A 144,179-nucleotide genomic window follows, 5' to 3' on the forward strand; every position below is an offset into this window, starting at 1 on the left:
ACAACTCAAAAAACTATTCCGGCTGGACAGACCATGCTTCTAGATGGCATCGTGATCTCACATTCGTTACAAGCAGAAGAATCCGTCATGATTGAACATCCTACCTCATTTCAATTGCCTGGCGGGTTGATGATCCAGTCCTGTCTTGTTGATTTCTCAAGCCAGAATCCAATTTTCCTGCCAGTCCCAGTCACTAACGAATCTGACCACGATGTAACTCTACCTCCTCGTGCCATGCTTGCAGAGATCAGTGCATTTCAATCAATTTCCTGTGCTGCACAGACCGGTTCAGAATCCATGTCTAACTCTTTGCCAAAGCCACAGTTTGACTACAACTTTGAAAACTCTCCTCTCACTCCTGAGTGGAAGAACAGAATAATCAAAAAACTTAATAGTATCCCGGATGTTTTTGCAAGACATGATTTAGACTTTGGTAGACCTAACAGAGTAAAACATCAAATAAAGCTGCTTGATTCAACGCCATTCAAACAGACCTCGACCCATACATCCTCAAGATATTGATGCTGTGAGAAAGCATCTTAAAGAATTGTCAGAATCAGGAGTAATAAGAGAATCGGAGTCACCTTTTGCCTCACCGATAGTAGTCGTGAGAAAGAAGACTGGCAGTGTCCGACTCTGCATTGACTACAGAAAACTTAACCTACAAACCATAAAGGATGCCTATGCTCTTCCCAAGCTTGAAGACACATTCACAGCACTCACAGGATCTCAATGGTTTTCTGTTTTGGACCTAAAGTCCGGATATTATCAAATCGAAATGGATGAAAAGGATAAAACTGCTTTTGTCTGCCCACTAGGATTTTGGGAATTCAATCGGATGCCTCAAGGGGTCACCAATGCTCCATCTACATTTCAACGCTTAATGGAAAAATGCGTTGGGGAGATGAATCTCAAAGAGGTACTGGTGTTTATTGATGACCTCATTGTTTTTGCACCAACCTTGGAGCAACATGAGGAACGACTTATGAAAGTCCTAAACCGGCTGAAAGACTTTGGACTTAAACTCTCTGTCGAAAAATGCATCTTTTTCCAAACCTCTGTCCGTTACCTCGGCCATGTTGTGTCCCGAAACGGTGTTGAAACTGATCCGCAGAAAACTGAAGCCTTGAGATCATGGCCAATTCCTAAGAACTTAAAAGAACTCCGATCATTTTTGGGATTTTCTGGTTATTACAGAAGATTTGTGCAAGGCTACTCAAACATTGTGAAGCCACTTCATGAACTTACCTCTGGATATCCACCGTCCCAAAAGAAACTGAAGGCCTTGATCAAGCCAGATAACTACCTTAATCCGAAAGAGCCATTTGGAGGCCGTTGGACATCTGCGTGCCAAGAAGCATTTGAAAAAATTAAGGAAAAATTAACCTCTGCCCCAGTTCTTGCTTTCGCTGACCCAAGGAAGCCCTACCTGTTACACACTGACGCCAGTTCCATCGGGCTCGGTGCTGTACTGTACCAAGAGCAGAAAGGAGAAAAAAGGGTGATTGCCTACGCCAGTAGGGGGTTGTCCCGGAGTGAGTCAAGATACCCAGCCCACAAGCTGGAGTTTCTGGCTCTCAAATGGGCTGTCACAGAAAAATTCAGTGATTACCTGTATGGTACCTCTTTCACTGTTGTGACTGACAAGTTAAAGGATTGTTATCTCCTCACTTCAGCAAAACTGGATGCCACAAGCTACCGCTGGTTATCTGCTCTATCAACATATTCCTTCAAGATCACGTACCGGGCTGGAAAACAAAATGCTGATGCAGACGGACTTTCACGCAGACCCCATGGAAAACCCTCAAATGACCTAATGTCACAAAAAGAACAGGACAGAATTCTCAGATTTGCTGAGCAACATCTCGAATGCCCCAACGTCATAACAATTGATCAACATACTGTACAAGCTCTTTCTGACAGACAACTAATCTGTAGTGCTCCTGATTATGCTCTCGTTCATTCCTTGTCTATGTCCACTGACAGCCTTCCAGATAGTTTTACTGCTGACGAGCAGTTTACTTCCTCTTTGGATCCTCACTTGAGCACATCTGACATAGCTGACAAGCAACGCGCGGATCCTATTCTCAGACACGTGATAGCACAATTGGAGACTGGCGAATCACCACCACCTTCCTTGAGGGAACAACTGCCAGAGCTGCCGCTCCTATTACGGGACCTAAATCGTTTGAAGCTCCATAACAACGTCCTCGTACGGAGAAGGCAACTTGGCAACCAGCTCCAACATCAGCTTGTGCTTCCCCATGAATGTCGTGCGTATGTTTTGTTCAGCCTACATGATCAGATGGGCCACATGGGCATTGAACGTACCTTGGATCTGGTCCGGAACCGTTTTTATTGGCCACGGATGGCCAACGATGTACAGACCAAGGTGAAGACATGTGAGAGATGCATAAAACGCAAAACACTACCAGAAAAGGCTGCACCACTGGTGAATATCAGAACTTCCCAACCACTTGAACTTGTTTGTATTGATTTTCTGACATTGGAACCTGATAAAAGCAAAATCAAAGACATTCTGGTCATAACGGATCATTTTACTAAATACGCCCTTGCCATACCAACTCCGAATCAGAAGGCGAGAACTGTAGCCAAAGGTCTCTGGGAAAATTTCTTTGTGCACTATGGGATTCCACAGAAAATTCACAGCGACCAAGGACCAGATTTTGAATCACGAACAATAAAAGAACTCTGTTCACTGGCTGGCATTCACAAAATAAGAACTACACCATATCACCCAAGAGGAAACCCCGTCGAAAGATTCAATAGAACATTACTGGACATGCTTGGTACGCTGGCAGAACAGGAAAACTCATTGGAAAGACTTTGTAAAACCACTTGTTCATGCTTACAATTGCACTAAAAACGACACTACTGGATTCACCCCATATGAACTAATGTTTGGTCGCCAACCACGACTCCCAATAGATCTAATATTTGGCCTGCCTGTGTCCAAATCCAGTCTGAATCACTCTGAATATGTTCAGAAGCTAAAATTACATCTGGAAAAAAGTTACCAATTGGCTTCAGAGAATGCAAGTAAAAGTATGCTGAAGAATAAGAGACGCTTCGACCAAAAAGTCATTGCATCTGAACTTGAAGTGGGAGATCGAGTTCTTGTCCGGAACGTCAGACTTAGAGGAAAACACAAAATTGCAGACAAATGGGAATCGGAACCATATGTGGTGGTGAAGAAGGCTACAAATTTACCTGTATACACCGTACGTCTTGAACACGCCGACAAACCATTAAGAACACTCCATCGAGACCTACTTTTGCCTTGTGGATACCTACCTGTCACAGCTCAAGTCCAGCCATCACATGCCAAAAGAACAGTAAAACCGCCAGTACATCTAACGACAGACACTGAAATTGCTGAAGATGAACCACTATCCGATGAAGAAATACTGCCAACCAATTGGTACAACTTACCTTACTCAGAGCCTACACGATTTATAACTACCTTGAACATTCCTACCGAAAAAATTGTTCCTGAAATTCAAGATCCAATATCAGAACTGCCAGAACATTCATCAGACACTGAAACAGAAATTCTTGCCCAAGTTGAACACTGCACTGATATTCAGCAAGAACCAATAGATCCTGAAACAAACCCTCCAGACCCTGAAAGTGAAAACTCAATTGCTGACTCTGGCTCTGAACCTGACTCTGAACCTGACTCGCCACATTCAGTGCAGACCCTACCTTCTGGTCCTGAGTCTGAAACATTCACCCCGGAACAACCAAAAAGAAGCTCAACCAGAGCAAGACGCCCACCAGACAGACTACACTACAGCCATCTGGGCCATCCAATTCTGAAAAGCATACAATCACTATTTGATGGACTTGGAAAAGTGTTTTCAATTGCCGTGCCTGAGGAGGATATTGGTTATCAACACTCTCCTGGCCATCCATCTGACAGCTGTCAGTCCAGTCCATGTACGGGGACGTACATGAGGTCAGGGGGGGACCCTGTAACCCATGTCTCAAATCCGGTTCTAAATGATTGATATTGCCCCCTCATACACTTTCATTGGCCCAACCACAAGGGGCGCTAGTATAAAAATGGCCGAACCACCAAGCCATTTCCGCTTCCTGCTCCGGCTGTGGACTGAAAACGTATAGTTATGAACTGTTAAACGTCTCGAAACTAACTGAAGCGGTTACAGATCATTCCAAGACTCAATGGTGAGTGAACTACAACTACACCAAATTGAACCGCTTTGTTTAAAATGTATTTGCTTTCGTTGTTGTTTAGATGTTTGATGTTTTAGTTACTTCCGCGTTTTACCGCGGCAAATTTACTTCCGCCTTTCCCGCGGCAAACTTTCCCCGTTGTTTAGATTGATTGTTGCGCAACATTTGTGAATGAACATTAAGAACGAACGTTAAGAAATGTGAATGAAGCTGAATTTGATTTTCCATGAATGAATTGCATTTAATTAACTTTGCTTTTTTAATCAACTCTATTTGAATATTAAGATAATGGTCAAACATTGTTATTGATTGTAATTATGAAATGTGTGTGTGTGTGTGTGTGGTGTGTGTGTGGTATATATATATATGTATGTTATGTGGATATTTTTACTAGACCTCTGTTTTATAGGTCAGGTTTTTTTCCCCCCCCTGACACCCCCTGATTCTTATCCTCTGCAAGAGGTGGCGAGCGACCCATGTGACCTAAGAATCTGGTAGGATCACTCTTTGTTTTTTCCCCGGATACGGACACCCTAAGTTGGAATATTTTTTTCGTTTGACTCGGAATATATTCACCTTTTTTTGAGATCCTACAAACTGAACTTAAGCACCCAAAGGAACAGAACTTTGCTGGGAACCTTTTTTGTTGTTTTGAATATTTGTTTATATTTATTTATATTAATACAATTTATACTACAACGTCCTCCTGTGTTACTTTTTTTTCCCCACAAGCTCCTGTGGCCGAACTTAGTCATTTCTGACAAGTCAAATGCGTATTATTTTAAGTTAGTGTTACACATAGATAGAGAAATCCTGGCTCATTTAAAAAATAGCTTTGATTCAGACTGAAGTATTCCATTTCATTAAGATTCCATTTTCAAGGTCTTTCTTTAAAGTAGCAAAAAGATTCAATAGTAAATCTCATACATTTAATGCCAATGTTGAGGGCTTTTGATACTAATGTGGCCACAGAAAAGATGTATCACACATTTTCTCGACTGTAAAACAGATAACAGTGCTTAATGCTAATAACCTAAAAAAAAATTTAGGAGAAATGCACATATTCCAGTGTGGTAATTGTGGTCATGTGTGTTTAATTGGGAACTCTTGTATAAAGAGGCTGTTTATTGTACATGGGCATATTTTGTTATCAGGGACTTGCTTTATTTTATCCTTTTAAATGATCAAAACAGATAGAATATTAAATTGATTAAAAAAATGGTATTTTGAAGTGTGAGAATTGCAGAATTTAAGCCGATGTGTTATGATCCTGATGGAGACAAAGTTAGGTGGAGCAGAGAAATATTGTCATCATAAACTTTTACAAATGAAACTATCTGCAAATGGTTTCAATAGAATACAATTTATGTGCACTTATTTGGCTGATCGAACACATTTACTTGCCTTTAATGGTTCACTTTCAAACACATTCCACAAGGCAGCAGCCTTGGCCCTCTGCTTTATAGTATTTTTGTAAATGACATGACATCTGCACTACAAAAGAAATGCTAATTTATTGCCAACAGAAGCAAGATTTCTCTTGTCTTATCTCACCTGGACTAATGTCCCATTGTGTTGTCTGTTGTTTGCAAAAAAAGTTCTAGATAAACTCCAGACAGCTCAGAATCGAGCTGCAAGACTGGCGCTGAACTGCACTTTTTGAACTAATCTCAATGTAGGGCTGAAATGATTAATCAAGTAAATCAAGTAATTCGAGAAAAAAAAAAAAAGCTTTTATTATTTGATTGCTTCAATGATTTGTTTAATTTACCTATTTAATATATCTCGGAACTACTTGTGGCACACAGAGTTTATTTCTGTGGTCATCTGGCGCTAAAGCGCAGAGGAGAAAACAGGTATTTTAAACACATGAGGGTGACTGGGAAACTGGGAAGTTTTGTTGTGTGAGAGAGCAAGAAGGATCGCGATTATGAAATAGAAAGTCCGTGATGACGGGGCGAAGACACAGAGGCTAAAGTGAATGGCACACGGAGCTAATGCTGCAAAATGACAGCAGAGTTCCAGCTAAAAACACCAGGGATCACTGTCTCACTCAACATAACAAGTTTTACAAACAAGTTTCTTATTTAAAGAGATGTGACATAAAACGTAAATTAATTCATAGCTACTGTAACTGTTTACACACACATTCTGGTGACAAGTTAATTAGTCCTTGATAATATATTCTAACAGAACAGTTTGGACTGATGACAATTTGGTGAAATTAAGAATGCAATGTTTTATTTTAAGCAGAAAAAGTAATATCCTTTTAAAAATGGTTTATTAAATGTGATTACTAATATAACCGATAGCTGCAGCCCTATCTTAATGCTATGCATGAGAGACTGTCATAGTTGAAAGTCAAAAACAGACTGGCTAGTTTGGTTTTTGCTTAGTCTGGACAACACATTAACCTTTCAGCCTGTTATTTATTTATTTATTTTTTTTTTAAGGATTTTTTGGCTCATAGGCTTTATTTGACAAGACAGTACAGCAAGAAATGGGGATGAGACCAGTGTAGTGACCAGCAGATGACCTCTGAATGTTGCCATGGTGACAGGATTGAGGAAGTAAGGTTGTACCATGGTACTGCAGATTTATGATGTCTCTGCAGGAGAAGAAACTTCACGCTTTGAATGCCGGAAAAAGTTTTTCCATCTAAATGAAATTAAATTATTTTATTTTCATTAAAATTATCTCAAAGAGCCATTTCCTCTTCCAAGGCAAAAGCTAAAACGCTAAAAAAAACTGCCCTTTTTATCTGAGGAACGCCTCAGAACCAAGGAAAACACAATCACAAGGATCTGATCCAGTGCTTCTTTGGCCTGACACCATCAAATCAAATCAAATCAATTTATTTTTGTAAGGCCCAAAATCACAACAACAGTTGCCTCTGAGGGCCACAGGGAGAAATGAATCAACAAAGATTCAAAAACCATCAGAGCCAGTCTCGCCCAGCGTGGCCCCTGAGTGAACCCTGGAGGCGACATGGACACACAGGCTCTCGGACACACACAGGCCCATCTCCTCAGGATCACAGCTCCTGCTTCTGGTTGTTGGTAAAACGGATGTATTTCACAATCAGGCTGATGAGATCACCTTAGATTAACTAACAAACAACTAGATAGCTCTGGAACAATCATGTCTAACGTCTCCATCTGTTATCGACTTGCACATTCCATATTCATATTTATCTGTTTAAATATTTGGTCAATAAATCCTCATAAACCACATTTGGTAAAGTGTTCATACATTTCCAGAAAAAGGGTCAGTGTCACGGTTCTGTTCTCACAAACCTTCAGATTAACGAGCAAATATTTGTTGTGAATTAATTCATTTAGATATTTTATTATAGACTTGTTAAATTCCTAATAAATGACTGGTTCTCCAAATGACTTTTAAAATATGATAACAAACATACCCACACTTATGCAGTGTGTCATGTTTGAAATCAATTCAATAATCGATATCCACTTTGAATGTCACTCTTTCATAAGTGGGAGGACATGGATTACACTCCAATACTTGTAAGAGTAAGAATCCCCTACAACTGCTCAATGTGCTTGGATTGCCTCCTCAGGGACAAATAAAGTGACATTGATTGATTGATGAAAAAAAAGTTATTATACTATAATGTAATTATATAGAAAATCGAATATTGTTCCACTATTTAGTGACTAGTCATTCTGCTGTAATGGCAGAAAATGGGTCATGTCATTCTAATGTTGTTTTAGGCCATGACATGTCATGGAATTAATATCTTTGTTGTTCTCCTGTGTGCAGATGGGATAAGAATATGAGGTCCTGATTATACTGAATATCTACTGTCCGGCGCCTCTTAATCATCAATTAATGCGTCAGGACCGGATTCAGTGTGGAAATGGTCTTTGATTAAACCTCTGAAGAGATGGCTGGAACAGTCACAGACGTGATAGTCTGGTCTATCTCTTTTTGAGCTGATTTGGGTTGTGATTATGTTATGTTTGTTACCACCTATAAAAGGTGTACTTTGTAAATTGTAAAGTTAGGTAGGGACAGAACGAACTTGTCTTAGGGAGAGAGAGGGTGTTTATCCACTGTGCACGTGAATAAACTTCCACCTTTTGAGAGAGACCGAGAGACTGTTTCTGCTTCAAGTTATTGCCTGGTTACTCTTTACTTGATCATTGTTTACAGGAAACTGCCGTAACAATTTGGCGTCTTACGAACGACGGATCCTTCGGCGGCGGTCCATCTTTTCGGGATTCGTGTGAAGCAGGGCTGGCCACCTGGAACACCACATTCCAGCCTCCACTCTCCACGGTTTGAGACGGGAGGCCTGCGTCACCGGCCCGGAGGAGGGGAGCGCCGACGTTCGGATTCGAAAACAACCACCGCGGTGAGTCTTTTTTTTTTGTCTCTCTCAACTAGGTCGAATCATAGGGTGGTATTCTGTTTTTGTAATTTTTTTTGGTACTTTGTTTTACTCTCGGATCTGTTTTCAATATTTCTTGTGATATTTTGCTAAAGTTACATTTACTGGTGTCTGTAGGAGGACATTGTTTGTTTTTATAACACACTCGAGATAACCATAATCAGTCGGCAGAAGGCCACTGCAGAGAAGAGCCCACTTATTTCACTAGCTAAAGCAATTTAAAAATTGTCTTGTAGTCTAGTTTTGCCTGGGGTAAAAATAGTCTTAGCGAGTGGTGGACCCTAGACTAAAGAAGAGTGGAAGGTACAATTTAGCATAATACAGACGTGTGATTTTGACTTAACGTACGGTTACAAAATGGGGAAAAATCAATCGAAGTGTGTAAAAATTCCTGAGACACCAGTAATGTTGATAATGTCAAACAAGTATGGGGTGGAGTGTTTAGAATGCCTGCCGATTTGGACTGAAAAATATGGGTTCCCAGTAGGAGGGTCTTTAAGCATGAGTCAAATTGCAAAACTTAAAACAAACTTAGAGGAAGCACAAGAGAAGCTGTTAAAATCTAAAGTATCAAGTGAATCGGTTAAGTGGGTGCGGAAACACGAGAAGTGGGTAAAAGTATGGGAGACGGAAGCTGAGTCACGTGAGCGAAAGAGACTATGTAAACAATTGACTGTGAAGGTTGAATGTGAGGAAGAAGGAGAGAGTCGAAAACCGCCGCAATATTCACATACTGCTGCCAACCCTTATCGCATAGCAGACACCAGCACACACACGGCTGGTGCGCGCCCACGCACACACGCACTCACACTCACACCGCCACAACTGGGAGAACGGATCACTTCGTCTATGCCTTCTCTTTATCCAGATTTGACCGGTCTTTCTGCGGCGCTGCTCGACACCGACCTGGACGCCTACCCCAGCGGTCGACCCCACCCAAACCCACCACCAGAACTCGAGGACGGAGCCACAGGGGGCATCGAGCCAACGCAAGTAAAATACAAAAAACCCAAACCTGCTCAAGTAGAAAAGGACTGGACTAACCTTCTACGGACAGGACAAGATATTGGACCACACATGTCCTTGCCAATGGTGGAGGTGGCAGGCCCGGAGGGACAGATGTTTGTTTATAGACCCTGGAGCCCAGAAGAGGTCCTGGCCAACTCCAAAGCCCTGCCTGACCCAGTGCCCAATGGGACTACATTTGCTAGAGAATTCGAAGAATTTTGCCAAGAGCTAAGACCTTCCGGGTTAGAATGTAGAAACATTTTACTATCTGCTCTGAGGACTAGCGATTTTGCAAAAATTAAAGGAGCCATTCCACCTAATGACATGCGGGCCGACAAACCAGTCTATGAACACAATGTGGGATACATTGCGGCTATAAAGGGGCTGAATACGGCCATCACTGAGGCCTTTCCAATCAAATATGACCCTGAAGCCCTCCTGGGGTGTAAACAAAAGCCAGACGAGACCACAGACGACTATTTTCATAGATTCTCCGTTCTGTATAAAGAAAAGAGTGGCATGGTAGACACACCGGGCTCAGCATATGAAGAAAGCCTTTGTCGGGCCCTCTGCCCTGGCATCCTTCCAGACATTTTTGCCAAAGTGGAAAAGTTGTATATTGGTGGACTTGACCAGCCCAAGCTCGATTACCTGCGCAGATATGCACGTCATGCGCAAAAGCTTATCTCAAAGACACAAAAAAAAAGGAAGAGAAACGGGCTACGGAACAACACGAGGACACACTGACACTTTTTTCCGGTAGACCAGATGGGCATCACCAACGCAGCCGTGGGCGTGGGCGTGGGAGACGAGAACAACGTAGGGGGGCGTGTTTCACATGTGGACAGTTCGGACACTTTGCCAGAGACTGCACAGCTGCACTACAGCAGCCCGGACCTTATGTTAACGATCAACTTCCCACAGCAAATCACGCACCGACCCCCCACGTACCCAGACCACAACATTTTCTCCCCACTATGCAGCCTGGACCTTACTATGCTAACGGACAACTGCCCATGGCCAATCATGGACTCAGATCACAACAAGCTCTGCCCACTCAACCATGTTTAGCTCTTCCAGCTCCTGGACATTATGGGGGGTCAGATTGACTGGCGGGGGCGGAAGGGGGCAGGTCCGAGCACGCAGCAGAGACGACTGGCTCAACGACACACGCACCGGAACAACACCCACAACAACACCTGCAAGAGGGTAACATGCACCTGGCACAACTCACACACGCAATCACCTATCTTGAGGCATGTGCAGTGGTACCGGAGGGTACCTATTCTAAAATTAGTCAAGCTAAAGCTAAATTTCCAGAGTACCAATTGAACGTTAACGGGGAAAAAAAATATTTTTTGGTGGATTCAGGGGCTACAAATTCAGTGATTAAATGTTCTGCACTAACGAAAAAACCTCGGCTGGGGGGTCGTTACACATTTTCATTATCAGCTTCTGGGGAGACAACGAAGGAGCATTTCACATCTCCTTTAACATGTTTTGATGTCGGTGGTCACTCGTTCAAACATTCATTTCTCTATTCCCCTTTGTGTCCAGTGAACTTGATAGGACGGGATCTGATGTGTCGATTAGGAATTTGCCTTATCTCCACATCAGACAGCCTGCAGGTCACAAATAACAGAGAATTGGTACATGGTTTAAATTTTCTGGCAGAGCGTACAGAGGCTCCTGAATATGACTATTTTTGGAAATTGTCCCCAAATTCCTCAATTCAGTTAATTTCATTAGCCTATGAGAAAGTGACACACAATGAGAATGTTGACTTCAAGGATGTAAGAGTTGCAGTGCTCGTTTTGTTTGCCCACAGATGCAACAGAAATAGAATGTGATTTTGATGCTTGTTGGAATGAATGCTGTGAGGACTTTTTAAAGACGGAACATTTATTCTGGGGTAGAGACTTTTCTGTTGTCTCCGTGTCACTCCCCGATTCACTTAAAAACTTTAGCCTGTCAAACTCAAATCTGTACGTAGCATTATCAAAACCAAAGAATGCTAATTGGGGGGAGGTACAGGATTTTGTCCATCAATGTTTTATAGCGGAGGACTGGGATAGTGTTCCAAACTCTAATGTGACATTTTCACGGTCTTCGGGCGCATGGCGGGTGTGTTTACAGTCGCCTCTGCATTCCTTTCGCTGTGTTTCCACTGGTAAGAGATACGCTGCTCCGGGAGCGGATTGTTTTTTATCTCAGGCTGGGGCAGAGGCGATACCGGAACTAAGAGGTGGGGGTTGACCTGTGGGCTAAGAGTCCAACCGATGTCGGCCTGATTCGAGGTTGTCAGCCCGTGGTGATCACCCCGAAATCTGACGCTCGCCCCTGTAGACCACAATATCCTCTGCGCCCAGAGGCGGTTGAAGGTATTACTCCGGTGTTTGAAGCCCTGAGGGAGGCGGGAGTAATAGTTCCTTGTAAATCTGGGGGGGTACGGAGCCCCATATTTCCGGTTAAAAAACAAAGCGAACCTGGGGTACCAGAGAAATGGAGGTTTACAAACGATTTGAAAGCAGTGAACGAAGCTATTCAACCTGTCGTTGCTGTGGTGCCAAACCCATACACTATCTTATCTCAGATTCCTCCAGAGGCAAAATATTTCACAGTTGTGGATCTAGCTAATGCTTTTTTCTCTGTCCCCGTTCACCAGGATTCGCAGTTTTGGTTTGCTTTTGAGTTTCAGAATCGACTCTGGACTCTGACAAGGCTGTGTCAGGGGTTCGTGCATTCTCCAACATGGTACAATGCAGCGCTGCGAGATTCATTGGCTCCCTTGCGACTGGCACCAGGTAGCTGCCTGCTACAATATGTGGATGACATATTGTTGTGCTCGCAAACCGAGGACCAATGTAAACAAGATACGGTGACCTTACTCAAACATTTGCATGCAGAAGGCCACAAGGCCAGTCTCTCAAAATTGCAATATGTTAAAGAGGAAGTAATATTTCTGGGTCATGTGATATCTAAAAATGGCAAAAGCATTACGACGAAGCGCGTTTCAGCCATTCAGAATATTCCGAAACCAATAACTAAGAAACAATTGATTTCATTTCTAGGAATGTGTTCATATTGTCGACAGTTCATTCCAAATTATTCTGTAATGGAGTCTCCTTTAGGTGCACTAATCCATGGAAAAGGCCTTAGGACTAATGACAAACTGACATGGACAGAGGAAGCAGACAAAGCTTTCTGTGAGTTGAAAATGGCTTTACAGAAGCCTCCAACTCTGGGGTTACCTGACCCAACAAGACCTTTCACACAGACTGTTGACGAACGCAACGGCTGCATGACTTCTGTCCTCTTACAGGCGCACGGGGGCTCCCTGCGACCTGTGGCTTTTTTTCTCTGCTAAGCTGGACCCCGTTGCAGCCGGCATGCCACGATGTCGACGAGCGGTGGCGGCTGCTGAAAAAGCAGTCTTGGCCTCGCGTGATCTGGTGGGCTATGCTGAGCTAACACTGCTTGTGCCACATGCTGTCTCTCTGATCCTGCTGGAACAGAAAACTTCGCATCTTTCTGCTTCTCGATGGCTCAGGTACAACACAGTTTTGCTTGAATTACCTAACGTCACAGTAAAACGATGCACACAGCTTAACCCTGCCACCCTCTTGCCCACCCCTGAAGAGGGCGAAGCTCACTGTTGCATTTCTACAATCGAACAGGTGTGCACCCCGAGACCGGATCTGAAAGAGGAGCCACTTGTTAACTCTGACTTGGTTTTTTATGTAGATGGATCAGCATCTCGAGACACCAACACGGGACAGAACCGTGTTGGCTTTGCAGTATGCTCTGAGTGGGATGTGGCGGCCTCAGGCCCACTGCCCTCTCATTTCTCTGCACAGACTGCAGAATTGGTGGCTCTGACAGTCGCATGCACATTGGCGAAGGGTCAGTCTGTCACAATTTTCACAGACTCTCGCTATGCGTTTGGTGTATGCCACGACTGGGCGGGGTTGTGGCGACACAGGAGCACGTTTTGAAATTGGATGGTAAGCCTATTCTGAACTGCACGCAAGTTGGGGAACTCCTGACGGCGATCTTGCTCCCATCTGATATCGCTATATGCAAATGTCAAGCTCATACTAACAGAACTGACCCAATTTCACAGGGAAACAGCAGAGCGGACAAGGCAGCCAAGGCCGCATCTTATCTCTGCAGACAAGAGCAAAATGAATGTTTTGTGTCTAATAACACTTCTCTTCCAGAGTCCTTATCAGCCATGCAGGAATTCTCCACGTCAGAGGAAATCTCTGTGTGGAAGAAGGCGGGGGCTGAGAAGTGTGATGGCATTTGGGTTGGGCCTAACAAAAAAACCTGTTTACCTAAACATTTTTTCAGGCAGATGGCGCTGATCTCACATGGACGGGACCATGAGTCAAAAGGGGGGATGGTGACGGCTGTGGGACAGAATTGGTTCACGAAAGGTTTTACCTTTTATGCCCAAAAATTTTGTCAATCTTGTGCTATCTGTTTAAACAATAATCCAGGTAGAGCAAGACAAATTCCACAGGCGGCACACCCACCGCCAGAAAGACCTTTTGGGCATATGCAAATGGATTTCATTGAGCTTAATCCATCAGAAGGCAAGAAATTCTGTTTAGTGTTTGTTGACATCTGGTCACGTTATGTCGAGGCGTTTCCTTGTAAACATGCCTCCAGCAACGCAGTGGTTAAAGCTTTAATTACAGAGATTGTGCCACGCTGGGGCGTTCCTGAAAAAATTTCAAGTGACAATGGCAGCCACTTTGTTGCAAAAGTGATAGAGGAGGTGGGTCAATTTCTGGGCATCGATCTCCGAAAACATACTTATCACCCAGAATCTTGTGGTCCCGCGGAGAGATGCAACGGGACACTCAAAACAAAACTGACCAAAATATGTGAGCAAACTGGACTCTCCTGGGTTAAGGCACTGCCACTGGCGTTGATGTACATGAGAATGCGGGTACAGGCAAGATGTAAAATGAGTCCATTTGAAATCCTGTTTGCTCGCCCACCTAACATAGGCCTCGACCCACCTCCGCCACGAGATCTGCCCGATTCCTCCCTGTGCGACGACTCAATGCTAGCTTACTGTAAAGAATTGGATGACCTGTTGTCCTCAATTTCTGCACAGGTGAAAGCCGCTCTCCCAAAGGCAGCAGAAGCTGTCTTCCACAACTTCAAACCAGGTGACTGGATCTTGATCCGAGAGCCGAGGAGGAAAAGGTGGTGTTCCAAAAGGTGGATTGGCCCGGTCCAGGTCCTCCTCATCACTCACACCGCAGTGAAAGTCGCAGAACGGGGCACCTGGGTTCATGCATCTCACTGCCGAGCCATCTTCAGCACACCTGCGGAGATCAACGACAACGCGGGTGTCGGTCCACTCGTGGGTCGGACACAAGGGGCAACCACTGAGGACGTCGTGGGACCTTTTTTGCAACGATCTCAAGTTCGAGAAAGTCGGGGTCCGAGCAGGTCGTAAACCTCGAAAGGCACCAGAGCCCACTGATCGAGTGCTCCGAGCACGGGGCACGTTGCCAAAACCCGGCGCGGTTTAAAGCTCCACGTTCTTCTGCATCATCTGGTAATATCTACACAAATACTGTCTTCATCGTCTTCATGATTCCTGAGGCTCAGCCGGCTCCTCCTGGGGGGAGGAGTCCCCCGGAGCATCAGAGCTCTAAATGGTATCTGACCGACAGAAAGGTCGAGCTCAACATCAGGTTGCTGAACTATAGAATAATGATTTATGCACTGGGTCTGTCAATAGTTTTGGCGTTGGGAATAATATGGTTTATCACTCTGCCTAGCTGGATGTGGCCCCACAGAGAACACAGAGTAGACCGTAACACTCGTACACTGCACTATGACGACACATCCAAGATCGAGTCTCTCACAGACACTTATAACCATTCCACCGTCTATACACTAAACTATTGGTATCGATATGCTAAATATGTAGCCGACAGTCACAAGCGGAGAGATTGTTATGTATGTACACACATGCCCATGGCAACCAACTCTCCACACGTGCTCCCTCTCCCTGTGCCTAATTTATCCAACATGTTACCTGACACTCTAATTTCTAGAGATAATGTTAAACTTCTGAGTAGGATAGTTTGGTCTGCGTGGAGAGCGGTGATTCCTCTTCTCCCACGCAAGATTAAGTTCCGACCTCAGATTCACATCAGACCTCCTAAAAATGTAAAACTAGACGCGGGTGCACTTTACTAAAAGGGAGCTGCTGTACCTACATTCCTGCTAATGATGAGGATGGGGGTGCGATCCAACAGGGACTCGCAAACTTGACCAAACTCCGTAATCTCATGGAATCTGAAACTGTCACTGCCACTCACCCTTTTTCTGTGTTAGGATGGGCTCTTACTTCCTGGCGTGACGTGCTCATAAATTTTGGCATTATTGTAGGGGTAATCTTGATTCTGTTTTCTTGTGTTCTCCCATGTTTGTTCAAAGCGATTGGTAAAATGGTTTCTGCTCAATATGTGTCTGTTCAGGTTCCAGGGCCAGATAGAGACGCGTCTAAGCAAGACACAGGCTACATTAGCGATTCAGATGATGATTCAATCATCAAGGGAATGAGACCTTAAGCCAGTAACGGCATAAACAAGAGCGGAGGCAAATAAAACTTTAACAGTTTTATTAATTTCTTTTAAACTGTTTTTAAAATCACTGAGTCAAAGGGAAATTGTAATGACTTAAATTAAGACAAGAGATAGACTGAAATCTTTATTTTGATGAAATTAATCGAGCATTATTTTTTTTTTTTTTTTTTTTTTTTTTTTTTTTTTTCTTCTTCTTCCAGAAGTCAGCATCAGCCTGTCCGTCCTGATTCACAGGGGAATTCCTCCAGGTTTCTACTTTTATCCCAAAGTGGTTTTGTAGTTTTCTCCTACTCAGGTTTTCTACTTTTATCCCAAAGAGGTTTGGTAGTTTTTTTCCTGGCCGGTGGAGGGGGTCTCGGGACGGGGGAGCTGGGGTTAACTTTATTCATATTTTTTATGAGTAATTTTATCTATTTTATTATTATTATTATTATTTTTTTTTTTTGGATAATTTATCTAATTATTGTTATTATTCATTTTTTGTTGTGTTATTAATTAATATTTTCTCTGATTGGTAATTGATTGATATGATATTAAACAGGGGTTTAAGATAATCTAAAGAGTGGTATTGTAATGGCAGAAAATGGGTCATGTCATGTCATTCTAATGTTGTTTTAGGCCATGACATGTCACGGAATTAATATCTTTGTTGTTCTCCTGTGTGCAGATGGGATAAGAATATGAGGTCCTGATTATACTGAATATCTACTGTCCGGCGCCTCTTAATCATCAATTAATGCGTCAGGACCGGATTCAGTGTGGAAATGGTCTTTGATTAAACCTCTGAAGAGATGGCTGGAACCGTCACAGACGTGATAGTCTGGTCTATCTCTTTTTGAGCTGATTTGGGTTGTGATTATGTTATGTTTGTTACCACCTATAAAAGGTGTACTTTGTAAATTGTAAAGTTAGGTAGGGACAGAACGAACTTGTCTTAGGGAGAGAGAGGGTGTTTATCCACTGTGCACGTGAATAAACTTCCACCTTTTGAGAGAGACCGAGAGACTGTTTCTGCTTCAAGTTATTGCCTGGTTACTCTTTACTTGATCATTGTTTACAGGAAACTGCCGTAACACTGCACAATCATTGCATATTCTGTGTATTCTGTGCAGGTGGAATTTGAGTAAGGAAAGGCTCCTTTGTCCCAAAATGTCCCCAAAAATCTAAAACCTTACAAATAACACAATAATAGACCACATTCTTCCAAAGGCTTAAAGAAGCAAAGGTATAATTAAGCAATTCACCAGAAGAAGGAAATGTAACTTGACCAGTGGATAGATTTAACACATTGACGTGCATCATTTTTTTGTTTTTTTTTCTGTTTTAAAATAAGATATTCCTTTATTGTCCCACATGGGGAAAATGGATGTATTAGAAATGCACAACTATTTAACCAGTAGTTTAGACTTCATTTTTTTACATATAACATATATACATGTTGATATATATATATATATCAACATATAACATATAACAACGCGCTGCTGCCATCAGACTGTCATCCCTCTGGAAAAGATTGTTGTGATAAAGGTTAGACTACATATGACAGCGGAAGAGCGCAATAATCACAAAAATAACTTACCATGGAACCAACATTCTACTTCAAAACTATGCACAAGATAAGGCGCAATAAATGAAAAAAATACAAACAGAATCGAAACTCACCTGGTCTCCGTTTCCATGGATGCAACATTGTGTTTTGGAACTTCCCGTGAGTTTTACTGTATGTCTCGTGTCACCTCTGACATTTTTCTTTTTTTTATCCTGTGTTTTCCTTGATTCCGATGAACTGGTTTTCAGTGCTTTGTTTCATGGAAAGCGCTGCCGGTAAATGGGCAGGGTGCAGGTATAAATGATGCTGAGCTGGAGGCAGGAGCGACAGAAAGCTGTGCGCACCATGTTTTCCACAACGGTCGTCCTCCTGCAGCTGCTGTGGCTCTCTCTGGGCTCTGCGTCTCACTTCTACGGCTCTGTGGTGACCTTCACTGCCAAAACAGACAGCACTGGAAACTATGGGGTAAAGCTACTTGACAATATGTATTTTTACAATAAAGGTTTACTTTTATTGTTCCTTTATGTCCATCTCTCTGCCCTCTCTATGCTCCATCAAATGTGTACATCTGTGAGTTTTACACAACAGACAACCAATTTAAATTTAGTTTAAGCCACGGTCATTTGACCACAAATATTTTTAGCTTTAATTAAGAATTTTTCCAATAATTATTTTCAGTTTAGTTGGTATAAATTAAATGTACTGTTACAATTCATGGGTTTCAGCTTCCTGAGGACCGATTTTCCCATTCAAAAGACATCATATTTAGTTTTAAATTAATGATCATCATGGCAATGGTCATAACATATCATAATTGAGAAACCGGTCAATACAGTCCCAGATCTACGCATAACAAAGAATAATTGATTGTAATTGTATGCACGCAGTAAAAGACATGGCACAGGGGAATTTTAATCAACATCAAGGTTTTTATTTGACGTTTTACTTTTGCAGGTTGAAATTCGAACAAAGTCAACGTATCGTGGATGTTACTACAATTATGGGACTTGTTATACCGGCAACTGCGGACAAAACACAAAAATGGAGATGGGTCAAATCGACTATGGCATGAATTCACTGAATCACAGCGGCCGCTGGTGTGAAACAGAAACTGTCATCACTAAGACTCTCACTAGCAACAGACCTTTCCAAACCAGGCAAGATTCTATATATCATTTAAACTATATGTCAGTGGTGCAGTGATTGAAGGTGTTGCAGTTGTGTGGTTGCTACCACCGCAGCACCGGCCCTTGACCATTTGCAAGTCTATTTCCTCTTTCTCCCAAATTTAAGCTACAACTGTTCTGTGAAATAAAGCCTTCGGGCCAGAAAATGTTGTCAGCTAAATGCTGTTATCGGCTTTACAGGGAACACAGCTGTTGTTGGGTCTTGCAGAACTCTGGCTACACTCCATATTGGAGTATTCTGACTTCAGTGGATTTGGGCCGACGTTCAGACACTAACAAGCCAAACAACTCTCCAAGTGCTGCCATTCTCCCTATTCTACGGTAAATCTAGAATAAAAACAACATTTATATCATTCAGAAGGACACACTTATAATTAATCAGCTAACAGTGAAAATATCAGTAGCAAGTTGATCAAAGCTAGCAACTGATGAAACTTATGGTGTTTTGCAGAGTCCCTCAGAACTGCAGAAGATCATACAAGCTGTTGACTTTCGATCGTGATGGAGACAAAGTTAGATGCCGATATGGAACGACAATGAACACCGAGTGCTACGAGTGCAAACGACATCATGGATTCCAGATAGACCAGGTGAGCCCAAATCCAGTCTTAGTAGAACTGTAGACTGTAGAGACAGGCTATATCAGACAGCCACACAGGGATATCTATTGATCCCCACAGTTCAAACATTTGTTACAAGAACAGTAGCAAAATGTTTGACTATTTTCACATAAACTCATTGCAGGGTGGGGGTTATATCTGTATAATCTAAAAAACTTAGTCGACCAATATGTATTTGGTTGAAAAATGAATCGACCAAGCAACTACACACATCATCACTGTGTCGCCAATAGTAGAAGTAGTAGATGTGGACTTGTACAATTCTAATGAACATTGTCACATCCTTAGGCTGCCTGCACACTACAGTACCTCGCCGGGAGTAGCCAAGGAGTTTACGGATTTGAGCTGGTGGTGGAGGACCTTCCGCGCAACACCGTCGACTTGTTTTACTCGGACGGATTCAGGGCGTTCAAATATGCGATGAGCGGCCGACGGAAAAGAGCTGTGACAACACCTGGATGGCAATACACTACGACTGAAAATAGCACTTTTGGGCGATTGATAATGCCTGCTCGCACTGCTGAACCAACTACTACTACTACCACAAGACCACCACCAACAACTTTTGCGCTTTACACTTTTAATGCTACACCAAGTATGAATACTACTGCTGCTCCTACTATTACTACCCGTTTTGTACCTATTACTGCTACTACAACTACTACTACTACTACTACACCTATTACTACAGCTTCTACTGCCACTACCCCTTCAAAACCTGCTTCACTTCTTACTATGAAAGCTACAACTAATATAGGCCGACAGACTACTACCAATGCCGTTACGACTTCTCCCATAATTATGTTTGGACTTCCTTCACCTATATTTACCTCTACTACTATAGATCATGTTTACCCACAATCTACTTTATTCGAAAATCCCTTCATCTTCAGTCAGCTGCCGTTGCAATTCACTTTCCAAGGTGAGCATGAGGGTAATTCGTGTCTGTTTCAAAAGGCTGTTTCAATTCGGAATCAATCGAGCTGTTTGTCGTTTTATTTTCAGTGGACCCGCCTGCTCCGTCTTGTGCTGAAGGAGAGTTCTTACCCAAGTTTGTCTCCCCCACACCTTTCAATGGGGAAATGCTCTCGGCAGAGGCTGGAAGAGAAGTTGAGATAAAAGTCAAGGCAGAGGCTAAATTTTCAGAGTAAGTACAAAATAATTCTAATTGTGTTTTTGTTGAATAAATGTATAAATCCTTTTTTTTTTTTTTGCAGACTTTCAAACATCATAATGAGCGGCCCACTGAACGTTACAAAGCACAAAACAACGGGAGATGAGTTCGCCATTAGATGGACACCTCTAGATGAAAACCTGGGAGACTATTTTCCAATCTGCTTTGCTGTTGAATTTACAAACAGGTGAGGAGGTCAAAAACGTCATGTAATTTGAACTATATGTGCAGGTTTGAAATTAATAGAAAAAATTGCTTTGTTTGACTGTAATTGTGCATACATTTAGTACACCGTTACATCAGGGAAGACACACTTTTTAACAGTATTTTCTTCTGTGCTAAATTAGATCTGCCATATATCAAACTGAGCTAAGATGTGTGATACTTAACGTTACAACTGGATTGGATCGAGGTGAGTACAACAACAACAGCTTTTCCCATTTGATCAATACAAAAAAATGTTCCTTGCACCTTCCTTCGTGCAGTATTCTATGTCTACATTATTATTTACATTTACATTATTTGTTTATAGTGTATTTTAACTGCTTTCTTCTATCTATGAATTCTATATTCATGAAAACCTGGGAAAATGTACATACAGTAAATGCCGGTTAAACTTGAAAGACCAAACCTGTTGCTTGACTTTTCCATCTTGACGTTACCAGTTTCCTTTTCTAAATCTAGCTAATCATTTGTGATAATAGTTTGTGGGCTTTTTGTCTCCCAAAGTGAAAGATATAAGTAATACATGCCAATTATTAAGCCTGGACGACAGTTAAAAAGAAAAACAAACAAAAACAAAACGTGTCACTTCTGGAAGGCTCATGAATGCAGCATAAGGATTAACTTAAACTACATTTCCATGGACACTGTAGATCACATTTAGTCTATTCCCTCATTTCAGTGAACACAGTGGTCACGTGTCAGGAGTCTTCTATGGTAGTGGAGGTGGAGAAAGCCACATTACCTCGACTCCATTATGAACACCTGCGTCTGTCTGATCCCAGTAACACAGTCTGCAGCCTCCAAACTCACTCCAACAACACTCACATCGTTGCTATAGTGCCCCTCAACGCCTGTGGCACCCAGATCGAGGTAAGCACTGATCACTGTGGAGAAATACTGAGTGGCAAGTTTTAGTGTGACAAGACAATACAAAATACTGCAGTGTATCAAGGTAATATCTGTAACATGGTTTAAAACAGCAATAAAATCTCAACTGAACATTGCAGCTGCCATTAGCTGAGAAGTCGTTTAGGGTTTATTGTAAACTGATTTAGGTTTTAGGACCAGGAAACCAGGAGCTCATTCTGCTTTTTGACGTTAATATTCAGTTTGAGAACCAGATATAACTTTGAAGATAAATGGGAAATGTATACGGAAACATCTGGCCAAAGAATAGCACAACAAGAGCCAGTGTTTGCTCCGTTTTAACATTTTTTTTTTAAAAGAAATGACGCTGTGGGGCCTTCTAAAATAGTTAAATCAAATAAATCAGTAAGTTCTATGGATATCGTTCAAACAAACAAAGTGTGGTCATCTGGACACTGTTGTGAAAATCAAGACGTTTCGACCCTCATCCGAAAGTCATTCTCAAACTGCAAAGCTGCTCTGGCTCCACCTAGTGGACAGGGCTTACACAGCTCAGCTGAGTTGTCAGACTAGGTCAGCAGATTGAGAATGACTTTCGGATGAAAGTCGAAAAATCTTGATTTTCAAAACCAGATGAACCAGATTTCCACATGACTACAATTGAATCCTTTTCTAAAATTAGCTATTTTATAACATTATAAAACCAGGCAGGTATATTCCAATTATTCTAAAATACAAATCACTATCAGGACTTTTGGTTAGGGTTGCTTAAACCCATGGTTGTTCTGATGCAGCGTTGCCAGGTCTGTGGTTTTCTCGTGGAATTAGGTGGCTTTATCAGAACTGCCCCGGGGGGGGGGGGGGGGGGGATTTATTAATTTTATAATAAACCCAAGGAAAGTCCTTAATTTGAGAGACAAATAATCATCTCCAAAGCCCTCTGCGCTGAGTGGAGCTTCTATTTGAGAGAAGGGAGTCTGGTCAGTGTCACCAGAGGAGAGCTATAATGGCAAAAGTATTGAATTGAATATAGATATTGCAACTAAACATGCTGCAAGTATAAGTACATAAGTATAAGTCGCACCCCGGCCAAAACTATGAGGTAATGTGCTTTTACTATTACGGTAATGTGCTTTTACTATTTCCATCATCAAAGTAATCAGGCAACAACAACAAAATAGGCCTATATGCTCTTAAATGTGAATAATAGTGTGATTTATGGACCCAAAATTGTGAGGAGAGGAGGCTTTTATTGTGTTCTTCAATGAAACCAGTCCAATACTAAAGCCACTTAGAGGACTTGTGCCACCAATTAAGGTAAAAGAATAAATAATTTGTATGTATTTTCCCTCTTCTCATCATAGGAAGATGCTGATGATTTGCTTTTCAAGAATGAGATCACCACAGAGGACAATTCCTCGGCTCTCATCACCAGAAGACACCAGGTGGAAATGAAGTTCTTCTGCCAGTATTCCAAAAGAGGAAATGTGACATTCTCCTTCAGCGCCCACAGAGACAATGTGACCGTGTGGGACAAGGGCTTTGGTCAGTTCACCTATGGGTTTGAGTTCTATCCCGATCAGCGGTTTACCTCCAGGATAGCCCCCCGGATGTACCCACTGGAGTTTGACGTGGGCGATCGCATTTTCATGGAGATCGAAGCCACTACTCCGGTCAACAACACAGAGCTGTTTGTGGAGTCCTGCACAGCTGCCCCCTACGACAACTCCAACTACCCTCACCCCTACACCCTCATTGAGAACGGGTGAGCGAATGCTTCATCAAGGGACAAGAGAAAAAGGGACAGTTCATTTAACATGAATGATCGCTTGTCGTGAATCATGCTTAACTATATGTGCATTATGTATTGAGTCTTTGTTTATGCTTACTTGAGGCAAATTAATGTGTAGTTGTTGTAAAGTGATATCATAATTGCAATTATAAACATTTGTGTTTGTGTGTTGCTGTTTTTGACAGTTGTAACTTGGACTCAACTCTTATCATCTATTCAACCCCAAACAAAAATGAGTTCAGATTCAGCATCGAAGCCTTCAAGTTCATTGGCTTGCATGACATGGTAAACAGAACTATAGATGATATTGAATAGTTTGGTACAATAGACAAATATTAAACTTTGTATTACCAACAGGGTCTAATTGGGTCATGTATGCAACTAGACAGAAAACATAGAACATTGCAGTTATATTAATTTGGTCTGTTCTACAAGCCACTACATGCTGTCATGTTGTCTGAAATGTGTCTTTCTTGTCCTCAGGTGTACATCAGCTGCTCAGTGGTGATGTGTGAGGCTGGAAACTCACGTACTCGCTGCTCTCGCGGATGCCAGCCCAATGGAACAAGAAGAGCCAAGAGAGAGGCCGTCATTGAGTCACGGACCCACTATGTGTCCCAGGGCCCTCTGCGTCTGAGGAGGGCCGCGCAGACAGGAAACACAGGTAAACTACAGGGTTCACTGCACAAAAGACCTACATCGCTTTACATTTGTTCAATTCCAAATATTCATATTGATTTAAAGAACCATTGCATAACATTTGGGTGGAAGGCACGTCACCCTCTTGTCACCGTGGAGATAGATGCGTTAAAAGGCAATGCAATCTCTCACCACCTGGCTGAGGTACAAGGAAGGTTTGTGAAAAGGCAAGCCAATGATTGTGAAGTTTCCCTTTCACTTTTATTTTATAGCCTTATTGGCTCAAATAAAAGATACGCAGTGGTGCTCTAAGACTTTTATGTTTAAACTAGGTATTTTCAGGCCCAGACTTGTGATATTTTTGACAGGCATTTTAATTAAAGCTAAATTATCTGCCTGTGGAATAGAAGCACTGACAAGCATGGGATCATTTCTTGGGTGCAAAAATCACCATTTCTAATATATACACCCAATAAAACAAATAGATTCATATTTCATCTGCATCTTACTGCACTGTTTAGAACTTAATGTCAAAACATACTTGACCACCCTTCAAATCTTGTTACATTCCCTCTTTAAAAACTGAATTTCTTTCTGAAGGCTTATCCCAGCTCAAAACAACATCCACTGAAAATGTTTGTGAAAAATAGAACTTATCACATGTTGTTATTGTAATATTAAATGCTGATAATAACTTCTTTGGCATCTTAAAACAAAGGGCTGTTCGATTGTAACCCCACATCTGTATCTCCCACTTCTCCAGGCCTGAACTCCAACCTGGTCTTCATCGCTGTATGTGCTTTAGCTGCTGTGGGAATGATCTGTGGAGTCCTCCTGTACCGAGCCAGAAAAACATCAAGTTTTAAATACCAACGTCTTTCTTCTGTGGAAAATTAAAAACCATCATTGAATTCAGTAAACTACAATGCATACATAATTTTTAAATGATGACTAGAGTTTATAGATTACAAATAGTGAACGCCTCAGAACAGTGTATTTTTATAACCAGCACTTTGTCTGAAGCTGTGTTCTTGACATTTTGGATCTTTCTTTGTGTGCAGATGTTACAAGGGTCTGTAACAAAGTTCATACTGTTGGGTCTACTTTTTTTTGTCTATGTACATGTAGTTTGCATGTTAGTCTATGGAATTTCAGATTATCCCTGGGGATGAATGAAGCATCTATCAATGTGTTTAATGTATTTTAATTAATCTCACGACAATTACAAAATGAATACATTATGTAGTTTAGCATTAATTTAACCAGATATTGATTTTTGTACATTGAACAATATACATTTTCTTTAAATATGTTAGTTGATTTATCTTCTGATGATAAAAGACGCCTCTACCAGCACCTTCAAGCCTGAGGCAGGTTATTCCTGGATAGTACAGGGTTAATAAAAATAATTAGAAACAACAGCTGGGTCACAAAGGTGGTGGCTATTTAGCATGTATTTGATTATGAGAATCTAAGTGTTGATTGTCTTGTTGTGAACAAACAGAAAGACCAAGGGCAAAATGAAGAAATAATTTATTTTTTCCCCTTTATTTTGGGACTTAACATTTCACATAAAAACATCTTGTATTTTTAAACAGTAGTATTGGTTAAAAATAAGCCTATGCTTCATGCCATAACTGCACTAGCGTTTGATGACTTTTACGCATGGACAAGCAGAATCTGTCTTGGTGTTCATCAATATTTGCACACAAATGTGAAAAATAAATAAATAAATGCTTGCAAAAGTCTACCGCCTATCTTACTGAGCTAAACTAAGTGGGATACATGTTCACAATGTGAACAAAGCCTTAGCTACAAACAAAGACTTAGTTTTTAAGTCAGTTTGTTGAAAGCGCTGTTGCTTCACTTCTCTGCACATGCTCAGTTAGGCATGACCTGCAAACATCCAAGATTCCCACACAGGTTTATTCAACCTGTAAAACAAGCTGCTGGCCGCTCTGGTTCTAAAAGCTCATGTTAGAGAGCAGCACGGGCCTCTGAACACGGCCACAGACTGAAACAGGGTGGGAGAAGAAATAAGCTTCCTGCAGTATTGCTCAGCGGCCTGTAGAGGCCACTAAATTACACTGTTACTTCCAGCCCAGCTTCAACAGGAAAAAACAGGCTTATTTGGATATATTTCTGAACAATTTAAATAGAGTTGTGACACACTGTAATTTTAGATTTTATTGGTCAATCACTGCTATCCTTGATTGCCCTGACCGCACTCCATTGTATGATTCTGTTCTCAGGTCTCGGCACTGGCTCCCTGTGGCTCAGAGAATATACTTTAAAGCAGCTCTACTTGTATATAAGTCTCTCTGTGGCCTTGCACCAAAATACATCTCGGACATGTGTGTGCCATATGAAACATCTCGGACTCTGAGGACCTCAGGGACCGGCCTCCTGCTGGTGCCCAGAACCAAGACCAGATACGGAGAATCTGCGTTCCAGTTCAATGGGGCCAAGGTCTGGAATAGCCTTCCTGAGGTTGTGAGACAGGCCCCTACCCCTGCTGTGTTTAAATCCTAACTTAAGTTTTGTTTAGCTGCGTCTATGACTGAAATACTTTTACCTGGTTTTGAATATTTTAAATACCACGTTAATTTGTTTTTATGGTTTTATTTATTTATTCTGATATACACATATATGTTTAGAAACTGTTTTGTAAAGTACTGAATTTCACTTTGAACGAATTGTGCTCTATAAATAATTTTGACTGACTGATTGGTTGATAGGTTGATTGATTGATTGATTGATTGATTAATTGTACTGTGATATAATGTGGCAGGATAACTCCAATAGTAGTCTTCTATTATACCACAAGATGGCGCCATTTGGTCAAATATTTGTCATCACAAATGCCAGTTTCAGAATAGGGGCCAAAATAAAGACCGACTTGACGTGGCGTTTGTGGATCTAATCCATTGTCTAATCACATATAAAATGAATTACTTTAAAGGCCACAACGTTTCAATAAAATAATGCCAAAGATTATTTTCCAAGCAAACGTTTTTGTTAAATAGTATATCTTATAACATAAATCCTAGTCATGATACATCAATTAATTAATTCCTGGGCACTAAAGATTTAATGCAAATCACTTGTGTAAATGATGAAACTTATCATATATTTGTGTGCAAAGTTATGGAGTTGATTTGGAGCGAAGATGCCACGGGAGCCTCGGCTCGTTCCCGTTCCTCTTGTTGCTCTTGTGCCGGGGAAGTGTTAACCGAGGCTAAAGCTCCAGCTCCAGAGGCTGAGCTCCACTGCCGAGGCTGAGGCTGCAGCAGCAGCAGAGAAGCACCGAGCACCGGACGGTTCGGTGGAAACGCTCAGAAAACACAAGAAAGCCGGGCACAACAGGGATTATTGCGTTTTTCCATATTCGGGTTTGGACAAAGCCACAGAAACGGGACTTTTTCATCTGAAGTTTTGAGAACGGAGCCGTGATGTGGTGACGCGACTGCACCGAGCACTCGGGAAGCTAGCATTAGCTACTAGCTAACTACACTAAGAAAACCATCACAAATGAGGCTCATATCAGTCTGTTTTTCCACTTTTAAGTAATACAAGATTTATGCAAACGTAAATAATCGTATAATGTTGTTTACTTTTCCACGAGGCAGATCTTCTTTGAGAGTTATTTGAGTTGATGTATGTATGTAACTAGCAACCATTAGCTTACTAGCAAAAATTAGCTAACTAGCTGGCTAGTAGCTAACTCTGACCAGCTGAACATTTAAACTGAGTTGAAGCCAAATTATTCTGGTTCTAATTTGCAAGCATTGGTGATGATAACTCTTTTATCGTGTCGTGCACGTGTATAGCAACGTGTGTACATTTGTTCGCTGCTGTTTTAAAACTTGTTTAAGGCGAATAAGACACTTTTCTTCTCATCAGATATGCAATCCTCGAAGCTTGATGCTAAGTGCTAACGCTGTGTTAGCCGGCCAAACTTGGATACTGCTGCTCCTGCTCACTTTACGTGGGTTTTCCTTTGAGGCCTTTTGGAGTTACTCTTTTCACAGAGATGCCTTAATGGATACCAACATCTGAGTGGAATTTATTTATTTTTTCTTCTGAAACTACACTGTGGATGTATCTGGGGTTTGATTTACGCCCTTTCTTGGCTCTATTTGAAGTGGACCGCGTCGGAACCGGGTTTTGATCCAAGGTGAGAGAACCTGTGTTTGTTGAACAGTATCAACAATCCTCCGTCATAAACTCCTCAAATCTTATTGTTTACACCACTGACGCATCATCTTGCTTTAGGCTATGTTTTATTGACGTTTCACGCTTTATCTTGATGCATTCCTTTCTCCTCGCTAATATTTCAAATGGTCACTTGAATTTGCCGCAAAGTTATAAATATCTTGAACCAAGACAAAATATTACTGAAGTTCATTTGATTGAGTGCAGGGTGATTCGATAGTGACACATTTAAGACCTTTTTAAAACCATTAAATTATACAATAAAGTGTTATATTTGATTGTGATGATAATTTATGTTAACGTAAATAACACAATTGAAATAAATAAAATAAAAATAATATTTCGAATATAATGGCCGTACATTTTCTTGGTCCTTGTTTTAATCGTTTCATATTTTGTCCTGTTATCAATGGAATATTTTGTTTGTATTATAATGCATCTTGTGAAAATATGGCAAATATGGCATGGCCCAGGTCAGTGTTGGGTCTGTCTCTACCATGACGCTTGGCCCAGGACAGTGTTGGGTCATCTCTACCATGACGCTTGGCCCAGGACAGTGTTGGGTCATCTCTACCATGACGCTTGGCCCAGGTCAGTGTTGGGTCTGTCTCTACCATGACGCTTGGCCCAGGTCAGTGTTGGGTCTGTCTCTACCATGACGCTTGGCCCAGGACAGTGTTGGGTCATCTCTACCATGACGCTTGGCCCAGGACAGTGTTGGGTCATCTCTACCATGACGCTTGGCCCAGGTCAGTGTTGGGTCTGTCTCTACCATGACGCTTGGCCCAGGTCAGTGTTGGGTCTGTCTCTACCATGACGCTTGGCCCAGGTCAGTGTTGGGTCTGTCTCTACCATGATGCTTGGCCCAGGACAGTGTTGGGTCTGTCTCTACCATGACGCTTGGCCCAGGACCATGTTGGGTCATCTCTACCATGACGCTTGGCCCAGGACCATGTTGGGTCTGTCTCTACCATGACGCTTGGCCCAGGACAGTGTTGGGTCATCTCTACCATGACGCTTGGCCCAGGACAGTGTTGGGTCCGTCTCTACCATGACGCTTGGCCCAGGACAGTTTTGGGTCCGTCTCTACCATGACGCTTGGCCCAGGTCAGTGTTGGGTCCGTCTCTACCATGACGCTTGGCCCAGGTCAGTGTTGGGTCTGTCTCTACCATGACGCTTGGCCCAGGACCATGTTGGGTCTGTCTCTACCATGACGCTTGGCCCAGGACAGTGTTGGGTCATCTCTACCATGACGCTTGGCCCAGGACAGTGTTGGGTCCGTCTCTACCATGACGCTTGGCCCAGGACAGTTTTGGGTCCGTCTCTACCATGACGCTTGGCCCAGGTCAGTGTTGGGTCCGTCTCTACCATGACGCTTGGCCCAGGTCAATGTTGGGTCCGTCTCTACCATGACGCTTGGCCCAGGTCAGTGTTGGGTCCGTCTCTACCATGACGCTTGGCCCAGGTCAGTGTTGGGTCCGTCTCTACCATGACGCTTGACCCAGGTCAGTGTTGGGTCATCTCTATCATGACGCTTGGCCCAGGACAGTGTTGGGTCCGTCTCTACCATGACGCTTGACCCAGGTCAGTGTTGGGTCATCTCTATCATGACGCTTGGCCCAGGACAGTGTTGGGTCATCTCTATCCTGACGCTTGGCCCAGGTTGGTGTTGGGTCATCTCTATCCTGACGCTTGGCCCAGGTTGGTGTTGGGTCTGACTCTACCTTGACGCTGGACCCAGGACGGTGAGTCATCTCTGTTGTTTGTATTATAATGCATCTTGTGAAAATATGGCATGGCCCAGGACAGTGTTGGGTCTGTCTCTACCATGACGCTTGGCCCAGGACAGTGTTGGGTCATCTCTACCATGACGCTTGGCCCAGGTCAGTGTTGGGTCTGTCTCTACCATGACGCTTGGCCCAGGACAGTGTTGGGTCTGTCTCTACCATGATGCTTGGCCCAGGACAGTGTTGGGTCTGTCTCTACCATGATGCTTGGCCCAGGACAGTGTTGGGTCTGTCTCTACCATGATGCTTGGCCCAGGACAGTGTTGGGTCATCTCTACCATGACGCTTGGCCCAGGACCATGTTGGGTCTGTCTCTACCATGACGCTTGGCCCAGGACAGTGTTGGGTCCGTCTCTACCATGACGCTTGGCCCAGGACAGTTTTGGGTCCGTCTCTACCATGATGCTTGGCCCAGGTCAGTGTTGGGTCCGTCTCTACCATGACGCTTGGCCCAGGTCAATGTTGGGTCCGTCTCTACCATGACGCTTGACCCAGGTCAGTGTTGGGTCATCTCTATCATGACGCTTGGCCCAGGACAGTGTTGGGTCATCTCTATCCTGACGCTTGGCCCAGGTTGGTGTTGGGTCATCTCTATCATGACGCTTGGCCCAGGTTGGTGTTGGGTCTGTCTCTACCTTGACGCTGGACCCAGGACGGTGAGTCATCTCTGTTGTTTGTATTATAATGCATCTTGTGAAAATATGGCATGGCCCAGGTCAGTGTTGGGTCTGTCTCTACCATGATGCTTGGCCCAGGACAGTGTTGGGTCATCTCTACCATGACGCTTGGCCCAGGACAGTGTTGGGTCTGTCTCTACCATGATGCTTGGCCCAGGACAGTGTTGGGTCATCTCTACCATGACGCTTGGCCCAGGTCAGTGTTGGGTCTGTCTCTACCATGACGCTTGGCCCAGGACAGTGTTGGGTCATCTCTACCATGACGCTTGGCCCAGGTCAGTGTTGGGTCTGTCTCTACCATGACGCTTGGCCCAGGACAGTGTTGGGTCTGTCTCTACCATGATGCTTGGCCCAGGACAGTGTTGGGTCTGTCTCTACCATGATGCTTGGCCCAGGACAGTGTTGGGTCATCTCTACCATGACGCTTGGCCCAGGACCATGTTGGGTCTGTCTCTACCATGACGCTTGGCCCAGGACAGTGTTGGGTCATCTCTACCATGACGCTTGGCCCAGGACAGTGTTGGGTCCGTCTCTACCATGACGCTTGGCCCAGGACAGTTTTGGGTCCGTCTCTACCATGACGCTTGGCCCAGGTCAGTGTTGGGTCCGTCTCTACCATGACGCTTGGCCCAGGTCAATGTTGGGTCCGTCTCTACCATGACGCTTGGCCCAGGTCAGTGTTGGGTCCGTCTCTACCATGACGCTTGGCCCAGGTCAGTGTTGGGTCCGTCTCTACCATGACGCTTGACCCAGGTCAGTGTTGGGTCATCTCTATCATGACGCTTGGCCCAGGACAGTGTTGGGTCCGTCTCTACCATGACGCTTGACCCAGGTCAGTGTTGGGTCATCTCTATCATGACGCTTGGCCCAGGACAGTGTTGGGTCATCTCTATCCTGACGCTTGGCCCAGGTTGGTGTTGGGTCATCTCTATCCTGACGCTTGGCCCAGGTTGGTGTTGGGTCTGTCTCTACCTTGACGCTGGACCCAGGACGGTGAGTCATCTCTACCATGACGCTTGGCCCAGGACGTTGTTGGGTCATCTCTACCTTGACGCTGCGCCCAGGCTAAGTTGCTGTGCCGGGCCATCTGTCACAGACCCCTCCCCCTGTAAACAGTGGCTCTTGAGTGGCTTGACCTGGATATTGTAGCTGGCTCTGTGTTGTCCCAATGCTAAATTAGGTTAAGTTGCACGCACAAGGTAGCAGCGGCGTTCTACTGTACATTATGGGTACAATGTGAATTAATAAAGCGACTTGACAACGCTTGGGATCCCGTTTGTGTAGCCAAATTAAATTGCCATTTTTACTGTTTTGTTTTAAAACGTTTTTTACTCAAGTCAATACTGAGTAGGGCTGTGTGGTTTTGAAAAAAAGTCTTGCTACTTGTCATATTTTTATACTGGTAATCGTTTTTTGCATACCGACTTTAAATATATAAGTAAATACCTTTTGTAACAATACAGTGGCATTATTAAATCAATGTCAAAGAATAAACTTTCTAATCGTCAATATTACTTTATTTGTGAATATTCTCCATCTAGAAGACTTCAGTCACATATTTCAACCTTTATTTTATTGACAACGTATGTAAAAAGTCTCAATAATAGAAATATTCGTTTGGTCGACTACTGAAATAAATACTTGTCAGTTGCAGTCATAGATTTTTCTGTCAAATGTTGTGATTTGCATATACAAGAGTAGGGCAACTCAAGGAGCTTGAACATTTGAGAGAAGACTAAAATAATATGTGATAAATTAATACATGGAAAAACATGCATTTTCAGTTTGTTTTGTTTTCTTCAGTCCAAGTTCACTTTGTACAATTTGACGACGTTATAACCTCAGATGGTTTGAGTCTGTAGGAGATTTACTGTTTTTGGAGGGAAATATGCAAAATAGAAATACACAAATGTTGAACCACTTTATTATTATTCCTTCGGTTTTGGCTCCACAAACTTAATCTTACAGCTTAAAGTCCTTTCAACGGCACCACTTTCTGATGCTGCTGCAATTTTTTTTAATTTATGCCCACAGACAGCGAAGACGTTGATTGTTTGTCCGGTTTTTGTTCCGTGCGGAGCAATGTGAACCGTAAAATCAAGTCAACAAATCTGCAAATCGACAGTTTAAACCAGACTTTTTTTCTAACCGTGTCACGTCAACGCAATCGATGGCCAAAAGTTTTGCCACCGCGATTGTGCGACTTCCCTTTCTGTCATCTACACACGAGAGGATGGCATTCGTTTTGTTGTTGTTGTGGAAATGCCGCAGTCGGTTTGATGTGCTTGGTCCGTGTGCGATTAAAGGTATGCGAAATCCCATTCACATGATTCTTAGTTTCGTGTCCGCTGCACCTAAGCTCTTTGCCGTCCACAGGGGCTTTAATTCCTCAGACCTCTTGCACAGCTGTCGTTAGATCAAGAGCCGCACAGTAACAAACTGTTGAGCCGAACAATGTGAGGAAAACGCGCGCAGAAAGAGTTTAAATTGTAGTTTGAATACGATGGGACTGGACCACGGACTTGGTGTCATGCAGTGTTTACAACTAAACTGGGTAGCTGCTAAGGGAATTTCATATTTTTATTAACAACACACACACGTTATCTATAATCCACAGGCATTACAGCTAAAATTAAAGATTGAGATCAGGTTAAACCTGTGTTCCAGTGAAAAGGGTTGTATATTTATATTTGAGTGGCAACATAAAGTAGAGTAAAGTTTAAAAGTGCCTTTTGCATAGTTCAGAGACGGGACTTAGGGATTCAAGATTGATTGATAACCAGGATTTTTCAGGTCATAATATAAACGTAAGAACCCAAAAAATTATAATTGTGACTTTTAGAAGCAAAATTATGTCTTTTAGTTCAATCTACAGCCCAAAAAATGGACTTTAATGGAAATAACTTATTTATCTGGCTGATTTAGTCATATTTAACTTGGTCACAAACTTGAAGAGTAACATGTCAGAACACGAGAATTAAACTGTGATTAATTGTGAATAATTGTTACATTGTGATGTTTTTTCTTACAATGATCGTAACACTAACATTTTGATATTGTGACATCCCGAGATGTCACAACAGAAAAGTACAGTTTGTTTCTGTAATATAATGCGTTTAAATGACAAACCCTTCTAAATGAGACTAAATATACTGCCTTGCTGGGCCGCCATATTACAGTTCAGGGGCTCGGTTTTTTACTTTAACTGTCCAATTTTTGACAACTTGTGACTCAGATATGATTTCAGTATTTGTGTTAAGGTTGAAGAAAAATGAAAAGACAGAAACAGAATGGTTCACCGCATCAAAAGCTTTACAGAAAACGCCAACAAAAGCAGCACCTGTGACGTTACCTTTTCTGTAAAGCAGAGCAAACATGTTCTGTGAGAAGCAGAAGTGCGGACGTGGTCCACTGGTTGGGAAACGTAGTGCCGCATAGTGACGATTGGTTTGAACGATTAGTCAATTGGATTGGAAGACTCGCCATTGGTCTGTGATTTTAAATGTTTAGTGAGCTATCGGACTTTTTGAATATCGGGTGTCACATTTTAGAGGTGCAAATATTGTGGGCCTTTCTTTCATATTTTCCTCCTTGTCCTTTTATTTTGTCCTTTCCTTCCTCCTTTCTTTGTTTCTTAATCAAGCTTTCTGGATGAAAAAGTAATGCTCTTGTCTATTTTTTTTAAATAATAGATTGATCTAAAATTATTTTTTGTTGCAGCCTACAATTCTCACAATTGTCACTTTCCAGTTCTCACGATGATATTTTTGTGATACATTTTTTGATACATTTATGTTATTTGACCAGGTATAGGCAGAAGCCAAGGCTTATTGTGCCTATAGGCAAACTACGACCCGCGGGCCACATCCGGCCCACAGCGCCTTTCAATCCGGCTCGCCAAACTTGTCCAAGTAAAATAAAAAAAAAATCCTTTTTTTTTCTTCTTTTTTTTGCCCTCGGGCATCTGTCTGCATTTGTATCCTTAATAAATATGATGTGTACTTAATTAAATATCAGATTCAATAGCCTATATTTGACAGAAAAGTTAGATTTTATTTGATATTAAAAAAAAATTCCACACCAATGATCACGGGCCGGCCCTCCGCTACTTGCCTGGATTCGAATATGGCCCTCGGAGGAAAATAATTGCCCACCCCTGCTATAGGCCCTTCTCTCAAACTCTCAACATTGGTGGGCATTTGTCATTTTGTAGTACACAAGTGACAGTTTATCAACAAAAACAAAACTGCATAATACTGGACAGTCTGCTCACAAGTATCCTCCACAAGCATTCCAAGTTTCACAACAGCAAAAATGCATTTTTCTGCTAAATATTTTTCTATGATTATTTTCGTAAAGATACATTTAAACTGAAATAAAGAAGTGGCATTTTTTAATTCGTCGCAACAATTGTTCCATAATTTAACTCCTTGACTAGATAAACAATGTTCCCTCAGGGTCGTTCCCTCATAAGGTCTGTCAAACATACACGCTCCCCTTAAATTATATTAACTTTCTCTCTGGGCAATCTCTTTGTCTTCAATGGTTTAGGGATGTGATTATATTTAACTAAATACATAAACTTAGCAGTGCACAGGTCTACCAAATCATACAACTTTAAAAGCTTAGATTGAATGAACAAAGGGTTACTCGGAATTATAAGATGCATGATGGATCAGTCTAATAGACTTTTTTTGTAGTATGAAAATTTGTTTGGTTCTAGTTTTGTATTATCTTAAAAAATCACAATCATTGGTTTAACTGAATTCTCTTGACATCCCTAATCGTCTACAATTTAAACTATTAAAAATAAGAGAAATGACTAGTGTAATCTGCACTTTTGTTCTTCATAGTACATTTTATGCAATACTTAAACCTCAACCAAGACATTATGACTGGACATTTTTTAATCTTTTTACCGAGAGAATGCAACACAAATGATCTTTATGTCCACTTATTATATCTTGTCACTTATTATATCTTGAGTTCATGTTTACAGCATTTATGTCACAGTGAGAATTACAACAATTAGCCACATTTGTCTGATACTGATACATCTAAAGACTAGTTTTAGGTGTTAAAGTGTCTTCTGTTTATGTTTATTACACTCTTGTGCCCATCCACATCTCATCTTCTGCTCTTCTCTGATGCAGATGATGTGCGAGGTGATGCCCACCATCAGCGAGTCGGAGGGGCCGGGCCGCAGGGGCTCCGGGTCCCCGCTGCAGTCGGACTCCGAGGGCCACTTTGAGTCCCTGATGGTGTCCATGCTGGAGGAGCGGGACCGGCTGCTCGAAACGCTCCGGGAGACGCAGGAGAATCTGGGCATGGCGCAGGGCAAACTCCACGAAGTCGGCCACGAGAGGGACTCACTACAGAGGCAGCTCAACACAGCGCTCCCACAGGTCAGCAGCGGAACAACGCCTGTTATTAGACTAAAGTCATGTTCAGCAACTGTAGCTTTTAACAACTCACTTTTACCACACTTCTCCACTACACTTATAGAGTAAAGGTTGCTTTTGCCGATTTCAGGACTGATTTGACCTATTCCTTTAACATTTTATATTTTTTATATTAATACAACTGAATATATTTATTTTTTGCTTGTGTCTGTGTCAAATAATAAGTAGTTTCAATATAGATTTAAGTCTAATTCATGCTTTTAACACAAAATAATCAAATGTATATTCGAAACTGTATCGAGTTGCTGTCTCCGATACTCCAATTAGCCACATTTTGAACACATTTTTACCAACTTCAACCCAGTAAAACTTGATGTGTGAAATCTCATTTATAGAGTTTATTTAAAATGTTATGCTGTTGTATGGCGTTAACGACTCTTTTGGGATGTTTAGAGTAACATGTTGAAGTAGTTTTAAGGAAACTAAACTAGCATCTGTTGATATTGGGTTTGGGCAGATCCTCAAAGCTCAACTATCTGCATCAAAACTGAAAAAAACTGGACCGGTGCATCTCAAATCTATAGAAATCTGATAAATTGCATAGTTTAGTTACCCAGGTTACTTACTTTATTCACTGTATTGACCTGTCACTTAATCTTATGTTGTCGCTCAAGGCTAATCATCGTACTGTATTTATCGTTTCTTTCATTGGGCTTTTATGCTTCTTTGTCCAGGGTAAATCTAACTATGGGCCAGATGCATAAAAATACAATAAAAAATGAACGGTGGAGGATTCACCTTGTCCTTGTATCTCAGTTTTGTCCCTGGCGGTGAAGAGCTTGTTAAATGTTACCAATTGCCTCTTTTTAAATGTTAAAATCCCGCTGCTGCTCAGGCCATCTGCTCACGGCTCTTTGTTATAAAACTGTCTCGTGTTTCCTCTCTGAGGTCCTGCCTTTAATGCGGTCGATCGGGTTACATACGTTTAGTGACGTACAAAAGGCTTAAATTAAAAGTGGCTCTGTGCTTCTGATTTCTAAATTGACCAACGTGTTTTACAGATGTGTTGAGAGTCACAAAATATAACGCCTGTCAATGCTCCCTTTTAAACAAGTGCTGCTGAAAATTAGAGCAGCACAATTTGGGAAAAACATCGAATTGCGATTTTCCTGGTGATTGTTTTAATAGTGGTTCCCTGTTGTGTGAAGCACTTTGAATTGCCTTGTGTATGAATTGTGCTCTACAAATAAACTAAACACGTCCAGGAGAATTTACCAAAAGACAGGCAATTTTATGTTCCATTCCATCTATTGTAACGGCAAACAGGAGGGGGGACCAAGCACAGCCCTGTCTCCACCCCTCTTTCCAGAGCCAGTGGATCTGTCAGCTGACCATTGATTTTAATTCTTGATGTTGGATCATCGTAAAGAGCCTCAATGCTTCTTTATGATTAAGTTTTGTATTTGAAAATTTTTCAGCACTTTAAATAAGACCATCGTGAACTGACAAACCAATAAAAGAATCCCGCACACTTTTGTGTTTACAGATCTAAACTGGGTTAGCAGTTTTTAATGTGGAAAAATTGAGTTTTGGTTGGTTGTGGAGGAAATTATGAGACTTAATAAATTGCAGCCTTTGCGGTTTCTATTTTAGCCCCGTTTTGTCATGGATTTATACTAATTTATTTAGTCTAGAGTAGTAAAATTGTTCCTGTTTCTGGCCTGATTTGTCTTACTTTCCTCATGTTACCACTCGTTGGATTAGAATAGAGTTGTTAAAAGAATCAAAAATTAGTATTTATTAAAAAACAATCGTCCTTTTCCCGAGCAGTTTTAGAATGATCTTGAGCTCTTGCAGAACTAATTTGTGTTGGAAATGTCAGTCTATCGTCTTAAACCTGGACCTGGTTCGTCTTAAACCTTAATTTGCATCGTGGTATCGTAGACTATCAGAAATGCAAACTCAAAATCGCACCTTCAAATTTCAGTCAAAACAATGGCGCATTGCAAACCCGATCTGTTAACACTAACTAAACATGCTCTTTCTCTTGCGTCCTGCAGGCCACATGCCATGTACTTATGTGTGTCCGTGTGTGTTTGTTTTCTATAGGGTGTGTATCTGCTCGTTTACGTGTCTGCTGTCTGTACCTGAATGATTGATGTGTCTGTGTGTTATAATGTAAATAGTATATGTATTTCTAATTTCTATGTAAAATGCTTGCTTGTTTTAGGCTGGGTTATGTACGTTTTATTATCATGACAGACGACACTGGATTAGAGATTGCATAGTTATGGTTAATTTAATTACAATGTACAGTTTGGTTTGGTTTAAGTTTTAATAATCTTTCACTGAAAATGAATAAAGATGTGGGTTTATGATGGGACGGCTGCACAATATAAAGCAATCAAATTAAAAAATGTAATTGGTACGGTTCTCAAATATCTGCAATAATGTCTAATAATCTGAAATATCTTGTCTTTTTATGTTAAATCTTGTTGACGCTGATGTTTAGACTTCTTTAAACATGTTCTGAAGGGCTTCTATTACTCCAGCAGTTTATATTTTAATGTTCAAGCTCCTGAATTAGAAAAACAAAATTGCAAATCCAACTACGAAACTTCAGGGTTAGGGTTCTGTGCAAAAATACCCTTACAAATCTAAGATAAAAATCCACTTAATTCATGCATTCTAGGATTTTGTGTCGAAGAAATGCACTCCAATGCGTTTGCTCTTTAGTTTGCAGCACATAATATCCTTTTCCTATTAATATTACATTAACGTTATATCAGAATTCAGTGCGGCCTTGACATATAGTCCTCGTGCTGCATAATTTATGGTGACATTTAAACACCGGTCCTATTATTTTTCTATTTTCAGTTGGCTCGGAGACATACATTTCGATTTTATCATGATGCACGACGAGGTGGGAAATTTATAGTGGGAAAAATGTATCGTATCGTAATTGTTGTTTTGGAAATATGCTAAATTGGAAGATTGATTGTTTGCCTATAATTAAAACAATTAAAAAACAGTTTTAAAAACAGTTGACCATAAAACAACATTTTATGGTCATCATTTGTGTGATACTTGAACCCAACAAAGACATTTACAGACACATTTTGCACATTCAAGAGAAAATCACTGAATCACAATATGTCTGTTTTATTTTATTTTTAAAATTAGGTTTTGATCATTGAGTTTAGTGCAGCTCGATCACAACCCCAGAGACTAAATGGGAGCAGAAGTCGTGTCGGTAATGGTTAGCGAACAGTGGGCTGCAAGGCATGGTTATGCACAGTGTCCTTTGTGATTATTTATTTATATTTTCAGTATATCCTCTACCGCCACCAGCACAATCAATGGTGGTTGTTGGCTAATTGCAAAGGCTGCAATTAGCCACCAAATGTTGCTGTTGGGATTATTGTGAGAACTGATTTTTCATGAATATTAAGACTGACCAAACATCAGGGAAATATTTCATTTTCTTTCCTTCTTGTAGTCTGACATGTTACTGTTCAAGTTTGTGACTGGCTGGACCAAGCTGAACTTTCTGAAAGACAAAATAATGTTAAATGTGACGCAAACGGCCAGATAAAAAAAGTGTTACATGTCTGTTTTTTGGGCTATAGATTTAAATAAAAACACTTAATTTTCTTAACAATTATATAGTTTTTTTTTTTTTACGATTATATTGTGACCCTAATAGTTATGATTATTTATCAACCCAATAATCCCTGGCTGCAATTATTTACATACATCTTAATAGTAGTTCAAACCTCTACAAACGTGTTCTGAAATGCATCTTCTAGCAATTTAAACAATCATTTAACAAAATAACTGTTTGTCCAATTATAACTATTGTGTCATTTATATAGGGCTGCACAATTTTGGCGGAAAAAATAAAACAATTGCGATTTTATTTGACAAGCATTGATTTCTTTTTCAGATTTCAAACACATCCAGGAGAACTGACAAAAAGACTTTAAAAAGTCCTAATGAGAAAATCATAAGATGAGAGAACCTTTATCATACAATGGGGAAATGTTAATGTTGCAAAACCGTGAAGCCACAGCAACAGATTATAAACAGAAGTGGAATAATAAAAACTTCCTTAAAAATTACTTTCATTTGTATAAATATATATAAATGTAGTAGAATTCATTTCTTTCAGAACATGTTTGAATTTTGATGTAGAATAAGACACAATATTTTGTTTGTGGGGGGAATTCTGGTACTTCAAAAATGGCAGCATTTGCGATTTAGCAGTAGGGTTAGGCACGGCGACACATGGGGCCTGAACTCGGGCTCTAATCCCCTTTCCCTGCAGGAGGTAACGGAGAGGTGTCTTTCGCCCCTGGACTCTGCGCGCTGCTTCAGGAATGCGCAGACATTCCTGGGCGCTGGCTCACACATCCACGCGCTCTCAGACGGCACGCTGCTCCTCTTTGTGCGAAAACCCACTCCTCCTTATTCATACGTTTTCTTTGAGGTGGGCACGTCCTGCTGAGCTTTCGTTCAGGTTTTCAAAATAGCTGTTGATGATCTGGTTTTAGCTCAGCTCAATAAGAAAGTCATGGTTGTTTTTTTAGTGGATTCAAACTGGTGCATGCTTTTTGTTCGAAGAGTACAACAAACAATGTTTCGCTAATTTTTAATCACACCAAACAAAAATGGCTAACAAAAGTAGATTGCAGTAACTAATCGACTAATCGTGACGAGTTGACTGTGAAAAATAATTGAATTCTATAAACATGATTGTTTTCTGGGTGTTTGACAGACTCTAAAAGGCGTACGTAAATCGATAGTTATGATTGTAACTACGGTCCTATGAATCCCGGATGACCGCCAGAAGTGGTGCTTCAAGCACTGAATGATCGCTCTTGGCGCATGCACGGGTCGAGAATTAATAACAACAAACTCGCATGGTAACCGCAAGCTCAATCCCTTGAAGCTTCTTGCGAAGGCACAAGGATTCCGAGTGACGGAAACCTCTGGTGGTCATCCGGAATTCATAGAACTGTAGTTACTTTCGTAACTATCTATATCTATCTATATTAAATTTCATCCCCACTGACCGCCAGAGGCAGTGCTTCAAGCACTGGATGACTTTTAACAACAAAGTCATGAGAAATCTACGAGCCACTTAAAAACACCCACCTCACCTCACATTCACCTTTTTTTTTATATAACATGGCAAAGGTAGCGGGTGATGTCCAGGATGCTGCAGGACAGATGACATCCAGAGGAACCTGAATGACACCAGACACCAGCAGGCACTGGCCTCCCCTGTGAGGTATAAGCACATTTGATGGCCTCGACAACCCACCGGACGAGGCGATGTGTCAAAGCTCGACCCTTACGAGTGCCTGCATAACGCACAAAATGATTTTACGACTGTCGGACACCCGCAGTGACCCGTATGTAAACGTCAAGAGCACGGTCGGGGGAAAGGTACCCTGTAGCAGACTCTGCACTAAACTGTGCCAGCTGCAGTGGTTGGACATTGCCTGAAGAGCACAATACCTTCGAAAGGAAGGAGGCATTAGGCCACAGTGAAACCCAAACCATCAGTGCACCAACAGGAATATGTGATGGACAGAGCCTGTAATTCCCCCCACACGCTTCCCTGAAGCCTGACCAAGAGAAATGCAGTTTTGAACGACAGCCATTTGAGGTCCACCTGGTCAGTAGGCTCAAACAGAGGAGTCTGTATAACCTCCAGCTAAGTCCATCTGCACTAGCCGTGCAGATGGACTTAGCCACCCCTCAGATAAAGGGAAACATTTCTGTCCACAGTAGTACCATACGTTCACACTACTTTGCCAGCAAGAGATCTCAGCCACGTATACCTTAAGAGTTGACTGCGACAATCCCCGATTCAGGAGTTCCTGCAAAAACTCAAATGTTGAAACTGGACAAAGCACTGCATCCTGCCCATGTCTGCGACACCAGTCTCAAAATAAGTTCCACCGATTAACGTACATCCACCGCGTGGATGGTGCTTGTGCATAAAAAAATGTGTGGCCTATTTCCCCACCATATGTGGCCCCGGGCCTTGCAGTCCCCAAACCCAGAACTGGAGGCGATCGGGATTGGGATGCCGAATCCGCCACCCTAGCTGGAACAAGAGGTCTGTCCTGGAGGCGTAGAGGAGAACATGAGGCCAGACGTGAGCCAGTGCATCCAGACCCAACAGGCTGGTATTGTCCATCAGAGAGTACCAAAGAGGACAATGGGCCAACTCCTGTGAGGCAAAAAAGTCCACTTGGGCCCTGCCGAAGATCCGCCAGATGCTGGAGACCACCTCTGGAGACCACCTCTGGGCGAAGCCTCCACTCCCCTGTCAGTGGAGTCTGTTGGGAAAGCCCCCTGATCCCGCGTTCCCGGGAGATAAGTTTCCCGTAGGCTGGTAAAGTGGACTGATGCCCATGTGACAAGCTGTCTGGTTCTCTATGAGCTTTACCAACCTGGTCCTCCCCCCATATGCGGGTTACCAGCAGAGCACGCCACTCGGCTACGTTTACGAGGAACATAGGAAATATTAAGTTTTGAATGCTTTCAAACCACTCTCTTTTCTGTTAAATGAACAGTAACTGCTGTTGATAGTAACGTAACAAAACAAAATAATTTTAAAGAGGCTATATGCACCTGTTATCAATAATAGTCCAGCCGAACCGAGCATTGGCAACAATGGATTTAGGCTGAACCAAAACCGGTAACCGGCACAACACAATACCGCACCACCAAACATGTGCTGCATCAAACAAGTGAATTAACAATACTCACATTCGCAGAACAGTACAAAAACTTTGGTCATGGAGCAAAGCCAACTCTAGAAAGCAGATGATTTGATTAAAGCCCCCTGGGGGGCGAGCCATACTTGCTACCCCAACCGTGACTCAAAAACACACAGGTCGCGAGGCTTTGAAGGCAATAAACTACAGAACTACTTGAATAAATTGTGAAACAAGCAGTGCAACACCACGAGCCACGCCACGCCTGACCGAAAGCGAGAAGAGCAAAAGGGATTGAGCTTCCGGTACACGTGTCTAAATAGGTTCATGGAAGGTCACTATGTGAGTTTGTTATTCATTTCTGCACCCGCACATGCGTAAAGAGTGATCATTCAGTGCTTGAAGCACCACCCCTGGCGGTCAGTAGGAATTAGATGGATACAGCTTTATAACACCGACAGGACCATGCATGAAGCAAAACGTCAAAAAACGTTCTGATTGTCATAAATACACTTCATTTGTAAAAGGTTAGAGGCATTGAGTCACTACATTTCACCCTTTATTTGGACGATAATGTGTTTAAAAAGTCTTGACTATGTGATTTAAACTGTGACAAGAACTCTTTTTGTTCTGAGAGATCTGCAAACTTTATTATTGTCAAGTTCATCTCAAGATCTGACCAAACCTGCTACAGTTTTTTTTTCCTATCCTCTAATCATACCAGTCAGATTGATCGGCTGACGGTTTGATTCAGCAGCAGGTCACTCATTATTCACTCTCGCCTCTGGGGCAGACTGAGGGAAACGTGGCTGCCAATCTGTGCCCACAACTTCACCAATCACTCACACAACTTTCACATGAGCACGTTTTCTCATTCATCAACACCGGATCATATAACAACGAGTATGATCTCACTATGGCTGGATTCAAACTGTGTCTCAGTTCTTGAATTTCCGGAGTCAGAAAAGGTTAATTGCCATTGGCTATGAACATAAGTCAGAAACTAGGAACTTCCTTCTGCATTGAGGTACAACATACAATAATGAAGAAGAATAATAGCCAAATATGTCAAATAAGGCATGCATAAAATTAAAAATGTACTAATAAAATAAAAATCTCGATACTACAAATTTATATGATGGATTGTAATTTTCAACACAAAATATTAATGGTTTCTGTAAAGGAAGTGTGTTTATGTTCTGACAACGTAAACAACATTTTCAGTTAGGCACAACGCAGACACCTACCGGTAAATGAAGGACCCCAAGAAACTGGAAGGTCCCAAGATGGCTGCTGCCAAGAGACCATTGGATCTGTTATATTATCACAAGAAATGAACTGCCGCGTGGATCCGAGATGCGGCATCACACTGACCAAAGAGATTTTAGCACGGAGCACTATCAGCGTTTTGGCTGCTTTTACAATTATGTGCCCCAGCAGACATTAAACCGGGACACACGGGACAAAGTCTGTGCGAAACCAGGACAAATGCACCGGAACACGGGACGTAAACAATCGGGGCTGTCCCAGGTAAATCGGGACGTCAGGTCATAGCTATGCGGGAAAAGATGGCGCCAGTGTGTCAGGCGGGCCGTCAGCTGCTCCAGCTACTGTGTGTGTTGCTGCTGTTTCTAACACTTGTTGTACATACCGTTAACACTCTGCTGGTGTATGATCGCCAAACGCTGCTAGATCTGAGAATCACCGCGGAAAATCGTCTAAATTTGGACTATTACGACAAAAAAACTGAGTCTCATTTCTTATCGGATATCCCGCCATATCTCCGCCGGACTCTAGCGCCACCTCCATGGCGAAAACGCCGCCGACGCCGGGGGAAACGTAGCGGCTGTCTTGTGAGGCTGAGGGCCGGGTTTGTACGTCTTGATCGTGGTGGACATGGAGCTGGTCCTCGCCTGTGTGTGTCTCGTCGTTCCCTGGACCTTGTTCCTGCCTGTCTGGTCCCCGTTGTTGGTTCTGATGTGGTGTTCCAGCCTCGTCGCGTGTCTTGCTCCCCTTGTCCCCGCTAGCGCGGAGTGAATCTGGAATATCTGCGGCCTCTGACTCGGGCCTCCTCACCTGCTGTTCGCCCCGACGCGACAGCTCCTGCTAGGTTTGGCCTGGTTAACGCCAGATCACTGGGGAATACATCTTTTATCCTTAAGGACTTCTTCATATCCCGGGAACTGGATTTTCTCTTCATCTCCGAGACCTGGCTGAGTGTCGGTGAGTCCAGTGTCTTCACAGAACTTTTACCTGACGAGTGCTGCTATTTTAATTCTCCTCGGACGACTGGTCGAGGAGGAGGAATTGCGACTGTTTTTAAGAAAGACTTCAAATGCAAACAGTTATCGCTGTCATCCTTCACCAGCTTTGAAATGAGTCTATTTGAGCTGGGACATTCTCACACGGTGTTGTGTGCTGTGCTTTACCGGCCTCCCAAATATAACAGAGACTTTAACGGGAGTTTTCTGTTTTCCTGGCAGATATGCCTAATTATGACCGGGTCCTTATTGTTGGAGATTGTAATATTCATGTGTGTTGCTGTGAAAACCCGCTGGCGCGTGAATTTTTAAACATCATTGACTCTTTCAATCTTGTGCAGTCTGTACGTGGGCCTACCCATTAACGTGGTCACACACTTGATCTTTTGTTATCTTATAGTTTGCCTGTTTTTAACCTGGAGATTTGTGATGCTATCTTCTCTGATCATATGCCTGTACTGTTTGAAGCTGATGTGTGCTGTCAAACAGTTGAACCTCGCGCTGCCACTCACAGATGTCGAATTATTAACCCCTCCACTGCTGCTCACTTCTCATCTGCTTTCAGTCAAAACTGTGTCATCCCTGAACTCATGGTTTCTTGACACCTGACAAAATGCTATAGACATTGCGGCTCCATTAAAGAATAGACGGCAAAAGCCTAAATCTAAGGCTGAGCCCTGGCTGAATGAAACAACCTGTGCTGCCAGACAGGATTGTAGAAGAGCCGAGCGAAAGTGGAAAAAAGACAAACTACAAGTCTCTTTTCAAATATTGAGGGACTGCTGGTGTAATTACCAATGCATTGTGAAAGAGGAAATTATTTTTCTGATATTATCCTGTTGAATTCCCACAAACCTCGTGTTTTATTTAAACTTATCAACTCTGCTCTGAATGCACTACAGACTGTTGGAGTTGAGGCATCCCCGGCTGTGTGTGAAGACTTTCTTAACTTCTTCATTGATAAAGTCACCTCTACCAGAGCACTTATTTCACCTCTTGCCATTGACCCTTCAGTGTATGTCCCCTGCTCTGCTGGTCTGGACACGTTTGAGCCAGTGACCCTCCCCTTTGTGCAGGAGATTGTTGATCATTTGAAGCCCTCAGGTTCCCCAGGTGACACTGTCCCTCCCCGACTTTTTAAGGAGGCTTTCAGACTGTTGGCCCATCTTTTATCACAGTTATTAATAGCAGTCTGACTTCTGGAGTGGTTCCTGTTAAATTTAAACATGCCGTTGTGCAACCCTTGTTAAAAAAAACCCGGGCTGGATCCTACTGTTTTGGCAAATTTCAGGCCTATTTCTAAACTGCCCTTCCTTTCTAAAATCTTGGAAAAAATTGTCTATTCCCAGCTCATGGATTTTTTTAAATGAACAAAATATTCTTGAGATTTTCCAATCTGGTTTTAAAACCTTGCACAGTACCGAATCTGCGAATCTGAGTTTTTAATGACATCTTTTTAGCTACTGACTCTGGTCACTGTGTTGTCCTTGTACTTTTAGATTTGACTGCAGCATTTGATACAGTGGACCATGAAATCCTGATTGCTCGCTTGGAGCAGTGGGTGGGCATCAGTGGCACTGCATTAGAATGGTTCAGGTCCTACCTGTCACATTGAACATTCTGTGTCAGCCTGGCTGACTCTGTGTCCTCCACGGCTCCCCTCTCTTATGGGGTCCCGCAGGGCTCTGTGCTTGTCCCTCTTTTATTTTCTCTCTATCTACTCCCACTTGGCTCAATCCTCAGGAAACATGGCATCTCTTTTCATTGCTATGCAGATGACAGTCAGATCTATGTCCCCCTTAACAAATCTGACTCCTATAGTGTTATGCCATTGCTAGAGTGCCTAAAAAACATTAAAGCCTGGATGTCTCTGAACTTTTTAAATTTTAATGAAAAAAAGACTGAGGTCATTGTCTTTGGTGGGACTTCTGTGACCCCCATGGTCGACCTGGGTCCTCTAGTCCAGTATTAAAAAACCATCATGAGCAATCTAAGGGTGAAAGTGGACCCAGACCTTAAACTGGACAGCCAAATAAAAGCTGTTGTGAAGTCAAGCTTCTTCCAGTTGAGGCAGCTGGCAAAAATAAAACCAGTCCTTCAGAGACAGCATTTTGAAACCGTAATCCACGCCTTTGTCACCACTCGGCTGGATTACTGCAATGCTCTCTATATGGGGGTTAGTGGGTCCTCAATTGCTCGTCTCCAACTGGTCCAAAATGCTGCTGCCCGTCTTTTAACTGGAACAAGAAAATATGAGCACATTTCGCCTATTTTAGCTTCACTCCACTGGCTGCCCGTTCATTTTAGGATTAATTTTAAAACTCTTATTTACTTTTAAAGCCTTAAATGGTCTTGCCCCTCCTTACCTCTCCGAGCTGCTACACCCCTACACTCCCAGCCGTTCCCTCAGGTCAGCTGACCAGCTACTCCTGGCAGTGCCACGGGCTAGGCTAAAGGTCAGAGGTGAACGAGCCTTTGCAGTGGCAGCTCAAACTGTGGAACAAACTGCCACTCCCCATAAGAAAAGCCTCCTCACTGCCTCTTTTTAAATCGCTTCTTAAAACCCATCTGTTTTCTCTGGCTTTTAACTCCATGTAGTGTGTTGATTGTATGTTTTATATGTGTTGGGAGGGCAGCACCTTTTTATTTTTATTTTGCTTATTTTTATTCCATTGATTTTAGTGTTTGTTTGATTTAATTTTCTATTTGATTTTGTTTTTATATCTTATTTTATTACTTTTATCCTATTTATGCCTCTGTAGTCTTTTACCTTGCTGTGAAGCACTTTGGAACCCTCTGGTTGTATAAATCGTGCTATATAATTAAAGTGGATTGGATTGGATGTACTTCAGCTGCATTTGAAGGATTTAATGACGAGGAATGAACTGAAAAAGTGAGTGTATTGTGTTGTATTTTACGTGTTGCAACTGAACGAGGCTGGGAGTTGTTGTGGATATGCTAACGTGTCTTTTAGCGATATCAGACTGTGTTGTATTTTACGTGTTGCAACTGAACGAGGCTGGGAGTTGTTGTGGATATGCTAACGTGTCTTTTAGCGGTAGCAGAGTGTGTTTTATTTTACGTGTTGCAACTGAACGAGGCTGGGAGTTGTTGTGGATATGCTAACGTGTCTTTTAGCGATATCAGACTGTGTTGTATTTTACGTGTTGCAACTGAACGAGGCTGGGAGTTGTTGTGGATATGCTAACGTGTCTTTTAGCGGTAGCAGAGTGTGTTCTGTGTTTGTATTTTATGTGTTTACAAGTGATCTTGACTGAGAATTGATTTGAATATGCTAACGTGTCTGTTAGCGATAGCAGAGTGTGTTTTGATGTTGAACAATGTTGATCTGAATGAGTTGAACGTGTTTTCTAAAGCTCAACTGACTCTGACTTATCAGTCTTTTTTGTTTATCTTATGCGCTTTATCGTCCGGTGCGCTTTATGTATGGACCAGTACACATGGTACACAGATAGCTGATGGTGCGCTTAATAATCCGGTGCGCCTTTTTCGTGCGCAAAATACGGTACATTAAGTGCTAAAACGGCCAATAAAAATACAAATCATGCATAATATGGGTCATTTAAGATTACCATGTGGTTTTACAATAGTTTTAAAGATTCAGACTGTTCTAAATTTTTTAATGTGTTTTTTTTTCACTGTTGATACCTGCTGAAAATAGTAGTATCCAGGCATTTGTGTTTGGACTACCCTTGTTTAGAGATGACAGCGCTACAGGTTTAGCAACTCTCAAGGAAATAATATTTATTTAAAATTTCTAGAAGGGTTTTGTTTCTACTTGATGATGACTGTTAAAAGGCTGAATCGGTCGACGTGTTTGAGGCGGACAGCGGCGCTCGCTCCGGCTTGTACCAAGCTTAAACTCACATTTATCAAAGCGCTGACACGAGCTGCTCACTTCAACTCTGGAGATTTTACTTGATTAATTCTTAATGTTGTTCTTTTTAAAACAAATCATTCTCTGCTGTCAAATAGACCAATTATATATTATTAGTAATGTTTGGAGACGCGTTTTTTAAAAGCTTTTGTAAATTAGAAAAGTGGCTTTGCTCCAGATGTTGAGTGGAAGAACGTGCACATAGTTCTCACAATTTCTTTGTAGCTGAATAGAGAAATAGTAATACATGAGAAAGAGACAAGATTATAAATTATACTAAAGACATTGTGCGGTTCAGTTTTATTTAATATTGTTGCTGTCATTGAAGCTTAGATTTTTTTTAACTATGGCTTTTCAAAACGTGTGACCATTCAACCCGTATTTCGTCCAAGCTAAATGTAGAAAATAATCTTGATTTATTCTGCACATTTTGTGATAATCATTTCCCATCTCCCGCTGATAATTGATATTATGATTTAAAAGTAAATCACACAAGCGCATGCTCACAATCAATAGAGAAATAAAAAAAGGGAATCTACGGTATTTATCGACGAAGAGACACACTTGTTTTATAGGGCTGGGAATCACGGGGTCCGTCACGATTCGATACGAAACGTAGCGGACGATACGACAATATAACGATTTTTTTTTTGATACATGCAATAATCAATATGTATTGCTCCTTATATTCTACAATTAGGGATGCGTACCGCTACGACGGACCGGATCTGGACTTGCAAAAACGTTTCGGTTCAGGTCCAAAAAAAACGAAACCCCGGTGATTCGGTTCTGGACTCATAATAATTCTAGCGCTCACATACTATATCCTTTTCGTTCTAGAATCTAAACCATCTTAAACCTTCCATTGATCGCAAAATTCGCGCTGGAAAAGACGTAAACACTGCCATGCGCCGCTGTCAATGGCGCACACAGACCCTAATTAGTGACGCACGCGTCTTCCGGGTATAAGTTGAAGCCGGCAAAATAAGTTTAAAGATGCGAGAGACAGCGCGGAACCGTGTATCCACATGTGAACATTGAAGCGGCAGCCGGTAAGACCGCTGGCTTTATCTGAACTGTTTTAAGCTGTGGCCGCCGCATGCGATGTTGTGATTGTTAATGCACTGTGGGCGTCGTCACGTGTTAAAGGGGCAGGGTCTTGTCTGGGTCTTTGGTCTGGGTGTAAATATGAATGAAATAACTTAAGTGTTATGTTGTGGTGTGATGTATTTGGCATTAAGTAAATACTAAGTCAAAGTAATATTGCTTAATTGCTGCATTCATTAATTGGAGTTTATATTTTGTAATAGTATTTTGTATTTGTATTCTACAGTTGTTAAATATGGTCTGGTGTTTAATGTTGCTAATATGATGTATTATTTTGATTTGTTGTGTAAAATATTTTCATATTCTATTTTTGATACTGCTAAGTTGATTGCTTTAGCTTTATAGTGATTCAAGTTGACTTTTATGCTAGTTTTTGTAACTCTGTTATTTTACACTGTTAACTATTTACACTGGTGTTTTGTCAATGATGCCAATGGATCTGCAACATTAAAGAGTGGAAATGTGTCTAAAGGCAAAACATTGTATCAGATGAAACAGCTGCTTTGACCCTTGACCCAGACTGACTCTGTCAACAATACTCAACATGCTCTTGTTCCTAAAGTAAAACAAATGAATGTGTTGACTGTTAAGCTAGACTAGTTTAGCTGCTAGCTAGTAGCATGTGTGAGTTGTAACTTTTGTTAAAAACAGTGAATAAAGCAGACAAATTGAGTTTATTTCAATCTGCAGTTAAGCCTTGTGTTTGATAGTCGTCCTTGTTCAAGTGTCTTCAACTTAATTTAACAAAGTTTCTTGTATTACGCTGTTATAACATTATGCAAATATGGCATGGGTTCAGCCGGACTCATTAGGTCCGGACCTGAACCTAAACCTCTGGATTCGAATCCGGACTTGAACCTGAACGTGGGTTTAGGTATGCATCCCTATCTACAATATTACTTTTGACCCCAATACATTTTAACAACATTTTTCTTTGTCAACCCACGACTTGCAAAAACTCAAAATGAAATGCATCCATTTTGAAATAACAGTAAAAATTTGAAATATTTCGCATGAACAAGTTTCCTTTCTTTAAACATTTAAAAGGAATGATGGAGGATTTTTCACCGATTTGAGAACTCTGAATTGCGCATGCGCGATGGATCGCATCGCATCTCTCGTCTCTGTAGATTTCAGTCTCTTCTGAGCAGCTCGAACTGTCTTTCTATATAAAGAGAAAATATTGTTTTCTAAAATAGTATTCAGCCTCCCGTCTTGTTCTTTCTATGTGTTTTTGATTTGATTGTCATTTTGTCACTGCCTAATATAAATACAGTGAATATAATACAGTTGATGAAACACGACTAAAACTAGGTATTTTGATATCTTAAATTTAACCTTTTAAATTTCAGACATGATGCACTCTATTGTTGAGCGTTTTGTGCACATCAGAAACGGTTATTTCACAGTTGGTTGGTGTTTGTGTAATATGTGCAGTCGGGAAAGACGAATCAAACGTGCAAAGGAGATCGTGAGGTCCAACTCATATCGTACTCGTTTGATTTGTTCATTCATAAGATCTTTGAGTTGTTGTCCTGGTATTTTGTGTTGGCGTATGTGTTTGCCTAACCCTTTGAACGCCCTCTGCGCTGTGTAAACATGATTACAATGTCGTCTTCTTACAAACTGCTGCTGTTGTGTCATTGTTTTGTGTGAACAGGCCAGTGCTGCCCCTTTAAGCTTGTCAATCATCTGTTTTATCTTATCTTTTACATCTAGATTCTGGATCTCAATTGGCCCAATTTGATTCATGTAAAGTTCAACATTAACATTCATATTGTCTCAAAGGGAAATTGATTTGCTGCTGTGTATACAGAGAGGGTCCGATATATGGATTTTATTGAGCCGATTCTGACATGCGTTTCTGTTGTGGCCGATACGATGATAAAACCCCAGATTTACCGTCTGTGCAATGTTCACGCTGTCTCGTCCGCAGAGTTGTGAATCTGAGAGAGATGGCTCATGAAAAACAAGTGTTGTGTTTATACTTTTGTTCAGTGTTTGACACAATAGCACCGGGTTCAGTTTTTTTTCCATGTTAATGTTATATTGTTTCAAAAAATTGAGATATTCCAATTATATCTTTATTTTTCATTTCAATTTCTGTATTAGATTTGGGACTAAACTAATGCACAACACTGACTCCATAAACCGGTGTTATGACATCATAGGAAAAGTTCCAGACAGACTTTGAAACTTGTTCTACGACGGATCACTTCTGGACAAAAGAGGGATTAAACCGACCTCGATATGAAATATTACATGGATTATTATTAACTATATTATAACTGAACCTTGCGTCGTCTTCAGACGAGGACAAAATCCATGCTTCCATTTAATTAAAAGACAAAACGAAGGGCAAGACGCTCAGAGAGGGAACATACAATATACATAAACATTTTTAAATTGAGTCCAAATGTAATTTATCTCCATTTTTCGAAAATCCATAATGATTAGAGTCCAGTTCTTAATCGTCGGTACGTTTTGTCATCCACGTTTTGTTGCGAGGGCCTTTTTTGCTCTGCTGATCGTGTCCACAGCAGGAACAAGCTTTTCATTTTAAATACTTATTAGTTGCTGCTGCGAGTCTCTGCTCAGTGACCATGAATCATAAATCCAAGCACGAAGTCGTCATTATTCAATCCACAACATGGCGTCATGAAAGACACTTGTGTTTCTCAGGCTTATTCTGTGGAATGTAGAAAATAAACCGCTCTATAATTATACTTGTGGCTCCCTCTCATTGGCCTGTTCTGAGCCCACAGCCCATAAACAACTCCTGTTATCAGCGAAGAAGTGTAATCTGTGCTAGTCACTGCAAGGCTGCGTCACAATGGAGAGCGGAACGCCTTCAGTCCATTAAACTGTTGACTATTAGACCTTTTAAAATTCTATGCCATCAGAATGTTAAAGTCTGTAATGGAGGCAAAATGAAGTGGACCGTGAAACATTATTTTTTTCCTTTTTTAAATTTGAATTTATTTGAACTTAATTCATTTGTTTTAATAGTATTAATTGTATTCATTCATTCCTTCATTCAGGTTTCAAATGTACACATAGAAACAGAAACTGACCAGAAATAAAATAAAAAATCAACTAAACGTTCAAAAATAAAATCATGGAATATTTAAATTGAAATAATGGTCTTTCAAATTTGTAAATTTCCAAATTAAGTCTGAATGTTGTAGTTTTGTCCCATTTGTTTGATGGTCTTTACAATTCCAGTGACCTGTTTGTGTCCAAAAAAAATTGCGATGGCAAAAAATAAACAATTGCAAAGATATCCATGTATTTTGTCCATGGCATGAGTTTTGGGAGTGCATAGTTCCAACTTTCAGAGGACCATGACACATTTTCAATATTTAACTGGCATCTGATCCAAATCCTAATGGCTTTAACTCTTTATCAAGTCAGTTTTGAATATCCAGTGTAGAAAAGTCAGTTTTTCAGGGCTTGGTGTATGAATCATTGTTCTAAATTGGTCTAAAGTATGTAGCGTTACCACTATAATTCATCCTTATTGCAACGTTTCAAGCGCGTTTCGTGAGTCACTGGTGCAGTCTTCAGAACTGAATCAGAGAATGATTCATTTCCGTCCACATCATTAGTCACTACTACTGTTACAGTCTACGCTACAACCACTGCGACGTATCGCAATCACATTTTAGATCACAATTATCTAACACAAAGGCTGCAATTATTTAGACAGAATACTTATGATACGCCTGCATAAATATCGAACTATTTTGCTGTACCTGTCGTTTGAACCTCCACAAACATGTTCTGAAATGTCTTGTTTGAGTTTATCAGTTCCTATTTCAGTCCTGGAGTTATTTACAATTTATCCTCTGAAAAGCAAATTCCTTTTTAAACATAAATTGGAAATGGGCAGTTCGATTGTTACCAAAAAGTAGGGCTGGGCGATCTAGACAAAAAATAATATCTCAAATTTTACCCACGATGTTCTCTTGATGGCGATATTCAGACAATATTTTAACAATGTATCAGCAGTGCATTTGTAAATGTCTTTATTGTGGTTTATGTATTGCACAAAATGTGACTGGACACTAAAATTCACCACAAGTATAAATATGATATAAATGTATACCCTTGTTTGGAAGATTACACTTGACATTTCTGGCTCTTTTAATGTAGTTTTTAATAGTTTTATACTGTTTGGAGCGCCAAGGCCTCTGGGCCCGAGGTGCACAACACGACACTGTAAAACAAAAGTTTGGGTCACACAAAATATCTCCATCACGGTTTCAATACATTTTTATTTATCAATAAAATAAATACTATTATAATATAACATTTACCAACATTGCTTTGCAAAATTGTCCAGAATTAAACTAGGACAAGACTAGAATGAACCGGGACTGAACCAGAATCAAAATGGGTCTAAAGCAGAATTAAGAGGTAAACTAGTGTTAACCTTTTATTAAACCAGATTATTAAACCAGATTATTATATATTTTTTAATATATTTGGAAAATGGCATGATTTGGCCCCCGGGCCTTATGTTGAGTAGCCCTGCTAAAGATAATACGCTCCAATGTTTAATATTTCCAAAACGTCAATTGCGATGATATCCGTTTTCCTGTTTGTGCTGGTGCTCTGGATGCCAAGGAGCCATCGCCACGGGGCAGTGGTGGATTCATGGCACATTCTTTGCATTCAGCCGAGCATCTCATAACTCGCAGAATGAGAGTGCTCGGGCTTGTGTTTGAGCTGCACATGTGGATGTGAAATATTAGATGTTCAGATTCACTGTGCACAGGATTAAAAGTTGAGGCGAAGGACAACATTGTAAGCGTTACTCTGATCAGGTTTCAAACTGTCATTGATCAGCTCAGGGCGTTTTCATCGACAGTCATTTCTCAGAGACTTCAGACTTTTGAGGAAAGGTTTGACTGGACTATTGTGTTATGGCACTAAAATTACTTTAAAATACATATACACTTTTGGATAATATTGCAATAGAAAATATAGTAAAAGTAAAAAAGTGACTGGTATCATATTGTATTAATATGGCTGCAACTAACATAGAACAATAGTCGATCAGTCAAACGATTATTGTTATTGTACATCGACCTTTTTCACTACATTTTAACCAAATAAAGGTTGAAATATTGGGACCGAAGGATTATTGATGGATAAGAGTAATTACAAATACAATGGATTATTTATGAAATTTGGCTTACTTTTTAGAGTCTGTACAGTCCAGATAGCATTACAATGATCAAAAACAAATATAATTATTTTCGTTGCTGTCCTCTAGTCACAATTAGTCATTGCAGCCCTAGTCATTAATATTGTATGCGAAATTACATCATTGTAGTGTTTATATCCACACTTTTTATTTCTTTACCAACCATTAAAGGCGCTGTACCTTTTGTTTTACTGTCTTGTGTGACAAGACATATGAAATGTGTAATGTGAATTACAAAACTCGTTACAGCACCAAATGTATGGCCACTTAATTAGATTCCAGCATCCCAAATATTCCCTTCGTTGAGTTACGCACTTTTCCCAGTAAAGCTAACAAACATTAGCATGCTAACGGTTCATTTCTTTCTTCTCTCAGAATCAAACGCTCTATAATTAGATGCAAAGAAAGCGCTGTGGTTCTTTTTCACCCAAAAAGATTCTTTAAGAATATATCTACACTGGGGTAAACAGATGTGACTTTATTACATGTAAAAAAAAAATCTGCTACAGCTCTTTTTAAAGGTAAAAGAAAACCGTTTGGTTGCTTGTTTTCAATGTAAAGTCTTGTTGTTCACTGTTTTGTTTTGTCTTTGTATGATTCCAGGAGTTTGCAGCACTCACAAAAGAGCTGAATGTTTGTCGAGAGCATCTTCTGGAGAAAGAGGAGGAGATTGCAGAGCTCAAAGCCGAGAGGAACAACACACGGGTCTGTACAACAAAAAATACAGTAATTTTCGGGTTAACGTGCGCTCCTGAATAAAAGCCGCTCCAAAAATAAATTGTACATATATATATATATACATTATCTGAGTATTGTAGTGTAAATTCAGCCAGTTTCATTATAATCTCAGTGAGACTGTGTTTGTGTGTAGCTGTTGCTGGAGCACCTGGAGTGCCTGGTTTCCCGTCACGAGCGCAGTTTGCGGATGACTGTGGTGAAGCGTCAGGCGCAGAGTCCGGCCGGAGTGTCCAGTGAAGTGGAGGTGCTCAAGGCGCTCAAGTCTCTGTTCGAACACCACAAAGCCCTCGACGAGAAGGTACAGCAACATTCAACGGGATTTTTTATAGTTGTAAATGGGGGAAAAACGAATCGAGGCTATTGATTTGAGCACAATTCCTACACAATATATCTCAACGGATTTTACAGAACATTAAAAGATGCATTACAGGGTTCAGAATAAGCTTTATCGCATTGCAAAATGCGACGCAATTTCTCTCAAATGCGATGCATTTGTCAGAAAAAAGTGTTTTTGTATCGCAGCTTTTGCGATACAAAAATGTGTGTTCAATTGTATAACCAAAGCGCCTAAAAGTACTGATCCCTTGTCAATCGATCGTCAATAACGTCAATTACATGTAGGACGCTGTGTTGTCATGACTAGTCCCGCTGCTGTCACAGATCGAGAGTCTGAAAATGGGAGGAGCCACGTGCGGTAAAGTTAGCGTCACAGATTCGGACTTCCGAGGTCAACAGCTCCTAAGTCTTTGCAGATCATTCACATGCCAAAATACTCATATTTACACTGCCAAGTGACTACAACCTCGTTTTTAACAATCAGATGCGTATTTTGGGCGCAACGAATTACACTGATTCGAATGTGCAGCCGCAGCTGAGGCGAGTGCTTAGGGACCGTCATCAAATGTGCAGCCGGAGCCAAGACGAGACGTGTACTTAGGGACCGTCATCAAATAGCAAAACGAAAAATGGAATGGAACGTCAAATAGAGCGAACTCAATAAATACACCATGATGGACGCCACAGCAACCTTTATTTTTCCATCAGAAGTTTAAAGGTTGAATGGACGACTTTTTGGCCCAAATTTTAGTCTTATTTCCTTGTGGCGTGGACTGCCGATTAGTCCTGCCACGTATCAATCATAAAACGCACATACCGCTCACCTGGAACCGCGTGAGGCTCGTCCCCCGAGAGCAGCACGGTTCCGCGTGTCTAAGCGCATTGATCTATCATAATATAGTTTCCTCAGTGTACGGGACAAAATGAAGACGGAGATAGACTGTTCGAGTTGACTCATAAAAGACGGAAATCTACGGGAGACGAGTGATGCAATGCGATCCGTTGCGCTAATAAACAAACGCACATGTGTGTTGTATCAGTCCGCACGAGGGAGTGGCATGCGCACTTCCGCCTGCGTTCTCAAATCGCCGAAAAAATCTCCATTGCGCCTTTAATACATATTTTTTTGTGAGTGTAAAGACAATATGTAGATGAGACTCCTGCAAATAGTCATCTGATTGATGATGATATGGAAGAAAGTTGTAAATAAGGCCATCTGACTTTGTTAATTAATTTGTTCAACAACAAATTTTATTTGCAAGTTTTGTTTTATTTTAAAAATAAATGTTTAAAAAGTGTTTCAAAGTTAATTTGTTAAGAGTTTTTTTTAAATAGAATGTTTACAATTACATTTGAAATAAATAATCTTGTTATATCAATGGAAAATATTGATTGTTAGTCACTTTCGTGTTTTGCTATGCAATTATCAAATTGCTATACAAATTTGAAAAAAATAACGGATTGTTTAGCAGCACCACTATACAAGTGAAAATCCTTAATCTGAACCCTGCATTAAAATTACAGTACAAACAAATAAAAACATGAACGAGTAGAGGCCTGTCTCATTGCTTCAGGAAAACTGTTCCAGGTTTTTAGTCCTGACTCTGGCACCAGCAGGAGGCCAGTCTATATTTAGTCCTGACTCTGGCACCAGCAGGAGGCCAGTCTATATTTAGTCCTGACTCTGGCACCAGCAGGAGGCCAGTCTATATTTAGTCCTGACTCTGGCACCAGCAGGAGGCCAGTCTATATTTGATCCTGACTCTGGCACCAGCAGGAGGCGGGTCCATGTTTAGTCCTGACTCTGGCACCAGCAGGATGCCGGTCCATGTTTAGTCCTGACTCTGGCACCAGCAGGAGGCCGGTCCATGTTTAGTCCTGACTCTGGCACCAGCAGGAGGCCGGTCCATGTTTAGTCCTGACTCTGGCACCAGCAGGAGGCCGGTCCATGTTTAGTCCTGACTCTGGCACCAGCAGGAGGCCGGCCCATGTTTAGTCCTGACTCTGGCACCAGCAGGAGGCCGGTCCCTTAGCCTCACTCCAGCCTAATAAAGCAATCAATAAAAAGTGAAAGTATGTCTAAAAGTTAAGAGGGAGACATACAGAAAAAATATATGCTTCAGTAAAATTGGAGAGAATCTGATTTAAACGGCCGCAAAAAGAACAAACAACAATTAAATAATACTATTGAATTGAGGAAATGTTATTTGTGGGTCTATGTGGTTTTCTGAACATATAAAACATTTTAAACTATTATATAGCCCCTTATTTTTTAGGGTTTGATAAAGGGCTGCAACAATTATTCGATAACAATAATAATTGTTTTCTGGACTATACGGACTCTAAAACACATAACAAAGACGGTGGTATTATTACAGCAAAATGTCAAAAAAATAAACAATTTCAGATCAACTATACATTTTATTTCTTAATATTCTTCACATTTCAACCTTCATTTGGTTGATGATATAATCGAAATAGCTTTTAAAAAAAGTATTGTCTATTTCTGTTATCCTCTTGCAGATTTCCATTAACTAACTAGTCGACTAGTTGCAGCCTTCATTTTACAACACAATTTTCATCTTTCCACGTTCAATTGAATGTTTTTTTTTCTAAATGTATTTGTTTCATTTTAGGTGCGTGAGAGACTACGTGTTGCCTTGGAACGATGTAGCGTCTTAGAAGAGCAGCTAACCATCTCACACAAAGAGGTACGTCATTATAAAGTCCGGTGTGAGTGTAAGTTCACCATGTGCCCAGGGATCGCAGGACTGGAGCCGAGTGCGGGGTTGTCTGGAGGGTCAAAGGGCAGTGGAAAATATAAACAAATGCTTGGAATGTCTTTATCTTATCCTGCTTGTCCAACGCCTCGGTCAGATACAAAAACCCGACAGTCGCTAACGAGGCTGGGTCATAACAAAGTAACTCACAATTTAATGCAATAGATACACAATTCAATATATTGATATTATTTAAACACGCCATTTATTTTACACAGAAAGCCCAAAACATACTTGAAAGTACAGTACAATCCTCATATTTAGTAACTTTTATGTTTGATTTTTTTTCTTAATATTCCCGGTTTATATTGACGAGGATAAGCAATTATTTTTTTTCTGTAAATGAGCAAACCATGCTGCAAATACTTTAGTGGCCGTGCAGTTAATCAATTTTTATCATAATGATTGGCTCTTATAAATGACAAGAATGGTTTGAGCTAATCTACGTTGAAAAACAAAAGAACATACAAAACATTGCTAAATAATGTTCATTAGAGGTGCGCAATGTTGTTTTGAAGATGTGCAAAATTTTGAGTAGATATATAATATAGAGTATGTATGGTTTATAGCAAATAATGCTGTAAAAATAGCTTATCATTTAAAAATATATATATATATAACAAGTGCAGGTTTTTAGCTAATATTGACTACTTTTGCTAATTTAATAATGTTTTGTATTGAATTGTTCTAAAAGGCAGGTGTTGAAAACTATCCTTTTTGCTATAACACTTGAAACGATGAATGTGGTTTATCCATCACATCTGGTCCATACCAAATTAAAAAAAAAAGAAAAAAAATGTATGTTGTAAAATTTCAAATTACAGTATAAAGTGCAATTTGAGATGAATTTGACAGATATTTCTCATCTGTCTGTGAACATTTTTCTATTGGATTGACATACTTGCTATCAGAATATTCCCCCCTCAAAATTGAAATAATTTTCTATACGCTTGTTCAAGTCAGCTTTTGACTATTTCAAATAATACAATTTCACTTATGCCTCAAATTACCCAGCAGCCCCTTTTGAGTACTGCTAAACATGGATACTTTTTCACACCCTGCTCGCTAATGCTAACCACATGCTAATCCCACAAAACGAGATGATTTACTTGTTCATTGCCTAAGCGCGTGGTACATTTCCACAGCCGAGACGAGTGACAGTGACAGACCCAGAGGACAGAGACGTGGCCTAGTTTCCTCCTCTGCTGCAGTCACCTTTTGTTCAACGCACACCGCCTCCAACCAACTACGTCCACTCACAATGTACTTCTGTCTCTTCAACAGCACTAGCCTACATATATGATGCATTTATGTCAGAGTAAACCGCTGCACACAGTGAAAAAAGAAAAGGATAATCGATGGCTACAATGAAAGTGGTTGTAAAATAACACTGTATTACAGTAATATCATTGACACATGTTCACACACATAATCAAACCGTGTCAAAACAACAAAACTATATGTACATTGTTTGCCTTTAACGTCACTTTAAACTGGGCTCGGTGAGAGTTTGTGAGAGAAAGTGTTACTCCGTCAGATACTACAATGGCGTATTTTATGTTTTATAGATCCAGACTAGTAAACAAGTTCATTTGAAAATGAGCAGACTGGGAATTCACTTTAGAACTAGTGCTCGAATTGAGTGTTCTGTAACTATTGTATCTAGGCAGCAAAAGGTGCCTGTTTAGTGGCTCATAAATATAGTTGTGGGATTAAATAAATTACTTATTTCATGTGGTGTTGTTTTTTCCCAGTTGTCTTACCTCAGGGAACAGAACAACATAAAGCGCGGTCAGGCCGATGGAACCAGCGAAGTCAACCACAGTGAGAGCCTCCCCAGCACCAACGGCAAGGTAACTCTGCAAACTAAAAAAGTGCAATACATAACATTGTAGCGGCCCATAGTTTGGCCTCTAATACTCCAATACCATTTATTTTTGAATACGTTATATTAATATTTGTGTTTGCCAGAAGTGTTCTTACAGGTAGCATTAGTGCGTCTATCTACTGGTCCTCAGTCAGAAAAGTGGACCGGTGATTTGCTCTAGGTCCTAGAAGATAAATGTGTGGAATATCCCTACTAAAGATTCAACTGTTTTGTATGTAATGTAAATATGAAATTTTAAATAAATCTGCTTTTTTTCATGGCCGATATTGATTGCTTAAAATCCAGAGAAACCTATGACTGTCAAGTTCTCCAAATAGTTTTATGTCAATTTTGAATATTTTCCCCAAATTAAACTTATTTGAATACAAACTCAACCACAAATCTGTTTTTACTACAAAAAACAGTGTAGTCCTGTTTTGTGCACATTAAAGTGTTTAAATAAAGGGCAACTGGTTGTGCCAAACAAAATATCGGCGTCTGCTGGAAATTTAAAGGACACGTATTGACTTTGACAAAGTAAATTTACTTTTTCTCTCTTTTAGCCCTGTTCCAGCATAGTTCCCTCATCAAAGATACCTGCGTTGCTATTAGCTTAATTCGCTTAGTAGTTTGATGAATGCTGGTTAGAAAGTCCTCTCCCTCCGAGTGTCAAAAGCACTCCATTCTGAAATGTTCTGTGAGGTGTTCTCGATCTGTGAGGTGTTCTCGATCTGTGAGGTGTTCTCGATCTGTGAGGTGTTCTCGATCTGTGAGGTGTTCTCGACCTGTGAGGTGTTCTCGACCTGTGACGTGTTCTCGACCTGTGACGTGTTCTCGACCTGTGACGTGTTCTCGACCTGTGACGTGTTCTCGACCTGTGACGTGTTCCGTGTTCTCGACCTGTGACGTGTTCCGTGTTCTCGATCTGTGACGTGTTCCGTGTTCTCGATCTGTGACGTGTTCCGTGTTCTCGATCTGTGACGTGTTCCGTGTTCTCGATCTGTGACGTGTTCTCGATCTGTGACGTGTTCCGTGTTCTCGATCTGTGACGTGTTCTCGATCTGTGAGGTGTTCTCGACCTGTGACGTGTTCTCGACCTGTGACGTGTTCTCGACCTGTGACGTGTTCTCGACCTGTGACGTGTTCCGTGTTCTCGATCTGTGACGTGTTCCGTGTTCTCGATCTGTGACGTGTTCCGTGTTCTCGATCTGTGAGGTGTTCTCGATCTGTGACGTGTTCCGTGTTCTCGATCTGTGACGTGTTCCGTGTTCTCGATCTGTGACGTGTTCCGTGTTCTCGATCTGTGACGTGTTCCGTGTTCTCGATCTGTGAGGTGTTCTCGATCTGTGAGGTGTTCTCGATCTGTGAGGTGTTCTCGATCTGTGACGTGTTCTCGATCTGTGACGTGTTCTCGACCTGTGACGTGTTCTCGACCTGTGACGTGTTCTCGACCTGTGACGTGTTCCGTGTTCTCGATCTGTGACGTGTTCCGTGTTCTCGATCTGTGACGTGTTCCGTGTTCTCGATCTGTGACGTGTTCCGTGTTCTCGATCTGTGACGTGTTTCGTGTTCTCGATCTGTGACGTGTTCTCGATCTGTGACGTGTTCTCGATCTGTGACGTGTTCCGTGTTCTCGATCTGTGACGTGTTCCGTGTTCTCGATCTGTGACGTGTTCTCGATCTGTGAGGTGTTCTCGACCTGTGACGTGTTCTCGACCTGTGACGTGTTCCGTGTTCTCGATCTGTGACGTGTTCCGTGTTCTCGATCTGTGAGGTGTTCTCGATCTGTGACGTGTTCCGTGTTCTCGATCTGTGACGTGTTCCGTGTTCTCGATCTGTGACGTGTTCCGTGTTCTCGATCTGTTCCGTGTTCTCGATCTGTTCCGTGTTCTCGATCTGTGAGGTGTTCTCGACCTGTGACGTGTTCTCGACCTGTGGCGTGTTCCGTGTTCTCGATCTGTGACGTGTTCCGTGTTCTCGATCTGTGACGTGTTCCGTGTTCTCGATCTGTGACGTGTTCCGTGTTCTCGATCTGTGACGTGTTCCGTGTTCTCGATCTGTGACGTGTTCCGTGTTCTCGATCTGTGACGTGTTCCGTGTTCTCGATCTGTGACGTGTTCTCGATCTGTGAGGTGTTCTCGACCTGTGACGTGTTCTCGACCTGTGACGTGTTCTCGACCTGTGACGTGTTCTCGACCTGTGACGTGTTCTGTGTTCTCGACCTGTGGAACCTTCTCTGCTGTTTTCATTTACATAAATCATCTCCAGACTCATTCTGTGTGTTTCTCATCTAATCACAATCAGTACAACTGCGAAGCTTCCTTGCATCTCAGAGGAAAAGTTCCAGTTGTTTATTATTCAGCTGTGTAATTCCCATTGCAGCCAGTAGATGTCCCAACATCTCGGTTAGTGCCATGGGAAACAGCAGATACAAATGTGAATTTTGTTACCATTTCTTTTTTTTGCCAAACTAAAAGTACTCAAGAGCATGTTTAAAACCTGATAACAATAATGCATAATATTTGTCCTTTAAGGCTGATACGCAACAATGTCAATGTCGGTCTCTAATTGAAATGCAAATTTGAATTCTGAAAACTTTAGAAGAGTACTACTGAGGTAAATGAAATGTTGATCCATAGAGAGGGAATTTGCCATTAAACCGTGTTCCTTCCACAGCGCGCGTCGGACGGCTCTCTCAGTCAGGAGGAGGACATGGCGCCCCCTGCTGTGGGCGAGTTGCAGCAGGTGGTGGACCGGCAGACGGCGGACCTGGGCCAGATGAAGGAGCGGATGGTGGCCATGGTGTCGCGGGTCAACGAGCTCGAGGAGGACTTGGACACGGCGAGAAAAGACCTGATCAAGTCAGAGGACATGAATACGCGACTACAGAGAGACTTGAGAGAGGTGCGGCGGGTTAAATCAAACGGTGCAAGGGTGGGGCGGGGGAAAAAACCTTCACAATTTGCTCAAGAACTAAGAATTAAAATGTCAAACTAGATTTCGATACAAAAGAAAATGATCGATGCCTATTTGGATACCACAATGATGAAAACATGCAATAGAATGGAATTTTAAGCCAAGTAGTCTAGTTTATTTAAAAGAGACATATTATGCTAAATAAACTTGTATGAGCATTTAACCTGGTCAGAATGGTTCTCCCACATCATTAGCTTACTCATTTGTATTTATTGATTCATGTAGGTTTAAATGTTGGTTTCCAAACTCAAAATTTAGATATTTTTTGCGGTTTACAATGAAAATTTCAAATCACGATCCACACACGTGTATTGTTTATTACAAAGTACCAACATTTTAATGAATATGTAATCTTTAAAAGTATTCATATACTAGTTTCCTCTATTCTAAAACAGTCTCAATTTTGGTCAACCTTATTTTATGCAATAGTTTTTTTAATGTAACAGAAGTTGGATTGTCTTAAGAGCTTCTAAACTTTACTTTTAAGGATGATCAAGATCTCAGCTTCTTGGAAGAGTTCATACTTCACTGTGATAGGTTCTATTGGAGAGCTGGAATTAACAGAAACTCATTGAATTAACCACATTACCATCTCTCTAGCAGCATATTGGTTGTATTTTGTCTTTTTTGCCCAGGCATAATGTGGAATACCTCTTCTGTCTGTCATTAGGCCAACTCAAAATCTTACCATTACCTTTTTTTAATTGCTAAAGCTTATTAATTTTTGCAGTGTTATGTCTTGTTGTTGGTTAGCTTGAGTAGATATGTTCTTATACAACAGTTTCTCATGAACAACCCTTTGTTTTTGTCCTACCTTGACAGTTAGGGCTGCCTTCCACACCTCAGAAGTGTCACTTGATGAGTCTGAGTTGTGGAAGGCAGCCAAAACTGTCAAGGTATGATGAAATAAAGAAGAAAGAAACTATCGTATACTTGCATCAGAAGACCTAATGAACCGTAGTGAATTGTATCGATGTGTTCATTTTAGTGAATGTCTACAAACTGTGCAAACCAACATAGTATTATTTTTTATTATTATTATTACAACTGCTCCAGAATTTTTTTTAAATCAGCATACTCTGTAAATGATAGCTTTCACCTATTAAAATGCATTATGATGAGTTTTAATTATATTTCCAGTCAATGGCGCAGAAAGACGACATGGAGGAGAGAATCACGACTCTGGAGAAGCGATATCTAGCGGCTCAGAGGGAGGCGACCTCAGTCCACGATCTCAACGACAAACTGGAGAACGAAGTAGCCAACAAAGACTCCCTCTTCAGACAGGTACAAAACGCAGGCCAAAAAGAGCAAAAATACTGCAGAATTTTACAGATTTTGGACCTTCTGACCACTTACTGTAAAATTTGTACTATTGAGCGCACCTGAATATAAGCTGCACAAAATAATTTACAAATATATTTAGGTCGCAGCTGTCTAAATGCAGCAGATGTTGATGCGCAGGTTATTTTTTGCGGGTTATAAAATGTTGACCGCCGTATCGTTGGCCGCTTCTAAATTCAGTTTCTCATTATACTAATTTCTCCATGAATGTTAATCTGATTGTAAAAAATGTTTCGAAGCTTACAAAGAACATGTCTGTCCTTTTTTCTGTGTGTGCTGATTTACCTGTGTCTGTCTTCCCCCATGTCTGGCTCTGCTCCTGAGCTTGTACTTCATTAGTGAGCGAGAGAGAGAAAGCTTGAGCGCCCCTGTAGGTCGTTAGCTATATAAAAATCTATTAGTTGTATAGGCCACAAGGTTCAAAGCATGTGAAAAAGGTAGCGGCCTATAGTCTGAATTTTATGGTATTTGAGGAATGCATCAGGAACTAAAGAATTTAAAAAAACGTACTCTGGACAAACCTTTCAATAAATGTTGTCATAAAACCAAAATGGCAAAACACTTACAAAGCTACTATTTATTCATAATTTGAATATTATAGACATTTTAATCTTAAAACTAAATCACATACAACTTTCTAGCAATTACCTTTCAGTTATTTGTTTTACATGTATTAATTTATTCAACTATTTAGTCTGATCCTGTGCTATAAAAGTCGACCGACCTTTGGCTCTGTGTGGTTGTAGAAACATAACATTTCCACGATTACGCCTGTGTTTTGTTTACTTTAGGATCAGACGAGACACACTTCCTTATTTACGCAGTGCAAAGATTACATCACTTCCTTCTGCACTAAAGAAACGCACACACATGAGTCACCGGATTTAGTTTTGTTCTTTTTAAGGCACCAAATGGGAATACCCACTCAATTATTTAGGTCTTGCTGCATGCTGTGGTAATTTAAAGTCTTTGGATTTTTCTTACTTTACAAATGGTCACCATAGGTCTTGGATTAATTAATAATGTTTGACTATATCGCACATAGTTCTAAACTACACAGAAACTCGGTAGTTTTCTTGTTTCTTTTCAGACTGAGGAGCGAAACCGTCTGCTTCAGGAGAAACTGGAGTTAGCAGAACAGAAGCTGCAGCAAACCATCCGAAAAGCAGAGACTCTTCCCGAGGTGGAGGCCGAGCTCGCGCAGAGAGTCGCTGCACTCACCAAGGTATTCAACCGACCAGGCCCGCCCCTTTTAATGTTACACAATGTTATAAAGTCTAATGTACAAAAGATCATCTCGAACCATTAGTCAGTTATTATCATTTTACCACCAATGAACACCCAGTTAATTTTAACAACAAATGGGATTAATAGTGTTAGTTCTATTGCATTACAACTATAAAAAAGCCTCAATTGTGACAAGTCGACATGTGAAAAACACATGAAAATAGCTTTTATGACAAAGACACTGGAATTGCTAAACCAAAATGTCAAAAAAGAATAAATAAATGCAGATTTTTGTTATAATAATAATACACTTTATTTGGTTGATAATACTTTAAAAAAGTCTTAATGTACAATCAAAATAATTGTTTGACTCGTCGACTCATCAAAAAATGTATCTCTGGCTAGTCATTTTTGCCAACTGACTATTGACTATGATTATTCTTTTTATTGTGAAAAGCTAAGCAGCAATACCTGTAGCTGCATTTTCACATCTAAATTGTTATGCTTTTGAAAGAACCACTCTTTTTCTAACTTGAGGAGCCCCCTGGGAGGAAGTGAAAGTCGGAGACATTGTGTATAACGTTAGAATGGCCTTAGCTCAGCCTTCTTTTCTCTTTTTACACATACATTCGACTGAGGAGGGGAAGCTGCCGAGGAAGCTGCTGTTTGTGTAACTAATGTATTACTCACTGCGATCTATTTATAGTCCGGCCTTGTGTCTTTCACCCATTTATAGTTTGAGGTTTGTCTTGGAAATGCCGCAGCGACTTCAGTTCATGCCTTATTTGTAATTGTGCTCACGCCTCGTGCTGGAGATGACTTGGAGTGCTTTCTCAGATTTTGTTTCTCTGGTTTGAGTCAAACGCTTCATTTACTCCTGGTCTTTTCACTGGAACTGATACAATATGTTCCAACATTTATGACACATATTGAGGGCAGAACATTTAAAGTAAGTTCCAGTAAAATAAAAACAACAACATTTAAATAACATTCTGTTGACTAAAAAGTAATGCTTTTATTGATTGATGTCACAGTTCTCCTGGAATCTGCTGCATCGAATTTAATATTGCTTCTTCCTAAGGTCTTATAAAACATCTTGTCACTTTGAAATGCATGGGATTCCTGCATTAGTTCAGCAATTATTTTTTCAGTCACAAATAATAATGCTCTTAAATGCAAACTCTGAAATAAGTCCAGATTTTTCAAGAATTGTTACAGGTTCCAAATTGGACATTTTTGCAACCTCTGACATGCCAAAATAAATCGGTTCTTTCTTTCATGGTGAGTGGCTGCAGCTCAACCCACAGTTCTTGGTGTAAAATAAACAGGAAGTGTCGACAATTAAATTTTTTTTTTTTGGTCCATAGAAATTACATAATTTAGCTTCTAAAATAGTCACATTTATTAGTTTTTAGTGCTTATGAGTATATTGGGACCTGAATAGTCACGATTATCGATTTAACCGTTTGATCTTGACATCCCTATTGCTTACAGGCGGAGGAGCGTCATGGCAACGTGGAGGAACGATTACGACAACACGAGGCTCAACTGGAGGAGAAGAACCAGGAACTGCTCCGGGTACGGAAGAGAGCGGAACATGTTTGAAAATGCTCATTATATAAAACCACTAAATTTGCTCTCGATCACGTTTAAGGCGCGGCAGAGAGAAAAGATGAACGAGGAACACAACAAGCGCCTCTCCGAAACTGTGGACAAACTTCTGTCCGAGTCCAATGAGAGGCTGCAGCTCCACCTGAAGGAGAGGATGTCCGCTCTGGAGGAGAAGGTACTGAGCTAAAATGTGCTATTTTCATCTTTACAGAATGAACCAGGCACAAACAATGGCAACAGCAAGGCTTATGCTTATTATTCCTGCCTAAACATCAGATTAATGATACAGAAAGGACACATGCACGGTTGTATCGCCACTTATCTGTTCTGGAGGAGTCACATGGAGTCACATTGTAACCAATGAAAAGTCTGGAAACATGACAGCCTAAATAAAGCATGAATGAATTGTGCTTTGTTATGATTATAGATTCTAACAATGGCTTTGTAAAGTAATAATTGTAATTTGTAAGGTATAAGTGTCTTTAGTGTTAGTCCAGTCCTGTAGTGTTGACCTCAGACTCTCTTTAACCGCACACAGTCTAAATCCCTCCCAGCTGGGAAAGTCTACAAATTATATCAAACAAACCTACAGCTGCATTTTAAAATGCAAATTTGGTTTTATTACAGTGAGTTTGGCAGCAATGATTAGCATTTATAATTGAATAAAAGTGAATCTTCTAACAAAAGAAACATGGCTTGTAGTACACGGTAGTGATGCGCCCGTCTTTTGAGAACCCTGGTCTTTTGAGATATTTACACAGAAATATGTTCCACGGTAGTGATGCAGGGCTCAGGTCTGGCTAAGAAAGTCTAATTTCAATGCGGCAAGTTCTAAACTGCAGACTACCGTATATATATCGCTTGTCCGTGCTCCGCATGTGTCGTTGCGTTCCGCCGCGTCTAGATTAACTTCCTCACCCTCATTAGACTAGTTTCTCTGTTTTATTACTATCAGACTCATATTTACAGTGTTTTGAAGCCTCAAATACAGAGAACACGACGTGTCCCTTGGATAGTGACCACTGTCCACTGACATCTTCTTCTACAGTGTGTCAAACTTTTGCGCTTCCTGCTAGAGTGCCCCACGGTGTCCGTTAGCCTGTAAAAATCTATAAATTAGACACACCGTTGTAATGACAGCAGGGTTCAAAGCGTGGGGAAAAAGTAGCGGCTTAAAGTAAGGTAATTATGAATGAATGAAGTGTCCAGCTTACATGTCTTCTGCTCTTTATAAAGTCTGTGTAACGTTGGATGTCAGAAACAGATTGTTTTGTCTTTCCCCAGAACTCCCTCATAAGAGAACTAGATCACACTAAGAAGTTGATCGAGGAGTCGCACCATGAAAAGGTAAAGAAACATGTCACTTTATAACGTATTTACAGTAAATTAAATAAAGCGTGTAAATACAATTCTATGATATTTTGACCTTCAGGAGCAGCTTCTGATCCAGATTGAAACAATGAGGGCAGAAAGTGAGCAGGACAGGAGCCGGAGCAACTCACTGCTGCATGGGTAAGTCTTGAATCTTGAAGTAAATAATTAACAAGATAATCACATTACAATGTTTAGTTTATCTGTTGTATTATTAATTCAATCCCATTTTAAAATTACAAGTCACTAAAGCCCACATATAGAAAAACTACCCTCTTTTTACATAATTAGTTTGTTCCCATTTGATCTTAGACTTGTTTTAATAAAGCTCAAGATCGTTCTAAAACAGTTCAGGAAACTATGATTTTGTTCCTGGTAATGTGATATTTTTAGTATTGATATTTGTTCAAATGAGCATCTACTATTGATACTTCTGCTTTTCGATACTTTCGTCAACCCTTATACAGACTTTAAAAATAACACAACAAGGACATCTCAGAATTTCTTCAATAATGCACTTTATTCTTCAATTTTCTCTATCTAGAAGCCTTCAGTTGCCATATTTATATTGTTATTTGGTTGATAATGCATTTAAAAATCTCAATACAATAGAAATTATTGTTAGTTACAGCCCTAAACAAAACGCAACTCAAGTGTTCTTCGCAATTATGTACATAATATGTAACTCAGTCAAACTTATGCATGAACAATAACTTGAATGTAGCACAATTTTGGCTCTTAAATGTAATTTGTAACATGTATTCTGCAGGCGTCCTCAGCTGAGCTCCACTCCAGACTTCAGGTATCCGGTGTCGGCCTCCTCGATGATGGACAACAGCTCGGACCACTACAACAGCGCTCTTGTTCTACGCCGACCTCAGAAAGGGCGAGTGGTGGCGTTACGAGACGAGCCGTCCAAAGTAAGCCACCGTGAAGCCTCCTGCTTCGAGTTTAGAACTACACGAGGAGCAATTTTCTCACTAGCTGGCTGTCTTTTTTTCTCTTTTATGAACTATTGCTCTTTATTTGTACTTATTCAACAATGAAGTAGATATTATACAATTTCAGAAGCAAATGGGTTCCTAACACTTTTCATTTTCTTTTCACCTTGATTTTTTTATTCATTTTTTTATTGGGCGAGCAACTTTTATGCAGATATTTAAGACATTTCCCTTAAAGGACAGATATTATGCCAAATGGACTTTTTTGAGCTTTTAACCCTGTTCTAGCATTATACACCATGTACCACACAAAATCGCTTCAAGGTCAGTAAACACAACCAGAAATAATCCATATAATAAGCACACTGGATTATAAAGCGCACTGACGGAAATGAAAGGCTTTTAAGTGTGCCTTTTAGTGCGGAAAGTACGGTAACTGTTGTATTTGGAAGACAAAGTACAATTCATTTTAAAATGTAACACTTACATTTTTAACATTTTGTCAAAACCTGAACAGGTGTTAAGAATCAGAAATAAATCGGATTACTCACATGTAACGGTTTACATGACATTTCAATAATCTGAATACTCTAAAAATCAGATAATGATCCGATTTTTGGCGTGCATGTAAGATAAGATAAGAAGACCTTTATTTGTCCCAAAATGGGGCAATTCCCTAGTCATGAGTTTGTCACCCATAGAAACTCTAAAAGACTACCAGACTTGATATACTTTTTATATCTATTCTTATTCAGTGCTCAAGTCCTGTTTTGGATCAATCTGGTGAATTACTGTGATGCTCTGAAAATAAACATTGTCTGAATTTCTTCTATTTCTCCCTCTCTCTGCTTCCTCTGTGGACTTCAGCGGCATGTAAGTTACTGCACTTAACACAAAATCCTCGCTTTGCTTCACGTTTATGCTCTTTTAACCCAGCATAGTTTACTTTTTCACTTAACAAACTTGCTTGTGTATTCCGTTGTTGTATTCCACAGTCCTTTTCGCTCTCTCTTCCCAGGTGCAGACTCTGAACGAGCAGGAGTGGGAGCGCATGCAGCAGGCTAACGTGCTTGCGAACGTGGCGCAGGCATTCGAGAGCGACATGGATGCGTCCGATCTGGAGGAGGACAGGGACGCGCTCTTCAGCTCCGTGGACCTGCTGTCTCCGGGCGGACAGGCCGACGCGCAGACACTCGCGCTGATGCTACAGGAGCAGCTCGACGCCATTAACAACGAGATCAGGTAAAAGCCGCAACACGGAACATTCCGGAGAGCGCTTGAATTAAAGGTGCACTTTGTTGCTTTTCTCGTGGAGGTTCGGCCATGGAGATGTTACTGCTTTCCTGGAGTAGTATTTAGTTTCATTCATGCTAGTTTAATTTATCTTGTTTACGCGTTTGTGTTCCTTCTCTTAGCATCACAAAAACAAACATTCATAAGTATGTAAATTATCGCCAGACTCTCTTTGAGCATTTCTGCCTCAAATCATGTTCATTACAACTTTGTGCCTGTTGGCAGGTTTTTAATGGCTAGCTTTTGTTTGTTTCCTCTCTGCTGCCAGTAGGTGGAGTGCTAAAACTAAATCCTCATGATTGACAACCTCGCAGACATAATGTAATGTACACTTTCAGTAGATAAATTATTCTGATTTCCAAAACATGAGATGCCAAGTAAAGGTTCTCAAGAGTTTAAAGGCCAATAAGAAAACAAATATTGCATTTTTGCATTTGTGAAGGATCGCTCACTAGAAAAGTTACATAGTGCACCTTTAATTCAAAGACACCACCTTGTCCCCAATCGTGTGGCCTAGTTTTGCACACACCCTGCTCCTTTACCAGCCCTCGCCAAACATAAACGTAGTAAAACCAGAACCAGTGTTTATTAGCAGCAGCTGTTTCACTGTTCTATTGCACACATTCTTTTGAACGTGTAATTCTACATGCAAGGGAAGCTAATTTATCTAGCTTTTCCAGCTACATGTAGGGAAATTAAAATATTATAATTATAAAAAAAAGAAAAATATAATCTGTATTTTTAGTGCACATTTAAAATCCGCACAGTTTAACTATGTAGTGAGTGATAATTGTTAGTACACAAGTGATGTTGGTGTCTTCCATTTTCATAAACAAAACAAAAAAAAAACACTTTTGGAATTTTTGTCCCACTTGTACCAGTGATATGTATATTTTCAAACTAACTGCAAAGGCATTTTTCTTAGTTAATTCCCCAGACATCACCGCGGTCACAGAGAAACCTACAAAATAAAATAAACACACAAATCATCTTCTTCTGCTGCTGCCTAATGTTTCCATTGCAGAAGTTTCATGTCCCAGATACAGTGTTAGAATGAATCGGTCCGTCTTCGGTGGTAAAGCACATTGCGTTGCGGTTTTGTCTGACGTGTGCTAAATGACGCGTGCGATAAAGATGCGTTGCCAACGGTAACAGCATCAGCCCCGACATCCATGCACTTTCCTCTGTTGTTGCAGGATGATCCAGGAGGAGAAGGAGAGCACAGCGATCCGCGCGGAGGAGATTGAGTGCAGAGTGGGCAGCGGGGAGAGCCTCGGGGCCCGGTTCAGGTCCATGAGTTCTTTGCCCCCGTCTCTGTGTCCCGGGTCGTCTCTGGGCAGTTCTCCCCCGGGCTCTGGCAGCTCCACCCCCAGAATGGTGTCACGCAGCCCGCATCGCGAGATGGACCGCATGGGCGTCATGACACTGGTGAGAGTTCTGCTTTTCACTTCGTGTCACTTTGATTGTCCAGTTTTACAAGTGTTACATTGCAATTATAGACTGAAAATACCTGGTTGCTATGGTTTATATTTATACTTAATCTAGTTTAAGATGAGGACACACAACTTTTAACCAGATTTTCTTTTCAAAAACAGTAGAAATAATGCACAATATGTTTCCTTTGAGTACAATTTGTAATAATAATGAATTGTATTGTAATAGTATTAGGTTTGACAATTATTGTTTTTTTTTAATTAAGCACAGACTTGTAGTAGTATTTTTGTGCATGTTGTAACTCGTTGTTAAGGTGACACGCTGCTTTACTAACGGAACACTTACATTATTTTGTGTTTGGACCCTTTACTGCTCGACCCGTGTTTAACCCGCCTCGCCGTAGCACTATCGCTACGACCCGTACATCATCCAGAGCTCCATGTCCCAGCAGACAGTCACTCTAATGCCCTATGCCCCCACGGCGTTCTGCCCTCTGCCCCAGCACTGCACTTATCCACCCTACTTTCAGGTATCCTCTAATGGACAGTCATCTTTTCTGGACTTGACTCTTTCGGTGGGTGCAGGCGATTTGAATGTGTCCAGCCCTTTCCCCACACTGCACTTGAATAGTATTTTTTTCTTTTGAGTAACAGTATTCTTGCTTGAGTTAAAGTTTTACTCTTCCCACTGTGAGCAATTTTATAGTGACAAATTAAATGTATGTTGAGAAAGTGAAATGCTTGAAACATTTGCATTTCTTGCTCCTCACCTGCAGCAATAATTTGTTTTTTAAAAATGTCTTGATTTAAGTGTCTGGTCTAGCAAAGTACCTGGACTATATCGGGTCTAAATTAGAGCTAAACCAGGTCTCAAATTAGACTAAACCATTAATAAGGAAGTTCTTAATAATGAGTAATCCAAAAGGGGAGAAAAACATGAATAGATCTGTCTCTAAATAAAAGAAATACTCAAACTTCTAGAAAGCCACGTTAAGTGTAGTTTTGATCTCGTAAAGCTAGAGTATTGGTAACGATACAACAAAAGGTAGAAGAAGATTCAGTTGTAGTCGCCTGGAGGTAAATTATTTCAAAATATGGGACAGTCCAGGTCAATTTCCCCTTCTGTTGTCCCCATCTTTACCTCATCCAGATCTGAACGCTTGAGACGGAAATGAGCGATTATAGTTTCCCCCCCGAGGCAAAAGAACCCCGGCAGAAACGTTCAGGTTTATTTGCTTTGGTAAATGCCAGGCTCGTGAGGAATTCAGGAGGAAACGGCGCTCCTACGACTCGGATGGGAATGATTCTGCTGCTTTTTATATAGATTTGAATGCCGTTGGCGACGGGTTAAACGATCATAAATGAGGGGAAAAGCACCTTGTAAAATACAGGGAGGTGTAGTACTTTCTTTGGAAACTCTTATTTTTAAAGATCGGCTGCGCCCACCTCACTTTTTCCGATCCAGTTAAATAAGTGTGTTTCTTGTGGTGTTTTTTATCTGCATTAACTGGATCTAGTTCTTCATCTTTTTCCTCCTTTATCTTCGCAAACGTTCACTTTGAAACGAAGGACGATGTATATGCATCTTTTTTAAATGCTTTATTAAGGTTCTTTAGATCTATTTCCCAATAAAGGTGGAAATGCGGCGAAAAGCATTTACTGTATTGATGAAAATATTTTTTTAATGTATGATTTAATAGTATTAATAGTTAATAATAGTATTTTTTGTGAATGACACAATGATTCAAAGAAGTACAATTAGTTATTTTATCCGTGGCTTTACTGCAGCCTTATGTCATGTGAAATCCCGACGCATTTCCCCCAAACCCCAATGGCTAAAGTAATTTCCTTAATAAATAATTATAAATCGTGTTAAATCGGGTGCTGCACATAATCCACCTTCCTTTTCTCCGTAAATAAACTTTAATTGTGTGTTTGTGTGTGTTCTAATTGTAGAGTTGTCGGATGTGTGAGTTTTATTGTGAGGTCTCCTGAGCCTTTCAACTAACACTTTTATCTTCGTCAAATTTGCTGTGGAAATAACCGCCTTCGCTCTCTCTCGCTCTCTCTCTCTCCCTTTCTCTCGCTCTCATACTGTCTCTCTCTGTCATCTTATTGTCTCTCTCTTCCCTTTTCTCCCGTCTTCTTTCTATCCCCCATTCTCTGTACTGCACTCTCCCTTTCTTTCTTTTTCCTTTCTTTCTTTCGCCCTGTTATTTTTCTTTGTTCCCTCTTTCGTTCTTTCTTTCTTTTTACCGCTTTCTTTTATGTTTATTTTCTTCTGTCTTTCTTTCTTTGTACCGGTCTTTCTTTTTTTCCTTCCTTCTGTCTCTTTCTTCCTCTTCATCTCTCCCTTCTCTATTCTGTAATTCTCTCTTCTCCTCACTCTACCTCTCTTCTTTCTCTCTTGCGCTTCATCTCTCTCCCCTCTTTCTCTCCTCCTCCTCCCTCTTCCTCTCTGTTTCTCACTCTCTGTCTCTCTCTCCCTCTCTGTCTTTCCCTCTTCCTCTGTCTCTCACTCTCGGTTCTCGGGGGTGGCTCTAACCTTTCTCTCTCTCTTTCTCTTTTTCTCTCTCTCTCTTCTTCTCCCTCTGTTCTCGACGGTGGCTCTAATATTCCTCTCTCTTTCTCTCGCTCTCTTTCTCTCTGTCTCTTTCTGTTCTCGCGGTGGGTGGCCTTAACCTTCCTCTCTCTCTTCTCCTCCTCCTCCTCCCTCCTCTTCCTCTCTCTCCCTCTGTTCTCGGCGGTGGCTCTAACCTTCTCTCTCTGATGTTGAATTAAAACCACATTTTATTGTCTGTTTGTGGCGCATGGCTTTGGAGTTTCTTTTTGTGTCTAACTCACAAACTCTTTTCTTCTTTCTCCTTTTTGTGCCGCGCTTCAGCCTAGTGACCTGCGCAAGCATCGCAGGAAGGTAAATCTAACGGCTTCTGCACCTTTCCTTCTAATACAAACCAGCAGAGAATGTCTACCTCAAGGTTTCCACTAATCACATCTAAGAGTCTGTGCCTGATGTTGAACCATGACAGAGAAACAACTGTCCACAATGTTCTTGTTCTCAAACTTTTAAAGGGTAAAAGTGAAACATAATGAGATTTCAATGGAGAAGTTAAGATAATCCAGAAGTGAAATGAACCCCCCTCAGATGTATAAAATGTCACTGTTTTGATAAAGGCAAAAATCATGAGGTTTTGTGAAACTCAAATACATATATTTTTACTCTGGGGAAGGAAAAAAACATTGTTATAAAAATAAATGTTCAGTATTTAATCTTTGTGTAAACAATATCACTGACGATTATTTTCATTAACGACTAAGAAATAAAGGAATAAAGATTTAAAATTATTAACTTTTAGATCTGATGTCAGGTAAGCAGAACATCAGAGTTAACCGTTTTATCACGTCTGTAATGTCAGTGCTTCACAGGCAGTTGTTTCCACATGGTTCTCGTCGCATCTTTCACATCACAAATGTCAGCTTTTTACAGAATAATCCATGAAGTAAATGGAGTTTTCCTGAACCAGAAATAAAAGTTTAAAACAATTTAAAAAATACAACAGCGTCAGGAATTCTCTATATGTCAATATCGGTTCAGTCTCGTACTTGTGTGTGTTATAAATGTGCATCTTAATACCTATTGCTTTTCATTAATACAACTGATAGGTATATATATATATAGGTATATATATATATATATATATATATATATATATATATATATATATATATATATATATATATATATATATATATATATATATATATATATATATATATATATGTATATATATATATATATATTTCTCAATTATGGGAAGTCAACTGAGTACATTGACTGGTGACCTCTTGTGGCCAAAATTGTATGTGTATTAAATGCTATCCTCACTAAACTGCTGTTATAAATGGACAGTTTTCAAAGTTATTAAGATGCCCATAGGTTATAATTTTCCGATAATATTTCAGGATAAATGATGTAAAGTGTATATTTCAGTCTGCTCAGGACGACAAAGCCACAATCCGCTGCGAGAGCTCTCCCCCGTCGACTCCTCGCTCTATTCGTTTGAACCGAGAAACGGGACACGCCTCCAGCCACGAGGACATCAGGGACTTGAGAGGGTAAGGGGGCGGGCCATATCCAGAACATCATGAGACAAATTAACAATGCGTCAGGAATGTGTCTGTAAATGTCTGTCGCACAAAATTCACCTCAGAAGGGCAAGAACATGGCTTTATATATTTGTTTGGAAGACTACAACAGATGTTTTTGTCTCTTTTTAAGTAAGTTTTAATTGTTTCAATTGTAGACAATATACTTGATATTGTAATTTTGCATATCTCCAAACTAACAATTGCAATATTATCTTTAACAGTTTTTTACATATTTGAAGATTTAAAAAAATGTTTTATGGATAACTTTATTCTTATTATTTTTTTCATTTAATTGTGTTTTGTTTTTGGCAACCTTTTATTTTATTTTCTATTTTACTATTGAACGTTAGGATAAGAAGTCATTTAAAATTATAAACTTTTTTAACTCCTGTGTAAATTTACCAAAATGTCACTTGCAACTTTTTAATTTTGAACCCTAGATATGCAAGATAGTCTGTCTTGTCTGTAGCTAGAAAACTCATAAAAGTAATTTCAAGGGAATGTTCCTTCCGTTTGTTCCTTGTGTTTGCAGCCTGTCGAACCTCCAGGACGGCCAGGGCAGTAACCCCAGCAGCAGTAACAGCAGCCAGGACTCGCTCAACAAAGCCGCCAAAAAGAAAAGCATCAAGACTTCCATAGGACGCCTGTTTGGAAAGAAGGAGAAAGGTCGACCCAGTGTCCCAGGCAAAGACTCCCCCGGCCAAGGTAAAGGACAAAACCGGACCAGGCCTGAGCTGTGCAGGGTATTTGACGTATTTGAGTCAATTGTTCAAATGTGTTTGTTTGCCAGAAAGATAAGGGAATAGAGTTTTAAGCCCACAAACTGGAATGTTCACATATCAAATCCCTTCCACAGCCCTCTGCAGGCGTTTTCCCTTAATAGTTAGTTGGCCATTGCTTTACCACGTGGTCTCGAGCCTGAAGCTTTTCAAGGCTTTCTTTTGACCTCTGCTCTATCATTCTTCATCACTGCGTGTTTTCTGTTGCAGCTGGGACTCCCGAAGCAGAAAACTCTCCAAAGGACGGTTTAGGGATGGGCACGTTGTCGGGAACCGCAGAGAAAAACAGGAAGCTCCAGAAAAAGTGGGTCTGAGATTGTTTTTCTGTCATTATTAGCCCTGTCACGATAACCGAAATGGAAGTACGTTGACATTTTTCACTGACTATGGCTTTTGCTCACCTGTTCACGTTGAAAATTGTCATTCGTTATCATTTGTCACGTGCTCCGTCACCACCGCCATCATGCTTCTGTGAATCTGTTGCTCTGTTAAACCGCAATTCACTGAAATAATTTACTGTTTTGCCGACTCCCTCTTTTCCATCATCCCGATCATCTCATGTGTAGTCCAAAGACCGGGTAAGTTGGTTCACGTTTGTCGTTTTGGTTCTGGTTTTGCCCTCTCTCTCTCTCGCTTTTCTCTCTTTTCTCACTCACAACTTTAACCCAGGATCTGCAGGAATGGTGCTCTCCCAATGCAACCGCAAACGCTTCCCCCCTCCACAAATGTTTGACTAACTTTGAGAATGTGTGTGCGTTTCTTACCAGCATGGATCTAAATAAAGGAAATAAAGGCGTAGTCTTGCCTTGTCAAATTGCTTGTCAAACCTGCCTCTTGCTTAATCCAGAATGTTGTTCCAAGTGTCGAATGCATTGGATTTACGCATAATTAAAGGTGCTCCATGAATCATTTCTGGTGGACCATGAAGATGTTTTAATGCTGCAGCGATTAATTAACTACATGCGACTCGTCGACCATAGAAAATAATTCATAATAGTTAGTCTGGACTAAATGGACTGGGAACACATGTAAAAAGAGCTTTTTGTAACACAGACAGCAGTGTTATTAAATTATAAGAGTAAATTATTAAAGATTTTTTCAGATTTAACTACTCAATTAATTTGTAAATATTCTAGGGCTGCAACAAGTCAATCGATTAATTGCAACTAATCGACAACGAGAGAAATCGACAACAAAACATGACGTCCTCAAATGGATTAAGTTCAGATTTATCAGGGTAAAATTGAATTAAAAAATCCCACATTCACGTGTTCTAAACAACTAATTGATTAGTCGAAAGAAGAATCGGTAGACTAATCGATTACCAAAATAACCCTTAGTTGCAGCCGTTTTTAATCCATCTTGCCTGCCAATTAGTCAATTTATTACAGGTGTATCATTATTTATTACCTTAAATACCTTGAATCACTTGCATTTTTACCATCAGCCAGCCGCCTCTCCACAGATTTGACCCGTAACTCTGCCTGGTTTGAGACTGATAATGCCATAAAGTTGCACATTCCAGGCAAAGCGATGACATCTCCACGGAAACAAGCACCAGAAAAGTTACATAGTGCACCTTTTAAAATCATATCCAAATATTTTTTTATTTTATTTTATATTTAAACATTTCAACGTGCAGCTTGTTCTTAATAAAGAGTTTTTATGTGTGAACTGTGGACTGTGAAGTTTTAAGTAAAGAGAATTTGTGCGCTTTTAAATTAATTATTTAATGACCAAAACAGTCAGTTAGTTTTGCAGGTTATTGAATACGATAGAGTTTGAGCTGCTTTTGAGACAATAATCTTTATTTACAGAAACCTTTTATTGTCAGACATTGTTACTATTATACATTTACTGTTTTTTAAAGTCTCTTCTGTTCTGGGGACTGCTTTCATATCATCATTTCTTGCATTAAAAACTGCATGTGTGAAGTGTGTTTTGGGGGTTGACACTAACAATCGGTCTTAAAATGTTAAGTTTTATGATCCATGATTTCTAATTGTCTAAGTTTGATATCGACATTGTTTTCAGGCATGAACTTCTTGAAGAGGCTCGTCGACAGGGACTGCCTTTCGCTCAGTGGGACGGACCCACCGTTGTGGTTTGGCTCGAGGTACGACGAGCTACGTTTATGTTCATAGTTCATAAAAAAATCCCCATGATGATGTGAGTAAAAAAAAAACTTTATTACACAATGGATCATTTGAGCAATTTTCTCATGGTTTCCTCATGGTTTTTATCAGTACTCGCTCACATGAATATCCAGTTTTGATGCTCATATTACTACAGATAATCATCATATTTTCTATACTTTTGACACCCAGTAATGCTCTGTGGTGTGATGTAGGTGAAAACAGAAAAGTTCTGTGCAAATGCAGGACAATACAGAATGACTCAGACTTGTGTTTTTGCTGATTTAATGCATGTTAAATATAATGATGAGGGGACATGGTTTAATATGTCCCATATCATGCAAAATCGACTTTTCAGAGCTTTTAACCTTCTTACAGTGCTATTGGTGACTCATATATGTGCCCAAAGTGATTTAGGGTTAGTGTAGTAACGTCATAATCTCTGGTTCTGACGACTCGTTCTCCTCTCGTTTCCGTAGTTGTGGGTGGGGATGCCGGCCTGGTACGTCGCCGCCTGCAGAGCCAACGTGAAGAGCGGCGCCATCATGTCCGCGCTGTCCGACACGGAAATCCAACGAGAGATCGGAATCAGCAACCCTCTGCATCGCCTGAAACTACGACTGGCCATTCAGGAAATCATGTCCCTGACCAGCCCCTCGGCCCCGCCCACATCCAGAACGGTAATGACACAAAGGCCGCGAACACGCTCTGCAAACGTCAATATCAGAACTTCTATCGTGTCTTATGTCCCAAATGTTTGTGGGTTTTTGACAAATTGCAGTCACTTGACGATGAGGTAGGTTTTGTTCTTCAAAAGTTACAAGTATCAGTGGTACAGTTCTTTCAAATGCATTTCATCTTATTTTCTCTTCAGTCATCTGTAGCTGAAAAGGCAGTTTGCAATGTCTCAAATTATAGTTGGAATGTAATTGGAGCAAACACTGTAAACGTATAGAGCTTTAGCCATTAATATATTATCGTCCAATCAGGATCTAGTTGAAGCAGGAAAAAGGAACAAGGATCTGAGCAGTCAGATAACTCAGTTTGGTTTAGTCCTGGTTTAGTCCTGGTTCACTCCAGCTCTGATGGGGCATTCTTGAACTGCAGTGGTTAGTATCTGTTGGAGATTCTTTAGACCTGGTTTTAGACCTGGTTTTAGACCTGGTTTTAGTCCTGTTTTTTGTCCCTTGTTTTAGTCCTTGTTTTAGACCTGGGTTTGTTCTGATTAGTACAGATCTTATGGGGCCTACAGTGGTCGGTCTCTATCGAGGGGGATTTAGACCCGGTTTAGTCACTCTCTTGTGGGGCATTCTTGGTCTACAGTGGTGAGTATCTATCAGAGCGGTTTGGTCCTGGACAAGACTGAAAATATTGAGGAAAACTTCCTAAAGTGTGTGTTAATACACATAATATTGTCGTGAACAAAAGTAATAGATGCAATGTTATGCCTCACTTTCCAGCATGTCAACACTAATAAATGACAAATATTTTGCTAAAATCACCTCTTATCCTAACTGTATCTGACGAATAATACCTTTAAATTGACTTTCATGATCAAGTCTGTTTTCCTGATTTACTTTATTATTATTTTTACTAACAAAAATAACACTAAACGGACTTTTCTTTGCTCTGTTCGTTCCTCTTCCTTGTTTTTCCGCCCTCCTCCTGTCCTCGCCCCTTTCCTGCACTCTGACTGGCTCTCGCATGTTTGTGTTGGGTCACATGATCAGAGCACGGGCAACATTTGGGTCACTCACGAAGAGATGGAAACTTTGGCAGCGACTCCCCCCACGGTTAGTCTGTAACGACTGTTTGTTTACCGTAGAATAGTGATTTGATTCTTCTCGATTTAGTCTGTTTAGATGTCTGCATTGTCGACAATAAATCATGTAGTAAATTAATTAAACTTTGTAAAATGTCTTGGGTTGAGAGGTGGTAAATTGCTTAAATCATTATGAACACATTTCCAGTTTGGTGAAGCAAATCGGAGCAGTAGCAGTAACTTTAACTTTTATCAGAACAAATAATCAAGACACAAAAATACCAATACATCCCTGAATTATACTGTCAATTTGAACTCAAAATATTAAGTAAGTTCTCTTGAGCTCAGTATGCTTTGTACATGATATAGTTCCTGTTTTCCCTTTTGCTTCACTGATGTCTGCAGATAGAATTTTCCAGTGATTTGATAAACCCTTAAAAATAAATGAAATGAAATTAAATTAAACATGTAGATGGCTTAGTGTTTTCCACAGGTTTATACAAAAACTGGTTGCATAAACTATACATATTTTAATATTTTTTATTTAGTTTAGACGTCTTATTGTCTCTACTAATCAAAATAATCACTTACAGTTTAATTATAGTGGATTCTATATGTTTATGACAATACAACAAACAAAGTATCATTTGTTCAACTGATTTTGTGTTCAGTTTGTTTTTTGACAATGGGAGGCCACTATTGGATGACTAGTTATAATTGCTATTCTTCTTGTACTTACAAATAGGGATGTAACAATATCTAAATGTGCCTTATGTATACATTTGGATGCACAGAAATGGAGCAAGCTACCATGGCCTTAAACGATGATACATTTGTGCAAAGAAAGCATATGATTTATTGTTAGGGATCAGGTGAACAAACTGAGCACACGTGTTATGTCCAACTATCAACTCTTTGTACAGAAAAGTTAAAAAGGGCAGAATAAACTCTAAATTTGACTAATTAATTTTAATCCCAGTAATTGAGTAATACAAATTTACAACTAAAACCTCATCGACAACGAAAAACCTACAGCTCTATAGGAATTGTAGTGTAGTGTAAAAAAAACAATAAAATGCAGTCAAGAAAGTTTATAATACAGAAGAATCCTGGTCTAAAACATGCATTTGTGAACTGGTCAGGAGCTTGTATTTCTGTACGTTATCAATAGTGTTACTTTAATATGATCCTTGTCATATATTATTGTATTTCAGTATTGTATTTTATACCAAGGTAACCCTCAAAACACGTTTAGATCCAACAAAAAGCTTTAATATTTTTATACGGACAAATTAATTTTAACACTAAATAATGGACTATGGACTCTTTACAGTTGCTAATGCTAACGTTTTAAAAGTAACCATGTCGAATATAAAATAAACAACAAATTATATTTTTAAGTAAAGACTGATCGTTTTTATGTGAAGATTATTTCAATTTGTTTAATTCATTTTATTTTTTCTATGTCTCAAAAGTAGAATTAGCGTCATGATAATGGCAATTTTATTTAGAATATTGAGTGTATTATCTGTAATTATAGCAATTCGAAATAAGTGACGCCTAAATTACAATTATTGCACCTTTCATAGTTACAAATTATGACTATTTCAAGTCTAATCTTCATAGTCTTAGTTTTGCCTTGAATGTTTTCTTTGCTTGTTTCTGTAACAAGATGACATTTTGGCTGCGCTAACCTCTAACCTTTAACCTCACTAACCCTCTGTGTTTTCTTCACTGTTTTAACCACGCTAACCCCAGGAGGATGACGATGGGAGCTGGGCTCAGGTTTGAAAACAACTCCCCAAAACCCCAACAATCATCTCCTCCCTGACGTTTAGCCACTGCATTTGAATTAGGGCTGCACTTTGACCATGAATGTCATCTGGATGAAAACAGGCTAATGCAACCTTAAGAATCTAAATGTATTTCTTTCTTGACTTGTTGAGTTCTCAGTATGAATTAATCTTTTGCTGAAGACAATATAAACAATAAACAAGAATATTGAAACTACTTAATGCCATTTACACAAAAACCCTAAAACGGCATAATCCCAGTAACCCCTTTTCTAAATGTACAACATTGTTCAAAAAAAAATAACTAAATATCCAAACAAATGCAATGAAACTGTGCACACAATAAAGATTGAGCTATGTCAATGTACGAATTACTGTGACAGATTTAGGTATAAACCCAGTATTATTGGCCTGGTTTAGCTGATTTAATCCTGATTTAGTCGTGGTTACCCTTTCAGTTTGATCCAAAAAAACACTTATGTTTTATTTTGCAGCCCTAATTTAAATGCCTTGTCTTACCCAATTACTACTGGCTAAATGATAAATCGACTTCCCTTCCACAATAATAACATTAGCGTCACTAGTCTGTAGAAATCCAACTTCACTAACTTTTTTTAACCACAGTTTTAACACATCTTTCCTCTCGATCATAGACTTTGGCTTACGGAGACATGAACCACGAGTGGATTGGTAACGAGTGGTTACCAAGCCTGGGTTTGCCGCAGTATCGTTCGTACTTCATGGAGTCCCTGGTGGACGCCCGAATGCTCGACCATTTAACCAAAAAGGACCTGAGGGGGCAACTCAAGATGGTGGACAGCTTCCACAGGTAAGACACTGGACCATTAGTGTATCTTTATCATTGTACCAGATCAATATGTGAGTGTGTTTAAAGTTAACCTTTTTGAGCGTTTAACCATGTTCTAACTTTGTTCCCTCATCAAAAGCATACCTGGAGTAGCGTTTAGCTTCAGTTACACTAGTGTGATGAATCCTGGTTAGAAAGTCTTCTCCCTCCGAGCGTCAAAAACAGTCCGTACTGACTCTCTGCTATAACAACCTTTTTTCAATCTGTAACGTGGCTCTGAGAATGTTCTCTGCTGTTTTTAAGTCCATAAATCATTAGACTTGTTCTATGCATTTTTCCCATCTAATCACTATCAGTACAACTGCATGGCTTGCTCACATCGCCCCGAAATCTTTCCAGTTGTTTATTATGAACCTTTGTAATTTCCCCTGCAGCCAGTAGATGGCACCAAAACTCAACTAGTCCCGTGGGGAACAGCAGCGATAGAGATGTAATTTTGTTTTCGTATAAACAATTTATTTTTAGTTCTAATATCTGAGATGCCAAACTTAAGGTACTCAAGCACAGGTTTGTAGGCTGAAAACAACACAAAAGATGACGCAAAAACATTTTTAACTTGAATTTTTTTTTTTTTTTTTTACCAAAATATTCTTCATTAGGGCTTGAGCATTCGTGCAAGATCCTATTGCATCCGTAAGGAATATTATTAAAAAAAATTGCCAGCTAAATCTAAGTTTAAAGACCTAAACATGCCTTGACCCTGGGTTCTGACCCGAACGATTCCAAACGGAGGGAGCATCAGCAGGACATTAAAGGTCGAATGGATGATTTTTTTTGGCCCAAATCAGAGTCTTATTTCCTCGTGGTGTGGACGGCCGATTAGTCCTGCCACGTATCAATCATAAAACGCACCTACCGCTCACCTGCAGCCGCGTGCGGTTCGTCCCCACGTTTCCGCGTGTCTAAGCGGATTGATCTATCATAATAGTTCCCTCAGTGTACGGGACAAAAGGAAGACGGAGAAAGACTGTTCGAGCTGACTCAGAAGAAGACGTAAATCTACGGGAGACGAGAGATGCGATGCGATCCGTCGCGCTAATAAACAAACGCATGTGTGTTGTATCAGTCCGCCTGCGTTCTCAAATCGCCGAAAAATCGTCCATTGCGCCTTTAAGTATCTGCGATCAAAAGTGGCTTAACGGTGGCTATTTTTCAAAGCACAAAAATCCTTGTAACTTTTGGATTCGGGCGGACCCATTGGAATGTTTTTGAATTTCAATGACCTGAACCTGTCACGTATATCTTTCAAAATGGCCCTCCAGCTCCCCCTGGAACGGGAAATTTGTCTGAGACTTGTCAAATTTGGTACACACTCCTTTTTATGTGATTCTGAACAAACAAGCCAATGAAGACCACGACCTCCCCCTCAGCTGCGTTTGCATAGCCACGTCTCCCACTGACGCTCTACTGTTTGAATTCCACATTTGTCTTTCAATAGTTTTATGTCCAACAACTTTAGAACCACCGGGGCTCATTGGTAAGAGCGTTTGCCTGCCAACACAAAGGTCATTGGCACAATCCCAGTGCCAACCAGTGCCCACCGTCGTCGTATCCTTGGGCCAAGACACTTCACCAATTTATTCAGTGATTTACAATGATTTGCTCTTGTGTGAATTGCAGGAATAGTTTTCAGTGCGGAGTCATGTGTCTGCGGAGGCTCAACTACGACAGAATGGAGCTCGAGCGACGGCGAGAAGAGTGTCAGTTTGATATGAAAGGTTAGCGCGTGTTCTTTATCTTTTCCCCCAATCATTTTATAATTTTTTTCCGAAACGCTTCGGTTCCTAACGCCTGTTTGGTCTGTGCCTCGGTCGCCCCGCAGACGTGTTGGTGTGGAGTAACGAGCGCCTCATCAGCTGGGTGCAGGCCATCGGGTTGAAGGAGTACAGCGGGAACCTTTACGAGAGCGGAATCCACGGTGCTCTGATGGCATTGGATGAAACATTCGACCACAACGCACTGGCGCTACTGCTTCAGATCCCCACACAGAACACTCAGGTAATTATGCTACTTCTGCTGCCGCCATTGCCATTGCCATTGCCATTGCCATTGCGACTGCTATTGCGACTGCTATTGCGACTGCTATTGCGACTGCTATTGCGACTGCTACTGGTGAAGATACACACACAGGTTTTACTGCTGCTGGTACTTATAGCGCTATTTATTTACTTGTCACTCAAAAGAAGTACAGATCCCTTGTAAGGCAACCGCTGAAGTTAATTTAGAGGCGCTGTACCTGACAGAAAAAACAAAGTAGTTAATTTAAACACTTTGCAGCTGCCCAAAATTATTCCCCACTTTTCCTAACTTATTCTGAGCATCTTAATCATTCACCGTGATAAGTTTATAATCGCTTTTCACAACTTTTAGAAGCCAGAGCAGTGTCACGGAAAAGCAAACAATAACTAGCAATACCAACACTTTTGGTTCTCTGAGAATGAAACGCTTTATAATTGGATTTGGATTGGATTAACAATATTACCGTTTGGCTATAACAGATTTTTGTTCATGCAATTTCTTTGCATCAACTTTAAGTAATGTATAGATATTTAAAAACCTACAGCCCACTGCTCCTGACAGGTCTGACAGGTTTAAACAGATAAAATGCAGATAAAACATTCAATAAAATAATAAATAAAATACATTTATAGAAACTCATAATATGGAATAATTACAATGTTTTAATATATATTTTCGTTAACATTCTTATTTTTAAACGTTGCTCTTTTTTTTATTCAATTTAAAGTGTAAACATGTTTGAATACAAACAAAATACAAATAAATATTTTAATACAATAAAAATATAGCGTAGTAATTCAGTTATTTGTACCAATTATGCAGCAATTTTTTTTGCCCTCATATTGAACAATTTCTTGTTTCTATTATTATTATTTTCTAAAGCAAATAAAAATGGCTTCACTTATTGAATCTATATCTAAATGGAATTAATTGCACACTCCTACATTGAATATTTATTTACTTTTTGTTTATTAGGCCAGAGCAACCCTCGATCGTGAATTCAACAGTCTCCTCGCAGTTGGCACAGAAAGGAGAATGGAAGAGGTAACGAACAAATCACCACAAATGCAATAGCAATTGAACTGAATCCTCTAAATAATAATAATCTACTGTTATGTACAGGACGACGATAAGAATTTCCGCCGTGCACCGTCATGGAGGAAAAAGTTCAGGCCCAAAGACGTGAGGGGACTCGGCGCGTCGGACACTTTACCGGCAAACTTCAGAGTGACCAGCGCCGGGTCGCCTTCTCCACAGCCAAAGAGAAGCCCTGTAGACGGTAAGCTCCAAAAACTGACCTAAAGCGGAACTCTCTAACTTATTCTGTCCACGTGAGGGTGAAATGGACACACGTCTTCCCCTGCTGTTTCTGGATGAAAACTACACTTGCAAGTTTGAGTGATGCTCCTATAAACCTCTTTGATTCAGAATGGAAATTACAATTAAAAACAGTCTTACGCTGTTAAATAACAAACAGAATAGTAATGCAATATTGATTTAAAATCGGTAAACACAGTTGTATTTAGCTTCATTCACGCTTGTTTATTAATTCTGTTTAGTAAGTCCTCTCCCTCCGAGCCTCAGAAAACACCCGATTACAATCCAGAGGTCTCTTGTTTTTATGTCCATGAATCATCTCCGGTCTCATTCTGAGCATTTCTGCCTCACGTTCATTACAACTGCGTGCTTACATTTGCATGTCGGAGTAAGCTAGCGTTTTTCTCTTGAAATTGCACTTACTTGAGTAGTAATTACCCAAAATAAGTTTATTTTACTTCAGTCATTTTTTGGACCACTACTTTGCACTTCTACTTGAATAATATTTTGAAGTAACTTTACTCTTACTTTGGATACTCTTCCATCCCTGCAAATAATTCATAATATGTATCCTTTACTAAAAATGTTTTAATTTTTTTAAGTTTATACTAAAAACGGGGTGCACAGGTCATTCAGAAAAGCTTCATGACAAACTGTACAGTGCTCGCGAGGAATGTGACATTATGGAAACAACAGACGTTACCGAGTTCCGCTTTTCTCCTGTAATTTATGAAACGCATGTCTGTTTTCTTGCTCTTCTCAGTGCCGTTAAGTCTATGATATCTCTGTATCTGTTTCTAATTGAATGTCTTCTCTAATTCCTCCGAAAAGCCTGAGCCGCTCTGCCTAATATTGTGATGCTGTGACTAACGGCATGTTTTTGCATGTGACCCAAACACAGGGAGTCAGTCTATACAGAGGCTGGACACGGCCACAGTCAGGACCTACTCTTGTTAACACAACGGTGAGTTTCACATAGACTTCTGTCAGGGAAACGTTTATGACACAGTGGGGTTTTCAGATTGGTGTGGGGAAGATTAACTACTACTACTACTACTACTTTTTATTTTACCCTCAATATTGGTCTAATCAAATGTTTAGTAATGTCAGTTTGGTGAATTAGATTAGAACATTCACATACACCAATAATGCAGCTATAACACCAATATAATATCTCGAGGCTGTGGGCGGGGCATGGATCATTTCTCTATCCTCTAAAGGGGACGCATTGGAAAAGGTTTGTCAAGCACTGATATAGTACATATAGAAAAGGGGCAATATTACTGTTTATCGTGACATTTTCTGTTGCAATATATCACACTTCAAACCTATTTCATTTAATAGTTTTAGATCAATACTTCAATTTAAAATGTCTAAAAATAAATAAAATACTGATCCACGCGTGTCGAATATAACTCTATTCACCTTATTCTAGAAGCCCGTCTGAGCGCCACCACACAACGTAATCCTTCTTTCGGTTGTATTAGTGAACGCAGAGCTGCCGACCTTGAGATAAAAAATTTGTTCTACACAAACTAAAAAGCTACTTTTAAGCATATTTTAGCAGTGAGACTTTCCCCTAGTTTGCCATTTTAAAAGAGCAGAGTTCCTGTTTGATCAGAAGTGCTGATCTCTGGTAAAACGAGGAAAAAGTTGTCGGAATAAGGTCAATAGCAGACAAATGCCCAATATGTCGTCATTAATACAAAAAAACCAACATCCCCACTCCAAACTGAACCGTCTAGTTTGAATGCCTTTTCAAATGCACTTTGTATGTATCTGTAGCTTTATTTGTTACCGTTAGTTTTTCTGCTTAGATAACGCATGTCCACGCCTCTTTCTTCTGTCTCTCTTTTCTCTCTCCTCGTCTGCTTTTTCTGTCCACCTCTCCCTCTCAGTTTATCCTCATTATTTCTATAGGTAACCGCTGGTCTGAAGATGAAGGAGATTTCCCGGCATTTAAAACCAGAATGATGAACTGAAATCCAATGGGGTTTTTTTTTGTTTGTTTTTTTCCTTTTTTTTTTTAAACACTAAATTTTAATCAGAAAGAGACTGTTCTACTCACCTCAAGCTTCCCTATAGGAGACTTTATAGACTTATTCAAGTGTTGGTTATAATATTTATGTAAACCAATGGGACATTTTAACAAATTTTTAGACTTTCTATGTATAATCTTTTTTTCTTTTTTTTTACCTTTGTTTTTCTTAATCAAAAGGAACAATTTCCCCTCTGTGCCCTACTATTAAGCTTAATAATATATATATATATATATATATATATATATATATATATATATATATATATATATATATATATATATATATATATATATATATATATATATATATATATATATATATATATATATATATATATATATATATAAAACTGAATGTTTTAACCAAGTTTGTACATTTCTACCAGAACTTTGTCTATTAATCTTTTTATAATCCTGATTCTATGGAAAAAGATTTTTATTTTCTCTGTAATGGAAAATCTAATCAATGAATTTAAAGTGACTTCTTTCTGTATTTTCCCTTTTTATTTGTATGTACCTTTTGTAACGACAGATATTTTTAGGTCAAAATACTGTGTCAGTATCAGACTAAATCATCACTGTGAGTCTATATCGAGCTCATCAGTCAGTACGTTTACATGCAAAAACCCGAACCTCTGCCTTATCTTGGTTAAATGCAAATGTAGCGGTCAAATCATTTTGGTAACACAACTACAATTTACAGCCTTGATAAAGCGTGAACAAAGACTTAATTCATCACGAATAAATAGTTTATTAAGAATGATTCAGGCTTAGTAATTACTTAATTAAGGAGATAGAGTAAGTACTTAAGTTCTTACAGTAGTTCTTAATAAATTTGTTCATTATGAATTAAATCTTTGTTCATGCTTTATTTAGGCTATTGAAAGTGTAATTATTATAAAGTGGAACCCATATTTCATTATTGTATAGTATTAGAAACATAAAACGCTTCACTTTACAGCACAGTAATAGCATGGTTATAACATAAGAACTGGGATTTTTTTTGTGCTGCAACACAAAGTACAAGAACATCAGGAGATGAAAATTATGTTAAATTATATTATTGATCTAAAATGGACTTGAATCTAACCATTTAACTAGAATATTAGAATATACTTTAGCTAAGATACAAAAACGCGTTAAAAAAAGAAAAGAAAAATACAACACTAGTTTTACAGTAAAAACCATAAGGCTACAAAACTTTTTTAATAATTCTACTTAATTCCATGGATTTGATTGGTGATATTAACAATCTTTCAAAAATGTAGTTCCCGACAAAAAGGCTGACTATTTTATGGCAGTAGATGTGAAATGCGATCGATGTGCCTGTAAAAGTCGGAGTGAGAGTACAAAACATGACATTTACTGTTAACCAACCATTGTGTTGGAAGATTTTTAAATTTTAACCAGCTCTTTTTAAACATTTTTTAAATTGTTTCACATACTACATACTCGATATTCTAATTTTGTGTATCTTCAAAACATTTGTGATTTGAGGCAAGGCAGGTTTCGTTGTAAAGAATTATTCATACACAAAGTAATTCAACGTGCTTGGCATGAATGTGAAAAGCAAAGAATAATTGTGGGCAGTTTCTTGGTAAAAAATATGAAACGACGGCTGTATAGTGTATTATCTCAGTTGCAATACAATTACCTCCGTCTCGTTATTACCATATTATTATCATGCTATTACTAGGCCGTTGAAAAAGGCTGCCAACATATCGTCTCTCGTGGCGCAATACTGCATGTAGAAATGGGCATAACATTAATAAATTGTAATGCTAAAGGTGAACAACAAATTCCAACAAATCTCCATTTATATAGCGCCGTTGTAATAAATATCCTTTTTACTTAGCGCTGCAAGATAATCACAATTTTAATTGTCATAGTGATCGACTCGCAAAGATTGAAATGACTTTGTTAATGTAATGTTCCCGTCTACGTTTGTATGTGATAAAATGTGTTAACTCTGTAGTTAAAATGTCTACGACCTATAGAATGTTCTGATAATATGCATAGTAATTTTGTATTAGTTTAGCTAGTCGTGTTTCAATCTTTCAAATGTTATTGCTCCTGTGTATAGAAAATGCAACTAAGGTATATAGTATTTATATATTTTTCCGCATGTAAACGTATTGACTGATGCCATTTAGAAAGGCTTAAACCTCCTTTCTTTTTTATACCCATATCTTCTGAAACCAAATGTTATCTTGCTAAGCCATATCTTTATAAAACTCTGATGCAAACGAGCGTCAAACTGTAATCTCCAGGTGGGGGATTTTTAAATTGCATGTTGACTCCTCGGCGAATCCCTTTAAACATAATCCTTTCAAAACAAAACGATAAACAAAAAAAACGTTTCACTGCCACCTCTGAGGATAAGATGCATGTGCAAAGAAGGGACTGTTCACTGTCGCACCTACTTTTAATGGACCAACTTCACAGAGGCCTGAGATCGATCGACCGCTTTGGCTGCAAAACATATATCGACGAAGCGGAAAGATCCAACTTTCAACACGCTTTTGAAACACTTTGTCAACGCTACGACGCTGTGCAAAAGTCTCGGGCACGTTTCTGAGAAAGTTATACACAGAGCGCTGTGTGTGCAAAACACAAGAAGGATTGATGAAAAGATGACAGCTGTCTTAAGGCTGAAGGTTTGCTTCAAATCAATTCCCTATACAATATGTATGTATCTATACAATAATCATAAAGAATTTAAACTACAAGCAATATTTAGTTCGTGGTTAGTAAATTGTAACTAGGACTGAAGCAATTAATCTGAATAATCATCAAAATGTAGTATTTTGATGACTGATCGCTATTTGGACTGTACAAAGCATTATTAAATCAAATCTGATTTTATTTTATTTTTATTTTTTTTAAGTATAAAAAAAAGTTTATAATATTTATGAATAGTGTATCTAAAAGCCAGTTACAATAGTTGCACTTGTATTTGGTTAAAAAATGTATTTTAAAAATGTAAATATGCAATAGTAATCGTTTTATTTAGTTGACTGACTGACTTGAGCAATAATAATGAAAAAATAATGACAAAATTAGTTGAGTTAATGGAAAATTGTCATTCATTGTGAGTAAATGCTCTTTCTCTCCTGGAAAAAAAAACTATTAAAATATGAATTTTCATTTATATATTCAACTAATATATTTGGCCTTGTGTAAAAATTAAACAAATTAAATATAACGCAACAGTAATTTTGATCATTTTCATGTCTCCCATTACCAATATTCCCAAATTTATCACTAATATTTCTTAAGATTTGGTGATCAACAGTGATTTAGATAAACAGAAAAATGGGACAACGCACTTGCTTTTTTTGTACCGGTAGTTCTAAACGAGGACCAACCCGATAGAAATAAAAAATGTGAATAAAATGTAAATGAAATGCAGAGATATTTCCCAAACTAAATAAAAATTTAGAAGAAATGTTCAGCTTTTCTTTAAAACTTTCCTGAAACTTTTGCACAGCGTGGCACTTTTAAGCCTTATTGTTTATTATTAACTCCTGTACTGTTTGTCTTCTATTTATTCATTCACTATTTACTAAATTTTTAGGTTATAAATGTTGTTATCTTGAATATGGTGACGCTTTCCTCTCATGTTCCGTCTCGTCTATGCTTTAACACAGGTTCCAGTTGTTTTTATATATCCAATGATCAGGACAGACTAGAGGACTTTTTGTAGATTTTTTTTTGAAAAGTTGCTTTAATGTTTTAATAATCTAGTTGTTTCTGCACAAATTGAAATCATGTTGCTGGTATTTTTGCCTTTCCCTTTTTCAGCTGTGATCCTGTAACATCGATGTACAGTCTGAGTACTTATAAACTATTTTTATCACAGTATTATTTATTGCTTACTTTCAATAAAATTCTGAACTTGACTCGTCGTGCCTTTTTAAAGTTTGACATAATTGTATTCTGATTACTATGGTTTATTTTTTTCTTGCCTGAAGAAGCTTGTGGCAAAGAAAATCACTTGGATTAATGAAAGAGGGTTAATGAAACCTATACAATTGTGCCTCTTATCTCCATGAAGTGGTTTGCGCTTTGCCTGGAATGTTCCACGATATGGCATTAAACACATCTTGTATTTATTAAATTACAGGTAGGTTTTTTTTTATCATTTTGCCCATCGTGGACTTCCCTCTCCACAGATCTCACCTTTACTCGACCTGGGACCTTATTTACAAAGTGTGTACATACAAAAATAACGTTGCACTTTTAAGTTTAATAAAATGACAACTTCCTGCAAAAAATAAACCGGTCTGTAACTCTGAACTTTGGGCTTACAGAGACGACGAAATAATTGTGACTAGCCAACTGTTATAATAATCATAGACCTAATCATAATCTTTATCTGATTATACAAACACTCAAACAATGCAGAAAGACATTTGATTGTTTTATTCAGAAAGGCGAAATAGAATGAACTGATTATGAAGAATTCTTTATTTGTTAATCTAGACGCCTTCAATCACTATTATATATTATATATATTATATCAACCTTTCTTTGGTTTAAAAAAAAAAAAATCCAAAATGGAATTTATGGATTGACTAGTCGACCATTAAATCCATAGTTAGTTGCAGCCCCCATGTTGGACCCTTCACTAGGAAAGTTACATAGTGCAACTTTAATCATTTGATGTTTGTTATTTGTCCATTGCTGTTACATAGAATTATAGCCGTATAGTTATAATAACGATAATCTTCTTCTTCTTTGGTATTTTATGGCGGTTGGTATCCAAGCGTTACATTACCACCAATTCTAGTTGTACTACGTCTTAAAGACTTTATTATAGATTCTATTCCTTATCCATCCGTACGTCCCGCCTTCCTGCGTCACCGCGCCGAACCCGGAAGTAGCGGAATGAAGGGAGTGCTCTTCATCCAGGAGGAACATCCAGCTTCTGCTTCAGCGTTTTTTCTGACAGGAGCTCGTTTTATCAGAGGACCTACGCACTCTCGCACTTTTCCCACGTTTGGACCCGACCTCCTCTTTGTACCCGGTATGTATTTTACCATTTACGTGCATTTACGTGGCTCGCGAACGCAAATATTTGTTATTGAATCGGTTTGATTAGCTTTAGCCGCAACCGCTAGCCCAGAGGAAAACGCGAACAGGAAATACCACGGTCAGGTAAGAAGCCACGACTGCTCCACATTCACAGCCAATTTCAACATTTATTTTGGCTTCAGTGCCTATTTTAGATACTTAAATTGAAAAAACGGTGCGTATGTGACATTTTCTAAGCATAATTGTTAGTGTAAAAGGCGAACAAAGCGCTGCAGAGTTAAATTTGGCATGGCTGCTTTTGACCAAATGTCATGAATCTAACCAGAAATACTCAATATGAACAGAAAATATCTTAAGGTCTCGTTTTTAAAAAAACAAATTTTATGTTATATAATCAACAGTTTAATGAGGCATGGAATAAATGCTGTGTCAATCTGTGTTTAATCACTTCTAGACAAGGAATTGCATTGATTGAAACTCTAAATGCATTCAAAACAAACCAATTAGCATGAGCAGTTTTATTAAAATATATACCTTTTGTACCAGTTTATGAATTCTCAATCATATCTATATTGATTAGTTCTTAACAATGCAAGAATGTGTGTTTTATTCTTGAAATAAATAACTAAAATGACAAATGCCAAAATACTGCATTCTTCGTTTAATTTTTGATCATTTCATGTTTTGCGGATTTATTTATTGGACTATTTTGCAAAAGGGTGTGGTGCTGCCTGGTGTGTGTTGTCAGAAAAAAACTTGGGACGTTGCTTCCTGGTTCCTGGTCTGAACTCGGGACATTCTTGAGGAGGAGAACTCAAAAGCCACGTACGAGCCCAGGACAGAGAAAAGACCTGGGGCAGACCCACGCAGACTCCTCCTCGTCCTGAATGGAAAAAAGCACAGCACAAAGAGGGAAAACAAACGCTGAGTCAGGCTTTGGTTCATTGAAGACATGCCAGATACACAACAACAGCAGCGTGGTTCTACTTGTCATAGTTTATGGCTCAACAATGCATGCAGGAGTAACATTTGGATTCTAGTCTGAATGTAAATTACAAATCAGATCTAATTAAAATATTCTACACTCCATTAATGTTACGAAAATCTCTTTTTACACGTTTTATGTTATGTCAACCAAAAACTGATGATGTTAATCATATTTTGTTTGGTTGGAGCTTATCTTTTTGCACTGTTCTCATGTCCATACTGTATATTTGGTATTTTGCATTTATATTCAAAGATCTAACTAATTTAATAATAATAGCTGGTCTGTATTTCGGTTCCAAAACATGAATTGAGCTGAGAGCAGGAGTTTTATGATTCAAATTGAGCCGCGATTTGGATGAAAATGAGGTGGAAAATGTGTACATTTAGTGCATTTGATGAAAACACTCACACGTAACTAATTGATTAGAAAAACGATCGTTAGTTGCAGCTCTACTATCATTATTCCAACTCCTTATTTCATGCTTGCCTTTCTTATCATATTCTCTTTTTAACTTGCTCTTAAAACTGTACTTGGTTATATATTTAGTGACGTAAAATAATGTTGGACTCCAGGAAGACTAGACTCTGATTAATACTGTATTCGGTTGATTTATAGGAGACATATTTTGCTAAATCGACTTTTAAACTTTAACCATGTTTTATATTTGTTTTCCCTTCTCATTTACCCATTGCAACTTTGTTCTCTGAATCATACATGTATTTTTTCATAGGATTTCAGAGATACTGTTTTAGTTTTACTGAACAAAACTCAACACTGCTTCCCCTTCATTCTGACATCGAAAGCGCATAATTGTAAATGTTGCGATGCCCGTTTTCCCATGTTGCAGTGTGTTTGGCGTGAGGTGCGACCATGTGGCGGGCAGCAGTCGGACAAAATGTGACCATGAATGTGGACGACGGAGGAGACGACTGGGAGACGGACCCAGACTTTGAGGTTGGTCTTCACTCTTGTCATTTATTATTTAATTGAATCTACTTCATCCATAGATTTCTCTGGGACATTGTAGTGAAGCCAAATGTAATTTTTCCTTCCTTCATTCTTTAAAGTAGCTCAGACACAGACGCGCACAGACGCGCACAGACGCGCACAGACGCGCACAGACGCGCACAGACGCGCACAGACGCGCACAGACGCGCACAGACGCGCACAGACAGACAGACACGACAGACACGACAATTATGAAATTCTAAGCCTGGGTTATTCAATTTTTGTCTCTAAAAATGTGGCAAATTTTGAAAGGACTCTAGTTTACTACACAAAATCCCCTCAGTAAATATGTTTGTAATATGTCAGAAATTTAAACCTTGTGCTATCCATTGTGAGCTTTATATATCGCAAATATTATGTGCAATTTGGTCATATAAAGTGCCTTGTTTATAGAGGTAAACCTAACATGTCAAAAAAGGTCAAAATACATTTCCCCCTACATTTATATAAGTGAACTACCAAAGAAGTTTCAAATCTATATTTTCTGAATTTCTTTTTTTTTTTTTTTTTTTTTTTTCCTTCGTATTCACCTGCAGTTTTTCACCTTTTCCATAGGTTTATATGAATTTAATCTTTCCAGCCATAACATGTTAACCTTTACAGGCATTTCAAGCCAGTATAGGGTTATAGCTTACAAAAATAAGTAATCTTAATCAGTTGATCTTTTTTGCATAGTGATTGGGATTAAGTGCATTTTATTGAAGTCACAAAGGTTAATAATTAAGCTTTCACTCTTCTATCATGCCCTCTTTCTTCCAGAATGACGTCTCTGAGAAGGAGCAGCGCTGGGGAGCAAAGACGGTGGCAGGTTCAGGACACCAGGAGCACATCGAGTGAGCTTAAATCTTCTCACTTTATCTGACGTTGCTGTAAAGGTTTTGGTCTGAGTCTTGTGCTTTTCTTCCAGTATCCACCAGCTGCGTGAGACGGTCTCCACGGAGCACACCAAACTGAAGGAGCAGGAGCTGGACTTGATGCCCAAAGCCTCGCACGGCTACGGCGGCAAGTTCGGAGTGCAACAGGACCGCATGGACAAGGTGACAAGGGACATTTCTTTATTGTATATTAAAGGGCACATATTATGCAGCATTCGCTCTTTTAACCCTGTTCTAACTTTGTTTGTTACCTCATCAAAAATATACCTGGCGTCAGGCTTTTAGATGGGATTTGAAAACACGGGGGCCGTCTAGGCAAAAAAACGAGTCGCTTCAGCATTCTCTGGACCACTGCTCGGTAGCCAATCAGAGCGAGAATCTTCTGCTGTTTTTAAGTTCATAAATAATCTCCAAACTCGTTCTGTGAATTTCTGCCTTCTTATCACGATCAGTACGACTGTTTTGACCAGGAAATTAGAGGCACGCTACATCTTCCTTTGGGGTCCGGAGCTTTTTTGGCCATTTTTGGGTACCTTCAATTTTGCCCTGATATACTACATTAAGAAATGTTTACCACTCCAATGTTGGATATCTTTTTTTTTCCCGCACAACCTCACTTATATGATCAGTTAGTTAGTTTTTCACTTTGACATACTATTTCAACATAACTGGACCTAAACACACACAGAAAACACACAGTCCGTCTAGAAAAATTGTTTTTTTCATTGTAAAACCCTCAAACATGCTCAACCAAGCGTTTAAAAAGGTTCAAACTGAACCACAAGGTGCAAATATGAACATATAAAAGTATTCTTGTGATATATACAAGCAATAAACTACTATTTGTGCTACTTCTCAAAACAGTTTCTGTCCAAAATGACATGTGAGTGAGGTTCAGAAGGAACTCTAAACCAGGACTAACCCAGGACTAACCCAGGACTAAAGCAGGACTAAAGCAGGACTAAAGCAGGACTAAAGCAGGACTAAAGCAGGACTAAAGCAGGACTAAAGCAGGACTAAAGCAGGACTAAAGCAGGACTAAAGCAGGACTAAAGCAGGACTAAAGCAGGACTAAAGCAGGACTAACCCAGGACTAAAGCAGGACTAAAGCAGGACTAAAGCAGGACTAAAGCAGGACTAAAGCAGGACTAAAGCAGGACTAAAGCAGGACTAAAGCAGGACTAACCCAGGACTAACCCAGGACTAACCCAGGACTAAACTTGATCAACATGAAGTGTGCTCCTCATTTTGCTTCACAACAACTATATTACTGACAATCAAATACTTGAAATACTAAAACTCTCAAACTACTTAAAAACAGCATGATTCCTCTCGTTCGTTCTTCTTCTTTGACTATTTGTCATGTGACTAATGTTAACATTCCTCGTGTGCATCCTGAACATCCGTGTTAGCAAAAGCTAATGTTTTTTTCAGTTTCGTTTTATCACAAAAGACGACAAAATTATTATAAGAAATGCAACGCGCGCAGATAAGTGCGCATATTTTTCCGCACATTTTAATGGAATTGAAATTATCATAACTTTGGTTTTAATGGATAGATTCGCATAAAAAAATCACTCAGACGTAGCGTCAGGTATCCGCTTCCGCATGACGTCCATCCGACCATGTTTCAAAACGCACCGGTGCGGGCGTCGACCCGAAGGGTTAACTGTTGAGTGTTGGCAATAATTGTCCTTTAAATCTAGACTGTCTCTCTTGTGATGTTTTGAACCAAAAAAGTCAATTTATATTCAGCAGAGGTGGGAAGAGAAGCCAAAAAATGTACTCAAGTAAGGGTTACCTTACTTCAAAAGACAACATTTAAGTACAACATAGTGTTCCAAGAAATGTCACAAAAAACTTAAACTCAAGTAAGCGTAACGGTACGTACACACCGCTAAACGCGCCCTACGCAGAATTTGAGCTCGTGTACATTTGAAAGGTTTACGCAGTGGACGCGCGCTCTCGACGCCCCGGCCACTATACACAGGCGCGCTCAAGCTCTCTGCGCACATGCGCAGTAGAGGTGTTGTCGCATGAGCAGTGGAGTTGTTGTCGGTGTGGCCTTTCATTGTGTAAAATGGCGGATATCGAGAGCGTTTTTTTCACGTTTTTGGTTTTCAATCAGTCTTTCGTCTGCCATTGTTGACGAGCAAGGAAAAAGTGGCGCTTCTTGGGGAATTCCACGGGGAATACCGGAAATGCGAGGGGCAATACTTACGTACCTACGTCACTGGAGCGTCAGCTCTGATTAGCTGCTTCGGCGGCTGCTACGCTTCAGCTGCAGAGACCTTTACATATCTGAACGCGTTGCGTAAATGTAACGTTGAATGTAAACTGGACGCTTCGGGCGTGGCGGTGTGGAAGCCCCTTAACTATCTGGAGGAAACATCTGAAGAAAAGACAGAAAACCAGAAATGATGCGCAAAATGAGAAAATAAATCACATCTGAAGGATTTAATATTGTCAACTTAATGTATAGCTTTTGCCACTTGTAGATTTACTCACGCAAGAAGAAAACTGTGTTGTTTGAAAACAACTCCAAGTACAATTTCTTTCTAAACTTACTTGAGTAAATATAACAGAGTACGACCCACCTCTGATTTTCGGGTTTTCAGAACATGTTTGTAGAAGTCTAAATGTTTTTTATCTCAAGCACCACCTAAACTTTCACTCCCACTCACTCAAAACTGCGGCGGAATCAAACGGTATCAAACGGTACGTTGTCGGTTATTACTTGCCACTAAACTTTAAGGAAGTACATTTCAAATCCTGTTCAATTTCACTTTCTTTTTGTACTAGAAACCATATATTCCCTGACAAGTGCTTGTGTAAACCAAAGCAACTGCAGTTTTATACAAAAGAAGAGTCAGATTTAGTTTAGTTTGTATACATCAGGGCAAATTGGGGCTCTAAATACTTGCATGTTTTGCCATGTACTTGTATTTGTGAGCATTGAAATAGCTGTTTTAACACCTGGTCCACAGCTCTGTCAATAGAACGTCTAACGCCTCAGTGGCGTTTGTATAAATTATCTTTTCCAGCATCGGCAGCACATTTCTCTCTGTGAATGTGACGACGAGGCCTCGTTTCCACCTCGCTGTGTTTAATCTGCGATGAGTCGGAGGCCTGCCTTTCCCTTGTGCTTGACTTTAATCCTCTGGGTCATATTTGTTTACGTTTGTGTGTGTTTTCAGTCGGCTGTGGGTCACGAGTACCAGAGCAAACTGTCCAAGCACTGCTCACAGACGGACACTTCTAAAGGCTTCGGAGGGAAATACGGCGTGCAGGCGGATCGCGTCGACCAGGTACGACAGTGTTTTGTCAACCGGGAGGCAGCGAAATGGCTAAAAAATGTCTTAGGAATCTGAAAAACGGAACTAGTTATTCATTTTAAACAGTTTTTGCAACGGTCCAAACTTGTTCCTCACTTTTCTATTGCATTCTGAGCATTCTAATGGTTTATAACAAGTGCTTTTCAGAGTTTTGCCGTCACGATAAGATAAGATAAGATAAGATATTCCTTTATTGTCCCACATGGGGAAATTTCATTGGATAAAGCTAATAAACATTAGCTACTGCCTGCTAATGCTAATGGAACTAATTATTTTCTATAGATTTAAATGGAATTAATCATTTGTATAGATAAAAATTGTATTAATCATTTTCTATATACCGGTAGATTGAAATGGAATTATTAATTTTCTATATATTTAAATGGAAATATTAATTTTCTATATAGATTTAAGGCCGTGGCTGCAGAGCCGCGGCCCGCGGTCAAATGGCCGCGCAGTTTCAGGAACCGCGGGACTTCTCTTATAGCGTCATGGCTAACCTTGACCCTAACCTTGACCCTAACCTTGACCCTAACCTTGACCCTAACCTTGACCCTAACCTTGACCCTAACCCGGCGCGGTCTAAAACGGCGCTAAAACGCAGTCAAATAGCAGCGTAGTTTCAGGAGCCGCAGCGCGCGGCCCGCACAAAAATAACATGGCAGTTTCGGCCGCGGCTCTGCAGACACTCCCTAGATTTAAATGGAACTAATATTTTTTATACAAATTTAAATCTAACTACAAAAAGAAGACGAGGAGTGCGTTAGCGGAGTTTAATCTGCCTTTTATATTTGCATAAATACACTGAATTATCGATAGTGCCACGCCCCTTTTTAGTCGACTAATTGATGGGCAGGGCACCGGCGTGGTTCATGATTTCAGCTTGAACGTTACAGACGGCCTCACTTTACGTCTCTTATGTTTCAGTCGGCTGTGGGCTTTGAGTACGCTGGAAAAACGGAGAAACACGCTTCACAGAAAGGTACTGTCTGGACACGTCTGACGTCTGCTCACACTTTAGCTCTCACAAGTGTGTTTGGAACTAAATTCAACATCGTGTTTGAGATTTGATATTAAACCTTCTTATCACAGGGGAACTTTTGAGGTTCAAATATTAAACATACGACTCATGTGGGTAATGCTGAGTTATATTTACTTTCCAGAATAGTTTTCAGGTTTCGTACTTTTACTTCTTCATTAATTCATTCATTAAACATTTGCACATCAGATTTGATTCTTTTTTTTTATTCTGTTCTTTGCAAATACCATAATCTGTGAATGAAAGTGAAAGGACAAAACATTAAATAATTCAATCATAAATCAAATTTTAAATATATTGTTTGTCCATACTATTATTCAGTTTTTATGTATTTTATATAATATTTTTAAAGCTTTTTTCTTTTTAAATTTAAAACGCACAACATGGAACAAACGGAACACGACCAGAGAGTGAAACAAGTATTAATTGTTTCAAATACTTTTACTCTCTTAATAATTCGGTGACATAAGATAAGATAAGATATTCCTTTATTGTCCCACACTTCCACTTAAGTAATAATATTTTAAAGCTCTGAGTACTACGAACAAAAAACTTCATTGCTCAGTTTATTTATTGCCGCTTGTGCTAAAACAAATGAAAGGACTAGGCACAACTATTTGACTGTACCCGTATATATTTTTACACACCCTGAGCTCGGAGGAGGAGGAGGGACTTTAAAATTACCCAAAATGTTTTATTTCTGATGTCGGTCATTCAGAAAAAGCTTTACTGGGATTAAAACTGTGCCGGTTCATGTTTAACGCTGTATATTTTGTGTGTGATTTCCAGACTACTCGACTGGTTTCGGCGGTCGATACGGCGTTCAGAAGGACCGCGTGGATCAGAGCGCGATGGGCTTCGACTATCAGGGGAAGACCGAAAAACACGAGTCCCAGAAAGGTTCGCTCAGTGTTTTTTATTTTTTATCCTGCAATTCTATCTGTGCAAAAAAAAGTGGTAACTTAAAGATACGCCTGTGTAACTTAGTATCCTTTGAGATTTTGCCATTTTAATGCCGTACTGTGCAACATGACACCGTGAAGTGACGTAAAACATACTTTTCATTATTCGGGCCTTTTTTTTAAAAATACCTTTGGATGATCTTATTCCTTCTATTTCATTTTTAGAACTCAAAAAAATGTGGAGAAGGACTTAAACTAAATTGGCTTTATTTTCTGTGCAGTGTTACCAGCAGGAGCATCTTAAATAAGGCTGAAAACAATAGCCGCCGGCTCAAAACAAGACTCTTTATTGAAGGGACCTGATTAAACTTTGCATTTGAAAGAATCATATCTTCAGGGGTTTGTTCTTGGCATAGACGCTCACAAACTATTTGAACAAGCCCAGTCCTGTTCCGCCTGATGCTTTATATATTATACTTTATTAGCACTGGTTTTAATCAATATTTCGTTTGTTGCAATTTATTACTTTAGTAGTCAACGAGTCAAACGATAATTTCTATTAAACGTTTAGATTTTTCTTTTTTGTTTCAGTTGTTTTGTCGACTTTCTTTCCGCTCATTTACAGGTCAGGCCAGGTCTTTAGACAAAAACTTTCATTTTGTAATATTTCTCCAGACTATTCCAAAGGATTTGGAGGGAAGTTTGGCGTGGAGACGGACAAAGTGGACAAAAGCGCTGTGGGCTTCGAGTATCAGGGCAAAACTGAGCAGCACGAGTCCCAGAAAGGCAAGTGGAACCTGTTTTTTTTTTTTTTTTTTTTTTTTTAAAGCTGCAGTACCCCACTTTTCTCACAGAAATAAATGCCATGCTTTACAGGCTTTACAGCGCTCCTGAATAAAAGCCACGCGCACAACATTTACAAAGAAAATAGAAATTGTACAGATATAGAGACAACCGCTGTTGTGATTTTGAATCTCCTTTACAACAGGCATTTCCTTAAAGTGACGTGGCTCTGAGAATCTTCTACTGTTTTTAACTCCATAAATCATCTCCAGACTATTTCTTATCACTATCAGTACAACTGTGTGGCTTCCTGGCATTGCCCTGTGATCTTTCCAGTTATTATTAGGCCCGAGCGCCACAAGCTGGCGAGAGGCCTATTAATCTCGTAAGGCCGTGCAAAGCACGGCTGCGAAAGTGCGCACGTAGTGCACACAAAATCGAGCGCGAAGCGCTCGCCCACTTCCAAACACTCACTAACGCACTCCTTCACTCATGCACGCCCCGTGCATACTAATTAGTAGTAGGAAAATGGAACATTACCGTTGTAAACGGGCGAAGCCCGTGCAAAAGTGCGCACTAAACGAGCATTTTACATTGAGATGACGTCATCCCCATATAAAGCACTCATTTGCGCTAAGTAGCTCACGAATACGTTCCCCATCTCTTGCATGTTCCGTGCATATAAGCATGTAATGCAAAAATTGAACATTATTACTGTATAGAGGGCCAAAAACACAAAGTGGGCGGAGCCCACTCAAAATTAACGAAAGTACCCGTCAGTGACCAGGGACCCACACCATGAGGTAGGAAAGCGCGAGCGCTTTCCGAAAATGTATAGTTTATGATATTTGAAAAATGGGAAACATTGTTTTCGCATCGGAATATTATTCTTTCTTTCTTTCGTTCTTTCTTTCTTCTCGGGACCAACCCCCCTATTTTTCACCCAGTGAACATTGACGAAAAGTCACAAAAATTTGCACACCTCTAAAAATCGTGCCTTTCTACATTCTGGCTATTTCCCTTTTCTAAAATTAAAAAAATTGGCGCGTCAGCGCCCCCAAATGTACCAAAAATGCATTGAGAGATGAGAAATGACCCAAAAAAAAATCTGATCGTAGAATCATGAAATTTGGCGCAGAGGTAGATGGTGACAAGAGAAGTAAAAAATATTATTACGGCAACGCCGTCCGCCAAATGTCGGCCATATTGCTTCAAAAATGGCTAAACATGACTTCGAAGTTTTTCCAAACGTCGTACTTTTACGAACTCCTCCCAGGGCGTTGGCCCTAAAAAGCTGAAATTTGGTGAAAATGCTACTGAGGAGTGGGACATCAAAAGTTATCCAAATTACATTGATACCTGTCACGGTCTCTGTGCGGCGAAGCCGCAAACTGTAGCAAGAATTTCAGAAATCTCCCAAATTTTACATTTCTGCCGTTTGCGCAGATAAAGTCCGAATTGTGTCAAATTAGAATCAGTTGTTAAACTCTTTGCCCTAAACCTACTTGAAGTGAAATAAATTAATTTGGAGCCACAGCGCCCCCTACAGATTTTATATGGAGGTTAAATATTTAGTTTTGCGAAATTATATGAAATTTGACACACAACTCAATTTTGGCATCCCCATCAAAAAAGTCAATGAGACCCATGTCATAATTGTTATGGCTTTGCCGTAACGATGACCGAAACCTTCCATGTTATTCCAATGGGGAAATCGCGAGAACATGTTTACACTTTAGACTTTCACAAACTCCTCTTAGGGCGTCAGCCCTATTAACCTGAAATTTGGTGAGACTCATCTTGAGGGGTGGACCATCAAAAGTTATCCACATTTTTATTCAAAGAGTCACGGTGTCTGTGCGGCAAAGCCGCACATTTTGCCAAGAATTCAAAATAAAATTGCTTTTTGATGGTAAAACAAAGGGGAGAAGATGTGACAGCGTCACAGATTCAGCAGTAGGCGTAATAAAAGGACAATTGGGGCGCGTTAGCGCCCCCTCCTCTTGCGGCGTGGCGGCGGTGTGGCGGCGGCGTGGCGAGGGCCGATCATTGCCGCTTGCGGCTATATTTATTATTATTATTATTATTATGAATCTGTGTAATTCCTTCTGCATACAGTTTTAGTTCTAAAACAGGAGATTCCAAACTAAATGTTCTCAAGAGCAGGTTTAAAGGCTGAAAACAACACAAATAATTCATTATATTTGTCCTTAAATTTGTCATTGAGATGCACATTTTTGTCATTATTTCCAGCCTCTAGTGCACTACATTTAACACATTTATTTGTTTGTTTTCCAGATTATGTGAAGGGTTTTGGGGGTAAATTTGGGGTTCAGTCGGACCGACAGGACAAGTCTGCTCTGGGCTGGGACCATCAGGAGAAAACACAGCTGCACGAGTCTCAAAAAGGTACCTTTACATTAATAATAGTTTTATTGGTGTCTCCGTTTTATATTGTTATAAAAAGGACTTTTATAGAACCTGGAAACTAGTTTAAAATAACTATGAAAGAAAAATGCTTAATATCGGGTATTAAATGAATTTGCTTACCTTTGTTTATTTATAAGACAATTAATGTTTACAGTTTAGATGTCAGATGTGACAATAAAACAATAGAAATGAGTTTTGAATATGTTAAACTCATACATTTTAGTTTTTTTTTTTTTTTTTTGTTATTTCAGTCCAAACTTGTGGCCTTTACTTTATTTTTTTACTGCCGATAATAACGATTTGACTGTTAACTAATTAACTGTTAACTAACAAATGTAATTCAAACTCGTCAATCGATTAATCACACTTTGTAATTGTAATATTTGCAATTAATCTTGTTTTTTATTAATTAATTATGAATTATTCCTGGTTTGAATCATGAAATTATGGTTTAATACCTTTTTTTTAATATATCAAATTTTGAAAAGTAAATTCATTTTAAAGGTCTAATGGAGGATTTTTTGGCGCCAAATCGGAGTCTCATTTCCTCGTGGCGTGGACAGCCGAGTAGTTCGTTCACATGTCATCATCATAGGATGCACACCTGCAGCCTCGTTCTGGCTCGTTCCCAGGAGAGCAGCACGTTTTCCTGTGTCTAAGCGCATTGATCTATCATAATATAGTTCCCTCAGTGTACGGGACAAAATTAAGACAGAGAAAGACCGTTCGAGCTGACTCAGAAGAGACAGAAATCTACGGGAGACGAGAGATGTGATGCGATCCGTCGCGCTAATAAGCAAATGCACGTTTGGCCGCGAGGCTTTTCTCTGCTTGAGTTCTCAAATCTACGAAAAATCGTCCATTACGCCTTTAAATGAGTGTCTTTGAGTGTATAAACACTTCCTCTTCTTCTTTGTCTCTGATGTGGTCTCTTTGTGGTTGTGGATGTGTTTTTGAATGGTTTTTACTTCCTCAAATCGCCGAGAGAGTGATTTCCTCAGATAAACCAAACCTGGTCTGTGGTTTCACTTCTGTCTTAATTTTAAGGGAGTGTCTGCAGTGCCGCGGCGCGCGGCCGAAAAAGCCATGTTGTTTTTGTGCCGGCCGCGGCTCCTGAAACTGCGCCGCTATTTGACCGCGGTTTAGCGCCGTTTTAGACCGCGCCGAGTTAAGGTTAGGGTTAGGGTAAAGGTAAACCATGAGGCTATAACGGGCAATAAGGGAAATGCCGCGGTCCCTGAAACTGCGCGTCAATTTGACCGCGCCGCGGCTCTCCAGCCACGGCCTAATTTTAAATGGATTTATTTCACAACTCGTGGAGTTCGTCTTTTAAAATGTAATTATGAGCCCTAAGACATTTGCTGATTGCGAGACACTATTTCACAATCCAGTGCTTTTTCTGTCTTTTTATATCATATTATAAATATTATATTTACTGTAACTCATCAGTGAAGTGAGAAAAAGCGGATGTAAAAATCATTTTTGTGCAAAACATCTATTGAGATGCCTTCGCCAAAACAGTTGGGAAAACTAAAACTTAATTATCACTCTAACAAATCTAACTTTAGTATTTAGCATCTTAACATTAGAATAACTAACAGTTCACCAAACATTTAGTCAACTTCAAAGACCGAGTTCGATGGATTGTGGTTTCAAATGTCATAAATGTCACTAATCTGTGTCCTCAGACACGAGGTAAACATGTTCAAATGAAGGGGGGAAAAATAGGCTTTTGCTGATAACGATTTGAATGCTGTTTCGTTTCTCAGAAAACAGAATGTGCCTCACATGAGCCTCTCACAGTTTCAAATATATCAAATTATAGAAGACGTGACGACACAATCCCGAGGCGAGCTCTCTCTATTGTTTTCAGAAGGAGAAATATGGACCATTGGCATAATTGATAATTTAAAATAACATATTACACATTTTGAATGGGAAAGTGCATGAACAGCTTCGGTTTCCTTAGTAACCGGCCAGAGGAAGATAAACTATGGGCTGGGTTCACATCTTCTCTGCCACTGCTGTTTTGTCACAAATGTAAATTATCATTGCGTTTTTTTTAACATTCAGGGACGCAGTCGTCCTTTCTTAAGACGAAGTTTGAACACTTGTGAACGTCTCATTTAAATGTGTGTGTCCACGTTGTCCTCTCACGTGTCTGTGTGTCCGTGTGTGTTATTATCTGTGTGTTTCAGACTATAAGCGTGGGTTTGGAGGGCAGTATGGGGTAGAGCGAGAAAGACAGGACCCCTCCGCTCTGGGCTTTGAACACAAGGAGAAACTGTCTAAACACGAGTCTCAAACAGGCACTCAATCTCCATTCAGATCCTCCCCACGTCTAAGCGCGGGATGTCAAGATTAGTTGTGATTTTAATTAAAAACATAGATTTTATGATAAAACGGTCCAATCCAATATTTTTAGAGCGCATTAAAAACAAAAAGTCAAAGTGCTGCACACAAATTAAAATGTTCATTCTTATTAATAGATGGACAATTTGATTAAACTGGACACATTTGTTGCTATAGATCTCAATATATTTATCTTTTTTACGCTTTTATTGTGAAATGTACGCTCCAAACATATTCCTCCAAATAAAAAAAAAATGTCATGGAATTGTTGATTTTGGTCACAGTTGCTCTGATTGTTTCATGTAGGGCTGAAACAATTAGTTATTGTGACGGGTCGAACAATCAAAGTAACTCTAATTGTATTTTGATCATCTTTAACTGGACTAATAGTGCAATAAACGCATAAAAAAAAAAGATGTTTTATCACAAAGAAGGCAGCATTATTAAATCAAAATATCAAAAATGTACTCTGATGTCAGTAATGCACATTTGTAAATCTTTCTGGAAGCCTTCATTCACTTAAACGTAATTTGGTTTAAATATTTGTTTAAATCCCAATGAACAATAGAAATCATTTGACTGCTCGACTGTCGGATCAGATTGACTCTTCAGAAAAATATAACATGTTTACTTCATCTGTCTTTAGTTCAAATAGTTGTGCTTAACTTTGAGGTTTTCTCAAATTGCTAATGAATAATTGTAAAATGGAGTAATCTTGACATCTTGACATCCCTGCTGCGAATGACGAACCCCTTGATCTGCAAGAGATGCCTTTTAGCTTGTTTTAGCTTGTTTTAGCTTGTTTTAGCTTGTTTTAGCTTGTTCTAGCTTGTTCTAGCTTGTTCTAGCTTGTTTTTAGCTTGTTTTTAGCTTGTTTTAGCTTGTTTTAGCTTGTTCTAGCTTGTTTTAGCTTGTTTTAGCTTGTTCTAGCTCGTTAATGCATCACCTTTTCCTTCTTTTGGCTGAGCTTGAGCAATGACAAAATGACCTTCATTGGCTTCACCTTGTCTCCTGAACCCTTGTTTGACCCTTTCAGAAACTTGATTCTTTAGGATTATGGATGTATTACCTGTGTTCCATGTTTATAAATAAGAGGATTTTATCTTCAAAGTTTTTTTTAAATAAAATGTCCCTGTGTGTTGTTGTGGTCGGACTTTTAAAGGTGCACTCTGTAACTGAAAAATACCTTGAACATCTGGCATTCTTACTGTCAGCTTGATCGCCTCTCCACAGGGCCGACCTGTAACGTGGCCTGATGGTGTCTCTATGGAGATAGATGAGCTCAGTTCATCAGAGCCAAAGCTGTGTCTTTCATAAGCATGCTCCAGACAGGTTGCTTAATCGATGGCTTTTCCCTATTCTGATTCCTGCAGCTGCCAGTAGATGGCGCGCTAACAAATTATAGTAAGCACTGCTGATAGAAATGTATGTTGTTATTGGCCTTTTAAACCTGCTCTTTGCTGTGGCATCTCATGTTAAGTAATGTATCTGCTTTCTCTCAGTCAGGCGTTCCCTCGGTAGGATTTGGTGTTGGCTAATTGCAGCAGCGGGGCTTACATGAGAAAATAAACAAATTCTAGTTTGCCCCGATATGCTAATGTCAGAACACAGTTGTAATGAACACAAATCGGGGCAGAAATGCTCAGAACAAGTCACAAATCTTAAAAGTTTAAACCAAGTGTTTTCCGGGGCTCTGAGGAGAGGACCTCGTAAACAGGATCGATGAAACAAGTGTGTATGACGCTAAATGCAACTCCAGGTATGTTTTTGATGAGGAAACAATGTTGGAACAGGATGAAAAGGGTTTTAGTTGTAAAACATGAGATGTAATAGCAGGAGTACAAGAGCATGTTTAAAATATAAATTCATAATGTGTGGCCTTTAAGGCCTAATGCTGGACCTGCGACCAGAAAAGTTACACAGTGCACCTTTTTAATGAATACAAAGTTGTAGATCACATTATTGCTCACACTGTCTCGTATTGCATTATTGCTTTTGTTTGTGCATGAAGCTCCATGTTCAGACCCGTGCTCGTTTCTGTCCATGTGTCTCCTGCAGCGCTGCATGAGATTATATATTAGATTAAACCAGATGCCAGTCCTAAAATGTGTCCTAAAATGACTTTGTCTGAACTTGGGTTGCTTTATTTTAGCTCTTGCAGAAAAAGTTCAAACAAAGTGTGGTTCTGATTTCATGTATAAATAAATCTGACAAAATTGTTTTCAGATTATTCAGTCGGATTTGGAGGGAAATTTGGAGTTCAGAATGACCGCATGGATAAGGTACGTAATGATGCGTTTGAAATGAAATGTAGTTATTCCTTCCAATAAAACTTTACATTTCCCTCTGCTGTTCTTAGAGTGCAGGAACATTTGAACACGTGGAGAAACCCGCTCCGGCCTACCAGAAAACTAAACCTGTGGAAGCTGGTGAGTGTTTCCAGAACGTTACACCCGCAAGCGGCAGTGAAGGGCCTTGAACCTCACTCAACCCGTTATGTCATTTGAAACATATCACACAGATTCAACATCAAATACAATGTCTAGTTTTAAAAGTTTGTATTTAGATTTTTGAAATAATTGCAGACATGAATTGCATTTTTTTATTGAAAATACTTCAAAATTATGTCAATAAAAGAATTGCGATTAGACTCATTTGCACAAAAATAAGCAAAATCATGACTGAAATATGCCTTTTTTTTATAATTTAAAGGTTCAGTCCATCAGACTTTGGATTTTGACTACTTGTATTTGGAACATACAAAAAGTTACGAATAAATAAATCAATCATGAGGCAACATGATGGACATGGTTTTGCCTTTTCTAATTCCATAAATCGTCAGACTCTCTTTCCTGTTTAATCACAATTATTACTATTGCGTGGCTACTTAGCATCTCAGAGGAAATGTTCCAGTTTATTTACCCATGTAATTCCCTCTGTAGCCAGTAGATGGGGTCAAAACTCGATGGGACGGTGGGAAACGGCAGAGATGCAGATATGACTTTTCCTTTGGTGATTGTGTGTTTTTGCTCCCACAGTCGGCGGCAGCACAGGCAACATTAAGGCTCGGTTTGAGAACATCGCCAAGCAGAAGGAGGAGGAGGACAAGAAGCGAGCGGAGGAGGAGCGAGCGAGGCGTCAGGCACGAGAGAAGATGGAGCAGGAGGAGCAGCGCCGGAAAATCGAACAGACTCCAAAAGCAGAGTCCCCCGTCCCGGCCCCCAGCCCCAGCCCTCAGCCAGAGCCAGAAGAGGACACATACCAGGTACTTTATAAGATAAGATAAGATAATCCACGTGGATGTGCTGATGCTTCCAGGTTTATTCAAGAAGCTATAAATGTTGTAACAGATTTTTTTATTTGTGAAAAGCTCCATTATTATGATCTATTTATCATCCGAATCACAAACATAATGAATAACAGTTGCAATTAATTTGACTTAAAGTGCCACTATGTAATATTGAGGAGAATTGCATATAATTCCTGTAAATAAATACCCATACATATATTTAGGTAAAATAAAGACACTTTTTTTGGCAGTATTTATTTAAATAATATTTTCTGGATATAAATGTTTTATTTAAAAAATCTGAAGCAGTATAGTATTTTTGCCACCAAAGGTCAGAGGTATTTATTTTTTAAGTTATCTATAGATGTTTCTATTATTTTATTATTCATTGTTTTATGTTGCACCCTAACGCAGAGACAAGTGTCTGTTTGCCAACTGCGTTCAACGACAAGGGCAATAAACTTTTTCTGATTCTGATTCCAGTATTGGGAAAGTTCATAGTTCATAATTCAACATTTTGAACTAAGTTCTCAGCTCCAAAAAATGAACTAGTTCAGTTATTTTTTTAATATTATGCAATCATTTTTCTAAATTTCCACAGCCCAAATACAACCACAGGCACCAATTATTGTATTAGTTTATTGCTGAAACTATGTGTCAGATTTCATCTTCATATCCAATTCTGAATCCTTACCCAGGATTTACCTTCACATTGAAGAGACAGACTTCCCATGTGTTGCTGTCCATTCAGCCCACACTAGCAGCAGCTTTCAGCCCAACTGTATATTCTCAAAAACATGAGGGAGAACTTATTGGGCAAAGTTTGCACAGAAATGTTAGATTGTTCCCATCCTCACCGACCTTATCATAAAACTCACCTAAATGGTCGTAGCAGGGCGACTCCTGCTGCTCAGTTGACAACACAATGCTGTCGCGTCCATGCTGCGTTTTCGTTTTGATGCGCATGCGCAGTGCGGTACGACACTTGAAATCTCTGTCTGCTCTATCGGCCTCAACAACTTCAGAGCTCTCACACTTGCCAGGCTCTTTTTGGGCAACTTAACGGTGTGTTTTTCGCCTGGAAGTCTCTAGAAATCTGACACCTTATTAAACGAAAATAAAAAGAACGAAGGTGCCGTTCACAGACACCAGAATGAACGCGCTCACAGTTTCGTTTGTCAGCAGTAATACTGTTCAGTTCACGTTCACCAAAATTATGAACGCGTTCATGAACTTTCGTTCAATGAACGCGTTCAGGCACAACACTGTCTGATTCTGACTAAACCACAAGCCTGTGAATCCAGGTCATGTGGTGTCCAGCGGCCAATGGGATCGCAACAAGTTTGTGCTCCAGTGAGTAGGCGTGGCCCTGGGCTCTGGTATGGGTGGTACCCTCATTATCTTACAAAGTGGAGCCTCCTCCTTTTGAGACACATCAAGAGCCTCGATAGTTGTATTTGGAAATGCGAGTGTCACACACAAAATGTTTGTCTTTGCAGAACATCCAGGAGGGGGAGGAAGCGTCTCGGGAGGTTGACTTGTACAAAGCCGAGCCTGAGACTCATTACACAGAACCCGAGAGCAACTACCAGGCAGAGGAAACTCCGGCAGCAGGTGTGGGAGCCGCTTTATGACCTTTTAACTGTCGTTCCAGACGTGTTTGCTGCTCCTCGTGAACCTTTGGTTACGTTTGAGTAAAATGACAATATTTGGATGTGTTTTTTTTTAGAGAGTCAGCAGTACGATTATGGAGACGACGTGGGCATCTCCGCAGTGGCTCTGTACGACTACCAGGCTGGTCAGTTTCTCTTTCTAATCTGTATTAACATGATGTGATACTGATGAAACAAACTCTGATGATAACGTGACTTCTTCCTCTCGTTGCAGCCGGAGACGACGAGATCTCCTTCGACCCGGACGACATCATCACAAACATCGAGATGATTGACGAGGGCTGGTGGAGGGGCGTCTGCCGCGGCGCCTACGGCCTGTTCCCCGCCAACTACGTGGAGGTGCGGCAGTAACGGCGCCCCCCGCTGTCCAACCTCTGCATCTCCTGTCCGTCTCATTCATGTTTGAGTTAGCGCGAAGACACTGTGAGACAAACTCAGGTCTCCAAATGTTTCTGCAGTAGATGTACAAAATGTAGGCTTCAATTTAGCTGTGATTAAGTGTTTTTTTTTTATTATTATTTTTGCCTAATTAGGGATTTAAAGTTTCACCAAAGACCAGAATGACAAGATGGAGGAACAGGTTTTGAAAAAGTCGCAAATAGTTTTTAAAATTTAAACAAAAAGGCTCGACTAATGTGTAAAAAGAAATGTTAAAACAATGAACAGAAATACTTCTTGTTCATTTCCGAGGATGCGACAGGTTAAATTCTCAATTGCATTTTCACAGTAACTTTCTTATGTTACAAACAGATTAGTTGCTTCTTTTCTTGTAAATGAATCACATGTTCATCATCAAACTGCTGCTTTTCAGATTTTACACATTGTTCAAGCCTTTTTGGAAATGACAGTTCCTCGGATATATTCAGTCTGTTTAAAGAAACTGACCAAGTCTTTGCAAAGCTCTTCCCAGTTCCAGTTGCTCTAAATTTGACACTAAAAATTAAGCACTTAAACGATAGTAAAAAAAAAAGTTGTTGCTTTTTTATATATATATTTAACCATTCACCATCTTCTGCTATTTCAATATATTATAAGTTTAAATTGCGTAACTACCGGTATGTATCAAGGGGCCAATAACATGGACAAAAGCTCAAAATACACTACATTTTATATTTTATCATTGTTATAATCATGTACAGAGAGAAAACTGAATTGATAAAGTGGATAGTAAGGTTCCTTGTATTTTTCCGAATGCGTTTTTGTAGATGGTACAAACTACAGTGTGGTGGGTTAACGTGGGAAAATAACACTATCAATGACTTAAGTGTTGAAATATTAGGGATGAATAAAGAAATGTTTGTATTTTGATAATGATTTTAAAGTGTAGCTGCGTGCGTGTGTTTGTGTGTGAGAGATTGAGCGCGTGTTTGAGTTCAATAATGATAATAAAGTGTCCTTTTTAACCCAACCTTAGTTTGCTCCAGTCACAAATTGCAGGACTTGTTCATCTTTTTTATTTGAATAAATAATTGGAAAATATCCTGAGTGTGTTGTCTTCTATGATCGCTTTTAGGCGGTTTGGTATTTCTATTTTCTATGCACAAAATGGCATAAAACTTTGCAGTGTCCATGTATTTTCTTTGGAAATAAAAAGTATTTGAATATATCAGCATTTCTCTCATTTCTCTCTGGTGGTAATGTATTTCGAGTATTATTTTTATTTAGAGCTAAATCCTTGTGCTGGCTAAATGAAGCCTCATGAACCAATTGTGTCAATACACGAGTCGATTCTTCATAAGGCGCTTGTGGTCATAAATATGTAAAGCATCTAAAGTGATACAGGTTCACAAACAAAAGAAAAGCATATTTTATAGAGAGAAACCTACAAATAGAATAACTTAGAAGTGTCTATAGTGCGCATAGAATTTGTAACACTAAGTATCATTGACACCTTAAGCTCCATGAGATCCGAGTGCGCTTGGATCTCATACTCCCACAGCAGATGAACGCTCTACACATTGACCACAGATTGAACTTTATTGTTTTAGGTGCAACACAAACAAATATCCAACAGATGAAAATGGCCGTGGGACATGTCAGTGTGGTCAAAAGTTGAATAGGATGAGACTGTGAGTGAAGTGTCATACCCAAGGACACAACAACAGTGCGCACTACCGCCCTCGTGTGGCTCCTTGCGTTACAGCGGTCTCTACCATCCAAGCGCTTTAATACCAGGTCCATCCCTGCTTTGCTTTCCAAATCTGACAGGATCAGGCTTTGACAATTTGGTATAGCCACAAAATGTTTAGTCCTTTTTATGATTTATTGTTCCTTATTGTTTTTTTTTTACCGTAATAAGTCAAACTGCTTTCTCTTTCTCTCCTCTTTTTTTCTTTTAAACAGTAAAGTGTAAAACACATGAAGATGATGAACACTTTAAAGACGTATAACTACAGTAGGCGGCGGTAAATGCACCTTTTCAGTTGGCTGCTGACCGCCATTAAAAGTAACACAACAACAATAAGTCAATCTGCAAGTTCTTTTATTACATTCTGACTTTAAATATAAAGCTTCTTTATGATGTTGCGTGAAAACAGCTCATTGTTCAACATTGTCTAAAGAATAACATCAATCTTCACGCTCATAACTTGAACAACACTTATGAGTTAATGTACTTGTGTTTGCATTTTCTCTGAATAACAAGACAACCCTTCTGCTGCCACAGTTTTATTACTATCAGCAAAAACGCATTGGATGAATTAACATGCAGGTATTAAAACATTTGAAATGTTATCCACCTGAATGTGTCACTAGAAACATGCAAAACGTTTAGTACAAAAAGTATAAAAACTAAACTAGAAGACAGACAGGATCCCAAAGTTAAGAAATGTTCCGATATTGAACTGCACAATCGGCATTAGTACAAATTATTAAGAGGTAAAGCTTATTATTAAGAAGTGTGCAAACTTGTGCCACTGTTTACCTGTATTTACCACTGTATTTACAGCATTTTAAAGGTCGTATTATGCAAAACTTAAGCCTTTTTACCTCCAAACTGTGTTCAAAAGTAAAGTAAAGTAAAGCCTGAGTAATGCATGATACAGGCCCTTTAACAGCCACAGTTCACCTCGGTTCACCTTGTGTGTTTGTGTGTAGCATTATGAAAACAATCTTCACTTTTAGGTTGCAGTTTGGTGTTTGACCTTTTCCCTGTTTAGTTGTTATTACTTTCTGTGCTGCGTCACAGAAAACTCTAAAGCCATTATTCAACGGGCAGAACTGTGCGCTGGCGGATTCAAGTGTCTATGACAGGTCGGACGACTAAACTAAAATGCAGTTAAGAGAAATACATTTTCAATTTTGCTAAATAAATAAATACAAATATTATCATGGAATAGCAAATTTTAAAAAAAAAGTTTATGATTTCACTTCGTGTTTGTAATTGATGAAATCACACAATGAAATTACCCAGCAAACACTGAGAAAACTCACCTAATGTAACAATTATTTCATTTGTTAAATAAAAATATATGAGAGCAACTTAATTTTGTTGAATTAACCTTTAGAGAGTAAAAAAAAAGTAGTTTTAGAATTGGTGGAATTAGTGTCTCTGGTGTGATGTCACTTCCTGTCATTTTCTACAGATTTTTCAACGCTTTCTTCACAAATACCTACTCTATCGGTGTAAAACTATAATTTATATGTACAACAGGTATAAATACACCAACTAAAGTCAAAATTAAACCTGTCATAGGCACTTTAAACGAGGATATTATGCAAACGACACTAAAATGTCAAACTTGATGCTGATTAATAGACTCAATGCGCTATATCAGTTTCAATACCACAAAAAATACTGATAATACTCTTTTTATTAAACCTTTACTAGTTCTGATAAAGCTCAAGGTCGTTCTAAAGCTGCTCAGGAAATGTCCAATTTTGTCCTGTTTTCAGCCTCAATTACAACTCTACTTTGATGACTTCGCTCTGTTCCTGTCATCGCACTGAGCAATCTGGAAGTCCTCATAATCCAGTCTGCTCTAATAAATAAAGTTAAACACAGTATAAATTTGGCATGTTCGAATTAAAAGTGTGTCATAAGTGTATTTTCTCCTGTCTTGATTTAGAGCTGCATGTTGAGGTCTTTTGCTGGTTAGTAAGAGTAGAACCAGTGAGAAACAATGATCATAGTTTCCCCCGAGACAGTTTCAGAAAGACAATACATAACACAATATCCCCATTTTTATAAATAAATAAAAAGCCTAAACAACATCTTTTCTGTTGGTTCTATTCATGACATGCTACAGTTTCCAAGGTCAGGCGTTCAAGGCTGCTACAGAGTCCAAAAAAACAGAACCCAAGCTTTTCACTTTAACTCTGTGGATTACTTTGAGGACACATATTAAAAGTACTGTATGCAGTATTCTCCTCTGATTGGTTTAAGTTATTCAAATGTTTAAATTATGAATAAATCAAGTGAGACCAGCACATTCATTTGCAGAGGTTAGAAAAACAGACTTCTGCAAAGTGCTCTGTGAAAATATAAACGTTACAAAGAAGTTAGGATGTTGCCACAAATAAGCCGCTGTAATTGAAGAAGCAAAAAAGAAATGATTTTCCTGTGGTCAGCGCCACAAAACATGTGAAGGTTCAACTGGTACCAAAGGAAAACTGGTACAAATTCATATCACGTTTTGGTGGCGAATGATGAGAACTACAGTTCAGCCTCAAAGAATAAACAGAATTGATCTAGATCTAGATTAATACAGGGAATGACACTAAATAGTCTTATTCAAATACTGACCCTGCAACCAGACAGAACGCAGGAGGGATGGTAATAGCATGTAAGAGCATGTAAGAGCATGGTAATAGCATGGTAATAGCATGTAAGAGCATGTAAGAGCATGGTAATAGCATGTAAGAGCATGTAAGAGCATGTAAGAGCATGTAAGAGCATGTTAATAGCATGTAAGAGCATGTAAGAGCATGTAAGAGCATGTAAGAGCATGTTAATAGCATGTAAGAGCATGTAAGAGCATGTAAGAGCATGTTAATAGCATGTAATAGCATGTAAGAGCATGTTAATAGCATGTAAGAGCATGTAAGAGCGTGGTAATAGCATGTAAGAGCATGTAAGAGCATGTAAGAGCATGTAAGAGCATGTTAATAGCATGTAAGAGCATGTAAGAGCATGTAAGAGCATGTAAGAGCATGTTAATAGCATGTAAGAGCATGTAAGAGCATGTAAGAGCATGTAAGAGCATGTTAATAGCATGTAAGAGCATGTAAGAGCATGTAAGAGCATGTTAATAGCATGTAATAGCATGTAAGAGCATGTTAATAGCATGTAAGAGCATGTAAGAGCGTGGTAATAGCATGTAAGAGCACGTAAGAGCATGTAAGAGCATGTAAAAGCATGGTAACAGCATGTAATAGCATGGTAATAGCATGGTAACAGCATGTAAGAGCATGTAATAGCATGGTAACAGCATGTAAGAGCATGGTAATAGCATGGTAACAGCATGTAAGAGCATGGTAATAGCATGGTAACAGCATGTAAGAGCATGGTAATAGCATGTAAGAGCATGTAAGAGCATGGTAATAGCATGTAAGAGCATGTAAGAGCATGTAAGAGCATGTAAGAGCATGTTAATAGCATGTAAGAGCATGTAAGAGCATGTAAGAGCATGTTAATAGCATGTAATAGCATGTAAGAGCATGTTAATAGCATGTAAGAGCATGTAAGAGCATGTAAGAGCATGTAAGAGCATGTAAGAGCATGTTAATAGCATGTAAGAGCATGTAAGAGCATGTAAGAGCATGTTAATAGCATGTAAGAGCATGTAAGAGCATGTAATAGCATGTAAGAGCATGTTAATAGCATGTAAGAGCATGTAAGAGCGTGGTAATAGCATGTAAGAGCACGTAAGAGCATGTAAGAGCATGTAAGAGCATGGTAATAGCATGTAAGAGCATGGTAAAAGCATGGTAACAGCATGTAATAGCATGGTAATAGCATGGTAACAGCATGTAAGAGCATGGTAATAGCATGGTAACAGCATGTAAGAGCATGGTAATAGCATGTAAGAGCATGTAAGAGCATGGTAATAGCATGTAAGAGCATGTAAGAGCATGTAAGAGCATGTAAGAGCATGTTAATAGCATGTAAGAGCATGTAAGAGCATGTAAGAGCATGTAAGAGCATGTTAATAGCATGTAAGAGCATGTAAGAGCATGTAAGAGCATGTTAATAGCATGTAATAGCATGTAAGAGCATGTTAATAGCATGTAAGAGCATGTAAGAGCGTGGTAATAGCATGTAAGAGCACGTAAGAGCATGTAAGAGCATGTAAGAGCATGGTAATAGCATGTAAGAGCATGGTAAAAGCATGGTAACAGCATGTAATAGCATGGTAATAGCATGGTAACAGCATGTAAGAGCATGTAACAGCATGGTAACAGCATGCAAGAGCATGGTAATAGCATGGTAACAGCATGTAAGAGCATGGTAATAGCATGGTAACAGCATGTAAGAGCATGGTAATAGCATGGTAACAGCATGTAAGAGCATGGTAACCGCATGTAATAGCATGGTAACCGCATGTAAGAGCATGGTAATAGCATGGTAACAGCATGTAAGAGCATGGTATTAGCATGGTAACAGCGTGTAAGAGCATGGTAATAGCATGGTAACAGCATGGTAATAGCATGTAATGGCATGGTAATAGCATGGTAACAGCATGGAAATAGCATGTAAGAACATGGTAATAGCATGCTAACAGCATGGTAATAGCATGTAAGAGCATGGTAATAGCATGGTAATAGCTTGTAAGAGCACGTAAGAGCATGGTAATAGCTTGTAAGAGCATGTAAGAGCATGGTAATAGCATGGTAAGAGCATGGTAACAGCATGGTAATAGCTTGTAAGAGCATGTAAGAGCATGGTAATAGCATGGTAACAGCATGGTAATAGCATGGTAATAGCTTGTAAGAGCATGTAAGAGCATGGTAATAGCATGGTAATAGTTTGTAAGAGCATGTAAGAGCATGGTAATAGCATGGTAACAGCATGGTAATAGCATGTAAGAGCATGTAACAGCATGGTAATAGCATGTAAGAGCATGTAAGTGCATGGTAATAGCATGTAAGAGCATGTAAGTGCATGGTAATAGCATGGTAACAGCATGGTAATAGCATGGTAATAGCTTGTAAGAGCATGTAAGAGCATGGTAATAGCATGGTAACAGCATGGTAATAGCATGGTAATAGCTTGTAAGAGCATGTAAGAGCATGGTAATAGCATGGTAATAGCTTGTAAGAGCATGTAAGAGCATGGTAATAGCATGGTAACAGCATGGTAATAGCATGTAAGAGCATGTAACAGCATGGTAATAGCATGTAAGAGCATGTAAGTGCATGGTAATAGCATGTAAGAGCATGTAAGTGCATGGTAATAGCATGGTAACTGGGATAATGCCCTGTTTCTATGTTATTGTTAAGACAATAATCTTCTTAGAATAAAGATTTAGCTTCTTACTGGGTAGACTACTGTAATTCTGTCATATGTGCAATTGCTGTTGGAATTCATGTGCAGTCTATGTGCTGTCTTGACACATATTCATGTGCAATTACTGTTGTGATCACATGCAATGGTATTTATTTATTTATTTGTCTATGGGAGTTTTTATTTATTTATAGGAGATCTTCTACTGAAAGTGTTTTTCAGACTTCCTATAAGTGATCTGTTCTTCTGTATCTGCCTCTGTATCTACCTGCGTTGCACCAATGAAATTTCCCCATGTGGGACAATAAAGGACTATATTATCTTATCTTAAGGTAGTCTCACATGTGTCTCTAGTTAGAGAGTAACTACCAAAACTGCCTTTTTTATAACAATAATTCTGGCGCCTGGTTTTGTCCACACTTTTCCATCTGAGTGACCAGGCCCCAAAGCTCGTGACATCTGGTGAGGTCAGACTTTGTAATCTTGATTGTAATATATATCCTATTACTATTGCTATTCTTTACCTGCTGTAAAGTATGGCCGTGGCTGCAAAGCCGCGGCTCTGTAGACACTCCCGTAAAGTAAAGTGTTTTATACCATGTTTACTTCATATCTGGGGCACAGTTCTCGAGAAATATACTTCCTGCATACAGTACCTTTAAGATGGATGCTAACTACATTCTCACTCCACATTCACACAGACTTTTACATCAGACCTTTACTGGACTTAACATAATATCTGATGTGTGCGATTGTAGTCTTGAGACTCCAGGTCTTCACTGTCCAGGTCGCCTTGTCTCCTGTGCTGGACGAAGCGCAGCAGACGAGGAGGCAGAGGAAGACGCTTCAGCCGACGTTTGGGCACCAGAGAGCAGATCTTCAAGCGGCACAGGTGCATGAGCGAGCGAGGCGGCTCTGCAGAGCCAGAGAGCCACGGCTTTAGTCACAAGTTTAACCTGGTTTTGTCTTTGGTTTTTGAACTGCTCCCCTCAGGCAAGAGGCCACTCCCCTCAGGCAAGAGGCCACTCCCCTCCGGCAGGAGGCCACTCCCCTCAGGCAAGAGGCCACTCCCCTCAGGCAGAAGGCCACTCCCCTCAGGCAGGAGGCCACTCCCCTCAGGCAGAAGGCCACTCCCCTCAGGCAGAAGGCCACTCCCCTCAGGCAGAAGGCCCCTCCCCTCAGGCAAGAGGCCACTCCCCTCAGGCAGGAGGCCACTCCCCTCAGGCAGGAGGCCACTCCCCTCCGGCAGGAGGCCACTCCCCTCAGGCAGGAGGCCACTCCCCTCAGGCAGGAGGCCACTCCCCTCAGGCAGGAGGCCACTCCCCTCAGGCAGGAGGCCACTCCCCTCCGGCAGGAGGCCACTCCCCTCAGGCAGGAGGCCACTCCCCTCAGGCAGGAGGCCACTCCCCTCAGGCAGGAGGCCACTCCCCTCAGGCAAGAGGCCACTCCCCTCAGGCAGAAGGCCACTCCCCTCAGGCAGGAGGCCACTCCCCTCAGGCAGGAGGCCACTCCCCTCAGGCAGGAGGCCACTCCCCTCAGGCAGGAGGCCACTCCCCTCAGGCAAGAGGCCACTCCCCTCAGGCAGCAGGCCACTCCCCTCAGGCAGGAGGCCACTCCCCTCAGGCAGGAGGCCACTCCCCATTGGCAAGAGGCCACTCCCCTCAGGCAGGAGGCCACTCCCCATAGGCAGGAGGCCACTCCCCTCAGGCAGGAGGCCACTCCCCTCAGGCAAGAGGCCACTCCCCTCAGGCAAGAGGCCACTCCCCATAGGCAGGAGGCCACTCCCCATTGGCAATAGGCCACTCCCCTCAGGCAATAGGCCACTCCCCTCCGGCAGGAGGCCACTCCCCTCAGGCAAGAGGCCACTCCCCTCAGGCAAGAGGCCACTCCCCTCAGGCAAGAGGCCACTCCCCTCAGGCAGAAGGCCACTCCCCTCAGGCCAGAGGCCACTCCCCTCAGGCAGGAGGCCACTCCCCTCAGGCCAGAGGCCACTCCCCTCAGGCAAGAGGCCACTCCCCTCAGGCAAGAGGCCACTCCCCTCCGGCAGGAGGCCACTCCCCTCAGGCAAGAGGCCACTCCCCTCAGGCAGGAGGCCACTCCCCTCAGGCAAGAGGCCACTCCCCTCAGGCAGGAGGCCACTCCCCTCAGGAAGGAGGCCACTCCCCTCAGGCAGGAGGCCACTCCCCTCAGGCCAGAGGCCACTCCCCTCAGGCAGGAGGCCACTCCCCTCAGGCAGGAGGCCACTCCCCTCAGGCCAGAGGCCACTCCCCTCAGGCAGGAGGCCACTCCCCTCAGGCAAGAGGCCACTCCCCTCAGGCAGGAGGCCACTCCCCTCAGGAAGGAGGCCACTCCCCTCAGGCAGGAGGCCACTCCCCTCAGGCCAGAGGCCACTCCCCTCAGGCAGGAGGCCACTCCCCTCAGGCCAGAGGCCACTCCCCTCAGGCAGGAGGCCACTCCCCTCAGGCCAGAGGCCACTCCCCTCAGGCAGGAGGCCACTCCCCTCAGGCAGGAGGCCACTCCCCTCAGGCAGGAGGCCTTTAAAGGTCCCATAACATGCAAAATCGACTTTTCAGAGCTTTTAACCTTCTTACATTGCTATTTGTGCTTCATATATGTACCCAGAGTGTTTTTTTGATTGATTTTAGCTATATTACAGACTATCTCCTTTCCCCCCCTCACCCCCCCCCTCTCCACCCCCCTCACCCTCCCGCCGCCCGCCCCCCGCCCCCTTCCCCCCGGCTCCGCGCTGCTCCAAACTCTTCTCCCCATACAAGCCCCGGAGTTTTTCTGCTTCGATTTACGAGGAAACACGGTTCAAAGAGGCCCAAAACTTCATTAATGATATCGCACTCTTTACTATTATCACAATGGTGAAGGTTTATGTGGCAGTTAATGCAGCAACCGGGAAAATAAACGGAGAGAAGTTCTATCCGATACCGAAAAACCAAACAAGAGCGCGATGGACATAAGACTTTTATATATATATATATATATATATATATATATATATATATATATATATATAGATATATATAGATATATCTATATATATATATATATATATATATATATATATATATATATATATATATATATAGATATATATAGATATATCTATATATATATATATATATATATATATATATATATATATATATATATATATAGATAGATATATCTATATATATATATATATATATATATATATATATATATATATATATATATATATATATATATAGATCTATAGATCTATCTGTTCTGCGGCGCACGCTGTAGAATAAACACCAGATTTATTTAGTCTCAAAGTAATGTTGATCTGAAGTTCTATCGTTTCTCACTCACTGGTGCGGAGCTGTGCATCGCGGAGCAGACAGCTGTGGAGCAGACACTACGTCACGGGTGGGCGGGGCACACACGCGCTCTGAGACTACGTCACGGGTTGGGCGAGGGAGCCAGATCGCTCTTCGCAAGGGTGGGGGCGAATATCAAACCAAGCCGTCTGCATTTCCGGGTTGGTGAGGGGGTCCAAGGTATGGGTGATATTTCTAAACTATTATGTTAAGGGTGTTGCACAACCCTTATTATTATCAATTATACACTTAGGATAGACTACGAAACGTGAAAAAAAGCATGTTATGGCACCTTCAATCACTATTCAAACCACTAACTATTTATGCACTGTTCACTTTTTGCTCTATTTCTGACCATCTGTAAATAAGTTTATTTTTTATGCCTTATCTAATTTGATATACTTATTTTACTTATTCATCATTATTCAAACCTTTTTCTGATTCTGATTCTTATATGAAGGTGGTGAAATCAAGTTAGTTAGATTAATTTCAGGTAGAACAGTTGCAACTGCTAAATCTCAAAGACTGCAGTTATTTATGTCATGGACTGTATAAAACTTGTCCACACATAAACTAAATATTAGCAGTGGTCCTCATTAGACCTGGGACGATGTGTCACAATTGTCAAATTAATTGCGAACAATAATAGCTCAATAATTATTAAAGTTGCGGAGAGTTTAAAATGTTATGTGCATATTTATACTTTTAATGTACATTCTAACCACCTCAATGTAATGTAAACCTTGCTGGCCCGGCATATGTGTCCTGCATATGAGCAGTCCAAAAGGGGAAGGTTCTTTTCAGTGCTATTATTGTTACCTCCTTTTTCCTTGATGCGGCTCCATTCGGAGTAACTGTCCAAGTGATCGATGAGGCGGGAGCACATTGTCATATGACCCACGTAGTCCAATAGGAGGTCCACGATAGGCCCCACCCACCGGCTCACCGTGGAGGACGACACCATCTCACAGAACTGTCAATCAAATCAGACTTCAAGATTAGTCATGAACGAGAGATGGGAAGTTTTGTGTATATTTTGGGGGATTTCAAATATAATATAGCATTATGAAGGGGCCTACAGACCGGGGCGTCCAAAGCGTCCAGTTTACATTCAAAGTCTATGGAAACGCGCGTCAAACGCGTCCTGCGTTTTTGCGGTGCGATTCCTGTGTTTTCGGCGTCGAGCGAGGCGCGTCGGGGGAGTCGGACGCTCTGGACGCTTTGGACGCTTTGTGCGTCCAATGCGTCCAATATGTCCGAAGCAGAAAAGTTGAGCATTGTCCGGCGCAGCAGCCAATTAGATATGACGCTCCAGTGACGTGCTACGCACGACCCAAAAGAAGACACAAAACTAACCCCGCAACGGTAAAAAAAAATCCTTGAGACGCAGCAAATAATGATATTGACTAAATTCTGCTCCCCTCTGAAGTATCTGCGGGTCCCAGACGGGCCCCGCAGATACTCGCCTCCGCTTTTGGACTTTGTAAGTTAATAAACCAAAGCCATGGTCCGCCATTAAATTCCATAACACCACGAGAAAAGCAACACAGCACATTGGCCTCTAATTTGACGCTGTGGTGTGAGGACAGCTTGAAACATTTTTAAAATCCCATTCTCATAACCATAATGTTGGCAGTTCGATCCCAGTTTCAACCAGAGCTACTCCCATTGTGTCCTTGTGCAAGACACGCTTCTGAATGTGGTGTGTGAGTGAGGGAGTGATTGGTGATGAAGAGGTCATTGGTGCAAATCTATGTTCAGACATTTGTTGTATTGAAAAAGGAGAGTTTATCAACTCTCTACATGCAGATGGCCTTGTTACCTCCATGGTGCGTGTCCTGTCCTCTGATTGGCTCCTGAGTGGTGGGTGTGGTTTGCTCCCGTAGGAGCAGGTGAAACAGGGTAGAGCCTTCAGTCCGTGGTCCAGCAGCAGTTTGAGCAGCGGAGGGTCCTGGGTGCAGAACATGAGCAGAGGCGGGAAGGTGGTGTTCAGGCCGGGCACCGTGATGTTCACATCCGCCCCGTGCTCCAGGAGAAGGGTGACGGTCTGCACCGCTCCCTGCCGCGCCGCCACCAACAACGGGGGCAGCGTGTCCAGGTCTGTGGCCGCGCCATGGTTCAGCAGCAGACTGACCATATCCAGGTTTACATTGGCCACACTGAAATACAGAGCGGTGCGGCGACGGTCCTCGTAACGGCTGCTCCGCTCCTCATTCAACAGTGCGTTTGAGTTAAACCTGAGAAAAAGAAAAAACAACATAGCGGCATTAAATGGCCCTCGAGGGCCATGCTTTGTACCCCAGTGATGTTCTGAAAAAAATGAACAGAACCAGCAACAAAGGGCAGTGTGTGTGTGTGTGAGCTAGCATCACAAACACATTTTACAAAAGGTAAATAAATACAATTATGTTTAAAAAATGATGGTCAAACCCTGCGTCGAGAAGCATCTCCAGAACCTCGTCTCTGTTGCGCTCGGCTGCCATGTGCAGAGGACTGATGCCACAGCGATTCACACGCGGCTTACTGGTCTTTGGAATCAACATTGAAACTATCCTGTGGAGAGACAAACAAGCCAAAGTTATTAGTAATAATAAGGCCTTACACCGTTTGTAGTTTGACAAGCCTCTCAAACTGTTACACTGTATTCATGGTTCAGTCATACTTGGAGGTGATATTGGAAGCTGCAACCTAGACACAGCTGGCCTTGGGTTGACTGATGCAAGTGAGGTTAAATCGTACACAGACAAGTGGGTGAAGGGTCTTGAGACAAAACAACAAAATGCACTGGTCTGTGCAGGAATCGGACCACTGACCACCTGCTGCAGCTTTTTTAGTTACATTCTGTTGCAAAATGACTAACATATTTAAGATAAAAATGTCAGCAAGCGTTTTGAGCTCTAGAGATTGCTAAAATTAAAGATTGCTAAAATTGTGTATAATTCTGCTTAAGGCTTAAGTTATATATAAATAATATTTATATATAACTTTAGCCTTAAGCAAAATGTGAATATTATGTGAATATTATATCCTTAAATGTGAATATTATTCACATTTAAATGGTTACTTTATATAGCGCTTTTCTACCATCAAGGCACTCAAAGCACTTTATATCATTTACACCAGCTGGAGACAAGTCCTTAAATTGAGATACTATACTTACTTGTTTCTGGTCACATCATTGTGATGTTCCTGGATTGCTTAAGCCTTTCGGGTCTTTCAACAGTAAACGCTCATGTCTTGCATCCCAGCGGAGGGTGATCCGGCCCCAGCTTGTGACCAGATGAGTAGGACCCTGACCTCATGGTTCCCCTCTCATAAAGCATAGCCATCCTAACTATTTCTCTGCTGCTTCTGTGGCTTTGCAGAGGGTCTTTTCTTCCCTTTTCCCTCAATGCCCAAAATGCAGAAAGCTCTGGTCAGCGATTGTAGAACCCAACCTCGATTGGTAAACCTCTGGCTCTCCAACCTGCTCCTTGGCAGATCCTAACCAGGTTCTCACACTTGGTAAGCTTCCATTCAAACTCCTCTAAAACTCCTCTAAAAACACTTGTACGCTTGTATGCGTTGGCTGTCTGGGTTAAACGTACGTCTCGTCTCCATTCTGAGCAGCGACGTGCAGAGGCATCAACCCGTTTCGTCCTGGTCGGTTGGCGTCAGCGTTCAGGGACAGCAGCAGCTCTACCACCTCCTCATGACGGTTTTTAGCCGCTTCGTACAGCGCAGTGTTCCCATCCGCGGCCTGCGTGTTTATGTCTGCGCCTACAGAAGATAATCTATTATGTAAATTATCTTTGTTCATGATGTGGAAATACGTTCATTAGAGGGACTCAAATAAATCTGTTTAGTCATTTGTGGATTTTCCTTTTGAACATTTGAACTATGCCCATTTTGAGACATCCATGCATAAAAGATATCCACAAAGAACAAAACTTCCAGTCTAATTAAAAAACATTGCTGACCCTGCTTGATGAGGAAGCGCAGAGTGGCCATGCTGCCGGTCTGAGCGGCGGTGAACAGTGGTGTGATGCCGTACTCGTTTGGGATGTTGATTTTGGCTCCAGCCGTCACCAGCATCTGACAGATCTCCACATTGTTGCGGACCACAGCCTCCTGCAGAGCCGTCCAGCCCTGGATACAGGGCACGTTCAACTCTGCCCCGTGGTTCAGCAGAGCGGCCACCAGGGCGGCGTTACTGAGCTCACAAGCTGAAAGTCCGATGTGGAAGAGAGGCAGACAGGTTTACTCAAAGCCTCAATAAGGAACTTTATAGTCAAAAAACCAAGCTGGACCTTTGTAGAGTGGAGTCTCCTTGTCGTAGTTCTTAGTGTCTGGATCAGCTCCGTTCTCCAGCAGCACTATGGCACAGTCCAGAGAGTCTCTCTGCGCCGCCACCAACAGAGGAGTCTCCCCACGGTCCGCCCGCTTGTTCAGCATCCCGGGCTGAACTGAGGATGAGAAGAATCGGGATGGAACCAGGGTCAACAATAGTACTGACTCAAATAACAACATTTATAATCACCACATCCCACTGGCCATCTACTGGGCAGAACTGTGGTGTGATTGGATTATTTAATATTGGTTTATTTAGTTGTGACTGTTAAAGTGGCTCTGTGTAATTTTGAGGAGAATCCTATAAATTACTTTGAATAAATAATAATGTATTTTGGGTGAAATAAATACACTTTTTGCAGAATTTATTCAAGGTATAAATGTACAGTATTCTGCACATAAATACATATTTTATTTTTAGATTAGGAGCGGTATAGTCATTTTACCACTTGAGGTCCCAATAAACCACAAGCCTGTAAATTAAGGTCATGTGGTCTAGAAGTGTCTCCAGAAATGTGTGAGGAGGTTCTTCTGAGTCTGAGAGCTCATGACTGCAAGCAGCCCCTCCCCCACCTGTGCCCGCTCTCACCTGCGCCCGCTCTCACACCTGCCCCTCCCTCACCTGTGCCCCCTCCCCCACCTGTGCCCGCTCTCACCTGTGCCCGCTCTCACACCTGCCCCTCCCTCACCTGCGCCCGCTCTCACACCTGCCCCTCCCTCACCTGCGCCTTCTCTCACACCTGCCCCTCCCTCACCTGCGCCCGCTCTCACACCTGCCCCTCCCTCACCTGCGCCCGCTCTCACACCTGCCCCTCCCTCACCTGTGCCCGCTCTCACACCTGCCCCTCCCTCACCTGTGCCCGCTCTCACACCTGCCCCTCCCTCACCTGTGCCCGCTCTCACACCTGCCCCTCCCTCACCTGCGCCTTCTCTCACACCTACCCCTCCCTCACCTGCGCCCGCTCTCACACCTGCCCCTCCCTCACCTGCGCCTTCTCTCACACCTGCCCCTCCCTCACCTGTGCCCGCTCTCACACCTGCCCCTCCCTCACCTGTGCCCGCTCTCACACCTGCCCCTCCCTCACCTGTGCCCGCTCTCACACCTGCCCCTCCCTCACCTGTGCCCGCTCTCACACCTGCCCCTCCCTCACCTGCGCCTTCTCTCACACCTACCCCTCCCTCACCTGTGCCCGCTCTCACACCTGCCCCTCCCTCACCTGTGCCTTCTCTCACACCTACCCCTCCCTCACCTGTGCCCGCTCTCACACCTGCCCCTCCCTCACCTGTGCCTTCTCTCACACCTGCCCCTCCCTCACCTGTGCCCGCTCTCACACCTGCCCCTCCCTCACCTGTGCCTTCTCTCACACCTACCCCTCCCTCACCTGTGCCCGCTCTCACACCTGCCCCTCCCTCACCTGCTGCACCTTTCCAGTAGAGTCGTCAATGTAAACAGAGACTAATTAGTGCAATGCAAACTGGTGTTTAACAACAAACAAATAAATTATTTTCCAACATAGTCAACTGTCTCCTGTGATGTTTGAACCTGTGATCTGCTGGTTGAGGGGCTGGTACTCCACCATCAGACCAGCCAGTGTAAGCTGCTGATGCAATTCACAGGGAAGTTTATGTGTAGAGCAAATTTCATACACAAGGCAATTCAAAGTGCTTCCCACAACAGATCATGGGATCCTCCTAAATAGACTAGAGGACTGGGTGGGCATCACTGGCACTGCCCTAAACTGGTTAAGGTCCTATCTGGAAGACAGGAAGTACTTTGTTGAAATTGGTAGCTGTGTCTCAGACCACATGACCCTGGCCTGTGGGGTGCCCCAAGGGTCAGTCCTGGGACCCCTTCTGTTCAACCTCTACATGCTGCCGTTAGGTCAGTTGATACGCAGCGAAAATGTGTCCTATCACAATTATGCAGACGACACTCAGATCTATGTTTCACCATCGGCAGGTGACTATGGACCAGTAGATTCACTCTGTCGCAGTGACAGATGGATGCAGTATCCAACAGATCAGTGTGTGGATGCGAAACACCTTTCTCCAGCTGAACTCAGACAAGACTGAAATCATCATCTTTGGCCACAGAAACAAAGAGAAAGTCTAGTAATGGTCACCTCCAGAGTCTTGCTCTAAAACCTACAAATTAAGTTAAGGTAATAATGGACTCAGACTTGAACTTTAACAGCCACATCAAATCAATAACATCAGCAGCTTTTTACCATCTAAAAAACATTACCAAAATCAAAAGTATAGTGTCTAAACCAGATTTAGAGAGACTTATCCATGCGTTTGTCTCCAGTAGATTAGACTACTGTAACGGCTGCTCACTGGCCTCTCCAAACGAGTTGTAAAACAGCTGCAGTACATCCAGAACGCTGCTGCTCGGGTCCTGACTAGAACCAGGAAGTATGATCACATTAGTCCTGTTCTCAGGTCTCTGCACTGGCTCCTGTGGCTCAGAGAATAGACTTTAAAGCAGCTCTGCTTGTGTACAAGTCTCTTCATGGCCTAGCACCAAAGTACATCTTGGATATGTTAGTGCCATATGAACCATCTCAGACTCTGAGGACCTCAGGGACCGGCCTCCTGCTGGTGCCAGAGTCAGGACTAAACATGGGGAATCTGCGTTTCAGTTTTATGTTTTATGCAGCTAAAATCTGGAACAGTCTTCCGGAAGATGTGAGACAGGCTTCTACTCTGACAATGTTCAAATCTAAGCTAAAAACAGTTTTGTTTAGCTGCGCATATGACTGAAAGGATTTTTCTTTGCGCTCTCACACAAATAAACTTGCCTTGACTTGCCGTCTAGCAGAATATTGGTGCGTTCTAATGTTTTTATTTCTTCTATCAGATCAGTATTTGCTTGTCGCTGATGTGAATGCTGCTTTGTGGTATTTCTGTTTGTTTGTTGTTTGGAGGCCTCATTATCGCCACACCGGAGAACACTATTTAACTCCTACAGTCTTGCGTGAAACAGAACACATCTCCAGCTTGGTTTTGATTGATTTGTCACCTGAGATGAGGGCTTTGAGACAGTCGCTCTTGTTGTACCACACAGCCTGGTGGATGGCCAGCCAGCCGGGTTTACTGGGCAGCATCAGGTTTGTCCCCGGTGTGAGAGCCAGGGCCTTCACACGAGCAGTGTTGCCCACACGGATTGCCTTGAAAATTGGCTCCTCTTCACTGCGAGAAAAAACAACATTTAAAACCTTATGGACATATATTATAAATACAGGCATTTTAAACAACTTGTTAACACTTCAGCTTTGGTTTGCGTGTATATTAAAGGAGCTATATAGTGTAGAATCAACTTTTATTTTTTCATAATGGTGTCCAATTATATTTAGCTTACACAGAGTCGTATGTCCATTGATTCATGCATGTTTGAGTAATCCCATATCCCTGTACTTAGTTGTGATTATTTAAAAACTAAATCAGACCCCAGGTATTTAGGGTTAAAATTTAGGGTAAATTTTGCAGTTTACAATTAATTACATATAAAAAAATATGATTCAGTTGTATCATCTGGACTCGTTTAGACTCTTATCCAAGAGTAATTCTGAATCTGCGAATCAAGACCGGGAACTCAGATATTTATCCTACCCTGGGTAGGCCCTGCGCACCGGGACCTCCTGATGAAAAGGTGTTGTTGGTTTCAACAGAAACTAAACCACTTTGTTTTTTATCAAACTAGCCTCTTTGTTTACTATCAGTCCTTTAATGGGCTATAAGCCTCTATTGTCCCTGACTCACACCTTCTCTCCTCCCTGTGGAGCAGATTAGCATCCGAATGTCCTGGGCGTCTACCTCTCCAGGGACAAAAAACAGAGTCCAGATGACTGTTGGTGTAATCCCTCATTCGTCCAGGAGTGTTCCATTGTAGAAAAAGGTTCAGTTGTTGTCATCTGGACTCAGTTTAGTCCAGATGACAACAACTGAATATTTTTCTACAATGGAACACTCCTGGACAAATGAGGGATTACACCAACATAAAAAGATTATCTATGTATGTTATAGTTTAATACTAAATCCCAAAACTAATACAACTATATATATATATATATATATATATATATATATATATATATATATATATAGAACAGGCATTTAGGAAAACAGACTATTTTGAATGATTAGGATACTCAAAGATGCACGAATAAGGTAAAAATAAGTGAGTTTTGCATAACAGTAGATGTTTTTACTCTTCGGGCTCGGGGCCGATGTAGGCAATGCTTTCGTCCAGCCTGCGGTAAGTCACCATCCTCTTCCCCGATCCGGTCATGAAGCGGCTGATCGTCCCGTTGAACGTCTTCCTGGATGTGAGAGAAGACAACGTCATGCTCTCATCACTTCATTCTTGCAGGTTGTTGCATTGGTATTATTTAATTCTCAAAACTATAATTGGTAAAACCCCTCGTTACACTTGTTACCCCCTTAATATTTCAAACAACACTCGCAACTTGCATTCCTGACATTATGACCGTGGTTATTCTATAAGTCCACACTTTTCAGCCCCAATGATGCCAACAACTCTGAAACACCTTCTGTTAAGTGTTCTGTTAAGCTTCACTCACAGCTTGGAACACTTTTCAAACTGAACTAAGAGAGCTGTGAGCTGTTTTTTTTAAGCTGTTGTTGCTCTAATTTAAAAATCATGTCCAAACTTTTAAATGTAGTCCTGTATGTGCTGAAGTCTCTTTTGGGCTTGGTCAACCTTGAAAAAGAGATTTTGATTTACTGAAAAGAATGTAGATTGTCTGATAAATTGAGAGCTTTGCCTTTCGGCTCAGCTCCCTCTTTACCACAACGGTCCGATGCAGCGACTGCATCACTGCAGCCGCTGCACCGATCCGCCTGTCGATCTCACGCTCCATCCTTCCCTCACTCGTGAACAAGACCCCGAGATACTTGAACTCCTCCACTTGGGGCAAAGACTGCCCACCCACCAGGAGAGGGCAAACCACTTCCAGTTGAGAACCATGGCATCGGATACGGCGGTGCTGATCTTCATCCCAGCTGCTTCACACTCGGCTGCAAACTGTCCCAGTGCAACATGCATGTCCAGGTTCTGCTCCTGCTCCGGTCATACAGGGACCGGACAGCCCTGAGCAAACAGCCCTGGACCCCGTACTCCCGGAGCACCCACCAAAGGACACCCCGAGGGACACGGTTGAGCGCCTTCTCAGATCCACAAAGCACGTTAGTTGGTTGGGCAAACTCCCATGAACCCTTGAGCGCCCGATGGAGATACATCGGGTGCTGGAAATGATTATACAAATTATATTTTTTCAGATTTTCTGATATTAAATATTCATAAAATAGTCATCCTAATTTTCAAGTCATCAACCTAAACAAGCTTTTTTTTTTTTAAATAAAAACTTTAAAATGCATTGTTCCAAATTACTATGTACAACAAAGTTTCAAACCATGTTATTGTTGCAAAGAAATGAAAATGGTCATTTGTTAAATTGGAATCATTAGCAGGTCATATGTACTGAAATCAAAAGATATTTCAATCCAAATATCTTATCTCACATTAGAACATAGGACCCTTTCTTTGACAGGAGCTTCACAATTCTTGCTTCCATTGAACTTGAGAGTTTGTGGAGAGTTTCTGCTTGAATTTCTTTTATAGGATGTCAGAATAGCCCCCCAGAGCTGCTGTGGATGTGAACTGTCTCCCGCCCTCATGGATCTTTCGCTTGAGGATGTGCCAAAGGTTCTCGTTAGGGTTGTGGTCAGGGGAGGATGTGAGATTTGGAGCCACACCATGAGTTTCTCTTCTTTTATGTCCATAGCAGCCAATGATGCAAAGGTATTTCTTGCAGCATGAAGATGATTTTGTTATGGAAAGCACGGTTCTTCTTTTTGTACAATGGAAGAAAGTGGTCGGTCAGAAACTCCACATATTTTACAGAGGTAATTTTCACACCTTGAGAGACCCTTAAGCTTCCTCCCAATGATTCCAACCTGAAACATGACTCGACCAACTCCTTGTTGGAATATGGTGGCCTTTCACCAACCATCCACCACTTCATCCATCTGGACCATCCAGGGTTGCACCGCACTCACCAGTGAACCAGACAGTTTGAAAATGAGTCTTAATGTATTTCTGGGCCCACTGAAGCCATTTCTGCTTGTGAGCATTGGTTAAGGGTGGTGAATAGAAGGTTTATGCATAACTGCAAGCCTCTGGAGGATCAGGACTCCAGAGGCATCAGTGGCTTCAAATACCTGTTTGCTGCTTTGAAATGGCCTTTTAGCAGCTTTGATGTATTTGTTTGGCAAAAATCTTCCTCTTTGTGCCTTTATCTGATGCATCCTTGTGTGCTCTGAATCAGCTACAAATCTCTTTAAAGTATGATGATCACCCCTAAGTTTTCGTGAAGTATGAACTTTTTATTGCGTTTCGCTCCTAGAGAGATCCCTTTACTTTTCCATATTGCTTGAAAATGGTCGTCTGCTTAATAATGTGGAACGGCCTTCTTAAATATTTTTTCTTGAATTGGACTTACCTGGCAAACTAATTGGCACAGGTGTCTGAGATTGATTTCACTGACCCAAAGAGCCCTGAGACACAATACCATCCATGAGTTTCACTGGAAAACAAAAAAAATTACCTTCATGACACATAAACACAATGGGCATAATAATTTGGAACGCAGTGTAGAGCTGGTCCAGTGTTCCATGACCAGAACCAAAACCACACAACTCCTCCTTCGGATTCTCCTCTCCAGAATCCTCTCCTCCTCTCCTCCTCTTCTTTCTCCATGTGTGGACAATAATGGATTATTTTATCTTATCTTGTCTTATCCAGTGCCCTGGAATAGACCTTCCCGGGTAGGCTGAGGAGTGTGATCCCTCTGTAGTTGGAACACACCCTCCAATCCCCCTTTTTGAACAGAGGGACCACCATACCATGTGTCACAGCCAAGACAGTCCCACAACATCCAGAGACTTAAAGTACTCGGATCTCAACCACCCCCGAAGCCCTGCCACCGAGGAGTTTGCCAACAACGTCAGTGACATCAGCTTGGGTGATGGACGAGTCAGCACCGAGACCTCAGTCTCACCAGACATGACAGCAGGATTGAGGATGTCATTAAAGTATTCTTTCTACCGTCCGACGACAACCCCGGTTGAGGTCAACAAGTCTCCACCCGCACCATAAACTGTGTTGGTGAAGTACTGCTTCCCCCTCTTGAGTCGTTGGACCCCAGGCTTTTGCCGCTGCGACTGCACAAGCTGCCGAGCGCTTTGCCTGCCGATACCTGTCAACTGCGTCAGGAGTCCCACAAGCCAAACAGGCCTGATAAGATCTTCAGCCTAATGGCATCCCTTACCTCTGGTGTCCACCACCGGTGTTCCCAGCAGAATGTAAAACCGTACAAAAAAACATTATTCTTACGGGTCTGGGGGCTTTTCATTGGGCGGGTTGGGCGAGCTGTAGTGAGCATACACTGGAGGATTCTGGGAGCTGGAATTCCTTCTGGCAGCAGATGCATTCTGGTATTGGGTGTTGAAGGGCGCTCTGTCTGGCTGGTTTTCTCGTGGGGGCGGGGTCTGTTGCAGGAGCGGGGCCTCTGATTGGGAGGGTTCATTTAGACTGCGTTCTATGGCCAGCTGCAGCAGTTCATCATCTGAGAGGTTACTGTACAACGAGTAGTCCTCAAATGAGAGAGTCGCCATAATCACCACCAGGGGGCAGGAATCTAGAAAATATCAAATCAAGAGATAATTAAAGGTGCCCCCCCTGATTTTACAGTTGTAAAAAAAGGAAAGAAAAAAGAACTGGTTAATTTGCAGTGGTCCAAAGTTATTCTTCACTTTCCCAATGCAACCAGCATGCTAACAGCACACTTCCTGGTTCTTGGATGGTCAAATTAATTTTAACTACACGCAGACAGCACAAAGCGGTCTCAGTTTGACTTGGCCTGGCAACTACACAGACCACAGTCCACAGGAAAGCATGGTATGACTGAAGAAGATGCCCAAAACCTGTACTTCTCTTTTTAGTTCCCAAAGTAGACACACACATTAAACTCAAGCACTTTAGAGAGAAAAATAAATAATCCCACTATATGACACATGGATCGTGGACCTGTACAAAGGCAAGGTGAGTCATCTTAACTTCGTAGTGGGTGTTTTATTCTATTGTGTGTTATTTGGGCTCATTTCTGGAGAGTTTGATCTCTCTGGGTGGAGTCTGCATGGTACTGTGGGTTCTGTCTGGGTTCTCTGGCTTCACCCCCACCATCCAAAGACATGGATGTGTTTGCAACTCTTAATTGGCCCTAGTGAATGAATGTGAGAGTGAATGGTTATCTGTGTGTCTATGCGAGGAGCTGGCCCCTGTCCAGGGTGTACCCCGCCTAAGGCCCAAAGTCACTGGGATAGGCTCCAGTCACCCACGAAAGTGGTAGAAAATGAATGAATGAATAATGATCATAATCATCATAAAAAATGACGGCTGGTGCTGCCCAGTGGTTGAATGGTTTACTGCACGATGATTTACTGAATGTCTTCCCCTCTCTCTCATTCCCCATTTCACCCTGTCCTTCCCTGTCTAATAAAGCCTATGGGCAACAAAATCTTTAAAAACATTTTTTGTAAAAAGACGACCGATATTGCAAAATTGGTCTCCTGACTTGACCCAAAACAACCCAGAGAATCATGTTGTACTATACTATAAATAAAGATTCTGAGTGGGCCAACTTTTTGAAATATTTTGGCAAATGGAATAAGACACCCACTGAATGGTTCAACACATACTTAAATTATTGCAATATACAAAACCTTGAGTTTTCTACCACAATATAAGTTGATCCTCCACCAAAACATAGCTGGATTGGCATTTTCCCTCTGTTCATGCTTTGCCTATCCCTTCCACCAGGACCAACCAGAAAGTCTTAAAGGATCAGCGCATTTCAACAGTTGCTATGAGCGCCACCATGAAACCTGTCCCTGCTTCTTCTTGTATTAGTTTACGTTGGGCTGCCGATGTCGACCGAAAATAATTTTCACTCAGCCGTTTTAAGGTCACCCAGAGAAATGGTGCAGTGTTGACTTGTTTGTGCACATGAATATTGAACATTGAATAAAATGTCTGGTGGATACTTTTGTCCATTTTGCCTTTGTTTTTCTAACTTTGTTGGCCCATTGTTTTGGTTCAATTAATTACATTGGTAAAAAAATATGTAACAGAGCCTATTTTTTGTAAAACTTTTCTGTTCCAAAATTATTATTGTTTTTGCTAATGCATTGGAACGTTTAGGACCCTATAAGGACATAAATGTCCACTTACAAAAACATCAAAGATTCCTAATTTTTCATACTTTTTCAACTCTATCCAAAGATCTACCTCAACCTTAATATATATATATATATATATATATATATATTTCAAACTGGAATTTCACATCTAATGAAAAATGTACCTATAAAATTTAGATATCTTTCAGAAAACTGAAGCCAGAATAATGGAGTACATTTTAGATGTGTCTTAGGAAGGTTCAACTTTGTTGAAAATTTGAAGATTGTAGCTTTTTTAGTTTTTGTATTGCATTAGATTACAATGAGAGGCGCGTCCTTCCCATTGATTATAATGCGACCCTAAGAAAACACTGGAAAATGACCTTCATTTTTTAATCCTTCTGTAATATTTAAAAAAATAGAAATTCAGGTATATTTGATATTACAAAAGTTGTTTTTATGTACTGCTACTTTTGTTTTTAGAAAACAACTCTTTTCTGTAAAAGGTCCAGTCTGGGTTCAGATCACGACATATGACAGAGTCTGGCCTGCATGATATTACCCGCTCTGTGGATGCCAAATGCCCTGTTGTCCTAGTTCTTAACAGCAGCTTTTGATACCTTTCAATGATGTTGTCTCGCCTTAAAAAGTCTGTTTGTATCTGTGGCACTTGCGCTTGGTTTGAGTCTTATTTGACCAACAGAAGCTTTTCTGTCAGGATTGTGGTCCTTCTTTGCTGCCTCGATGGTCTGTGGAAAGCCCCCAGGGCTGTATTTAGGGCCCCATACGGTTTTCTCTTTATATGTTACCATTGGGGTCAATTATGGCACAGTTTATTTATGCAGACGATCTGCAGATATACTCACCTATGTTTCCAGACAAAAGGGTTAGTGCCCTTCAATTTCTGATTGTAATTGTAGACACAAATATGTGGTTAGAGCAAAATGTCCTCCATTTGAATAATTTTGATCGTCCATGATAAAACTGTCCGTAAAGAATCGTGTTTTTGACAACAATTAAAATTGTTATAAACAAATTTGAGAGAGCATGTTTTTTATCTATCATGTCTTTTATCTAAAATAAAGTATTTTTTAAATCGCACCGACCTTGAAAATACTATTTATGCTTTCACCAGCTCAAGAATAGACTATTACAAAGTACTTTGTGTCAGTGTGTCCCAGTCTGCTCTTAGACTCATTTTCTAACCAACACACTCAGACGTCAGCCCAGTTCTTTTTTCTCTCCATTGGCTTCCAGTTTCTTTTATATTTTATTTTTGAGCTTCGGTCTGCTCTAAACCCAAAGGTCGAAAAATCCTCTTTTTCCTCAGTCCTCAGAGCCAGACTTAAACAACCCCCGACATAAACCATCACAGACTTTGGCCTTTTTAAATCGAGGCTGTACGCATTTACTCAGATTGGCTTTTAACACACTGGAGCAACGCTTCATTTTGTACAGTTTGGATATTTATTGTGACACACTTTGGTCGCCTTGTGTGTTGTGAAGGGGTCTATAAATAAAGGTTGATTGATTGATTGATTGATTGATTGATTGAATGATTGATTGATTGATTGATTGATTGATCGATCACTGAATTCACCCATTTTCCCTCCATAGGTTATTGTACAGAATAGGGAACAAACATACATTTCATTATTCTACTTTATTTCGTACTTAAGCTGCATGACTTTTCCCTCGTTCTCCACTGTTCCTGCTCAACTGGAAATGCCAAAAACAATGGAATTGCCGATCCATAGCAAAAAGAGGCAAAAGTGGGTGGGCCGGAATCCAAACAGTGTTTGGAAGAATACTTTGAAAATGTGTTTAGTTGCAGAATATTGAACACATGTGTTCACAACAAAAGAATACAATACATTTGTTTTTGATTTACCATTTGTTGAGCATTTATTTATCTATCAGATAAGATAACTTGCATCACTATTAATCAGAACATACACATATCCTCACAATAGGAGCAGCAATTTCCATTTTTCTCACGAATTCAGTGACGTTTGAAGCCTAAACTGTGTGTTCAAATAACATGCTTTCCTCTGATTTTAGAAAAGTAACTGTACTCTGAATACCCAAAGAAAGAGTGACTGTACCTAAATACAGTTACTCAAATATGTATTTTTGGTATGTAATCAATTTCTCTGACGGTGAATAGGCCATAATTTCCACTTGCTTGTTTCCAATGTAATGTAAATGCTTTGCTGGAAGTTACAGAGGCAAAACAATGAACTCATCTGTCGTCATGGAGACACGCAGGGGCCAAGTCAAAGGTCAGTGCAGGTATGACTTAAGCCATAATAACACCTGTAAATGAATTGAAATAAATGAAAATATATAACAAAATACATGTGACCCACGTCCAACTGAAAGCATACAACACTCTCTTTCACAGCAAATTGTCTCTGATATTTGTTACTGGATTGACTGTTTGTGGTCAGCTAAGCATTTCTAACTTCCTGGTTTCCATTCAGAGTCAGCTCAATGTCAAAAACACTGCCCTCTTCTGGTCCTTTTTTAGCTCACTACCAGCAACCGAGCCCAAACCTGCCATGTGTCTCTGAAGCAGCACTTACCGTTCAGTTGCGAGGTCTGGTCCTGGTTTAGTGGGTTAAGACGAGGGTTTAAAAATGTGTTGAAGAACCCTAATGACTGAACTCATGCAGGGGCAGTTGCTTAGTACTCAGCCCCTGGCAGGATACATAAGTGTGTTTGGGGGGAGGTATTTTGAAAGGGAGGGGGAGAGAGGGGTATTAATAGCTGACCTTCTTGGCACACATTTAGAAACTAGAAACTATATGTAACTAGTAAAGTTTTAGGTTTTTACCCTAAAATAAAAAAAAGTAATAATTTGTTGCAGTGAATGTCCATGTTGTAAACTTTTGCTTCTCTTTCACTCACCACTGCTGCTGCACTATACCGGGTCTGCAGTGGCTGAAACGATGAAAAGCAAATCTAAAAATGTCAATCTTGTAAAAGAGTTTGCTTGACAAACTGTCAGGGTTACATCAGTGCCAGTGGTTCCCAACGGAGGCACAGGGACCAGGTCTTTTCAGTTCAAGTGGACACTTAGTCTTTAAGTTTAGAGGGGCACATTTAGTTTAATTTGAATTATTAGTATTTTTACAGTTCCTTTTTATTAAAGGTGCTAGAAAAGGGCACCTGCTTTTTTCCATGACGATGTTACATTAGGTCATTATTAATCTGGCGATTTGAAGTTGTTTGGATTGCAAAAGCCCTGTAAATATGAGATATGATCCATATAAAAATAAAAGATGCCACTAGAAAACATATTTTCTAGTACATGTAACATTATTTTTTGATAACTGAATTAGTTGACGATTATTTCAATGAATCGATCAGTTGCAATTAATCAATTAACTTATTTAAGCCCTTCTTTCTTTAGATAAGTTCAATGCTATTCCACAACATTCTCGGCAAAACCATGACATTTGCATGGAGACAAGAAGGTGCTGGACATTCTTCCAAAAACGTTAGGCCTTTAATATCAGTGGGACATGTTTGCATCCTAATCCTTGTTAGATCAACCCTTCGTGAGTGAATTAAAATACAATATTTGGCCCTAAAGCAACAACTCTTGACCAAGATCCAGGCTCAGACCTAAACAAGGTCTCTGGACACAGCACTGGGATCACTGCTCCTGAAAGTTTCCCCAGACGTTGAAGGATATGGATCAAAGCAAACATGCAAAAGTCATTATCACAGATCTAGGCCAATGCCAATCTAAACAAAGCCTGCCTGGCGAAGCACATACAAGTCTATTTCAGTACTACTGTAACTATACTCGACAATAACAGCCAACAGCACTGTGGATGTTGTGTTTACACCACCACTAAAAGCATTGGATACAACTAAATATAAAATGTCAGTCTTTTTCACTTTAATGTCTGTTAAAGGGACAGTACATACCCTGCACTAATACTTGACCCGTGTTGCCTGAGCTTTAACCTGTAGAGAAGTTTTAACCCATACACCAAATTATATTATAAACAACTTGGCATCATTAACATCATGTCCAATGTTTTGCAATTAAGAATGCATTGCAATCAATCAGTAAAAGCAATATTTGATTTGAACATGTTTTGTATCTGGGACACAGTTAGGTCATGTTTATTAAATGTACCTAAAATATTTCTTTCTCACAGATTAAAGCAAGTTAATAAACCCAATGCCCTCCAGAGAACTACAGGTGTGCAACAAGGATCAACCCTAGGGCCTCTTCTGTTTTGTATGATCATGAACATTGTTGTTACCTCCCATTCCCTTTTTAGCTGAGAAGGGCCGTAACAGGAGCCACATTTCTATAAGAGACACAGATGGGACAGCCATGTCATTCTTGTCAGGAAAAGAACACTAGAGATCATGCATCACATATAGTTTTAACACCTGTGTCACTACTTCAATTGTCCTTTTTTTGCAGAACAAACCTGACTGAGTGTTATGTCTATGAAATGTTTTACAGAGATTATTTTTCCATACAATCTGTAATCTTTTCTCTATACATCTGGTAAAGGAGTACAGCTGAAAACTAGCATCTTGTCAAACTGGAATGTCATAAAGAAGTAAACAATAGGTCCTATGTACTCTAAGCCTTATATATATTAAATATCTTGAAAAAAAAAATCTAATAATATCCATAAGATGAAAACAATATCATTTTCCTTTTTTATTTATTTTTTATTAGAAAAAGACTTTTTTACAAATAAATAAATGTACAACACTGCACTGTTTAAAACATAAAATAGAGAAAATGAAGTGACTTGTAACTATCCCCCTGCTTTGGGGAAACAAAAAAAGAAATATCTATTTGTTTTTTAGCCATGTATTTAGGCCACAGTTATTTTATTACTTGGTTTACGGATTTTCAAATGAAATATATTGCACAGGCGGACGGAATGTAAATATAAATATAATTTCAACAGACCCGCTCCGTCACAGACTTCCGCAGGAGTTTGGCGAGAAATTGCTTCACGCGCTTTTGTCTTTTGACTTAAAGGTTGAATGGACGATTTTTTTGGCCCAAATCTGAGTCTTATTTCCTCGTTGCGTGGACTGCCGATTAGTCCTGCCACGTATAAATCATAAAACGCACCTATCGCTCACCTGCAGCCGCGTCAGGCTCGTCCCCACGTTTCCGCGTGTCTAAGCGCATTGATCTATCATAATATAGTTCCCTCAGTGTACGGGGCAAAATGAAGACAGAGAAAGACAGTTCGAGCTGACTCAGAAGAAGACGGAAATCTGCGGGAGACGAGAGATGCGATTCGATCCGTCGTGTTAATAAACAAACGCACGTGTGTGTTGTATCAGTCCACACGGGGGAGTGGCATGCGCACTTCCGCCTGCGTTCGCAAATCGCCGAAAAATTGTCCATTGCGCCTTTAATACCGCTTTTTACATTTAATTTAATGCTATTTTGCTTTGTCGGCGGTACTTTATAAAAAAAATGTATAATAATTTATTTTATTTATATATTGTAGAAATCAATAAGTGCGGCGGATCCGTAAACCAAGTAATAAAATAACTAAGGCCTTAGCTGCTTAAGTAAAAACATGGATGAGCCAATAAGAGGGACTTTAGACTGCGCTGGTGGGAACAATAAGAATCTTGACAAAAACAATTAAGTGGAATTTGCTTTTCAGTACATTTAAAAAAGAAGTTTAC

General features: G+C 40.5%; 4 protein-coding genes across 13 annotated transcripts; 3 read left to right on the top strand and 1 right to left on the bottom strand.

The window, feature by feature from the left end:
* Positions 1-21,687: 21,687 nt before the first annotated feature.
* LOC140380736 (ZP domain-containing protein-like) lies at positions 21,688-25,393 on the top strand. Its single transcript, XM_072464642.1, has 6 exons — positions 21,688-21,885; positions 23,247-23,647; positions 23,860-23,959; positions 24,158-24,350; positions 25,077-25,149; positions 25,375-25,393. The coding sequence occupies exons 1-6, from the start codon at positions 21,727-21,729 to the stop codon at positions 25,391-25,393; spliced, it is 945 nt and encodes a 314-aa protein (XP_072320743.1). The 5' UTR covers positions 21,688-21,726.
* Positions 25,394-28,022: 2,629 nt separating this feature from the next.
* LOC140380836 (liprin-alpha-1-like) lies at positions 28,023-90,593 on the top strand. 7 transcript variants are annotated; one of them, XM_072464759.1, is made up of 31 exons: positions 28,024-28,490; positions 36,147-36,398; positions 56,211-56,312; positions 56,479-56,643; positions 59,318-59,392; positions 61,216-61,314; positions 64,005-64,232; positions 65,445-65,591; positions 66,739-66,873; positions 68,370-68,453; positions 68,530-68,661; positions 69,771-69,833; positions 69,919-69,998; positions 70,627-70,777; positions 71,817-72,040; positions 73,288-73,519; positions 76,409-76,438; positions 77,516-77,640; positions 78,206-78,378; positions 78,663-78,756; positions 80,487-80,568; positions 81,067-81,267; positions 82,318-82,380; positions 84,108-84,134; positions 84,796-84,971; positions 86,631-86,728; positions 86,833-87,008; positions 88,005-88,073; positions 88,152-88,308; positions 89,248-89,310; positions 90,245-90,360. In XM_072464759.1, the coding sequence occupies exons 2-30, from the start codon at positions 36,147-36,149 to the stop codon at positions 89,301-89,303; spliced, it is 3,696 nt and encodes a 1,231-aa protein (XP_072320860.1). In that variant the 5' UTR covers positions 28,024-28,490; the 3' UTR covers positions 89,304-89,310; positions 90,245-90,360. The 7 variants fall into 7 exon arrangements, with proteins under 7 accessions (XP_072320859.1, XP_072320862.1, XP_072320860.1 ...); XM_072464760.1 differs by having other exon boundaries at positions 90,267-90,353; XM_072464758.1 differs by lacking the exon at positions 89,248-89,310 and having other exon boundaries at positions 28,023-28,490; positions 90,267-90,593.
* Positions 90,594-95,261: 4,668 nt separating this feature from the next.
* cttn (cortactin) lies at positions 95,262-115,578 on the top strand. 4 transcript variants are annotated; one of them, XM_072464943.1, is made up of 16 exons: positions 95,262-95,416; positions 97,260-97,366; positions 98,180-98,253; positions 98,328-98,457; positions 101,493-101,603; positions 102,558-102,612; positions 103,459-103,569; positions 104,247-104,357; positions 106,653-106,763; positions 108,983-109,093; positions 111,363-111,418; positions 111,496-111,565; positions 112,175-112,401; positions 113,925-114,039; positions 114,155-114,223; positions 114,313-115,578. In XM_072464943.1, the coding sequence occupies exons 2-16, from the start codon at positions 97,283-97,285 to the stop codon at positions 114,447-114,449; spliced, it is 1,572 nt and encodes a 523-aa protein (XP_072321044.1). In that variant the 5' UTR covers positions 95,262-95,416; positions 97,260-97,282; the 3' UTR covers positions 114,450-115,578. The 4 variants fall into 4 exon arrangements, with proteins under 4 accessions (XP_072321044.1, XP_072321045.1, XP_072321046.1 ...); XM_072464944.1 differs by lacking the exon at positions 108,983-109,093; XM_072464945.1 differs by lacking the exon at positions 104,247-104,357.
* Positions 115,579-120,617: 5,039 nt separating this feature from the next.
* Positions 120,618-141,160, bottom strand: LOC140381446 (ankyrin repeat and SOCS box protein 2-like). Its single transcript, XM_072465512.1, has 11 exons — positions 141,071-141,160; positions 136,642-136,945; positions 133,436-133,546; positions 132,247-132,416; positions 129,185-129,340; positions 128,855-129,100; positions 128,483-128,654; positions 127,326-127,448; positions 126,718-127,132; positions 125,715-125,868; positions 120,618-122,457 (listed from the first exon to the last, which is right to left on the bottom strand). The coding sequence occupies exons 2-11, from the start codon at positions 136,920-136,922 to the stop codon at positions 122,270-122,272; spliced, it is 2,016 nt and encodes a 671-aa protein (XP_072321613.1). The 5' UTR covers positions 136,923-136,945; positions 141,071-141,160; the 3' UTR covers positions 120,618-122,269.
* Between the last annotated feature and the right edge of the window lie 3,019 nt (positions 141,161-144,179).

This window comes from Eucyclogobius newberryi, unplaced genomic scaffold (assembly GCF_026437365.1).
Source record: "Eucyclogobius newberryi isolate DKJ021-1_F unplaced genomic scaffold, fEucNew1.0.hap1 SCAF_5, whole genome shotgun sequence".
NCBI lineage: Eukaryota > Metazoa > Chordata > Actinopteri > Gobiiformes > Gobiidae > Eucyclogobius > Eucyclogobius newberryi.

What these genes read in the sequence shown, in the direction of transcription:
- cttn (XM_072464943.1), top strand. Translation starts at nt 97,283, where the DNA reads ATGTGGCGGGCAGCAGTCGGACAAAATGTGACCATGAATGTGGACGAC. An exon ending in AACTAAACCTGTGGAAGCTG is followed by an intron (nt 111,566 to 112,174) that starts GTGAGTGTTTCC and finishes TTGCTCCCACAG; the next exon opens with TCGGCGGCAGCACAGGCAAC. An exon ending in TCTGTACGACTACCAGGCTG is followed by an intron (nt 114,224 to 114,312) that starts GTCAGTTTCTCT and finishes CTCTCGTTGCAG; the next exon opens with CCGGAGACGACGAGATCTCC.
- LOC140380836 (XM_072464758.1), top strand. Translation starts at nt 36,147, where the DNA reads ATGATGTGCGAGGTGATGCCCACCATCAGCGAGTCGGAGGGGCCGGGC. An exon ending in GCATGGGCGTCATGACACTG is followed by an intron (nt 73,520 to 76,408) that starts GTGAGAGTTCTG and finishes GCCGCGCTTCAG; the next exon opens with CCTAGTGACCTGCGCAAGCA. An exon ending in TGCGCAAGCATCGCAGGAAG is followed by an intron (nt 76,439 to 77,515) that starts GTAAATCTAACG and finishes TGTATATTTCAG; the next exon opens with TCTGCTCAGGACGACAAAGC.
- LOC140381446 (XM_072465512.1), bottom strand. Translation starts at nt 136,922, where the DNA reads ATGGCGACTCTCTCATTTGAGGACTACTCGTTGTACAGTAACCTCTCA. An exon ending in AATGAAAAGCCCCCAGACCC is followed by an intron (nt 133,547 to 136,641) that starts GTAAGAATAATG and finishes TCTCACATCCAG; the next exon opens with GAAGACGTTCAACGGGACGA. An exon ending in ATCGGCCCCGAGCCCGAAGA is followed by an intron (nt 132,417 to 133,435) that starts GTAAAAACATCT and finishes TTTTTCTCGCAG; the next exon opens with TGAAGAGGAGCCAATTTTCA.
- LOC140380736 (XM_072464642.1), top strand. Translation starts at nt 21,727, where the DNA reads ATGGTAGTGGAGGTGGAGAAAGCCACATTACCTCGACTCCATTATGAA. An exon ending in CCTGTGGCACCCAGATCGAG is followed by an intron (nt 21,886 to 23,246) that starts GTAAGCACTGAT and finishes TTCTCATCATAG; the next exon opens with GAAGATGCTGATGATTTGCT. An exon ending in AAACACAGGTAAACTACAGG is followed by an intron (nt 24,351 to 25,076) that starts GTTCACTGCACA and finishes CCACTTCTCCAG; the next exon opens with GCCTGAACTCCAACCTGGTC.